At 47.5% G+C, this 137171-nt stretch overlaps 5 protein-coding genes across 13 annotated transcripts; 2 read left to right on the top strand and 3 right to left on the bottom strand.

The window, feature by feature from the left end:
- Window positions 1–2584: 2584 nt before the first annotated feature.
- On the bottom strand, window positions 2585–11267 carry ASB10 (ankyrin repeat and SOCS box containing 10). Its single transcript, XM_054645483.2, has 5 exons — window positions 10885–11267; window positions 6188–6455; window positions 5211–5715; window positions 3381–3494; window positions 2585–3132 (listed from the first exon to the last, which is right to left on the bottom strand). Exons 1-5 carry the CDS (start codon window positions 11174–11176, stop codon window positions 2947–2949), a joined length of 1365 nt encoding a protein of 454 aa, XP_054501458.1. The 5' UTR covers window positions 11177–11267; the 3' UTR covers window positions 2585–2946.
- Window positions 11268–18751: 7484 nt separating this feature from the next.
- H2BK1 (H2B.K variant histone 1) lies at window positions 18752–19871 on the bottom strand. The gene is made up of 2 exons (XM_054639212.2): window positions 19667–19871; window positions 18752–18988 (listed from the first exon to the last, which is right to left on the bottom strand). The coding sequence occupies exons 1-2, from the start codon at window positions 19784–19786 to the stop codon at window positions 18752–18754; spliced, it is 357 nt and encodes a 118-aa protein (XP_054495187.2). The 5' UTR covers window positions 19787–19871.
- Window positions 19872–23554: 3683 nt separating this feature from the next.
- ABCF2 (ATP binding cassette subfamily F member 2) lies at window positions 23555–34285 on the bottom strand. 3 transcript variants are annotated; one of them, XM_054632251.2, is made up of 15 exons: window positions 34150–34285; window positions 33743–33910; window positions 31395–31607; window positions 30289–30471; window positions 29816–29987; window positions 29595–29690; window positions 28137–28239; window positions 27958–28053; window positions 27738–27857; window positions 27104–27193; window positions 26764–26874; window positions 26443–26505; window positions 25843–25971; window positions 24735–24938; window positions 23555–24114 (listed from the first exon to the last, which is right to left on the bottom strand). In XM_054632251.2, exons 2-15 carry the CDS (start codon window positions 33894–33896, stop codon window positions 23977–23979), a joined length of 1872 nt encoding a protein of 623 aa, XP_054488226.1. In that variant the 5' UTR covers window positions 33897–33910; window positions 34150–34285; the 3' UTR covers window positions 23555–23976. The 3 variants fall into 3 exon arrangements, with proteins under 3 accessions (XP_054488226.1, XP_077032643.1, XP_077032683.1); XM_077176528.1 differs by lacking the exon at window positions 34150–34285 and adding an exon at window positions 34098–34118; XM_077176568.1 differs by lacking the exon at window positions 26443–26505.
- A 61-nt stretch (window positions 34286–34346) lies between these two features.
- On the top strand, window positions 34347–39582 carry CHPF2 (chondroitin polymerizing factor 2). 2 transcript variants are annotated; one of them, XM_054637164.2, is made up of 4 exons: window positions 34347–34917; window positions 36621–37185; window positions 37641–37823; window positions 38106–39582. In XM_054637164.2, exons 1-4 carry the CDS (start codon window positions 34646–34648, stop codon window positions 39366–39368), a joined length of 2283 nt encoding a protein of 760 aa, XP_054493139.1. In that variant the 5' UTR covers window positions 34347–34645; the 3' UTR covers window positions 39369–39582. The 2 variants fall into 2 exon arrangements, with proteins under 2 accessions (XP_054493139.1, XP_054493147.1); XM_054637172.2 differs by having other exon boundaries at window positions 34785–34917; window positions 36587–37185.
- A 6365-nt stretch (window positions 39583–45947) lies between these two features.
- SMARCD3 (SWI/SNF related BAF chromatin remodeling complex subunit D3) lies at window positions 45948–121162 on the top strand. 6 transcript variants are annotated; one of them, XM_077176320.1, is made up of 14 exons: window positions 45948–46049; window positions 49019–49208; window positions 81913–82124; window positions 85167–85209; window positions 95318–95440; window positions 102870–102992; window positions 104700–104795; window positions 105288–105389; window positions 106906–107067; window positions 111096–111193; window positions 115850–115985; window positions 118052–118174; window positions 119417–119518; window positions 119598–121162. In XM_077176320.1, exons 3-14 carry the CDS (start codon window positions 81922–81924, stop codon window positions 119667–119669), a joined length of 1383 nt encoding a protein of 460 aa, XP_077032435.1. In that variant the 5' UTR covers window positions 45948–46049; window positions 49019–49208; window positions 81913–81921; the 3' UTR covers window positions 119670–121162. The 6 variants fall into 6 exon arrangements, with proteins under 6 accessions (XP_077032435.1, XP_077032453.1, XP_077032391.1 ...); XM_077176338.1 differs by lacking the exon at window positions 45948–46049 and adding an exon at window positions 46321–46522; XM_077176276.1 differs by lacking the exon at window positions 45948–46049 and adding an exon at window positions 46709–47769.
- Window positions 121163–137171: the final 16009 nt, after the last annotated feature.

Here is a 137171-nt window from a genome sequence, read left to right as displayed (position 1 = left end):
GGATGACTCTTTCCCAGAGCACACCACTTCAATGGCTGCGCTGAAAATGCATCAGTGGACTCACATCTCCCCAGCCACTCCTAAGGGTGCATCTTGCCACAACTTCTCTGCTGACAAACCCAGGTGGGTGCTGGAGCAGGAGCACCAGCCTGTGCCCAAGAGACATTCCCAGCAAACCCAGGGCACAAAAGTGACTGGCAGCTGCCCGTGCCTGCAGCAGCTGATAAAAACACACCAGAACAACGTGTCCCTGTGCTAACAACCCCCTAGGTTCAGTGTTCTCAGTAGAGACCACAGCCCTTCCACTCAGGATGGTTAAATTTCCCTGGCAAAATTGTCCCCTCAAGTACATCCAATGCTGCATTAGGAATTTCCCCTTCAGGAACCTGAGAAAATAGCAAAGCTTGTTGAATTGCCAGAATGTGCTCTGGAACATTAAATCTTTTTAAATCTGTTATTGTAAATGTTTTTGAAAATCAATTGCTGATCAATTAGCATAACTGAGCTGAAGTCAAAGCATTTGCACTCAGCCTTCATCTTAGCTTGAACCTTTCTGATTGTTTCCATTTGCCAAAGGGCTGGAGTTCCCAGAAGCTTTCTGGTGGATTGGTTTGATTTAGTTTCGTTTTTTCCCACCAGTTGTGTTGGTCATGCTGTAAAAGGTTCTCCCTTTCTCCTACCAGCCTCACATTCCTTGAAGAATGTTATCCAGGAGTATCCTTATGCATAATGAACTCGTGCCCCTCTCAATTTTGGTAGGAGCACAGACAAAACTCAGTTTCTGGAGATATGTGGCCAGGGATGGCCTGTTCCTCTCTCCACCCACCTGACCTCAGCCCTCCCAGACACACCAGGATGCTCTGTCTGCAAATCCGGTGGCTCTGGAAGGAGGAGGAGCCCTGGAAATGCACCTGCAGCCCCACCATGGGTCCTTCATTGCAGCAGGTGCCTGTCTGGGCAACCTCCATCCAGGAAGGACCAGGGTGTGCCAGAGCTCCATCTGCTCCTGCCTTTGCAGAAACCAGACCCTGTGTGCTCACCTCTTCCCGCTGGAGGAGCTGGAGCTGCCTCCATCAGCCTCAGAACTGGCAACAGCAACCAGCGAGACCCAGGAATCAGCTATAAGCCTGACAGCCACAAGTAACAACTGCAAAATAAAGCCAACTATGAAATTCAACTCTTCCCTGTTCTAAGGAGATATTACCAAGGCTGAGCATGCATTACTGAGCACAAGTTAATGCAGGCATAGGGACAGTGTTGGAGAGAGGGATGGTGTACCTGTCCAGGTGTGCAGGCTGCCTTCAGAGCAGGACGCCAGGTCAGGCTGAGGCAATCCCAGATTGTGCTGCCACCAGAAAGGACAGACCTTCCTGTTTCTGTTCCTCCTTCACTCACAGACATCATCTGGCTAAAAATGAACTCTCTAAAGTGGTGATTAGACTTTGGGAACAAGATCATTGACTGTGATCACATAAACAGATCACCTGAGCAGACAAGCAGGTTCAGCCAGTAGGAAGGAGGTAACTTCAGACCCCCTTCCTACACTGGTGCAAGGGAGATGCACCACTGGCCCATGGTGAGAGGGCAGGCCATCATCCATGTATTTCAAAATCTTTGGCTCCCCTGTACACTTCATGCCAGTTTTGCAGATGGTTGTGGTCACCCCAAGCCAACAGCTCACCTCTCTGCCCCTGTGTGTCATATACCATCTCCATGCTGCAATAGCACCTACATAAAGGCAGGCACAAGTGCTTCCAGGCACCTTGTGTGCCCCTGTAGCACATGAACACATCCCTGTTAGCATTCCTGCTGTGGCACATCAGCAGTGCAGGCACATTAGGAGCAGCAGGATCAACCTCTCAGTGTGGTTTTGGGCTCACGTCCCCAGAGCAGCAGGGCTGAGGGCACAGAGCTGCAGCCCCTGTGCCCAGAGAGGCAGGAGCAGAGGGCACCTCAGGGTCTGTCACACAGCTTTCCCCTCAGAGCAGAACGTTGCAGAGTCCTGCTGTGGCTGTGGCCGTGGTGAGAGGCCAGGCAGAGCGAGTGCAGCAGAAGAGGGACCCACTGCCCTGCACACCTGTGCAGCTACAGCTGTGGTGCTCAGGCATTCCTTGAGCCAGAGGCAGTAATGGAGCTTGCTTACAGCAGATCTTAAAGGATGGGTAGTGCTTCCTTTTCTTCATAACCGTGTCTTGTGTCACAGGATAAAACATTTCCCTTCACCTTGTCGAGGGAGTGGTGCAGCCCAGGCAGTGTGACCCTGCTCACTGTGACCCTGCTCACTGTGCCCTGGCTGCTCTCTGCCCAGGGGCAGCAGTCCCAGGACACATTCCTTCCCACCAGCAGCAAGGTCCTCAGTGCTGCACAAGCACGGCCACCCTGCCCCAAGCTCCTGAGCCACGTAACCCAGACATGGCACCTTCATGAAAGGGGCTTGACTGAACACCCATCACACATGTCCCTCTGAGAAGCAGGTGGGTGCACAGCTCTGAGTGCACATGCCATCATCGCTTGGCATGTCAGGTGAGCTCTGTCAGAACAGTCTTCAAAGAAATGAAGAAGTCATTCTCAGGTTGGTATAAAGAACAGGATTTATTCCAAACATCTTTGGGTACAGACCAAGCAACTTGACTAAAGACAGGACCACAGCAATCATCCAGGGCACCAGAGTTGCCTAGTACAGGCTAGGGTATTTGGATTTGGGATAGGGAATCTGATATCCTACTACTAAGCCTGTGATCCATGCAGTGTCTTTGCTTCTTGTACCACAAAATCCCCTAATTCCCATACCTCCTTTTGTTAGTCTGGAGTCTGGCCGGATTAGTATGGACAAACAGAACACTCCAAAACAGGTGCATGATACAGAGCACAAGGCTGGCTGGGACTGGGACACAGCAGCAGGCTTGGCACAGGGGGCTGATGTGGCCAGGCAGGATGGGGTCACCCCTAGTAGAGAATGTCCTCGAAGCCGAGCAGCAGGAACTGGTGCAGGGCACTGGGCAGATGCAGCTGGGACAGGACCAGCAGCAGCCGGCCCTCCAGGAGGCTCCTGAGCGTGCAGCGAGCCAGGTGCTGCAGGGAGCGAGGTCTGTGCCCCAGGGAGAAAAGGGACTGGTAGAAACATGGGTATTTCTATAGAGAGAAAAAAGGACCAGAGGCATGCACAGCTGAAGATATCACCCTGGGACCAGAGGTAGAACCAGATATCCACTTGCCTCACTATGGAGCATCCTCCCCATCCCCAACAGCCCCATCCCTGTGCCTGCAGCCCCCCTGGCAGCCCCAGCTCCACCCAACCCTCCAGGCCGAGATGGCCCTGGCAGAACCCACCAGAGCCTGGACACGTGTTCCTCAGCAGCAGCCAGCACTGGTTCCCTTACCTGCACCACCTCTGCTGGAACTGCTGCCAGCCAGTCCTCGGAGACGCGCACGTGGCTGTAGCTGTTTACCAGGGCCTCGATGACGCGCGGGCAGCTGTGGCAGCACCGCAGCACCTGGCACGGACAGACAGATGCCTTGAGAGGCCACCTGGAACACCTGGAACAGGGGCTGAACAGCGTTAAAGGGATAAAGGAGGGATTGATTAAAAGGCCTTCAAAGGATGCACCTTGGGCAGCACAAGAGCCTGGCTGAGGCTACACCCAAGATGGACTCCTAGTCACGAGTTGTCATATTTTTATAAGTTTTGGTCCATTTACATATTGGGGTTAATTGTCCAATTACAGCTCCAGGTTATGCAGCCCCATCCTCCCAGTTTGCTCTCCTCAATTCACTGTTGTTTACAGGTTTTGGGCCTGAAGCTGGAATGGTATCCTTGGTTCTGGGGCTGGAAAGGTATTGTTTTGTCTGACTAAGCTGTGAAGAGAGCTTGCTAACACTTTATGCAAAGTTCAGAATTATGCACTAATGCAGTACAGAATCTGGAAAATATGAAAGCTAAAAAGGCATCAAGAGCAGGTGATCATCATCATTTGGCAAGATCCTGCAAGCCCCACTCACCTCCTAAAGTACTGCTCAACCAGATGTAGTAAACCTGGTGAACTCCTGTCCTTCCCTCATTCTGACCCAGGAGAGAAAAACCACTGCAGCTATGGAGCACCAGAACATCCCCCCTTGCAAAGAGGAGGGCTGAGCCATCACTCAACCTGCACAGCATGGCTGCCTTCAGCACAACCCACAGCTCCTCCTCAGACACAGGGACCATCGTGCATGGCTGGGGTGATGATCTCCACAGCTTCACTGCTGCAAGGAGCTCATAAACACCAACCCTTTGCTTTACACCAGACACCTTACCTCACATTGCAGTAGTTAGAGCATAAGCCATTCCAGGGCAGGGACTGGCATTCATTTTGTGATCAGACAGAGCACAGCACACCATGCCTCTTTTGAGGGCCACACCAGGGGCTCAGGGATGCAGGATTGTGCCTCTTTGGCTGCAGAGACATCTGTACCTGTGTCTAGAGCAGCGCTGTGCCCATGTCAAGGGTGGCACAGAGCCGCAGAGGACTTCACAGGTATTTGTACAACATCTCTGGTGTGTCCCACGCTGGTGTAGGTGCAGGTGACACACCAGTGCCATGTACCCAGCAACAGCGCAGCCTTTGGAGAGCACCCCACCCAGGCAAAGCCGCACCGAGGCAGATTTCCCTGGCTCCGGGCTGCCACTCCCCATGGCCCAGGCCAGCAGTAGCTGTCAGAGTCTATTCTGGCTGTACCAGTGATCCTCATTATCTGGCGTTAATAGGAGATTAATTAGTGTTAATTGTTGATTTTCCTGTATTTTCCCAAAGGGGAGAGCAATCTGCTGATCTCCGGGCTGGGTAATTATTGCAGTGCTCAGGAATTAAGACAGGAAATTAACCCTTTGTCTGCGGGTGTTTTGCAGAGACAGCAGGAGCTGGAGGGTGTGCCCCTGAGAAGAAACACCTCCAGAGGAAAAGGACCAACAATTTCTAGAGCAAGTAATTATGGAAACTGGGTGAGTTCTGTCCACACAGCTTAGCAGACAAGCAGGAGAGTAATACCGCAAAACACACCCCAGGAGAAAGCATCAGGGATTCCCATGCCAATAACGCCAGTTCTCCCTTCCCAGACCCTAGGCAGGGCAGGACAGCGAACAGGCTGCCTCGGAACAAGCCCGGCTGTGACAGGAGGGCCCACGGGGGCCCTGGTGCCGCTCACAGCCTTCCCCTCCCACCCAGTCCCCGCACCTTGAGGAGGGAGCCCGGCCAGACGCGCACGGCGCCGTGGTTGAGCAGCGCTCGCACCACGAGCTCCGGGCGGTGCTCCCGCTTGTAGGCAGCCACCTGCAGGATGTTGTGCAGGGCCGTGTTGCCGCCGTAGTTCATGACATTGACATTGGCACCCCGGGCCAGCAGTAACTCCGCGATTTGAGCGTTGGCATTCTTGCAGGCCAGGTGCAGCGGGTGCTGCCGGTCCCGGTCCTCGGCGTTGACGCTGGCACCGCTCTCCACCAGCAGCTGGCACACCCGGTAGTAGCGGTCCATGTCCTGGGGCTGGTGCTGCTGGGCACAGGCAGCATTCAGCGGTGTTTGCCCCTCCTTGTTCCTCACGTCCAGCTGAGCCCCGTGCTGCAGAAGCAGCTGGACGTGCTCTGCCAGGCCGTGCCGCGATGCCACATGCAGCGCTGTGTCCTGCTCCTCCTCCGTCTGACTGTTCACACTGGCACCGTGCTGCAGCAGCTGCTGGACACACCTGTGCGGGCCAAGGCGACTTGCTGACCATTCCTCATCTCCACCTCCCAGCTCCCACATCTGTACCATCCCAGCTTTTCTCCAGAGTCCGAAAATCCCTGCTCCTCGTGCCCTGGAGCAGCGTTTTTAAGCCGGGATGACTGGTGAGCAGAGATGCTGCCACCCTGTGCAGCTAACTCTGCACAGACCTCCTAAGTGTTGTCACACCTGGTGCCTGCTCACACGCGCAGTGGATCTGCACAGGAGCACCCTGAACATTACAGTGTGACCACCGGCTCCTCAGCTGCACCTGCTAAGGACACGAGCTTGAAGTCACCTGCTGGACCTCAGGGGTGATCCCGGTCCAGGACCAGGTACCAGGGCCAGCCCCGTTCGCACCCACCAGCCCATCCTCAGGGCTGACGAGGGACCCCTCCCACACGGGATTAGCCTTGAGGGGCGGGAGGCTGGCTGCTCCTCCCGGCAGGACTCACCCGATGGAGTCGGAGCTCTTGCAGAGGTGCAGGGGCCGGTAGCCCTGCTCGGAGACGGCCTCGGGGTCGGCCCCGGCGCGGAGCAGCAGCCGCACGCAGGCGGGGCTGGCGGCCGCGCAGGCCTCATGCAGGGCCGTCCTGCCCCCCGGGGCCAGGTCCACGGCGGCGCCGCGCAGCAGCAGCAGCCGCAGGCACTCCGTGTAGCCCCGGCCCGCCGTGATGTGCAGCGGCGTGGTCAGCTCCTGCTCGTAGCTCAGCGACCACAGTCCTGCGGGGGAACAGAGCTCAGCGAGCCACATCCAGCCGCGGCGCACAAACACCTGCCCTTTTCCTTGAGGTACATCCCCCTGAGAGACGAGTGTTCCCCCTCAAGGGACATCAAGTCCCTTCCCTGCAAGATGCTGCACTGGGCCTGGCCCCAAGGCAGAGATCCCTGGAAAGCTCTCAGGCCACACAGCCGTGCAGACAGGGAGCTCCAGGGAGCAGCAGCCCGTCGCAGAGGCTGCTCTGGGCACTGTGCCCTTCACCTGTGCCTCAGGGGGGACACGGGGCTGTTGCTCTCTGGGGTGCAGCAGATGAAGGGTCTGGGGCACGAGCAGGGCTGATGGCAGTGAGGTGGCTGGGCCAAACACCGTGTGTGAAGCGCCACAAACACAAGGAACCAGGCCGTAGAGAGGTGTCACAGCCAACTACCACACACACAGGGACTCAAACAAGCCCTGAGCGGGCTGCAGACAACAAGCTACAGCAGAGCTGGACATCTAGAGCCTAGGAGAGAGCAAGGGGCTGAAATGTGCCAGCTCTCAAAGATGCTGACCCAGCACAACCCACCGCTGAGGTGGTGCTTTCTGCTGGCTAACTGCCTGCAGATTCTACAAGAAAAAATCTCCTTAAACTGTGCTTCTTACTGCCTACTCAGACTGAGCTGGAGACATCCCAGACTGCATGGTGTGTTCCACACTGCATCCTCTCAGCTCCTTCTTGCAGAAGTGGAACGTCTGTGTTTTCCAGGGCCAGGTTCAGACTGCACCATCTCAAAGGTCTAACTCCTGTTATGACAGCCATCACAGGCTGTCCTGTTGTGACAGGCCCATCTCAAAGGTCTAACCCATGTTGTGTCAGTCTGGCACAACCCACAGTGGGAGCACACAGCACACAGCAGGCTGCACACAGAGCAGCTCCCAAGCACTTGAGGCAATCCCTGTGGGAAGGACCGGGTTTCCTGGAAGCAGCCTGTGCTCTCAGAAACAGGAACCCCTTTCCACAAGGAACACAGGAGAACCTGACCACATCCCCACGCTCTTGTTCCCGTTCCCACTGCTCTGCAAGACAAGGAGCACCCATAACCCAGAACCCCAGCAGCAGTGCCCCACAGCCCAGGCTGAGCGCCACAGCAGCCGTGCCCCACAGCCCAGGCTGAGCGCCACAGCAGCCGTGCCCCACAGCCCACAGCCCAGGCTGAGCGCCACAGCAGCCGTGCCCCACAGCCCACAGCCCAGGCTGAGCGCCACAGCAGCCGTGCCCCACAGCCCACAGCCCAGGCTGAGCGCCACAGCAGCCGTGCCCCACAGCCCACAGCCCAGGCTGAGCGCCACAGCAGCCGTGCCCCACAGCCCACAGCCCAGGCTGAGCGCCGCTGCTCCCCGTACTCAGCCCGCGGGGGTTGAAGCGGTAATTCTTCCACTCTTCCAGGTCACTGGTGTCAAACACAGTGCAGGGGCTCAGGTTGTTCTGAGGATCTTGGAGGATCTTGGCTATGGTGCCCTGATCCCCAGCCAGCAGGGCCTGCCAGAACACCTGGGCAGGGCCGTGTGCCTGCCGTGTGCGGATGGGCTCCCGGCTCTCGTCTCTTCTGCCTGTGGTGCTGCCCATAGCACCCAAGCAGGCTCTCCTCAGAGAGCAGGACAGGACCTGCTGGTGCACCAGCCAGGCTCTGAGGCACAGCCCCACCAGCAGCCTTGTTTGGGCCGAGAGTCTGCCTGCCTGCCAGGCAGCCCAGGGCGTTCCCAGGGAGGGGGAACACATCACACCCCTCTCTTTGGCTCAGGCTGGGCACAGCTGAAGTCTCAGCTGTTCTATTCTGGGAAACCTTGTGACCAAACACTGGGGCCAAGAGGCTGATAAAGGCTCTCCACTCAGGCAGCAGTACCTCAGCAGTGCCCTGCTGTGAAGGGGAAACCTTCAGGAAGGGCAGGGGAGCTTGAAGGGTAGAAAAGGGGACAAGGCATCACTAAGACAACAGAGAGGGAAATGGTGTCATGCCTACTCAGCGTGTTGCCCAGTGCTGCCCAGACCACAACAGCATGACCCCAGCAGCTCCACACATATCTCCATGCCTTAGTTCACCTCTTGGCTCCACACGTCTCCAGCACTGCACACCCATCTACCAGTTGCACCTGAGCCATTGGAAGCACTAGGAAGATTTTTAACAAGCTACAGGGCAGCTAGTTTTAATCAAAGCCAAAGAAATGGTAGAAATAGGTACAAGGATGGGAAAAATTGGAGGTAATTATCCTTTAGATCCTTTCCACTTCCTCCTCTTTTTTGATATCCAGCCTTGCACAGAGCCCCTGCGTAACTTTAGTGCTCCCTTTCAGCCCTCAGACACTCCCCTGGCTTGGGTGCTCACTGCAGTGCTGTCACCTGAGCTGGTGCTTTCCTCTGAGCCCACCTGGCTCACACAACCAGCCTGCCCACCTGGGTCACAGCAGAGCATGCCCTGCTCACTGGCATTAGCACCGTGCACATATTGGCCACACCATGTGATCTAGAGAACATGTCAAACTGCATGGAAGGCTAGTGGAGTTCAGTCTAATTTTGTGTCATGGAACTACTCAGATCATGCAGCTAAACACCAGTTAAGTGACCCCAAGAGATCACCAAGCAACAATTACCAGAGGACTAGAGCCGAGTGTAAGACAGGGAACTTTACTCTTCTCAGTAATGAAAATAAATGAGCAAGTCCTATGCTGACAGTATCCAGTTTGCTCTGTGTGTGCAAACTTCACCTTGTCTAACTGAAATGTACCTACAAAAAGGTAAAGAAAGGGAAGCCCCTGGCAGATGTTCTCACCTGATGGGACCCTCTATTTACCCAAGGATGTAAGCAGGTATCCCATGGAAGCTTGAGGTTCCCAGTCATGCACCAGGGAGGCAGCAAGTGGTGTAAGTATCAGTCGGACCAGACGGTTTACACTTCCTCTGGGCACCTTAAAATGCCAGAGAGGTGATCTGGGAAGGACAAGGTCACTAGAACCTCCTGTTAAGGTCACTGAGTTCTGGGAACCTGTCCCTGCACGGTCAGTGAGATACAGAGACAAGCCTCAGTAGCACGAAGGTTTGTTTTGGTTTTCTGCATTCTGATCTGACAAATTTGGCAGCACATTTTTGCTCTGTGCTTGAGGAATAATCTTGTTTGATTGGGTTTTTTATGTCTTGAAACTTTGTTGGTTAGAGAAATTTCTGCATGAGGTTGTTTCACGTTGTTCCATTTTCTCTGGGCACAAACCTTTACCAGCAGAGAGAGACTGGCTGCTCCAGTGCCTGCCAGCCTGGCACAAGACAGGAGTTACCACACTCAGTCTGTATTTTACTGACAAGTGATCTCACTTACACGAAAGGTAACACCTTCACTTACACAAAAGGTAACACCTTCAGTGATTCCATTCCTAAGTAGACTGTAACAATTCAAAACCTGGGTCTTACAAATCTTGCAGCTCAGTAAATAATCTTCATCACTCTCAAGTAGGAGCATGTGCCTTGGCAAGCCCATGCACCCTGTTTGTCTCTTGCTGCAGTGGATCCCCACAGAATGCTGTTGTCTGTCTCAGCACCAGGACATTTGGCCTGCTCCCTTGGGAAAGCAGAGCTTTCATTTCAGCTTTGTCAACAGCTCTTCCATTCTCCTATGGGTGGCTTTTGCCACCAGCTAGGACAAATACAGTTAAAGGCCTTCCCCACTTGATGCTCTTAAATTCTGGGAGTCTGCCTGCACCAGGTCACCAGGTGACAGCAGCAAGAGCAAGGGCACACCCAGGCTGCCCAGCACACCTCTGCCTCGGACACACACACCAGCTGTACTGCTTACTGAGGAACTTATGGAGCATGCTGATGAGAAGGCAAGTAAAAGGGACCAGAGAGTGTGGAAGCATGTGTGGTAGCCCCAAGATGTGCCTGCACAAAGTAGAGATGGACAAGTGAGATGTACAGACAGAAAGAAAGACCAAGAATGATCAGCTCCTGCCTCCTGTCACTGAGGAAAGTTTGTTTCCACCGTCTTTCTCATAGACTGGATTTCTGCTCCCCTGGTCAAATCTATGTCACGGAACAGAGCAGCATTCTGCTCTGTTCTCTCTGGTGCCTCTCCACCCAGGCACACTCCCCACCTCACATGTATTTCACATCCATCCCAGCAATCTCTAACAGGACAGTCCTGAGGATGTGCTTCTCTAGCAACTCTTCCAGGGGCCCTGTTCTCATTATTTCCCAATGGATCTGCCTCATACCACCTTCAACAAGCCCACTACTACTTGTTGTACAACCTCAGAGACTTCCTTCCTCACACTAAAGCTGTTCTTCTCACCTCCTTCCACCAGTGGGGATTCCTTTCAATATTTTTCTCAGGTGCCTGAGCCCTATCCTTGGACCCCATCCTGGGCATTTTCTGTCCCCGCCATGTCCCAGTCCCTCATACCCACCACGTTTGCTGCTAGTCCAGCGCAGCTCATCGCCCCTGGTCTCAATGATGAGATTGATGGCCGAGCTCTTGGTGAAGTACTTCTGCACCATGTCCAGGTCTCCAGTGAAGAGTGCATTCTGGACCAGCAGGTCCTGGCACTGCAGTGGCTCCAGGCGGCCATGCAGGTGTCCCCAGCCACGTGGGCTCAGGCTGTGCTCGCTGTGCTGGGAGCTCACACTGCAGGAATCCTTCCAGGGAGTTGGCTGCAGCACTCGCTGAGGGGCAGAGCGGAGAGGAGAGGTGCAGTCCATCACAGGTAACTCACCAGAGGAGGCTGAGCCACACAGTGAATGAGCTATTACAGCAAAGACCCTCTGGGTCAAGGGTCTGTCCTCTACAGGCTGCTCCTGGGTTCCAGCTCCCCTGCATCTGGCTGGACTCAGGCAGAGGCCTGAATCACCCAGTATAAATAGCCTGGCTTGGCAGCTCCTCATCACCATCCCCCCTTCTTCCAAGAGCTTATTTTCAGCTGCTGGGTGCAATCACCAGCACGGACTAGGCACATGAGAGGGGTGGCAGGCAGCCTGGAATGCTCTTTGTGCTTGCTGGCTCTGCAGAGAGCCCCTGCTCCACACAGTGCTCCCACAGAGAGACAGGCAGAGCAAGGTGGGGCAACCACGGCAGGGAGGCAGCTGGGAGAGGGGACTTGGGAAAGGCCTGGATCAGACTCGGGCTCAGAAGTGATAAAGTCCCAAGGACAGAGCTCTTCCCCACAGGCAGCTCCACAGGGACCAAAGGACCCTGACAAGTACCACACGCTGCTCTGGGAATTAGCCCCTTCCTGGGGCAGCAAGGCTGGCTGCCCACAGGGCTGGGCAGGATACAGAAGGGCAGAGAGGGGAGCCCTGAGAAAAACAGCTTGTACAATACTCTCACATTGGTTCCAAACTCTAGTCAAGTTCTTCGTGGTGTGGCTGGAGGTGCTGATCAAACAGGGAGCCAGACTTTGCTTGTGTTCCTGTTGGCAGCTGTTTCCAGAGCAGAGCAAAGAGAACCTTGAAGCTGAAGAGGGTCCATGAACCAGTCCCAGGACTGGGATCATGCCAAACATTCCCATTGCCACAGCACAGCTTCTCTGTGCTAGTGCAGCATGCCCTGGTGCTGGGCTGGGAGCACATTGTTCTCCTGAAGGATGCAGTGGCTGCATCCCCAGCTCCTCTGTGGAGCCGGCACTCTAGCTGCAGAGTCTCCTCCAGCCAGGTGAGGGGTCAGAGCAGCAGCCCTGACTTGGGGAACTTTAAGTTCAGGAAGTCTGTATTCCCTAAGAGATGAGGAAGAGGACAAGCTAAGAACTCTTAGTTCCTCTCCAACCTGTCTTTACAACTTGTGCTGTTCCTGGAACCAATGCCATCATTTTCACCCAGTTAGGGGCTTGGGACCAGAATCCCAAACGAGCCCCTCTCACTCAGCACTGTTCCCACACCCAAGGCCATCCAGGAAAGGTCCTTGGGAGGAGCACCCTGCCTGCAGGTGTCCCCCACCCATTGCCCCTGCTCACACTCAGCATTTCACACACCTGGGTCTGCACGTCCTTGACTGCACCAGCTACCCTGGACATTTTCTCCTGTTCCCATGGCTAACAACAAAAAAATCCCTAAAACCACTTCAAACAAACCAATCAACCCAAAACTACAAACAAAAAACCCACACAGAAAGGAAAAACAACAAAAAAACCCACCAAACCCACAAAACACAAGCAGACTCCTTCAGCATCTCCAAGCCCTGCACCCACAGGTGCCAAGTAGGAAAGTCCACAGGGACACTGAGGGTCCTCAGCTGCAGGCAGAGAAAAGGGGTGTCAGAGCCATCCATTTCCTAGCCAGAATGGCAGCCAGCTGGGTCACTGAGAAAGAGACAAATGTCAGAATACAACGTGTCTGTAAGTGCACCTGGGGCTTTCATCCTCACCCCACCAATGTTTGGTCACAAGGCAGCACTGAGAAAAACCACAGTGGGAGACCCTGGCTAGGAGAGTCTGAACATGGTCAGGAGGAAGAGGATAAGGACTGAATTCTGCCTCGGCCTCCCACACAGGATTTCCATCTTGCATGGCTTGAGGGGGCACAGAGGGTGCCCAGAGAGCAGCAAGGCCACTCTTCCAGCCAGCATTAACCAGCACCCACAGAACTGCTGCTGCTCCATCAGCTCCCTCACACCAGTCCCTCCAGCTCGTGCCTGTGCCATGGACATTCAGGAGCACAGGATTGTCCTCAGCTTCAGAGCCAGCCCAGGACAGCTGACACAACTCCTCCAACAGTGCCCTGAGCAACCCAGCTGAAAGCCCTGGGACTTCAGGGTCAGGAACCTGCAGTGACACAAGTCAAGGGCTGGTCAGAAAGCGACCACAGGTGAAATGCCAGGAGCCCTGAACAAGAGTTCCATCACCAGGCATGGCCCACACACCTCCATTCCCATGGACAGCACCCAGGTGACATGACCCGGCTGTGCCTTACCCCTCACCCCAGAGGACACCACGTCTATCTTGTCACACGAATGTCTCCATAAGGCCAAGCACTGCAGCCATGGTGGGGGAGAGGCATTGAGAGCCTCAGAAGGAGGCTGTGTGGGGAGGGAGCAGCGTGCGTGGAGACGAGCCTGTAACGAGTTTGTAATATGCATGTGTGGCACGGCCCGAGCAGCGTCATCACAATGGCACAGGCACTTTCCCGCCTCATTGCCTCCCAAATGGATTTTAAATATCATTCCGAGGACACAATTATTTAAAACGCTGAACTAAACACTCACTAATGGGAAAACGGCGTGTGGCCTGCAGCAGCCATTCCTCATGGGGCCACTCTGCCCATGTCATCCTCTCCTCCAGCCCCACACCCGCCATGGGGCCACATGGCAGCATCCTCTTCCTCAGAGGCCAAACAGGGCACCTGTGCTGAGCCCAGGCCAGCCATATTGCTTATGTGAGAGCACACCTTGAGTCCCCCATCCCAGTGACCTCCAGCCCCAGAGCAGCTTCCAGGCACCAGGGACACTGCGAGTCTCCCCAGGGCTCCAGGTCAGGGTCACCTCACCAGACAGCAGGTCTTCCTGTCTCTGCCCAGTTTGGCATCAGGTAATGCAGGGCTACACTGGGAGAGGACAAGGATGAGAAAAAGGATGCCTCCTGACCCCCTTTATATGGCCCTGGAAGTTGTGGTTACAACATAGGATTTACTTTTTCACTTGGTCTCAGTACCTCCCACACCCCCAGGCACAATCCTGAGCAGGGGAGATGAAGAAAGCAGCATTATTGTGGGAAGCCAGAGCACACAGAGCATGAAAAGAGAGAAAAACCCCAAGGAAACGAACTCTTTGTAGCAATCCTTGCTGGGGAGAACACAGGTGGAGGCAGCTCCAAGGATGCTCGGTGCCATTACAGCACTGGCAGCATCAGGAGTGACAGAGCTTCAGGCAACAGTGCATGGGTGATGAGGGAGTGCCTGCCTGACCTTTGAGCATGCCCCATCTCCTTTCCTCCACGCAGGGATTCCAAGGCCACCACAAGCTGCCAGCCCTCAGAGACAGCAGCCAAGCCCAGCCTAAAGAGAAGGGAGGTGACCCAGAGCAGCACCATCCCCAACGCGAGCAGCTGAGCACAGAGAGGGCGAGAGTCCATTGCTGCAACCCCAGCTGTACATCAGAGGTTCATATTTTAACAGCTTTGGCATCACCAGGGCTATCCATCACCAGCTCATTTTCCTTCTGTGCTGTTTGGAGCAGTGTCTGATGAGACACCAGAGCACCACCTGGCAGCACGGCTGCCAAGGGACACTACATGGCAAGGGGAATACACAAGGTCTGGACACTGCTGCCAGCCTCCACTGCCCAAAAAGCTCCCTCCCCTCAAACGTGCTGCACTCCTAACAGACCTCAGGGATCTCTGCCTGCTGCTCCTCCTCTGTGCCAGAGAAAGAGCACATGCTCTCCAGCCACTGCTCTCTTAGAGAACAGAAAACGGAGCACAGGCACTGGGGATATTTTCATGAATCCTCATTCAGCACTGTAGTGCTCTTTTTGAGAGGTTGAAGAAAGGGACAAAGGAAAAATATTGTTTCTAGCCCACAGACATGCATAGCTTAGTCAGAACATAGAAGTGGGGCCAGGGACATGCAACATGAGAGTGATTTAGGGTTGCAGCACTAAAAACTTGCTGTGAGACCTGCAAGGACATAGGCAGACCTGGACAAAGACAGACTCTCTGGAGCAAGGCAGCCCCAGGACGCTTTGGAAGAGAGCCTGCACAGGCTCCAAGTTTTGCTCACAGTGTAACCTGAGTACTTCTGAGTTGTTCTCACAGTGACCAGTGCTCTGTCACTGGGCAGCAGAGCCTAAAAGCAACTTTGCCGACATCTCACGGGAGCCACAAGCCCAGTGTGAAAGCAGCTGAGCTGCGGCACGGCTCTCAGCAAAGCTCATCAGCTAAACACAGGGTGAGCCCTCAGGAAAAGATAGCCTGCATGACATCCTGTGCAGCATCCCGGGCAGCTCCAGGGGGACTCTGCTGTGGGGAAACGAGCAGGATTCCTGCACAGCGAGAGAGAAACCCCTCACACGGGAAACGTGAACAGAACTGTGGGCAGGTTCAGCGCAGAACTCCCTCGTTCCAAGAGCAACCGCCTCCTCCTCCTGCCCCTCGTGCATCTGCACTCCCTGCCACATCTCCGAGGAATGCAGGGATACAGTAAGAGGAGTGTGAGCCCAATCCGCAGCTCCATTCTTCAGGTCTTTGTTGGGGGTGGGGGGGAAGAGGAGGACGTGACACGAAGCAGGATGCAAAAGTGGAGCACTGGAGAACCAAGTACCTACAGTTTTAAATCCTCACTCCTCCGGGGCTCACCCGGTGCTCGATGCTCTATCAGACATCTGCAGGAGACAGCTCTGACTTCTCATAAACCAGCACCTTATCCACAGAGCCAGCCAGGCACCTGCCGAGCGAGCTGGGCTGCCGGCAGAGGAAGGGGCACGGTCCCCGGGCAGTGCTCCGAGCTGGGCTCAGGCAGAGGGAGCCGGGCAGCTGCTCCCATCCGAGCTTCCGCTCACTCCGCAAGGATGGATCCGAGCTCAGGCAGGCAGAGGGACCCATCTCCAGGGCAGGAGCAGAACTGCAGCTCCGGGCTCCCCAGCGCTGCCCATCCCTCAGAGCACGGCTGAGCAGCTGCTGGGAAGGGAAATAAGCTGTAGTGAATGAGTCAAAAGTAAGGAATGTTTCTCCATTGCCTCCTCAAAGATAAAGGTTTGTAAGGTAAACTTTTGATCTGCCTCCAACAACGAACAGAAACGGGTTTATTTTAGAAAATGAGGCACCCCCTTTACTGGTCATTAAAAGAGCTTGTGATTAAAAGCTGGTCATTAAAAGAGGTGATACATGAGGCAAGCAAGTAATAAACTTTTGATACATCAGGCAAACTCGGCCAGATACTAAGGAGTAGCCAATGATATTTTAGCAAGCGAAGATGAGGATCCCCGCACGCCTGCTGTTGATAGGAGTGGCTGTGACCTTGCCACGTTCAACATCCTCTGTAACCAAGTACCTGACCTGCCACAGGAGCTGCAAAGTCTACAAAACGGCAAAGTCTTTGCTGTCCTTGGCTGTCCCGGCTGCTTGTACGAGGCTTTTCGTGCCCCACTCTGCTGGCCTGGCTGCCGTGGCTCTGCTCCCTCTCTGGCTCACTTGCCAGCTCTCAGAGGGAGCCCGCCAGGGAAAGACGCATCACACCAACACAGATCTCCCCCGTTGCACTCTATAGGCCAGCTCTGGACCCGTGGTGGTGGTCACCCCTTTCCTGTGCCTTTCAAAATTATTCTTGGGATTTTCCTTCTTTTCTATTTTCTTTGCTTTTCTCTTTCATGAAGAAAAAAAAAAAAGTTAAATTATCGCTTTGTTTTCCAACATGTCACTTCATTTATGTTTTAATCTCACTTGCAGGTATGTTTAGAACCTAGTTCCTTTCCACAATTATGGATCAAGGCAAAACTTGCCTCTCCTCACCTTAGGCCTCCCACTCTTGGGCTGGACTCTCCCAGGCCTGCCTCCACCCCATGCCCGCAGCTGAGCATCCCCACAGCTCTCTGCCCCTAGTGCCAGCACGCACCTCTCCCCACAGCACAGCCACCACGAGGGCTGGAGGGAGGAAAACAGATCCCTCTCCATGCTGTCCTCCAGCCAAAAAGAAACAGAGCACCCAGCACAGCCCTTGGCTCTCTCCCAGCCAGCCCCAGCAGCAGGGATGGAGCTGAAGGGGAGATGCTCAGTGCTGCTGCCTCCTGTGCCCTCTCTAGAAGCACCACATACATCTAGGCTGGCCCCCACCAGAGATCAGCATCTGTCACAGCTCATGAGACTCAGCAGCACCTCACAGGCTGAGGAAATCCAGGACTGCCCCATTCACTGTCACCTTGAAGGTTAACACAGCTCTGGTTCCTCCTGGTACTCCTACCCTGATAGTGGCTGTGAAGATAAGACATTAGAACCAGGCATCCAGTTCCACCCTGAAGCTGACAAAAGACACTGCAGCAGATTGTCCAGAGAAGTTACAGATGCCCAAGCACCCAAAGCCAGGCTGGACAGGGCTTGGAGCAACCTGGAGGAGCAGAAGGTGTCCCTGCCTGTGGCAGGGAGGGGGACCTGGATGGACTTTAAGGGCCCTTTCAACTGAAACTATTCTATGATCTCCACCCAGAACATGGACCACATGTTTTCTTCACTCCAGCACAGACCCTGAGGCAGCAGCTCTGTGCAAGAATCCAGGAATCCCCACACATCACAGGAAGTTGCTGTGCTTATGGAGCAGCCAAGCCAGCCACCACAGGTGTATGGCTCTGGACACAGCACTCAGCCCTGTGGGCTCCACGTGGACAGACAAAAGAAGGGTGTCCATGCTCCCTTCAGGGCCCTGGATCCCTCCTGTGAGGAGCCCTTGGGGATACAAGGAAAGGCAGTGAGGGCCAGGTATTAACATGATGGTCCAAGGCAGAACACAGCACACCCAGCCCTAGCCCAGTTTAGAGCCCTGCAAGATAAAGCTCTCTTTAGAGGCACTGGAAGCAAGTAGAGGTGATGGCCACATGTCTAGAAAGAAAACAGTTTTTTTTTCTTGTCAGTGAAGCTCATTTTGTTCTGCCTAGCTCAGAAAAGGAGAAAGTTTTCACCAGAAGGAAAAAAAAAATCAAAAAAACAAAAAAAAAAAAAAACCCACCCCACAAAACCAGCAAAACTCAAACTAAACAACAGCAATAACAAAAACAATACATAAAAACAGCTAACAAGGAAAAATTCTCATTTGCACAATCCACCAGAAAAAAAACAACAAACAACGGACAACAGCTTTGAAAATAGTTTATAAACATTAGAAGAACCCTTTACCCAGTGCTAATTTGATCCTATTGGCCCAGGGAGATTTAGCATCTCCTCTGACCAGTATAAACTGATAACTTGGGCAGTCCGGAAGCAGTTGAAGAACAGCAGGAAAGTCAAAGGCAGCAGACGTTTCAGCAGTCAGGAATCTGAAAGCCATAGTAAGGAGTTTGGAGAACTGCAGAGAACCCACCACGCTTCCCATAAGGACCCCAGCTTTGCCCAGGCACACCCTGCAGTCCTGCTCCTAGTTGCACGTGGTTGTTTTCCAACAGCAGCTGCTCTTCCAGCCCTCCCAAACAATCCCCATGGCCACAGTTTAAGCTGCCTCACAATCTGTGATGCCCAGATTAAAGACACGCCCTGTATTTCTATGCGTTTTTTATTTGCAGGCAGACAATTCTGCTTTCTCAGCTGACAAAGAGCCAACGCTTCTCCCGCAGGAGAAGGCGGCGTGCCCGGGCTGATGTCCCCGGGCTCACTTGCTGCTGGTGTACTTGGTGACAGCCTTGGTGCCCTCAGACACGGCGTGCCGGGCCAGCTCCCCGGGCAGCAGCAGGCGCGCGGCCGCCTGCACCTCGCGGCTGGTGAGGGTGGCACGGTGCCCGTACTGCGCCAGGCGCGACGCCTCCGCCGCCAGCCGCTCCAGCATGTCGTTCACAAACGAGTTCATGATGCTCATGGCCTTGGAGGAGATGGCGAGGTCGGGGTGCACCTGTGGGACCCCAACAACGGCTCAGGGTCACCCACCCAGCACTTGCAGGGAGCGGCAGCTCCGGTCCCGTCCCAGGCAGGGCGCTCTGACTCCAAAGGCCCCTGCAGCTGCCACCCTGAGGGTTTCAAACCACGGGCCACTTCAAACTCAGGATAGGCTCCCATAGCGCTATAGGATTTGGGGATTGCACTGGCAGAAGCCTCCTCACAACCCCCATGAAAAACATGGCTGTGAGGGATGGAAATACTCTCATCTCCATGTCCTATCTACAGGCTCATGCTGACAACTGTGGCCTAGAAAACTCACGGCCACTTCCAAAAATGCTCTCATCTCCCCATCAAGAATCACCAGACATTACTCACAGGGCCAGAAGCAGCTATTTCTACTGTACTCACTTTCATGAAATGATTTCTTCAGGCAGAGCTAAGCACCAGAGCTCATTCCCTCTAGGAAACACTTTCTGCTCTGGATCCATCTCTACTACCCCTGGAATCCACCCCTTCAACTTCCAAGCTCCAGCTGGGCCTCTCCTGTACCTGCACTTACACTGTTTTTTCTCTCCCCATCTCTCTAGAAACCCAGATTTTTCTTCCTTGTTCTTTATGGTGCTAACATACAACAGGCAGAAGTTACTTTATGTACAAGGCAATTTCTAGCAGAAAACAAACATTTACTCACCTGCTTCAATACTTTGTAAATGTAGACTGAAAATGCTTCCTTTCTCTTCGGCTTCCTCTTAGATCTTTTTTCCCCAGAGGCAGCAGCATGACCATGTTTCTTCAAAGGTTCTGGGCTCATCTTAACTCCCAACAGAACAGCCAGCAAGTGCTGCGGGGCTGGTTATATAGTACAGGTAGCAGGACCTACCCTGCCTCAGTTGCAGCCCCCAAGAAGCAGGACAAGTACACACCTGTGGCTGATGATTCCACTTTGCACTAAATGAAAAACAGCTGGCCTGAGAGGAGCTTGGAAGTGACAGATTCAGCTAAACTTTCAGACCTGAGAAGTTTGAGTGTAACCGGGGCAAAGAGGGGCAAGAGCAGAAGCATCTGATTTACAGGGGACATCATTACCAGAGAAGAGCCATTCCCAAGTCCAAAAGGAGTTTGGTGAAAGGAGGGATCTTGCTTTGGTGCAAGTCTGTGAATTGGAATACTCAAGGTACTCCAGAATCAAATGGAATTACATCTGTTCTATGGAACAGGTGATGCCATCAGGGGAAACACAGTAACTGCAGGGAGCATAGGTCCAGAGATGAAAGGATGGCACTGCAAACATCCTACCAGCCAAATTTCCCCTGCTACCTAGCCTGCTCTTGGGATCCCACCTGCTGCACACAACAGGGAGCGTCAGGAGGGGGGCAGTGGAGGGCTGACACCCCAAGTGTGGATTGACCTGTCTTGGAAACCAATTATTACACTAGTGAGGGTAAATGTGACACAGGATTTAGGCATAGCCAGGAAAAACGTGCAGCAGCATAGCAGGGACATGAACAAAACAGAGTTTTCTGTAGGTTGGAGAGAAAAGGAAGCCTTTCAGCAGACACCACTGCAGCCATTTCATAAAGGGGTGATGCCAGTATGCTTGTAGGGTGGGGGAACACACCTGGTTTGGTGGGAGTCTCTGTGCTGACAGGTGGAATCTCCTGCTCAGGTACACACATCATACTGGCACATCCTGAGCAAATCACATCTCCCAAAGAGTGAGCTGGGGGGCTACTCATCAGTCAGTGCTTCTGCTGCTGCTTGTGCAGCCCACAGTGTTTCACTGAGTCACTTTATTCTCAGCCTGTCCTAACGGGGAGGCCCCTGATAACCCTCCCCTGGTGCAAGTAACTGTCACAGTGACAAGGGGGACAGTGCCACAGCGAGGTTCTTGCTCCCAGACACTGAAACCTTCATGATCAGGCAGTGCAGGCTGGAATGGCCATGTCAATGCATTTGTGAAGGAGAATGGGCTCGTGAAGATATGTGGAGTGGGGTCCTCTTGAAACAGGAGTGACTAATACTGGCAGTGAGGAGCAGGGGACATCACCACCTGTGCTTCCTAAGGGGCCCTGTGCTGTCAGGAGCAGTACAGGGTCCCCCTCGGAGGGACATTCCACCATTCCTTGCAATGGGAGCTGTGTTTCCTTGGGCACAGCACACGGGGAGGGACTCCTGTGCTGAAGGAGCTGGGGCTGTTGTATCCCTCCCCAGCTACCACCCTGTTTGTGATACACAGCCTTGCACAGTGATAAACACACAGCTGTCCTTTCTGAAAAAAGCCCATTTAGTTGGAAGGGAGCCCGTTGGTGGAGGAACAGCACCTGGTCACTCAGCATTAGGCGCAGGATGTCTTGACATACCAAGGGTGGAGGCTGGCCCACAGAGCAGTACAGTCAGCTTTGGACCCTCAGCTTTGGAGAATTACGCTCTGCTTCCCTGGACTCTATGGGCTAGAGGCTGTACAGGCTGCTGTGCTGGGCCTGCCTCGTGCTGCTGCTGGTTTGTGCTGTATGGATCTACCTGCAGCACGCAAAGGGAATCCCACGAGCCTGCCCCTGCCCCCTCTGGCTGTGTTAGAGCCACCCTTGCTTGTGGGCAACAGGCAAGTGTGACTGTGCAGGCGCTGGGTCACTTCTTTTACAGAAACGACCATCCCAGCTCCTGAGGAGCAACTCCTGTAACTTATCAATAGTTTTGCTTTTCTGCAAAACCAGAAAATTCTCAGCTGAAACAGCTTGAAGTGGCACTGCCTCAGCTTGCTGCTGTCTCTGAGATCAGCACTCCAGGACATCTGTCTGCCAGAGCTGCTCCAGCACAGCCCAGCACACTGCCACCACAGAACAGACTGAGGTTAAACCAAGGCTGTTAAAGCACATTTATGGATTCCATTTCACAAGTCCTGCCCTACTGTGACCCCTGGTGCAGCTACAGCTGCTTTTGCTTCAAACGTGTATCTGTGGCCCTTGTTTATACATCAGAGACATGTCTGCATCTGGGAAGTTCCTCTCTCTTTGCAGCAGCAGATAGGTGACAGTGCTCTTCCTGGCTCCATGAGCTACAACAGTGATCCAACCACTGCCCATCATGCTGGCTGTCATCCCAGCATCCCCCAGCCATTCTCAGGATTTACCATTCTCAAAGAACTCAGTGTAAGATTGCATCCTCCATTTATTACTGCAGATCTGAAATGTAGTGAAATGAATTGTTGCCAAATCTTCAGTAAGGAAAAGAAGTACAGGACAAATAGCTCTAGCTTCAGTAAGGACTCTGACCTCACCATTCTCAGAGCTACTTCACAACCATTTCCAACTCACCAGCACTTCAAAGAGGAGCACAAACAGACCTGTATTAATCTATTATTGTTAAACTTTGTGGCCCATCAGTCTTTTGAGTAATCACTTCCCTGTGAGTTTTCACACCCTCACTCTATCTGGTAACTTCCAAGTCCTCCACTGTGAGACATTAATCCAGGTGACATTTACTACCATCTAGACCTTTCTGCAAAACTAACTTGGAAGCACTTAAACTAACTGGCATTATTTTCCCAGAAAACACATTATTTTTCTCCTCTCAGGTCATTGCTAGAACCGGTAAAAACCTGAAGGGTCCTTTTTGATCTACTGGAAGCAGCTCACATTCGTCCTGTGGATGACACTCAGTGCTTCCACAGCAGCAGTCACAACTTGGATGGGCCCTTTGGGAAAGACAAATAAGGAAAGACTTCTTATAAGTCAAAGTCAGTTAGTTGGCACCAAAGAATGCTCTGCATGGGAGCACAACTCCTTCGTTTGTCCTGTCCTTCCATTCACCCAGGCACTCGTGCTGCCAGATGGGCTGCTGGGCTACACAAGCCTGTGGGCTGTCACTCTCATGGGTCAGAAGTTATTAAAATGATGACTTACGATCAAAAAACCTATTAGGTTCAATTTGCTACCTACCTTTCTTTTTAGTACCTTTTATTCTAGTACTAAATTAAAAATGTATTTTATTCAAGCTTCTGTGGCTCAGGGTGAGGTTTGAACACCAACTTTTCCAAAAATCTGTTACTGAGAACAAAAATAACAATTAAACTTCTACAACTAAATCAGCTTAAGTTGATTAGCCTTTAGTTAAACCTGCAAGGAACAAGGAACTAGTTCAGAGTCCAAAATTCCTACATTATTCAGTCTTATTATTGGACAATTCAAGGTGAAGCAAAACGCCGCACCTGAGCCAGTGTGTTTGTAAGAACACAGGCTGGTGTTCCACAGGTCTGTGTTCTGCCTCTAACAATGATCTTCAGAACACTTTCAGGTTGTGTCTGTCACTGTCCATGACAGAGGCACCCGTGGCCTGTCCAGGGACTCGCTGGAAATGCAGTGTTCAGTGTGGCTGAGCTCAGGTGCCCAGGTGAGGGCCCTGCTCAGTGCCTCCAAAGCTCAGCACTCACCACTCCACACCTCTCAGGTTCTGACCACAGCTTTGGTTCTACTGAGGAGCTGAGCATTTAGCAGAAAGGGCTGATCTCACTCAAAGCTCAAGACTTGCTGACTTAACCCAGCACAACCCAACTACCATGGCTCACAAAACAAGGCAAGACTCTTTTTCTCTCTTTATTGACTGATGGATTCTCAGGCAGATCTGTTAATTACACTGTTAAATAATAGTTAAAAACAAACCAAGGCCAGAGGAGTTTGAAGTATCTAAACTGAAGCAGAAATTGGGAAGGAAAAGGCAGGAGAAGCTGGGCTGGGGTCTCCACTTGTGTATCACTGCAGCTTGGACACCCCGATGGCAACTGTTGTGACCCCAAGCCAACAGATTCCAAGGCCTGGCTCAGATGGGACGTTGTCTAGATAAGGAAACAGTTGCCCAAATGTAGCCAGATCAGAGGAGAACAGCTCTGTCCAGACACGGAGGTGCAAGGCAAATCGAGGGGAAGCAGTATTGCAGCAATCCTAGAACACAGCCAGAGGGAGCAGCAGCTCTGCCCCGCCGTGGCCAGGCCTGGGGCTCCTCAGCTCACACGTTGTGGGTCCGTTTGGTGAGCTGCGGGTCCTCATCCACCAGCTTCGACTTGAGATGCTCCTTGTAGGCAAGGATGTCCCCTTGCCACTTGGTGATTGTCTGCTTCTCACAGACCCAGATCTCCTGTGCGACCTGAGAGCCAGCACACCACGAGGAGGAGGAGGAACAGCAAAGAGGTTTGCAGTACAAATTTCTATAATCTTGCCAAAATTATAAAGTTAACTAAAAACTACTCTCTGAAGTCTTGCAAGAAAAGTTTGATAACTTTCACATTTAGACTACCAAAGAAAAGTATCTACAGGGAAACATTTCCCTGTAGGTACGTGTTTTCTGCATAATTTGTACAAGATTTTAGAACTGAAAGTCCCAGGCCCCTCTGTATTTCTGGTTTTGTTCATGGACTAAGATGAAAAGCCTTTCTTGCTAAATTGGTAATTGAAACAAAAGTAGTTCTTGACCTGAACTACTTGGATCTATCACAGTGAAAAATAAAATCATATCTGAACTTGCAGCCAAAGCTATAGCGGATAGATCAGCACTTCACATTTGTGGTGGTTTTTGTTTTATTTTAAGTACCTAATGTTTTCCTGGGCTAGCTCAGCAATTGTTTAACATTGCAGAAAGGGAGTTACGATTTCTTTTTCACTTACCCATCTTTTTGGGATGAGTAAGAGCCAGTCAGTTGAAAACACCTTGTTTTCATGACTAAAATGTTAGAAAGGTGCTCTGACAAAACTCACACCTGTCCTTACCTGTTGGATGAGTCTGAAGTCATGGCTGACAAGCATCATTCCTCCCTCGAACTCATTGATAGCATCTGCCAGTGCATCTATGGTTTCTATGTCCAGGTGGTTGGTGGGCTCGTCCAGGAAGAGCATGTGAGGGTTCTGCCAGGCCAGCCAGGCAAAGCACACACGGCACTTCTGCCCATCAGAGAGGTTCCTGATGGGGCTCACCTGCCCAACACACACATGCTTGCAGCTCTGCAGGCACCTGACAGCTTGCCACCCTGCCCCAAACCACCTGGGTCTCACCTTGGGCTCCCAGCAGCTCCATGACACAGGAGTTAGCCTTACACCTGCATCAACCTCAGGTAGCCCTATACCCACACCAACCTCAGTCAGCCTTACACCCACACCAACCTCAGGTAGCCTCACACCTGCATCAACCTCAGGTAGCCTTACACCCACACCAACCTTCTCCCACCCTGGGAAAAAGGGAATTCCAGGGGTTTCTGAAGGACTGTACACAGCAAGACCCAGCTTGTGCCAAAGGTGTGTAAGGACAGTTCATTGGTATGACTGGTATTCATTGACACAACAATCAAACTACCCTCAACTTCTGCAGAGATAAATGGGCAAAACCAACATAAAAATCAATGCTGAGCTGCAGCAGTGTGGACAACTGTCACACACAGGACGTGCCACGCTGGGCCTTGGAGCACCATAGATGAGCCCACTCTCTTGCCTGAGCCAAGTGGACCCTACAAACAGCTGAGAATCTTCTAGCACTTCTGCCTGGTATTCATCTCAGAAATAAGAGAGAAGCAAAATAGTTCAAATTATAATTAAAACATGCTCAGGTCTAGCAATATACCAGAACTAGCTTTCTTTTCACCCGGAGTGTGAGGGAGTCACCCCTTCCAACCCACACACTGCTGTGATCCAAAGAGAGTTCCCATGAGCCGTGAGTTATTTTTTTCTCCAATTTCAAAGGCAGAGATGGAAAAAGCATTTTGATGGTGTGGTGTGGCATGCTGCATACTGTATCACACTGTCAGGTATCAGTAAAGTAACAGAAAACACAGAACCTCTAATCCCCTAATGAACAAAAAAGAAAACCTCAACAGCCAATACTCACCTGCTGCTTCCCTGTCAAACCATATCTGCCAATGATTTTCCTCATCTCCTCCTTCTCCTTGATCTCTGGGTAGCATTTCAGCATGTACTCCAATGGTGAGAGGTCTAAGTCCAACTGCTCTTGCAAGTGCTGACAGAGAAGAAAAGTCAGCTTCAGGCTGGGCAGGCCAACCACTCCATGGCCCTAAGCACCACCCCCCTTGCACCCTTCTAGTACCAGGTGAGCAGCAGGATGCATGAGCCAATAATCCCACCTGCAGAACAGCCTCTGTGCCCAGCTACTAGGGAATAATTCAATAATTTCCATTTGAGGAACAGGAGTGCTGCTCCAGAACAGGAGGCTTGTTCACCACCAAACACAAGGCACCAGCTCAGCCGTAGCAGGTGGGAGGCTGAACAGGAAGGACCACAGCCAGCCTCTTTGCAGGGTAAGAACACGAGCTGGAGCCCATTCCATGGAACAGCTCCTTCCCCCATCTCCAGACACAGAAAGGCAGCACTGGGAGAGGCCTTAGGAGCAGAACTAGAGGGGCAAGGTTCCTCATTCCTGACAGCTTTTTCCTCAGGATTCCCTGCCCCCTGGGGCTGCTGTAGGGAGTACCTGGTGGTATCTACCAATCTTCACATGTGAGTGCTTGCGAATCATCCCATCTGTGGGCAGCAGCTAGAAGGGGAAGATAAAACCATTTCAGCAGGAAAGCTCTCCTCTTGTAGTATGCCAGAAATACAGAATCCAGCCATCTCCAGTCTGGCACAGGGGAGACAGTCTGAACAGGCAATATGAGAGAAAAAGCCCTATGTTTCAGCAAGACCACAGGACTTCTAAGGCCTGACCAGGGTGTTCTGGAAAACAAGTGCACTTTGTTGCAGACTATTCCAAAAGTAAAGGCCCAGAGCAGGGTAGACAATGCACAGAGCAAACCTCTCCTGTGAGCAGTTTCAGCAGTGTTGACTTTCCAGCTCCATTGGGTCCAACAAGAGCTACACGAGTATCCAGGTCAATCCCAAACTCCAGGTTATTATAGATCCACGGCTGCGAACCACAAAACCCACAGAACATTATTACACCTTCTCAGTACTCTCCAGAACCTCCCCACTGCACCTGTAATGCTCTGTCCCCAGCAGGCCCAGCATTAGCGCTGCCAAGAGCTTTGCTCCACTAGTCACATACTGCAGTCCCCTCAGGAAGCTCAGCCAAAAGTCTCCCACTCCCAAACAAGCAGGAATACAAGTGATCTCTGTATGCATAGTCCCATACTCACCCCATCCTTGGTGTATCTGAAGCTGACATTCTGCACCATGATGACGGGAGGGGGAATTTTCCCACAGGGTGGAAAGTAGAATGACAAAGTCTGTTAACACAGAATATCCACCTGTGAAACACCCAGATCACGGGACAGCCCACTCATTCCAGTATAACCATGCCTCACTACCAACATCAGCTGTAGACCAAGGCCCCAGATTGTGACTTGTTATAAGCCCTTATTGCAACTCACTCAGATTTATTCTGATGAGCTGCTTGCAAGCTCATCTGCTGGCCAATAAATCCCTATTTCTTTTCCTTTGAAACAAATGTGGGTCTGCATTCTTGACACAAGTAAAGGGTGCACTGAGCATCCTCTCTTATCTCCTACGAGCCCTACACATTCCTTTCTGATTTCTGCAAAACAGCCTTATTAATAAGACAACTACACTCCCCTCCCCTAGAAAATTCCTCCTTCTCATTGTTCAGCATTACTCCATGTTGAGTACAGGGATACTTGGCATCCAGGAGGGGTATCTTGTTCTTGCTACCAGCTCTGTCAGCCCTTCCTGCTGTCTGCTGAAGACCCTTCTACTCCTGTAGTCCATGTTTCAAATACAGATCTCTAGATGCAATTCCATGTCTGATCCTACCTTATCATTCACAACTCTCTCTGTCAAGCCAGAAGCCATCATTTTTTGAAGGGTCTTCTCCTTGCTCTGAGCTTGCCTGGCCAGCTTCGCACTACCGTGGCCAAACCGTGCAATGTAATTCTGCAAAAAGAGCCAGCCAAAAGGCACAGTGACAAGGCTGATGAGGGGCAGGAATGCCCACTAAAGGGGTAGGAGGGTGCTCGTGCAGCTAGGCAGGTACCTTCATATGAGCGATCTGATCTTGCTCCCAGTGGAATCGCTTCATTTGATTTTCTTCTAGTTCTAAGCGGGTCTTTACATACTGATCATAATTTCCCTGGAAAGAGAGCATGGCACATCAGATGTGTCCAGAGAACAGCCCCTGTGCCTGCTCTGGTTACATGGGCTCTGTTCACTCACCGTGTAGTACTTAAGCTTGCGGTTGTGCATGTGGATGATGTTGGTGCAGACGCCATTCAGGAAGTCCTGGGAGTGGGATATCAGCACAAGAATCCGCTTGAACCTGTGGCACCACATAAGTTATTACAGACTAAATTAGGAAAAGAAATCCCATTTGTTGGCCCTGATGGTGACAAAGGCTTTATATGCATGCTCTGGTAAATAGCAGTAAAGCAGCTACAACCAATTGCAGTGTGTAAATCCTGCCAACAGTTTTCACTGTAGTAAAACACCCTGCACCATTACATAGTCTTTGCCTGTTACCACAAGAAGTCCAGAGCTGATTGCCTTTGAGGCAAGTGACTTGTGTCACTGATGCAGCCACCTCCATTAGCATCATGTTTCTAAGAAGTTTCAACCTTGGCTGCTTACTGTCTCCTCAGTACAGACTCCCATCTGTCACTATAGGACACAAAAAAACCACGAGCTCACACCACTGTTCTTAAGGTGAAGAAAAAGGGAAGTTTATTTTCTGACTCTAACATTTATAGTTTTTTAAGAGTGACAGTGGATTGGAGGGTGACAGTGTCACCTCTCCAATGACACTGGACAAACCAACAGTTTATCAACTTTCTCTTCCTCCATAAAGGAATGCAAAACAATGAGTTATTTACAGAAAGTGTGTGAGAAAGTTCGCTATAAGAATGTCAACATCAGAAGGCTTAGAAAATCTTAAAAAACCAGGGTGACACCCATCCATATGCACACTGCAGCTGGCTCTGCTCCAAATCCATACAATGAAGGGTTAAAGCCTCACCAAAAGAGCTTCAAAGGTTTTTTCTAAAGCACCTCACTTCTAAAGCAAGGGCATAAAAGGTTCAACTGACAGAGCTGATGGGAAAACCTCTGCAAAGGCAAAGCCCTTCTCACAAGATAGTTCTTTTAATGCACACCCCATAACCTGAGCTTCCTAAGTGTTCCTAAGCTTTTTGCCTTACACCTTAACATTTTACCTTTGTCATGAAAACTAGGCACCTCACACTCTAGCAAAAGATGAAACCAACATGCTCAGATACTACAGTTCTGTAAAAACAGAGAAATGTGGGGAGGAAGATGAGCTGACAGCCAGGTCTGGAAAGCTCATTATGCACTAGTACAGTACTTAATGCTGGTACACAGGCTGCCAAGGCCTGCTCCTGACTTTCAAGGAAGCACCTTTAACCTGGGAGTACAAATTAGCATTTCTCATTTCTTCAGTGCAGGGAGACAGGGAGTTGAACTGAATTCTTTATCCTTGTGTCAAAGAATCTCACACAGCAGCAAGCAGGTGTCACTGGTACTGCAACACAGTTTTGCACCCACAAGAACTGTACAGTTACTCCTGCAGAACTTGCTTAGGTGCCGACAAGATGTTCGTGCTCACATGCTGACAATCAGAAAAGCACGACCCACAGAAGCAGCCAACTCCTCCATGCTTACGTTTTCAGCTCTTCCTCCAACCACACACAGGCATCCAGGTCAAGGTGGTTTGTGGGCTCATCGAGCAGCAGCATGAAAGGCCGAATGAAGAGTGCTCTGCAAGGACAGGGGAGATGACAGCATAGGGTAAGTGTAGGGAACCCAAAGCCTCTCAACCTGCTCTGAGTCCTTACAGCTGTCTGGGACTCTGCAGTCACAGGCAGCCATGCACTCTCACTCACCTGGCAAGTGCCACCCTCATTCGCCAGCCACCACTGAAGTCCTTCAGCTTCTTCCTCTGCATGGCTGGCGTGAACCCCAAGCCGTGAAGGATACGTGAGGCTCGTGCTTCTGCCTTATCAGCATCCAGCTCCTCCAGGCGTTCATACAACTCCAAGAGTTTCTCACATTCCGCTGGAAGAGAGCCTGACGGTCAGCACCTCTGCCCACAGAGGGCTCTCAGCTGCACACCTGGGACACCTCACAGCCCCTCTGCTTTACTCCTATTGAGCCCCCTCCACAGCCAAGCCTGAAACACTTCTTAAGATGCCGCATGGAATAATTCATCCAAAGAAGTGTCATCTGTGCCCATTAGTACAGGGCAGCTGGAGGAAACAGGTACCACAACATATGAAAACTTCCCCAAGGAACCCCAATTTCTTTGGTAGGGAAGGAAAGGGAGGAAAATGCCCCTTGGGACTCTGAGAAGCTTTACCATCTTCGTGAGCTAAACGCTCTGCTTCTCGCTCCAGCATGGCCCTCTCTGTATCCACCTCCATCACACACTGCAGAGGGGTCTTGTCACTGGGAGGCATCTCTCGGGTCAGGTGATAGATGTCAATGTGCTCTGGGATGGGCACTTCTCGCTTCCCAATAGCTGACAAAAGCATGGATTTCCCTGTGTGCAGATAATCACAATTAATTGCTGCAGTCAGTGAGCTACAACGTCACAGTGAAACAGATGAGATACACTCAGATCCCACGGTGATTCCTTCCCTTTCCAACCTCAGAAAATCCTTGGGAATTTTTTTCCCAAGAGGCCAGAAGAACTGGAGGCACAGTAGAGCCCACTGTCTCAGTAGGACAGGCTGCCCTCCTGGCTAAGGCTCACCACCCCAAAGACAGGACTGAGACATGAAGAAGCTTTTTGGAAACCACTGCACTTCAGCCCTCACCTAGATTTGGGAAACTTTATCTCTGTTGTAGTTTCTGCTGTCTAACCAGGTCTGACAGCTGGTATCACGATCCCAGATTCCAAAGACTTCTAACACAGAGAAAAGTAATGCACTCATCCCTAGACAACCAGGGTTTTCCTGAAACTTAAACCAGATGGTCACTCTTACTAGCACCTCTCTAATCACAGCCATATTCTGCATCTCTCAGTGTAGCATCACTTTCTCCATGGACTGTACAGTTGTTTTCCTAGTCAGGCCAAACCACACGTTTTCTACTTCTCCGTACAGTACAAGTTCTTTGACCAACACCAACAGCATTGGGTTTACTGGCTCTACTAGGCTAATCAGGCAAACAGGAATCAGGCAGATTAACAGCTCCCAGACAACTCTCCCAACTCTCCACAGAAAGCAGATCAAAAGCACAGTCCAAACCCAGAATGCAATCTCAGACATCTCTCAGCAATCAGTAATTCCCCTCCCAGGTGGAGATATGGGAGAACAGAACCTGCTGGGTCCCAGCCATATCTGCCTAACCACCCTCCTTCTGTTTTCCAGCACTTCCCACCTGCACCTGCCCAGCCTCTCAGCAGAGACCTTCACTGAGTTCCAGGGGGCCACCGTGCTTGCCCTCTTGCTCTCAGCTTACCAATGCCATTGAGTCCAATCAGGCCATAGCGTCTCCCAGAGTTCAGCTCCAGTTTGGTGTCACTCAGCAGCTCCTGGCCATGAAAGGTCAGCGAGAGGTTGATGATATGCACATCAGTGCTGTTGGGGTGGGACGCCAGCACTCCTGTCACGGCTCGGGCAGCAGCTTTCTTTAACTCAAAATCCTCCAGCTCCTTCGTAAGAGCATCCACCTCTATAGAGAAGACCAGAAGTGTTACTGATTTACAAACACAAGGGAAGCCTTAAGCCCCTGCACCAAAAGGCCCAGGACCACAAAAACAACTCCCATTTCTACAGAAGAGTTGAGGAGACCAGGATGCAATGACACTCAGCTTTTCAGCTTAGCACAAGGATATATATGGTCTAGTAGAACTTCAACCAGCCAAATATCTAAATGTCATCTAAACAAAACCAGACCATCAGAACTAAGTGAGAAGCCACAACAGTGAGCCGTTTTCTGAATGTGATGGGACTAACCCCCACTTGCAGGAAAGACTAGACTAGGAATAGAGCATACAACGTATTGCCTGCAAGTGTAAGAAAAGGCTTGGACAAAAATGAATTGACTAGAAAATAAACAAAGGGAAAGCTGAGAACAGAGAAGCAGCAGCAGCAGTGAAGCAGTCCCTACTAATTTTCTGAGAAGCTACAATGCTCATCTGCATGTTCCCTCTTCCTTTCCTCCTACAGTACAAGAAAATCATAGAATCACAAAATCCCAAATTGGTTTGGGTTACATCTTCCAGAGCATTTAATTCCAAACCTGCTGCCATGGATAGGGACACCTTCCACTATACCAGATTGCTCCAAGCCCCATCCAACATGGCCTTGGACACTTCTACGAATGGGGCAGCCACAGCTTCTCTGGGCCACCTGTGCCAGAGGCTCACTGCCATCCTTCCTGTCATGCTGACCTTCTGTCACAGGCCACCTTCACTCAGTGAGAGATGCTGCCCTTGGAAGCAGCGAATGGCTCTGGGGATGCGAGCAGGCAGACGTGATTTCTGATTGTACCAGTGCACAATGACACCCTGGTTGTCAGCATCCAGCACTCCTGGCGAAATCAGCCACTCTGCAAAATCACTATTAACACCATAGCAAATGTGCCTTAGCCGAGGAGCAAAAAATATCACTGGCACTGATACAGGACTCCTTTGGGCAATGCCACAGAGCAGTGACCACAAAGAATGAAAAAGGTGAGCGAAAATGGGTAAAGGAGTGTTACCCCGATGCATCAATAGCTCAGCAAGAAATACGCCGGTATTGACCCACATAGAACCACATGATCTCCTGGGCTGGAAGGGACCCACAAGGACCATGGAGCCCCAGTCCCGGCCCTGCACAGACACCCCAGCACCGCACCCCGTGCCCGGGAGCGCTGTGCAAAGGCCCCGAGCTCGGGCCCGGTCCCAGAGGAGCCGCCGGGGCAGCGGAGCCTTCCCGGGCCCAGCGGGTCCCGCCCCGCCCGCGCTGCACCAATAGGAACGTGCTATGCAAATGACCCGGCGGAGGCGGCGATTGGCCGGCTCGGGCCGGGCGGCCCCCGCGCGCCGGGGCCTCACGGAGCCCAGCCCGCGCTGGGACCCGCGGCCCTCACCGGCCCCGCCGCCCCGGGCTCCGTGCCGCGCACCGGCCGCCGCTTGGCACGGCGCACCGCGGGCTGAGCCCCACAGAACACTGCGGGCTGCCGGCTGAGCTAAAGGAAGGCCCAAAAATGAACTCTCTGTAAGCGTTCCCAGCCCTATTTCCTTTGGGACCAACAGCTCCCTGCGGCAAAGCCTCTCTCTTTAACAGGCACAAAGCCTCTTTTAGAGGTAGGCTCTTAGTTTTTGCAGACCAGGTACCTCTCAGAGAAACAGGTGAGCAGAGAATCACAGCAAATAGCAGTAAGAGAATTGATTTAGACGCTACAGTGGCTTCCGCAGCAGGAAAGAAAACTCCAAAAGAAACGAAAACCCAAGAAACCCCACACAGGTCTGGGCATCAAGCAGCAGAAGGTAGGGACAGTGTCTGAGAGGGGGAAAACACCATCAGCCCCCTCCATCTTCACACTGCCGTGCCTCAAGCGAGGGCATCCTTCACACACACGGCCCATGCGGAGCCCCCGGGCCCGCGGCTGTCCTGCTGCCTCAGGGCAGAGAGGTCCCGACGGCAGCTACTGCAGCCGCCGGTTCCACGCAACCCAGGCCGAGGCATTTCATCAGAACATCAATGTCGCGGTTCGCCCACCCGGGACACAGCCGAGCGTACACGGTCCGCCGAAACGGCGCGGGCAAGGCCCCCGCCCTGGGACACGCGGGGCAGACACAGGACCGGCCGGCTTCTCACCTGGCAGCACCGTCCCGTTGGCCTCCGGGGGCCGGACTTCCTGCGGCTCCGGCCCGGCATCACCGTTCTCGTCCGGGACCCGGCGCGGCCGCTGCCGGGCCTTGGCCGCCTCTTTCTTCTTGGCCGCCTTCTTCTTGGCCAGGTCGGAGGGCATGGCACGGGTGGGAGCTACGCCAGAGGGGGCGACAGGCACCGTTAGGCCGCGCCGATTCGGCCCGGCCCGGGTCGCCCCGCCTCTGCTCCCCGGCCCAGAGCACACAGCGCCGCCGGCTCCTGCCGAGGGTTCCCGCCCGCCCGCCTGCCGGGCTGCCCGCGCCGGGCTGCCCGCGCCGCGCCGCGCCGCCCGCCCACCCACCCTGGCCCGGCCCCGCCGCTCCCCTCTCTCGGCTCCCCGGGCCCGCCCGCACCGGCCGCTCGCGCTTTCCTTCTGTCGCAACAGCCCCGCCGCGACCGCGTGCGAGCGCCCCGCCCCCTCGGCGCACCGGCCAATCGCAGCGCGGACCGTCACCGGCGCCGGGCGGCGCGCGGCCCTGGGGAGCGCCGTCCGCACGCCGCCGCGCCTCCCGGCATGCCGCGCGCCGGCCCGGCCCCGCCCCCGCAGGTACCATAGAGGCGCCGGCGGCGCGGGCCAGAGCGGCCGGCAGGCAGCAGTGAGAGCGGAAGCGGAAGCGCGCGGGGCGATGTGGCCGGTGAGGTGGCAGCGGCTGAGCGCGGCCCGGCCGAGGCCGCCGTCACTCCCCGAGCTCCCGTCCCGGAACTGCAGCCCGCCCTCTGTCCGGTCATCGGCCTGAGGGTAACAGAGCCCTGGGGCCGCCGTCCCGCGGGACCGCTGCCGCCTGAGCACCCCGCGCCCGCCATGTCCTGCGACTGCTCCGGGAGCTCGGCCTGGCCGTAGGTGCCGCGATGCGCCCGGGCGCGGTGCTGAGCGCGCTGCGGCCCGCGCTGCCGCTCCTGCTCGGGCTGTCCTTGGGCTGCAGCCTGAGCCTCCTGCGCGCCTCCTGGAGCCACGGCGCGGCTGAAGAACGCTGCCTGGCACCGGGCCCGCCCGCGCCGCCCGCCCGCGGCGATCCGCCCGAGGCAGCGGAGGGGAGGCCGGGCCCGGGCCACGAGGACTTCAGGCCTCGGATTGTGCCGTATTACAGAGACCCCAACAAGCCTTACAAAAAAGTGCTCAGGTAAGGCATGCTTTTTCTTGCCTGGATTTTCTTCAAGCAAAATATTCTCGTGGGAACTTTTAAATCTTCGTGTAATTGAACAGGTTCACGGTGAAATTTGCTGTTTGAAATAACTTGTGTAGTAACAGTGTCGTGCACCAAGGTAACGGCCAAGATTGTTGCCATAAGGGCTGTAAGAGATGCGTTCAGGAAATTAACCTGAGAGGGGAAAAAGGCAGCAAAATTGCCTAAGAAGAGTGAGAATATTTCTTCTCAGTACAGGGAGGATGATTCTGCCCTGCTCAGGTGAGACCCCACCTGCAATGCAGCATCCAGTCCTGGGGTCCCCAACACAAAAAAGGACATCAACCTGTTGGAGTGAATCCAGAGGAAGCCACCAAGATGATTGGAGGAGTGGAGGAAAGGCTGAGAGAATTTGAATTGTTCAGTCTGGAGAAAAGAAGCTTCACAGTGATTTAGCTGCAGCCTTGCAGTTCTGCAAAGGGAACAGCCAAGAAGGATGGAGAGAGACTGCTTAACAAGGACGTGGAGTGATGGGACAAGGGGGAGTGATTTCACGCTGAAGGGGAGTAGGGTTAGATTAGATATTAGGGACAAAGTCTTTCCTGTGAGGATAGCAAAGCACTGGCAGGGTTACCCAGAGAGGTTGTGCCTGTCCCATTCCTGGAAGTGTCCCTGGCTGGGTTGGACAGGGCTTGGAGCATCTAGTGGAAGATGTCTCTGCCTGTGGCAGGATGTAGGGACTAGATGATGTTAAAGGTCTCTTCTGCCCCAAAACACTCTGGGATTTGGGGGTTGTTTTGTTACTTGTGTTTAATAGAACATGTTTAATTATTCTTCAAAATTTGTTTTAACTGGTCTACTTGTTATGAAAATACTGGTCAACTAATTATAGTGTATGTGTTAAGGAAATTTTCCTGCTGACCATCCAGGAGCCACTCTGGGTATCCCTGCTCAGCTCCTTCCACACACCACACTCATACTGCCAGACAAGTTTCCTTGGCCTCAGGTGTCCTACAGCAAAGTCTCTTTGATTTCTCTTAGTATTTCACTTACAGTGTAGCAGCACCATAACAGCTCAGGGTGTTGCCTCTGCAGAGGGACCCTGAACAAAGGGACCCCTGGACTTTTGTACCCTCACAGTCTGTGTATTCTCTTTGCATGTTTCCTCATGTGCCCCTTGGTGCAGTGGCGGTTTTTGGTCTGGAGTCTTCTCATTGTTCACTGGGTCCTGCAGGGCTTTGTGAGGCCAGAGAACAGCACCCATTGCTGGCTCGTGGCCTGGGTCTCCAGTGATCTCCCAGCACCCAGGGCCCCGTGTGCAGCTGGTGTACCCCAGCACACCTCAGCCACCAGCACTAGAGACTCCTCAACAGTCATTCCTGTGTTTTTGTTGAGCATACCTGCTAAGCTGCACCTTGTACTAAGCTCCAAGTGGTTAGCTCTGTGGTATTTTAATTTTAATTGCACTGGCACAGTTTTCTAGCTCAGATAGATAATGTGAGATTGTAGCTATCTTGAAAGAAGTGTTTTTACAAAATGGGATTTTCACTAGTGAGACTTCTCAACCTCTATGACCAGGCTTGACTTCTTCACCCTGGGTAGATTCCAGCATTTAATGATTTGTCCCAAGTTACCATAATTCTTTGATTTTTTTTTTCTCCTCCAGCTGTTTGTCATGTAGGTATGTACTTCCTTTACAGAACTCGCTACATTCAGACAGAATTGGGATTCCACGAGAGGCTGTTTGTGGCCGTGCTGACCTCCAAGGCCACGCTGAACACGCTGGCCGTGGCAGTGAACAAGACCGTGGCCCACCACTTCCCCCGCCTGCTGTACTTCACCGGGCTGCGCAGTGCCAAGGTGCCCCATGGCATGGTGCTGGTGGCCCATGGCGACGAGAGGCCCATTTGGCTCATGTATGAGACCATGAACTATATCCACCAACATTTTGGTTCTGACTATGACTGGTTCTACATCATGCAGGATGACACCTATGCCCAAGCTGAGCAGGTCAAGGCTCTGGTGACACACCTGAGTATTAACCAAGATGTGTACCTGGGGCGAGCAGAGGAGTTCATCGGGGGAGACGAACAGGCCCGGTACTGCCACGGGGGCTTTGGCTACCTGCTGTCCCGGAGCCTCCTGCTGAAGCTCCACCCACACCTGGACAGCTGCCGCAATGAGATCCTCAGCGTGCGCCCAGATGAGTGGCTAGGTCGTTGCATTATTGATTTCCTTGGCATCACTTGTGTTTCCCAGCTCCAGGTACTACCTCCCTGCTCAGGTTTTGTGTTAGCTGAGCCTGACAAAGCCCAGAATTTGATTCATTCTCTACTGCATAGCCAAGAGGCTTTTTTGTGAGGAGCTGCTGCTGTGAATTCCAGAGGAACAAAGGGCTCTGTGCTATGGCAGCATTGGTGGGGGGGGGGGGGGTGGGGGCAGAATCACAGCTGGGATGTTGAGGGAGAGAGCACGCACAGGATTTAATTTTCAGCCTTATTGGCAGGGCTGATTCACAGGTTTTTGAAGGCGTGATGAAAGGTATGTTAGTACTGAAGCAAGTGCAAATGCAGTGCAGGGTGGGAGGGACAACTTACCCCTTTTTTTTCTGGGTACTGCAGTCAGTATGGAAAGAGGGGCAGATGTGTGTATGGGGTGAGGAGAAGCTGCTCTGTGAACTCAAGTTCCATGCCAGTCTTTGTGGCTTTTGTCTGCTTCAGGGCCAGCATTATCGCACTTATGAGCTAGCCAAGAATACTGAGCCGGAGAAGGAGGAGGAAGAGGACTTCCAAGCAGCTCTTGCAGTGCACCCTGTTTCTGACATGACCCTCATGTACCGGCTGCACAAGCAGTTCAGCAGGATCCAGCTGGACAGAGTCTATCAGGAGATCCAGGACCTCCAGGTATGTGGGCAGGGCTACCTGCAAAAACTCCTTGACCCAATGGAGGATTTCCTTCATTTTCAGCACACTGGAGGGAGATCATTGCTTCTGTTTGTGGGCAACGGTCAGTCAGACACAAGCTGTAGTCCCTTGTCTCAGAACTTCTGATACCACGTTACCCAAAACTCCTGGTGTGACACTACCCATGTACAGTTGTAGGTGGTGAGGTGGGCCTGGGGAGGAGCTGGCCTAGATCTCTTTGATAACACAGTGGCGATCAGTTTGTGCTCTCTCTTTGCACAGATGCAGATCAGGAACCTCACAGCACTGACCCCTGCAGGTGAGGCAGGTGTGACCTGGCCTGTGGGCATTAATGCCCCATTCCTTCCAAAGTCTCGTTTTGAGGTGATCAGCTGGGACTACTTCACGGAACAGCACCTGTTCTCCTGTCCTGACGGCTCCCCAAAGTGTGAGCTCTCTGGAGCCAGTAAGGCAGATGTCAGTGAAATTATTGAGTCTGCGGTGGAGCAGCTGAACCGGCTCTATCAGCCCCTGCTCCGCTTCAGCAAGCGGCAGCTGCTGAACGGCTACCGGCGCTTCGACCCCACACGGGGCATGGAATACACCCTGGACCTGCTCCTGGAGGCTGCCACCCAGAAGGGTCACAGTCATGTTCTGGCCAAGCGAGTCAGCTTGGTCCGACCCTTGAGCAAGGTGGAAATTATTCCCATGCCATATGTGACAGAGGCCACACGTGTGCAATTGGTGCTTCCCTTGACAGTGCAGGACCTGGATTTTGTAGCAAACTTCCTGGATATGTTTGCTATGAACACACTGGACACACATGATAATGCCTTGCTGACTTTGCTCTTTATCTACCATCCCTATGATGCCCAGAGAGTTGGTCAGATGGATGTTTTTGCTGGAGTCAAAGCCATGGTAGGAGAGCTAGAAAAACGCTATTCAGACGTTAAAATCCCGTGGATTAGTGTTAAAACAGAGGTGCCATCACAAGTAAAGCTCATGGATATAGTCTCAAAGAAGCACCCTGTGGACACACTGTTTTTCTTGGCCAGTGTCTGGACCGAAATCAACATGGAGTTTCTGAACCGCTGCCGCATGAATACCATCAGCAATTGGCAAGTCTTCTTCCCTGTGCATTTCCAGGAGTTCAACCCTGCGCTGGTGTACCGTGGTGAGCAGACAGCATCCTCCAACACTGACTATCTGAGAGATGGGCATTTTGACAGGCATTCCTTTGCTGAGGCCTGCTTTTATAATTCTGACTATATGACAGCACGTACCAAGCTCGCAGCTGATATCCTGGACCGAGATGAGGTGCTGGAGAGCATGGAGGTATTTGATGTCTTCCTGCACTATTCTGGCCTGCACCTGTTCAGGGCCGTGGAGCCAGGGCTAGTGCAGAAATACACCCTGAGAAGCTGCAATCCCCGGCTCAGCGAGGAGCTGTACCACCGCTGCGTGCTCAGCAACTTGGAAGGACTTGCATCCCGCTCACATCTAGCCATGGCCCTCTTTGAGCAGGAACAGGCCAACAGCACTTGAGAGATGAGAAACATCAAGAGCTTCTCAGCACCTTAACACTTGGCACTTTCCATTCCCTTCCCAGCCTTACCATGGGTGAAGGGTATGTGAGGTCAAGGGAGGAGGAAGGCTTTCCCAGACCCTGAGGCACATGGGCTACGGAATGAGGCTGTTTCAGTAAAGGGGGTTTGGTTTGTTTGGGGGATTTTTTAAAATAAATTTAATTTTCTTTCCAGGCAGAGTAATGTCATCACTTGTAAACTTTGCAGCCTCTGGGATGAGGGATGTAAACAAGTTGTAGAATGGACCTTATTTAAAGCTATGTAATTCTGCTGAGCAGTGCAGGGAGAGAATGAGTATGAGCTGTGTACTTGGACAAAGTTACCTTGACTGTGCTATTCTCAGGGCTGTTGCTGCACCCTCCTTTGTGTTTATGCATTTCACTTTTTCAAGAGGTGTAAACACAGCTTGTCTGGGTTAGCTGGACAAAGCTATTCAACCACTTTTACCTTGGTGGTTTTGGCTCTTCCAATGGTATAGAGTGGTTCCAGTTTAAATATCTTGGGGATGGAGACTCCCAGCAGTAGAGTGGATTTATAGTAGAGTAACATTTACAGTTCAAAACTTCTTTCTCCTGTTTAAATGAATTATTTTGCATTTTAATTTGTGCCCATTGCTTCTCTCAGCATCACGGGATGCCACTGAGCAGCAGCTGTTTGTGTCTTCCTTACACTTTCCCATTACTGACGCATGCACAGATGACACTGTTGTGAGGCTGTTCTTCACACAAAACACTCCCAGTTCCCATTACTTAACATTTCCACGTCCCTTTACTGGACTAACTCCAGTATGTCCATGTATGTCTTGTATTGGGAAGCCCAGACTGGACTCAGCACTCCTGGCATGTCTCACTTGTGCTGAGGAGACCGGTCATTGTCCTGCCTGCCACAGTCCTGCTGCTGTGACCCAGGGTGCTGTTGGCCGCCTTCGTTCCGAGGGAGTGCTGCTGGCTTATGTTTAGCTTGGTATCCACCAGGACCCCACTAATCCTTTTAGTTTTTCAGCTTTCCAGCATCGTTTCTCCAGCCAGCATCCCAGAAATCAAAGCCCTGATGTGAGCTTGTGAATTGATGTGATAAGCCAGCAAGTGTGACTGACCCTGTTCAGCGCTGCAGGGTCACTGCTGAAGGAGAGAGCTTGTATTTGCTACACTTATCTCATGAGGTGAGCGAGGTGAAGGTCTGGTGGGGGCAACAAAAGACATGCTGAAAAATTAGAAAAGCTTGAAAGAAGTATTCAAAGTCAGGAACATTGGTTCAAATTGGGTAGAAATTTCAGATTTTCTTATTTAAGTAAGGCACGTGTCAGTTACATTTACATGGGAAGATCACAGATGTTTGCAGTGCCTTATGGGGATGAGTGTTTGTTGCTAAGCGAATGAAGCAGAGCAATGCAGAGTCCCCAGGCAGGTGCAAAGGAGAGCCCTTTATTGCAAAAACCAGGCCTTTTTAAGTAGTTAGGCTGTTATCAGTTACATTCCATTTTAGCTGCCAAATGTAATTCAGCTAACCAGCATTCACCATAGTGTGAGCACGTAATGGTTATATAACTTGTTTTTCTGTCTCCAATTCAGATGAGTCACTTTCCCATAGTCCTCTTCTACTTAGCCAAAGTAGCAGGCCTGAGCCATGATTTTACAAGGTTAACAAGACCCTTATTTTATAAAGCTTTACCTATATGCAACATGTAAGCACATATTCACAGAATGAGGACAAGGGCAATTTTCTGGGAAACCTTTTATTAATATAAGGGTTGTTCTGTATGAGGAGGTTCTGATCCATTATGATCCAAGTAGGAAAGGGACTTGGGCTGTGTAGGGTGCTGTTTAAAATATAATGTTTTAGAGCCAACACAAAAGAATAGTGTACATCATCTCATTTCCTTTAGATGTGGGGAGCCTCAAGTGGGCCTCTGATCCACAGCCAGCATGCCCTGCAGACCCCACCTGCAGAGCTGGTTCTCTCTTTTTTGCGATTAGGGCCATTATAAGAGTGCAAGAAAACAACTCTGCTCCTCATTCCTGCTATCACACAGAAAGGATGTATGAATGAGAATTTCTTGCCTCACTGTTAGACAAAAGCCAAGCCATGTGAGTGGCAGAATGGCTGGGCATGACCAAGAGCTGCCCATGAGCATTTCTGTATGATGAGCTGGCTGAGACTGTCTGGTGGGCAAGGGGTTTGTGCACAGAGCCAGCTCTGACTGTTGCCCTGTGAGCAGCACAGGCCTGTGTGTGCTCAGGTGAATGTCTCCATCTCCAGGATGGAGCGACTGCCAGGTGGGATCATGTGCCACAGATGGACAAAAACTCCAGTGCTGCTCACCTTGGGGATGGTGTGCTCATCTTGAATGCCAAAGACATTCTGGTGCATGAAAAATAACTTCCCAGTGTCAGCAAGGATACAGAGCTAGTAATTGCAGGTTTCAGTACAGTGTAATATTCAAGGAGAATTCCTTGGATCATTGTTCTACATAACACATCTGGAAGCCCTGGCAGAGGACACGGTGCTGTAAGAAACTAAGCAAGCAGCAGATCTTCTGCACAGGGACACAGCTGGTGCCATGTCACCAAGCTGAGCATTAACCTGGGAGAAATGCAGGAATTGGCTGTCAGGAATTGCTGACTGAGAGCTGCAGGGGATGTGACAGGTGGGGATGTCTGGGATGTAAAACAAGCTGCTAAAGGAAAGGGTTTGAAATGACATGGGGCAAGCAAGAATCATTAGTGAGTCCTCATTAGAGAAGAAAGAGAATCATGGGAAACAGGATAGTGAGATTTGATGGATGTAACCCAAAAGCCAGGAATGTTGTTGCCAACTTGTTGTTGGCAAGTCCCTGCCTGTGTTCAGGGTATGTCAGATGATGGTGCAATGCTACACAGAACTTAAAATTCTTAAGAGCATTTTGCATCTTGGGAGAAAGCTGAGGGAAGCTGGAAGCTGATTCTTCTATTTTTTACAATCCAGCTCTGTGGGAAAGGAAAGACAGGAAAAATACTGCCAGAAAACTGCCCAATCCATAAGCTGGGGATTCTGGTTTTTATCTGCGGGACAGTTCCCTGGCCAGTTGTTTGACACTTAATTGATTATTTGGAAACAATTATTTTGGAAACAAAATCAGCAGATATGTTAAAATATGTCAAAAAGTCATGAAGAGAGGATAATAGTGAAGAAGAGTGTGTAGCAGAGTAGGGCCCTTCATACAGACTTGTCTTAGGACAGTCAAATGCAAACTTACGTGCTTGGGGAAGATGGTGTATCGCTCCTCCAGAGAGGACTCCATGTTAAAAAAAGGTAAGTCTGTAAAGAAATTGACTGTATTAAAGTGCAAACAGCTTTATTTACTTGGACCCACTGTTCCAGACACTAATACCCAGGCTCTGTCCCAGCCCTATAAAGTATCAATTTGAGACATGATATAAGAGATCTTTACAGGTAGACAATCTGGGGGAAACAGATGCTGTTGATGTGAGACAGAAATAAGGGCCCTGGGGGCATAGCACACAGCCTATTTTTAAGGCTTCTAGGAACAAAGAAGAATGTTGGAGGTTCACAAAATGTACCTCAAGACTGTAAGAAGTATTTTACAATGTGAGATGCAGAACTCTTGTTCTGGTAATGACTTTAAACTAGGTTTAACAGTTTTAAACTAAATGAGAGTAGATGCAGACTAGATAAGAGACCATTTTTAAAATGAGGCCGGAAAGCACTGGCATAGATTGCCCAAAGAACCTCATCCATCCTCGGAGGTCTCCTCCTCTAGGTTGAGCAGCACTTGGAGTGCCCTTATTATGAGTCGGAAATGTCCCTGTCCATGGCAGGGTGGGACTAGAGGGCCCTTAAAAGTCCTTCCCAACCCAAAGCTTCCTATGAGTCTATGGACTCTTAGAAGGTTTGTGAGTGATCTGATTAGGGTGTGTGAGTACATGTACAAAGTGAAAACACTGGATACTAAAGCAATTTTTAGTTGTCCAGGGATAAGGCATGACTGCAGCAGATTTAATTCCAAAGGAAAACAGGCGGATGCTTTCAGTGCTGAAAGTGAGTAGCTAGTGGAATTAGTGGTAACTTTTCCCATGTGCTACAGTTTACTTGGGGCAAGTGTGAAATTACTTGTCAAATGTAAGTGGGTAGAGTAAATCCTTCATGGCCTTAAATTTCATGACTGTCATTATACAGTGGATGAAATTTGCAAAAGAGAAATCTATCAAAGGCTGTTAAAACACAAAGCCAAAACCTCTGGCACAGCAGGTCTCTGAATTACAAATCTGGAGCGTTAGGAGAGCTGCCAGGGAGGGAGCACTTTGTCTACCTTATTTTAGTGACTTTTTTCTAAGCAGACAGTGTCAGGGAGAGGGTAAATCAGTCAGGTGTGCTTATGATTTGACTCTGTGCCACCATTTTTTCTCTTGCACTAAAAAAGACAAGATCTTTTTTTAAGGATGCACTTTATTTTAGCCAGAAATTATGCACTATGTGGGGATCATGGTACCGAGTCTGTGTACTGCAGTGGGGTCATGTACTGGCCAGGAAGATAAATTACCATGATTGTCAGGTTTGATCCTGTAGCCCTGAAGAAATGCACACCCTTATGTGATGTCTCTGCTTTCCCCAACATGCACTGTACTTTTGTGTATACTTCATTTTCTTTGGGGTCCACAGTAATGGATATTTTTCTTCCTTGTCGCCAGTTGTGAAGGTAATTTCATCCATTGCATGTTTTAGACTGGCTGACATATCCTGTTGGAATAATCTGTTGATCCTACAGAAGGATGTGTAGTATATGTAACAAACAAAGAAGCTTCGGTCCCAGCTGCATTTTTAACTTCAAGAAACAGGTAAAAATAGACTCTCCACCTTTTCATCTGCGACAGAGCCTACTCTATCCCAAATTAACAAGTATACGTTAAAAAAAAAAACAAACAAAAAAACCCAAACCCAGATGCTGTGAACTCAGATATTGTATCTAATCACAGTGTTCATCAGTCTTCTCCAAGACCAGAATATAAATGATGTGCCTCTGCCGTGTGACCTGGATGAGTAGCCCATCTCCCTGGGGGGGATGTGCCCAGGGTGGGCTCCCCTCTGCTCCCTGGGGCACACCTGAGCAGAGTTCAGGTCTGTCTGGGCAGCTCCTCCATTCAGGCACAGCTCACAAGCTGCTTCACCCCAAAGTGCTGCAGAGACAATTCCCAGCACACTGGAGAGTGCAACCCAGGTCTTGCAGATGGTCTAAACTGCTTCACAGAAGTTCTGGAGTTGCTGTTGGTCAGATGAGCAGAGAGAGGACAGGATGCTCTCATTAACACGTTTCCCCAGCTACAGCAAGGTATTCTTGCCCAGCATACTCCTCCATTCTCAACTCCAGCACAAAGAGTTCTTTTCATAGGAGCTTGCTGTCTTCTGTTTGGCTTGGAGCATTGCCTTGTCGCACATCCATTGGGAAATACTCTGTACAGCACTGCAGAGCATGTGCAGGTGCCAGCTGCCAGCTTGGTCTCAAGCCAGGGGTCGTGGCCTGAACCCCACCATACCAGATGCTTTCATGCCCCCTGTCCAGAGCTCACCACTCCCCAGACCTGTACTTCAGCCAAGGCAGTCGCCCTCTCCCATTATGAGCTCTTTCCTGCGTGTACTCGGCACTTACCTTATCTTCCCAGCATGCATGCTGAACCATTGCTCATGGATTCTCAAAGGGGGCAATTTTCTGGTGACAGGTACCACAGAAGCTCATTTTGCATTTGCAACAGTGTTTTCCTGGCACAAATAACCGTCGGAAAAAGCTTGAAAATGTGACACAGAAAATGTAGTGAAAAAGCCAAAAGCATGTGTACAGTCCCTCCTTAAAAACACCCACTAAGACTTAAATCCACCTTGTGATCTTTACAATATTTTACTTCATCTTTTAGACTTGCACTGTTTTTGAGCAGTCAGGTTTGCTTGGCTCCTTGCAGATGGAGCTCAGTCCTTTCACCACTTCCTCACAGCTCCTTGGAGCATCACTCCAAAGCATTCACTGTCAGTGCTCATCCTGTCCGAACTTCCCTCATCCCCATGGACTGCAGGGCTTTGCAAGTTACGCTGAGGGTTCCTTCTCACCGCTCTGTCAAAGTGCATTGTCGCAGAGATCTCCCCCGAGGGTTTAAGAAGCAATTTTCCTTTTTCTGTTACAATTGACACCGCGCCTCAGACCCGTAGCCCGCCAGGCCCAGGACCCTCATCTTCACCCTCCCGGGAGCCACCAGCTCCCGAATCCAAGGCAAAGCGTGTGGATGGTGGATCGCTGCTCTGGGCCGGTTCTGAGTTTGAAGGACTGGACGTGCCTCGGAGCACCCTGGCCTGTTTGCTCTCTCATCCTGCTACTCCCGTCCCCATCGCCACTGGAATTCTCACTGCTTCCCGGCCCGGTCGCTGTGGGTGCGAGCCCCGCTCGGTAGCGCTCGAGAGCGCTCCGGGCCGCGCTGGGGCAGGGCCGGGCCGGGCCGGGCCGGGCGGGGCGGGGGCTCTGCGTCGGGCCCCGCGGCCCGGGGTGATGCGGAGCGGGGCCGCCAGGCGGCGCTGGGGAGCGCGCGGAGGCTGCGGCGGCGGCCGGAGCGCTGCGAGAGCGCCGGGGCTGCGGCGGCGGGGGCGGCAGGGGGCGGCGGTGAGTGCGGGGCGGCGGGTGCGGGGCTGGGGGCTGCCACAGCGAGGGGGCTCCGGCGGTGCTGCGGGGCGCTGCCGGGGAGAGAAGGGGATGCCTGTGGCGGCGGAAGCAGGGGCGGCGGGGCTGGGGACCCTGGCGGCGGCGGACCTAAAAGCCGGTCCGTCCCTCTCTCGAGCTCCGTCGAAGCGGCAGAGCCGGAGCGGCCCGCGGGGCTGGGAGGGCGTGAGCGCCGCACCCACCTGTCCCCGGGAGGAGCTCCGTGCCGCGCCGCCCCCGCGGGGCTGGGAGCGGGGAAGGGGCCGCGGCTGCGCCGCCCTCCCGCCGCAGCAGCGGGGCCGGGGCCGGGCTCCCGGTGCGGGACCCTCAGCCCCGGCGCGGCGGGTGAGATGCGCTTTACCGACGGTCCCTGGCCGCTCTCCGCAGCGCCGCGCAGGCGCTCCGCACGCGGACGGGAGCGGAGCATGGACGGGACGGTGAGCGCCGCCTCGGGCCCCCGGCCCAGCCCCGGGCAGCTGCGGGGCGCCCCCGCCGGCGGTGCCTCAGGGCCGGGCACGGACCCCGGGCAGCGCCGCTGCCGCTCCCGCCCGGGGTCTGCCCGCAGTGCTCGCCCGGTCGGAGCCTGGCGGAGTCCGGGCGGACCCTGCGCCGCCGGTACCGCCCGGAGGTGCCGTCTTCCTCCGCCGCCGCTCGCTCGTGGAGCCGCGGCCGGAGCAGCCTGGCCCTGCCTCGCTCTCTGATCCTGCCCGCGGACTCGGCTTTAGGCGGTGCGGCCCCGCCGGCCCCTGCCGAGCCCCCCGGCTTCGCTGCCTGGCAGGAGCTCGGCTCGCTCGGACGGGCAGGCGGAAAGGGGGAGCCCAGTGCTCGTGTACCGCTCCCGAATGTGGTCTGCAGGCCCCCTCGGGAGGGTCTCCTTTAGCAGGGACTGACTTTACCGAGGGAGACTGGATTTGTCCATCCTGCCCTGACATGGTCCAACCATCCTCTGGAGAGAAGGGTCCTCTTCTTAACACCCAGCGCTGCCCTGCATCTAACTGACTTCTGTCTCTGGTGCTCCAGGAACAACAGCCTTCACACAGGAGATGGCAGCTTTTGAGAGAGTGTATTTGCTGCCTCTAAGATACTGCCTCTAAGATTTGCTGCCTCTGAGATGCCTCTCAGTTCTATCTTCAGAGGGAGATACATGGTTCAAGATACTCTCTAAGGACTAACAGATCCGTGTCTGTGGGAGACTGATGCTCTGTATGGCCTTCTGGAGTATCTCCTGACTTCCCACACATGCGAACCATCTCACTTTGGCACCAGGAGTTTGCTGCTGGAGATTGCTGGTCCTTCCCTCCCTCCTGTTCCCTGAAGCCTGAACTCTTCTCTGTTCCCTCCATCACCATGGCCTGTGGAGGATCCCTGTGTGGAAGTTGCTGCTGGGAGAAACTGAGGTAGAACTGAAATGGGGGACTGAGGAGCAAGCAACGTCATTCACCAGTTAGCATGATCTGGGAGAGTGTGCCCTATCCTTGCCTGGTGCTGTCAGCACTGCCCTTCTTGGAGACTTCACCCTACCACCCATCCAAGGAAGTCCTGCAGCTTCTGAAAATAACCAGTGCCTTGGTGTTGTCTCAGGAGCAATCAACAATCTGCTGTTTTCCGTGGGGACACCACCAACCAAACGAGCTGAGCTCTCTGTGAGGAGGAACTTGCAGCTTGGCCTTGCCCCTAAGGCAGGGTGAGGACACTCAGCCTTTGCTCTCCTCCTTCTCCTCAGCGCTGCAGTAATGTTCCTTTCTGTACCTCCTGCACTCTCCCTTCTCACTTGCGCTGCCTCCACTGCAGTGTTTGCCTCAGCCCCTGCCTGCCTGGGCTCTGTCCTTCCTTGACTACAGCTCTGTTCCAGCAGAATTCACCATTATCTTCTTTTTGCCCTTTGTTCTTCCCTTTTCTTGACCCTAGTAGATGCAGAGCCTTGGTCCTGTCCCTGGTGGAGTTATCCACTCTGCTCATGCTGCCTGGCACTGCCCAGGCTGGCATTGCAATGCTCATACTTCCCTTTCTTGCCTGTCCCTTCTTTGAGCAGTGGTTTCTATTTGCATGTCTAGGTGTGAGCTTATGCTTGAGAAGGCTTTGTGTGCTGGTGCTCACACCTGTTCTGCTGTAGTGCTGCTTTTCTTCATCAGCTACAGTACAGAGCTGCCAGGAGCTGCTGTGCAGGGCTTTGTATGTGCAGGTGCAGCTGCCTCAACTCTTCCCATGGAACAGATCCCTTTTCCTTCTTAGCCTGGTTTGTCTTCTTTGGGAGCTATCATAGCATGCAGACACTGAAGCTGCCTGACTATGCCCTAAATATGTAGGATCATTAATTTTATTCCAGTCTGCCACACTCTCCTTAACCTACTTGGGCAGCTAATGGTGCTTGATAAAATGCTGGAGTGTTCTGGTAGGAGTGGATTTTGAGTTCTTTAAGGAATTGGTTTTTTAAGGATGAAAGCAAACTGACTTGGTTAATGTTCTTAAACTGGCCTGCTTTCCCCAGGTCGTGAACCTCTGTGTGAGACAATACCCTTGCTTCTTGGGACAGGCAAATTCCAGGGGTCCACTCCAGTCCTACCCACCCTGTGGTTCTTATCAAAGCCTGCTCAATAGGTTGACAGGTTATAGGCAAGCAGTAACCTTTGTGTTCTTTCCAGACTCCACAAATACAAGGTGGGTCCTGTGGGGAAACTGAAGAGCCTACATGGATGGGCCAGTGCCTGGGCTGCTGTCCTGGCAGCCTGGCCGTGCACCTGTGTGCACAGTCCCCAGACAAGTCCCAAACTGCTATGTCAGTCTCATCTTCCCTTTCTTGCTCTTCTCCCCCCTCTCTTTTTCCGCAAGTTGGGCTGCTTATGAAGTGTCACACGGGTTTATGCTGTTCTAGGAAATGTTATTTTTATTGTATGTTATTTTCCTCTCACACAGTATGTACTTTCTCTTTTCAGAGCTGGATCCAAATGCATCCTCAGCCTGCTGTCTTAGAGCTGTTCCTGCTTAAGGTCAATGAGAACATCTCCTGCTAATTCACCATGACATAATATCTGGTCTCCTGCTCCATCCACAGGATAAGTTTCTTGCTTCCTCTTGGTCTACACAGATGTGACTCCAGGTGTTCAGCTGCCTTGTCTGATACAGGTAGGTTTTAGCTCTTTGAAAAGTGACCTGTTTTAGTCAGGAAGGACATCTCTGTGCTTTGGACTGGGGAGGGAAAATGTTTGCCTTTGGGCATATGGGAAATACCGTGTTGTGAAATAAATGCTAAGATGCCAGCTTGCTGCTGCTGACATAAACTGGTCATTTGAGTAGCCAGTTACTTGTATGATAGTTTGTGCTAGTGTTGGCAGGAAGATGCTGATCTGGCAGAGAGGACTGGCTCAGAGGAAGTGACATTGGAGGATGCAGTTGCTAAGAGGAGGAGGAGGAGTAGCAGGTATTCCTTGTGGTAATTCATTACTCCATTTGCCACAAGTAAACATGATTAGTTCTTGTCAGGTGGTTATTGATCTGTGGGGTTCCCATGCTTCTCAGTGCAGGTTTAAATTAGCTCTTCCCAGCTAGGAAGACTTCATCAGTACCTGCTGTTGCTGGATGGGCACTGGTCATCTCCATGATAAGGTGCCCAAATCTGCCACTCACATCCTCATTTTCTACCATTAGTTACATTCTTCCTGTTGCTTCCACTGTGAATATCCACCTGTCTGTTTTCCCAGCCAGTACACAGCAAGGCTGCAGGGGACTTTTGTTTTTGCCACTCCTGGATTGGTGACTTCTCACCTTTCACAGCCTACACAGGTCACCTCACTGGTAGTGGAAATTGTGTGGTAGAAGACATGCATACTATTTTGCTTTGGAAATAAAACAGCCTAGGTTATAACAATTCTCACTGGAATTGGAAGGGCTTGTGCGTGAAAACTCCTTCAGTTTTTTGATGAAGATGTTCATGTTGACATTCTGTTCTCTTCATCACCCAGCACTATCTCCTTGCCCAGTGCTGCCACTGTGGTTTCCAAGCAGAGTGCTTGGGCTAACACCTAGAATTTGGTGGTCTCTCCTTGAATTGAACAGCGTTCTGGAAGCTTATCTTTTCTGGAAAGATGCAGCTGGAGGAATTGAATGGTTCTTAATTTAAACTGTGAAGGATTAGGAGTTCGGGTGTTATACCAGGGGAGTTATCCAGGTTTTGCATTTATACAGAAATGCCCTGGGTACATGGAAGCAAGCAGGTATCTACAATTGATGTGCCTTTACATCCAGCTCACAAGGCTGCACTGTGCACACTCTCCATAGTGTTTTCATAATGCAAACATTGGCTAATAGGTCTTGTTCTGGAAATGTTCCTCAGAGGTCGTCAAGTGAGGTGTGAATTGACAACCTGAGGTGCCCTTGTCAGTTGTTTCCAATATTCACTGAGTAGATGTGGAAGTGACAATGACACTGTCATTTCTGTACTGGCAGCTTTGTGCTGGACAAGAACCTCGTGAATTTTATAGAAAGCTGTTTTAGTTTTCCTTTCATTTTTTAAAAAACTCTGCATTCACAGGTTTCAGAGTTTGAGAGACAAACTTCCAATCCTTTCCTTTCTGGCCTCCTAGAGTCCTGTAGCCTTCTCTGTTTTCTGTACTAGTGTGGAACAGATGGTGTCTGTGTCTGTCCGTGATCAGTGCCCAAAGCAAGGGATAGAAATATTTCTCCCTGAACAGAACTAGCCTTAGCTAGCTTGAAGGCTTTAGCTAGACTGAAGAATTTGCCTGCTCCAAGAACATCAGTGTAAGATTCTATTCAACACTGTCTTTTTTACCTTTTTTACCCCCAAATTTGGCACACTTACTCTCTGCCTGTGAATAAATTTCTTAAAATTACTTGTTTAAAGGTAGTTCAGCTCCTTTCAAGATCCTAAACTGCAGAGAAGAAAACACAATTTACCAGTTATATATTTTTACATTTACAGGTGCAATATGCACAGCTATTGCATTGAAGTGGGAAATCATGTAAACTTACCTTTTCAGCATGTGGCCTTTGATTTGCAAGTATGCTTTTGATGAGCAACTCCCCTCTCGAGACAGGCTCCCTTTCTCCCCTGTGGAGAAAGCTGGGGCTATTCAGTCTGGGGAAGAGAAGGGTGTGTGGAAGTGTCTGAAGGGGCTGCAGGGGAGCTGGAGAGGGATTCTTTGTCAGTAACTGCAGTAATAGGAAAAGGAGTAACAGGTACAAACTGAAAGAAGGGAAATTCAGGTTAGATATTAGGAAGAAATGTTTGCTATGAAGGTAGTTAGGCACTAGCACACGTTGCCCAGGAAGGTTGTGGATGCCTGGCCCTGGCAGTGCTCAGAGCCGGGCTGGATAAGGCCTGGAGTGGCCTCGTCCAGTGGAGGTGCCCCTGCCCAGGGCAGAGGGGCTCTGGCCTAGATGATCTTTTAGTCCACTCCAACCCCTTAATGTTTTATGAGTCTATGATGTGAAAGAAACTTGACTTGGTGAAATGGCGAGGCCCAACAAAGTATGATATTGAAAATTTATGAATGTATTAATTTTAAAGAATTAAACCAGTCATTTTCCCCTGGCAAATACTATGATCCATGGCAACGGCAGAATTTCCAGTTGAAAGGTGGTGTCTACATGGAACAGAAGAGCTGTGTTTGCAGCTGTGAGACCAGTGAGGAATTATTTTAAAATGTTACTTGCAGATTTTTAAGCTTTCCATTTTCACGATAGAGAGAGGACATACTGGAAGGTTACTTGAGGGATTTTATTCTTGTTTGTTCCTTGAGATCACAGGGGTAAGCACATAGTAATTGAATGGGCTGGCAGGCTGATCACTCTGTGGACAGGGGCCAATCTTAGCAGTTGCAGGAGAAAGTACAGAGCTCATTCACTGTGGGTCACAGAGGGACAGAATGGTATGGGTTGGAAGGGACCCTCACAGATCACCTAGCTGTGTTCAGGCATTTCACCTCCCTCATTGTAAAAAATGTCTTCCTTAGGTCTCATCTAAAACTGCGCTTTTTAAAACAGCAGTTTAAAAGTGTTGTCCCTTGTCCTGTAAAAGGTCTCTCTCTGTCTTTCTTACAAGCCCCCTTTAAGTACTGGAAGGCCACAAGAAAATCTCCCTGGAGCCTTTTCCTCTCTCTTGCCTCTCTCAGCCCATCTCCAGAGCAGAGGGGCTCCAGCCCTCAGAGCACCTCTGTGGCCTCCTCTGGGCTTGCTCCAACAGATCCATGTTTGTCTTGTACTGTGGGCCACAGGTGAGGTCTGACAAGTGCAAACAGGAATAATCCCCCCCATACCTGCTGTCTGTGCTGGGGGATCAGCCCAGGACACAGGCTGTTTCTGGGATGTCAGCCCTCATGGCCAGCATCTGTTCCCCCAATAAATGAGATGGAGAATTGGCGATGACCAAAATGGAGAAGGCTGAGGTACTCAACAACTTCTTTCCTGCTCAGTTTTCACTTGTAATTGCTCTTCCCAACTCTCTGGAGTGCCTGAATGTCATGGTAGGGACAGGGGGAATGAAGCCCTGCCCACTGTAGGAGTAGATCAGGACCTAAACCACCTGAGGAACAGGTACATACAGGAGTCCATGGGACCTGATGAAACACGTGCCAGGGTCCTCAGGGAACTGGCTGATGGTGAATCCTGTCTCTCCTCAGTAATCTGTATTCATCAAAGAACATCCATGGCTGGAGAAGCCAGTCACCAACCTCAGCCATGAAGCCAGGTGTTGATCCACACTGATCATGGTTGTTTACACATTAATAGATCTTATACTAAAAGAAGCTTTTGGATGATATGACACCCATATTTTACTGAGCACTAATTGATTTCCATTGGTCCTTACTGTGAGCCTTATACCTTCCACAAAGACAGGCTGGTTAACCACTGGGAATTTAAATGTGACATACTGCTTGTAGACCTTCTACCAGTGCAGGGTTTAAGAACTTGGAAAAATATCTGTTAAGAAGGGTTTTGGCAGATCAAGGCTGACTTGGGGCAAAGAAGGATTTGAAGCCCTGAAGGCCATGCCACCCCTCTGCTTGTTCTCTTAGCATTCTTGTATGAATCAAAGTCTCTAGTCCAACGGTATCTGTATGTGGTTTGTGAGTAATTCTTGTGCCAGTTTTGTGCTCGGTAGTCCAGACCTATCTTGGTAAGGAAGTGAACCAGTGTGGACTGCTAAGAACAGCACAGATCTATGCCTAGATCTCCCTGGGATGTGCACAGACCAGCTAGGGGACCAGGGCAGTGTGCCCTGAGACAGGGCACCTGAGAAATATCTGCTGTCATCGCTTTGCTCTGGACTGTCTGGTCCTTTCAGTCTCCACCATCCTCCGAAGTAAATGGTGGCGTGTGTCTTCTGGGCATTTGGCACATACAGGCTTTGCCAAGTGGTTTACAAATTTGAGAAAAGTGGATGCTCCTTATCTAGTTACTGCTTTTTGCATCTTCAGTGTCTCTTGGCAAGTCCTACGTCAGTTTGTGCCCCAGGCTGCCTATCTTACATGAAAAACATTTAATTCATTTTGAACTTAGTCCTCCATTTTTGTTGGTGATCCTCAAGTTCTTTTGTTACAAGATAATGTGCTCCTTTCATCACAGTGACAATTTTTGTTCTCTATATTTTCCCCCTCCTCTGCAATATAAACAGGCACTCTGCCTCAGCTCCTCTCCATAAGAGGATTACTTTGAATGTAGTCTTTCTATATCTGTATGGTTATAATTCTGCTGTATGCTTTTAGAGATGTGACCAGCAGTGGCTGCAGTGTGATAAAAAGCCAGTACTGACTGATACTGTGTTCTGTAATGTCTTCTGTCAAGCTCTTCATAACTCCATCAAATTTTATTTTCTGAGTGAATGCTTCTCTCAAGTGCTGCAGCCATCCTCACCTGTTAATATCTTTAACAATGTAAATTGCACACAAAGTTGTAATTAGTGGAGTCCTGTTTTTTGTCTGAAGACTTGATGTGTAAGTGTGCCACTGCAGGTAAGGAGTCACCGTGTCTTCTGTAGAGACAAACACGTGTGCCTCATGGGTCTGTTATGTTCTTATTCTATTCTCCATTGTGTCCCTGTTTTATTAGGATTAGAATTCTTTTATAGGTCATGTAAATAAAAGTGGGCTTGTCAGCATATTGCATTTCAATGTTTTGAAAATGGCTCTCAGTCAGGTTTCCAAAGAATATAAAAGCTAACAAGGGAAGTAGATAGTCAATAAAGAAAACTCATTGTAAGCAGTAAGAAAAAGCAGTGACTCATACAATGGTTGAGGTTGCAAGGGCTCTCTGGAGGTCATCAAGCAGAACTGGTTGCCCAGGACCATGTCCAGACAGGCTTTCAATATCTCCAAGCTGGGAGACTCTGCAACCTGTCACCCTCACTGTAGAACACTGTTTGTTGGTGTGCCAAGGGAACCTCTTGTGTTTCAGTTTGTGCCTGTGGCATCAGATGCTGTCACCACTGAAAAGAGCCTGGATCCATCCCTTTGCATGGAGTTTATATACATTAATGGGCCTTCTCCAGACTGAGCAGTACCAGCACTCCTGGCCTGTGCTCACAGGAGAGATGCTCCAGTCCCTTTGTCAGGTTCACAGCTCTGGTGTGCACTCCCCAGTGTGTCCTTGTCTCTCTTGCTGGGCACAGCTCTCCAGCTGTGGCCTCCCCACGCTGCAGTGAGGGGCAGGATCCCCTCCTGGCACTGGTGCAGCCCAGGTGCCCTGCGGGTTCCGCTCGGGGTCTTTGTCTGACAAACTGCTCTTGGGCACATCCTGGTGCCTTGTCCTTCCCCAGGGGCAGCCATTTACACTTTCTGCTGAATTTTGCCAGGAATGTAAGGGTAGTGCAAGGTGAGAGTTAGGTGAGGGCTAACTCACCTGACCATTTGTGTCCTCAAAAAAGGACACAAATGAGCCCCAACACCTTTTCCTCTTTAAGGTTAGGCGGTCAAGGAGGTTCTCCATGCAAAGGGGATAATAAGTAAATGGGGAAAGTGCTACAGAGAAAGAGAGACCCTGTTAGGCTGTTAGTCAAGGGATAATGGTGACAAAGCCCAAGAGCAGACTTGCACTGACTGATGAGCCTTTAGGAAACTGCAGGCATGGCTTTCAGGAGATCTGAGCTGGATTAGAGCAATCCCTGGGACACCAGGAGGTGCTGATTTGGTGGCTGTGGAAGGATGAATAAATGTTGTGTTTCTGTGCTTTTTTGGTTCCCCATTGGTGCTCAGCGTATGATTAATGATTTCCAAAGGTCTAAGTAATGAAGCAACAAAATTAGATGATAATGCAACATTATTTGGTGCAGCAGAACCTAAATCTGTCTCTTAGGATTGGGGAAGAGTGTTTCAAAACTGGATGATAATATGGCAGAATAAATTTATATGTAAAGTGCATAAAGAAAATAAGCCTGCTAATGTAGCCACATCATTGCTAAAATGATCTCTTTCAGCTCAGGAAAGTAATCTTGGCATCTTTATAGAGAGTTCTCTGTAAACCCGAGCTTAACAGTAGTGATTAAAATGGAAACTTTGATATTAGATATTACAGGAAAATAATTAACAAAGCTGAAGTTACTGTTGTAATATTGTATACATCTGTGGCTCTCCTATGTTGTGAAGAGAGAATGGAGTTTCATATCCCTTAAGATGCAGTGACTAGTAGAACAAGAGGAATTCTAGAAAAAGTGATGAGGATAGTGAAAGGTGGAGAGATTTCCATCAGAGGAGGCATGTGAGAATTCTTTAGAGAAGTGATATATGAAGGTACAAGTGCTAGAGATCATCAGCCACAACTGAGGAAAGATAAAGCAAAATGGACTTAGAATTTATAGAAGATACAGGCATGTGATGAAATTATGAAGCAACAGGCTTAAAACTAGCACAAAGTATTTTGGGTGTTGGGGTTTTTTTTCAGTTGGAGGTAAGCTGGGATACCCCCAGGTGTGCAGGAGCCAATGGCACCTGGCTCGTACCAGCCCCAGGGCAGGGCCTGTGCCTGTGCTGGCCCTGCTGAGCCACCTCCAGTGCTGGGGCAGCTCCGGCCCCTGGCAACAGGAAGGACCTGGAGGGGCTGGAGCGTGTCCAGGGAGCGGAGCTGGGCAGGGAATGGAGCCCCAGGAGGGGCTGAGGGAGCTGGGAAGGGGCTCAGCCTGGAGAACGGGTTCAAGTGGTTGCGAAATACTTATTTACTGAAAGGGTTCTGAAGCCCCAACACAGGCTTCTCAGGGAAGTATCAGGGTCACCGTTCCTGGAGGGAAAAGACATGTAGACATGACACTTGTGGGCATGGCTTAGTGGTGGACTTGGCAGTGCTGGATGTGTGTTGTATTTGATGATCTTGAAGGTCTTTTCCAGCCTAACTGATTCTGTATTTGTATTCTGTGATTCGTAAGTGGACCATGTTCCCTTCACTCTTAGGGCACTGCAGTGCACTCGGTCAGTAAATTGAGGCATGGGATGAAGGCATGGAGAGAAGGGGTCCCTCTGCTGCCAGGAACGCCACCAGGCTTCCCATTGTGAGGCGTGCTGTCCACTGATCCTTTGAGCTCAGACTCTAGCAGGGTTTCCTTCCCCACATCAGGTATATGGAGCAGGAGGCCCCTGTTTCAGCTGACACTCCTCCTCAAATTGCTAATCTTAAGTATCAGTGCAGTCTTTTCAGAGGGATGGGGAAAAGGCTTGGGTGAGGGAGGAGAGAGAATGTGAAACGGGCTTGGGTGGCACCAGCAGTACATCCTGCAGCCCAGGGAACTGCCTTGCTCCTCCTGCATGGCTGCAATGCAGATCCCACCTCCACACAGGTCCCGTGCTGCAGGAGCTCCCCCCCGGTGACCTGGCCAAGGCGGCCGCAGCGGGGCAGTGCGGACCTGACAGGACCGTGTCCGGGCTGAGCCGGGCTGTGCGGACCTGCCAGGACCGTGTCCGTGCTAAGGCGGGCAGTGCGGACCTGCCAGGACCGTGTCCGTGCTGAGGCGGGCAGTGCGGACCTGCCAGGACCGTGTCCGGGCTGAGCCGGGCAGTGCGGACCTGCCAGGACCGTGTCCGGGCTGAGCCGGGCTGTGCGGACCTGCCAGGACCGTGTCCGGGCTGAGGCGGGCTGTGCGGACCTGCCAGGACCGTGTCCGTGCTGAGCCGGGCTGTGCGGACCTGCTAGGACCGTGTCCGGGCTGAGCCGGGCTGTGCAGCCGTGTCCGAGCTGCGCCTGCTGCGGGAGCTGCTCTCGCTCCGGCTGCCGCCTCTGCTGTGTGTGGTGCTGCCGCTGCTGCCGCTGCCGCTGCTGCTGCCAAGGGCCTCCGGCGCACAGAGCCGGCTGATTTTACAGACAGGTTCTGGCTAAAACTGGTGGCAAAGACAAAGCAGAGATGGACGCTGCCTTTTGCCGGCTGGCTTTTCTGGAAGTGCAGTTCTAGACCACAGGAAGCCTATGTAGAGGAGGGAATCCGTTTTATTGCACATTAGATCAGTGAGAGTGAATTGAAAGAGCAGCAGGAGAAAAGACAGGCACGCAGAGGTGTGTAGGTTGACAATGTCATTTTAAGTGTTGATATCAAAACCAGATATTAGGGATAATCTGACATATTATAGCAAAATGCTTAAAACATATTCTGAAAACAGGAATGGAAGAATGATTGATGTGCTTAACTGGGGGAGGTGATTATGACTGTGTAAAACTCTTTATGATCTTAAAGATGCTGAAATGCTTTGGGCACAGTCTCCAAGAGCAGTGGCTGTCTCCTTGGCAACAGGAAGGCATCTATCTGTTCCCATGGCAATGGAGCAGAGGGGTGCTCGAGGAGGGCTGTGCAGAGCTCCTCAGCGCAGGCTCCCGGCTCGTGTTGCTCCTCCCTGGAGCAGAGGCTGTGGGCACATTCAGGTGCTCTGATCCTCTAGCTGACAAGGAGGAGTGAACTGGAAGTGTTCCTGCTCCCTGTGTAAAACTGATTAATCGGGCAGTGTTGTTTCATCTGGGGAGTTCCTTGCTAATTGCCAGCATTCAAGAGTTCTTTGCAGCTCCCCATAAGGAAAGTAGGATTTTTGCTACCCAGAGAGGCATCAGAGAGTGTTTGATGTTGATTCTTTCAAAGCTGTGGACAGACAGATCTGAAAAAACAGGAAACAGCGTATATGCAAAGAGTCTGCCTCTCAGCAGCCCCTTCTGGTGTCTAAAAGGAGAATTATGCAGAGATACTGACAGGCCTATCTGCACTAGATCCACCACATAAGAACTGCTAATAAAGTAAGCAAATTATGTATAACAGGCACCACTTTTTCTAAACCCACTGTGATTCTTTTCTAAGAGAGCCAACTCATATTTGGCACCAGAAGCAGGATTGAAGCATAGTTTGATGTTTTCATCTTTTTTAAATATGAGGCATGGGATGCAGAAGCACTAATGGAACAGTGATAATTTCAAAGTGATCAACTGAGAAAACTATTTTAGAAGCAGCATTTTGAATGCATTTCTATATTGTGTGTAGGTATTACTAAGCAGTGTTCAGTTTTTTTCATCAACAGCCTGCTTTTCATTCCAATAGTTTCTTTCCAGTCCTGCATTAAAGGATAGCAAAACAGAAATGCATTACTTACCTTCATTAGCACATTGTTTTGCTCCCTAATATGTACCTTTTAAGGCAAAAACCACTTTCAGTTGCTGCTGCTGGACTAGCATATATGCTTGCAGGTAAAGGCACTCCAGGTGCTTTGTCCTTGCCTTGTTTCAGCTCCAGTCTCCAGGCTGTGGTTCCTCATACAAATTCACCACATGTTGATTGGGCAAGTTGATTGAGTTACTTGTCATGCTTAAGTCTTTCCTGAGTAGAATCATAAAATCACAGAATGGTTGAAGTTTAAAAGGACCTCTTGAGACTGTGTGTTCCAACCTCCCATCTCAGAGCTGGGTCAGCTTGAGCAATTTGCTGACTACCAAGTTCAGTGATCTTCTGAATATCTACAGTGACGGAGTGAACTTGCTCTTTGGGCAATCTTTTCTAAGTAAAAACCTGTTCACCTGTTGTGGATGTCCATCTGCTTCAAACATTCCCTAATCTTGTCTTCCTTGCTCCAGGCTGGTCTTAGGAGCCTGGAATTCCTGACAGCCAATCTTGCCAATAAAGAAAGATGCAAAGAAGGCATTCAGAACTTCAACTCATTCTGTGTTCATTCTCAGCAAATCCCCTCCCCAGTAAGCCTCCATTCTCAAATATCTGCCTTTGACTGCTGAAATATTTGTAAAAACCTTTCTGTCCTCCCTTCATGTTCCTCCCTAGATTCAACTCCAGGTGGGCTTTTGTTATCCTGATGACATCCCTGCATGGACCCTGTCTCTGTATTCCTTCTGGGTCACCTGTCCCTGCTTCTGCCTCTTGTAATGCTTCAGCTCAGTCAGGAGCTCCTTGTTCATGCATGCAGGCTTCCTGCTGCTTTTGATTCATTTCCTGCCTGTGGGATGAACCAGTCTTGAATTTGGAGGAGGTGATCTTTGAAAATCAACCAGATCTCCTGGAACTCTGTTCTTTCCAATTGATTGATTGTTTTCTACCCTGGTCTATCCTCTCATGTTCCTGAAATACCAGCTCATGGTCTAGCCAAGGCTCCTCTGACCTTCACATTCCTGACCAGCTCTTCCATGTCCAGCAGAATGCCTCTCTGTGTCGGCTCCTCAGTTGCCCATGTTGGGAGTTTATGGTCAGTGTGACCCAGAAGCCCCATGGATTGCTTGTGCCATGCTCTGTTATGCCCTCAGCAGATACTGGGGTGGTTGAAATCTTCCATGAAGCCCAGAGACTGTGGACAGGGGCTTTTTCCTGCTGTCTGTGGTCTCACTATTTCTCCCTCAGCAGGTGGTGTGCAGCAGGCACCTACCATGGCTGGTCCAGCCGATAACTCTGATCCTAACTCTGGCCTGCAGGCTCTCCCCTCATGCTCTGTCCATCCCCAGATGGAGCTCTGTGTGCTCCAGCCACACACTGAAGGGATGAAGGGCAGCTCCTCCTCCTCACCCCCAGCCTGCCCTTCCTGGAGCGTCCTAAAGGCTGCAGCCATCATAGCACTCCCATCCTGTGGGGTGTCACTTACCCTGGAATTCGTGCATGTTCAGGGTGAAAAGGGACCAGAGAGAGCATCTCTAACAGCGTGGGTGTTCAGAAGCTTTCTGGAGGAAGGAGAGGAGGCTGTCAGTCTGGCAGCAGATACGGCACCGTTGCTGCAGGAATCAGGAGAATGTGTCACAGCTTCATCAGCCTGAAGAGAGGGACTGAAGGCCTTCTGCCCTCCAGCCACAGGCAAATGGCAGAAAAAGCATTTCACATGTTCCTGCTCTCTCACATGCTTTGCTACAGGGAGACTGCAACAGGATGAGGAACTGAAATAATAATTATTGGAGTTATATGTGGTCCATTCTTCACCAGCTGCCAGACAGAACAGTAATTTTCTGGGGGTGTTCTTTAGGGCTTTGTCTGGTTTGAAATGTCAGAGACCTTTTGTTTCTGCAGGCAGGCAAGAGGTTTTTTCTTTTGATAGACAAATGGAGTTGAAGTGTAAGGGAAGATCATAAGCCTTACAATAAGGCCATAACAGGAGAGAGATGCAGGTCTGGAACTGATTTTGATTAAATAATTTCTTACAAAGAGCTGCTGACTCCTTGCAGCACTGTGGAAGAGAAAAAGCATCTTGGGGTTGCATGGCAAAGTGGACGCAGGGCAGGGTAAAATCAGCAAATGCATAAGGCTGATGGGATGCAGAGGGATGCAGAATTGGGCCCTTATCTACATGCAGTATCTGTACTGAATAGAGACAATTTCAGAGCAAATTTTTGCCTGTGGCATTCCAAGAGGATTTAATCAGAGTGAAAAAAAAAAGTATTTGCCAAGTTCAGAAGAGACAGAATTGCAGTTTTGTGATGTGCAACAGCAGGAGCTTGAACTGGGGAGAGGAAGGATTGAGTCGAATAGAAGGAGGTGGAGAAACAGAAGATAAGAAAAAATGAGTAACCACTAAAATAAAATCAGCCAAGTGGAAGAGTTGCTAAAGATCAGATGCAGCAGAAAAGGAGTAAATTATGCGATAGACAGAAGAACCTTTTCTGAAGAACAGAAATATGACAAGCTTTTTTTGTGTTGGAATATTTCTTAGCTCCCTGTATTTCTTAGTATTGGAATATTAGTGATTAACTTTCCATTACATAAACTTTTCACTAATTTTTTAGGTTTGTTTCATTCTTGTTTAGATTAGGTAAATACCCTACTGGAGATTAATGTCCAAGATCGGAACTAAAAGGATTTAAAGAAATACTGTTTTATTTTCATGGTATCTCAGACTCACAATAAATTAGAAAGCCTTTCTCTCTATAACCTTAGCAGACATTTATGTTTTATTATTTGGCATAATATTTACAGTTAGCATTTGGTGTTACTGTATCATATGTATATATACCAGCTGGGCTGTCTATTCTGATATATGGATCAGAACACTAGGGAATCTCCTTGAAGAAGGAGGCATAGTTACTTCCCAAGAGACAATAAGGTAGTTGAAATCTCCCACAAGTGTGTTGTTTTTATGGTTTCAAGTTGCGGGCAGAGTATAAATTGATCTGAGAACAGGTGTTGAGGATGGGTGCAGAGGGTAGGAATTTGGTGGCTGTTCCAAACAAGTGTAGCCAGACAGCTGGCACGCCCGTTGGGATGACTGGTGTGCTCTATTCCACTGTGCTTCTTCTATTTCCATCCGCTGGCTTCATCTGCAGACTGTCAAGGCCAGAGACGACATTGTTCTTAGCTGAACCTCCTCGTACTCTCAGGCACCAGAAACTAGGGAGCCCAAGAAGGGGAAGGATTGTGGCGTGTGACAGAGAATGTGACACAAAGTACAACACTCAGCTCTTCTCCCTCTGACAGTTCATGGCCCTGCACAAACACATCCCTCTCCTGGAAGTTCTCCAAAGTAAACTCTGTTTTGAAAAGCACTGAATGCCAGAATGATTCAACTTAGCTTCTTCTGCACGTTTTGAAGCTGATTTAACAAGTAACTTGTGGCAGCACTTGTGTGCCTGGTGGCTGAGAGGTGCTTTCTCCCGGGATGGCTGCGCTGTGTGCCGGGTGACCCCGGCCAAAGGCAGCTTGGAGCTGGGAGCTGGGAGCTGCCAGCTGCTGTGCCCAAAGGCAACTTGGAACTGGGAACTGCTGTGCCCAAAGGCAGCTTGGAACTGGGAACTGGGAGCTGGGAGCTGCTGTGCCCGTGCTCTGCTGAGGGACAGGAGCACACAAACCACTGTGCTGTGCTGCAGCCAGGCCAGTTCCACCCCTGCAATGCTCAGTTGCTCAGATGAGCCTTGGCCAAAGCTCATTGTCCAGCTGGACCCCAAGGGCTGTAATCGTGTCCCTGTACCACGAGCTGCTGTGCTCAGGGTCCTGTGATTTCATACATGGATTTATGTACTGGGTGAGTCGCTGCTGAAAGGATTAGCAAACCATCCTACCTGCCCTACACACACAGGACAGTTCTTCCACCTCAGGATTTATCTTCCACCAGCCAGATCTTTTCCAGATTAAATCTCCTGTCTAACATTTAAGGCTGAGTTGAGTTTTTTATCCTTTCTCCTGATTGGCTGTGAAACTTTTCCAAAAACTTCTTGTGTGAGGATTTAATCTACAAATATTTTGCTTCTCTCTTTTAGATCTTTGAAGGAGGTAAAAAAATCTGTATGTAAAACCCACCTTGGAGTCCATAGTAGTCATTTTCCTTCCACTTGTTTTTATTACTTGTTTATAACTTTTCAGTAATGTTACATACAAATTACATACTAATTATGTTCCTATGAAGAATTTCAGGCATATAATGTTTTACTACATTGCCTCTAAGTCACATTTGCCATTTCCCACTGGCTGCCATTGTTTTTTTTCCAAAGCCATTGTTTGCTGTAATGACGTACTGTTTGAGATTAACTTTGACTTTTTGGAGTAATCTGTAACTGTTGTAATTATTCTGCCAAATAAAATAATTTTAAAAGACATTTTGCCTTGTCTGGCAATGCAGTTTTTGTAATGATCACCACTATTGCTTGCTCTCAGTTCCATCATGTTCTAAGGCTGACATGATTGTATTCCCCTGTTAATTGTCCTTCCAGTTCAGCTGAAGTGGGACCTGGATTTATGAGACAGTCCATGCCAAGACTGCTCCGTTTTCCTTCTTTGGTTCTGTCCTTTCTCCAGCCTCCTAGTGCTCAATTCTTAAGCAGCTTTGCCTATGAATACACTCTTCAGTCCATATTTACTTACTATTGATTTGCTTAAACTATAGACACTTTTCAAATTACTTTCAGTGAGAATAGGGATAATTCTTAGCATTGCTAGTATTAATCAAAATGAACTGTAATGGACTTCTGACAAACAAATAGGAAATCCTGTAGGTTTTCTGACAATGCAGAAGGGCGAGACTACTCTAGGCAGATGCATTACCTTCATCCTCAGTCCATGCAAGGCTCAAGAATTATTTCTGAAAGACAAAATAACTGAGCATGAGAAGGGTATGTGTGGTATGAAAAAGCAGCCTAAGTTTACTAACGTACTCTTTCTCAGATAAGTAGATTGATTCCTCACAAAGGAATCAGTGTCTTTCTTGTCCAGACTTGAGTGAAGCCTTTGATACAGTGTGATCTGAACATTTGGCTGGGACTCAGAAGACAGGTAAAAGCAGAACTGCAGAGTAGGGAAGGAGCTCAGTAAAGAAGACACAAAAGACATTGCAGTTTCTTCAGGATTTCTCTAGGGTGACATTTAATATTTTCACTAATGCCCATGGCACAAAAATAGGCAATGTAATAATGAAATTTGCTGCTGATGCAAATTGGTATTGTTGAAGCAGAAGAGAACAGGTTATGTGGGAAGAACTGCTTGACTGTGAACTACACAAACAGAACCAGCTGGTATCTGGTGACAGTGCAGTGCACAGCCATGCACTTGGGGCCTTGTCACAGGAGTAGGCACTGCATGCCAGAAGTGATCTAATGACAGTGCTTAAGAAGGAGAAACAGCCTGGTACTTCAGCTCATGTTCACTGTCAGGATATTGTAGAAGGCAGCTATGAGCCTGGCGAGGTTTGATAGATTTCTGCTTGTGAGAAAAGTCCTGATGGCACACGAGCATGTGGCCTGGACAATGGAGGTACAGTTCTGTCTGCCCTTGTTCTAGCCAGGTTAACTGGGACTGACAGGTGTAGGGGGATACGGCATGGGTAAATGAAGGTGGTGTAGAATGTAATCTTATCCCCTAAAAGAGCTGCAGCTGAACCAATTACTAAAGATTAGGAGCAGAGCGGATGATAACAGGCCACACCTGTAGCCAATAAGAACAGTGTTATAAAAGAGTGCATTGGTGGGAACTGAAATGAGATGGCTCCTGCAAGGACTGGGAAGAGTCAGTGCTAAGAGGAGCTGCCTATGAGAAATATTGAGAAGGTACAAAACTCTGGTGATATGGAATCCTTGCACTATAATGATAATAGAACTCTTGATATATAAGATGACAGACAGGAAAGATGGAATGATGAGAAATGGGTAGAATTTTAAGAAGGCAAATAACAGTTTCACTTGTTTAGTCTGACAAAAGGAAGAGTGAATGTGGATGTGACAGGTATGTAGAAATGCTTCAAAGCATAAGCATTAGACACAAAGGACCATTAAGGACAGTGTTGATAAGAATAAATTAAAATAGTCACAAAACCCCAGAACTTGGATTTTTAGCAGCTATCCTGAAGGAATACCAAGATTTAAAGTGTTGTGCAATAAACTTATATCTGAAAGGGTTAGATGTCACATGGTTGCTGTTGATTATACGTAGAATCAGAGAATTGTAGAATGGTTTGAGTAGGAAGGGACTCTCCAGCCCAACCAGTAAACCAGGTTGCTCCAAGCCCTGTCCAACCTGGCCTGGAATACTTTTAGGGATGGGGCAGGCACAGCTTCTCTGGAAAAGCTGTGCCAGGGCCTCACCACCCTCATTGGGAAGAAGCAGTGGTTCCCTCAGCTCTGTTCTGTCAGTGAGTGACAGCAGGTGAATATTCTAGATGCTCTTACCAAAGGCACCCCAAAGCCATCATTCTGACCACCAAATATCATGAAGATGCACTTTCTGGACTAGGGGGCCGTTGGTTTGAGGGTAGTTGTTGATAGGTCTTTTTCTCTGTACCCTCAGGATTACCCACCAAGAATTCCTCTATTTCATTCACTTCTGAAAAATTCAAATCTGTATTCCCAACTCTTCCCCTTCCAGGACCAAAGTCTGACTACTAACCTCTCAGACTGTGCAGCTCTGCTCTGGCCCTGGTTAGAGGATGAGGATTGTGGCTGCTGCTTGCAGTGCTCTGGTCTTTGCTCAGATGTTTGAAGCCGTTTGTGCACAGCTGTTGCTGCACACAGTGTAGAGAGGGATGGTGATGATGGAAAAGGGGAGGTAAAGGCATGGTAGAACTAGACAGCTTACCATGAAGCTAAACAGAATTGACTAAAATATTAGTATGGTTGATGATAATTCTGATGACTCATTATTTTGTATCCTATAATATTACATATATATTTTATATATTTCTCTGTCTTTTAGCATCCCTGCTGTTGCCTTTGATTACTTTTAAAATAATCATGAAATAAGTTTCTCACTCTACCTCTTCACAATGATGTTTAGAACCTTCAGAGACAGAGACAAACACTTCTCTTTGTCTTATTTCCTGCCTTCCTACCTTCCTCCCTCCCTCCCTGATACATTTTAGAAACAAGTACTGGGAAGGTCTAACAAAGAAAGGAACGTCTGTGTTACAAAATTTCCGTTTCTGTATGGAAATAAGGTAGAAGGAATCTCTGGGAATCAGCTGTTGCTGTGTCCTGTCCGCAGTCACGATCCACACCACCTACATCAGTCTGGATAGATGCTTGTCTAACCTGTTCTTGAAAGACCTTTGGTGATGAGGAGTCCCATCCTTGCTGGACAAACTCTCTCAGAACATCTCTACCGTCACTGCTGTGCTTCTCCTTAATATCTAACATAATCTTCCTGGGAGAAATTCAAGCTGTTATTTCCTGTACTTGTGTATGGGGAGCAGCTCTTCCCTCTATTTGCAGCAGCCTTTTGGACACCTGACCACTGTTGTTTTCTCTTTATCTTGTTTGGACCTTACAGTTCCTGTCACACTTACTGACCTTCCCTAACCTTCCTGGTTTCTCCCCCACTTCCTCTGGTGCACAGAGCCCGTGACAGCAAAGGTTGGTCTGGGTGAGACCCTGACAATTCATACCATGACAGAATTGCTGTGGAAGAGTCCCTCAGCAATTCTGGAAACATTAAATTTTTCAACCTTAAGGAAATGTTGAGCTGGAACAGCTTGTGGCCTGGAGAGCTCAGGGGATGGGGAGGAGAGATGGAATGAGGAAAAATGAAGAATCTAGAGTACTGTTGTCAGTGCCTGTGCTGCCACCAAGGGGATGAGAGCAGTGGGGCAGCACTTCTGCAGTCTGCTGATCTTCTGGGGTTTATCTGTTTATTTTGTGACAGTACAGTACTGTTAACTCACATTCAGCTTACCATCTATCATATCCCCAGATGTTTTTTCTGAAAAAAAGGTCTCTTCAGCCAGTTCTTCATCTCCTGTTTAGATAGTTGCTGATTTATATCCTTATGTGGAACCCTGCACTGTTTCTGATTGAATTGTGGTTTGAAAAAACAGGAGATATCTCCAGGTCCTCAGGGCTTTAATTTTGATAATCTCTTGTAGCAAACTTGTAACCTCTCCAAAATGTATGCTGCTAGGAAATTGAATAAGCTTGTTCTCTAAGTACATTATCCATATTCTTAATGAGAGTATTGAATAATTGTGAACTCAGGAACAAGTGGACATTTCTTTAGATTACCAGAGCCTCTGTCTTGGGATATTTTTTTGGTTCCAGCATGTCGTCTATGCCACATTGCATCAATTCCAAAACTGTTGCAAATATTCTAAGTTTCATTGAGAAAAGAGCGACGCTGACTTAAGTGAAACTTGGGTGAGGGAAACCACACCTGCTTAAGGCAATCAGCACCTTCATTACTTCTATAATTACCTACAGACCAAAAAATGGTGAGTAGCAGGAGACACCTCTCCGTAAAACAACTTGGTTCATCTCTTTTCTAATTGGACCATCTTAGTTTAACAGCCTGAAAAGCCCTGAATAGCAGAAGTCAAAGCAGAGCACACACACCAAGAGGGCTCCCAGTGCCCCGGGAAGTACCAGGGAAGGAGATCAGCCTTTCTCTGAAATGAAGTGCTCTGGGAATGGGACATGAAGCGAGCTGAAAGTGAGTATGAATGAGGCCCCAGCATGTGCTCAGCCTTCAGGAATGAGTGGAAGAACACAAGCCTTGCCCAGAGCCCTGTGGCACACAGAGCTTACAGGTCAGAGACGGCTGGGAGCTGCCAGGATACCTGCAGCAGTTGGGGATCACTTGGGTTAAATCAGTCACTTTTTAAAAGAACATTGACAACTATTTTCTGTACTTTTATTGGGGGGGGGGGAAGTTGGAAAAATAGAAAACTAAACAATTTAGAAGACTAAACAATTTTCTCATAAGAGAAATCATATGCTGTTTCTCTTAATGTGGGAAATTACATTCTTGCATGGTAACCTTCACCCTTTTGTGCAAATGCCTCACACAGTAGTTTTCCTGGACACTATTGTGAAGGGTTGAAGAATCACAGGAAATGGGTTTCATTCTCAGCTAGGTAATGTTGGGCAAGTCACTTCCATCCATTTGTACTGTATTTTCCATTTGCAAAACATAAGAGCTGCATGTACTGATTTTTCTAAAGTGCTTGGAGAACCACCATCATGCTAAGAGATGAGTTTTTATTATTACAGGATTTTTAAACTTTTTTTTTTTTTTTTTTTTTTTTTTTTTACATTTACTCAGTCAATGGCTGAAGCGAGGCTGCCATTCCTTAATTTTCAAGTGGCTGGCCCTGGAATTTGATGTTCAAGGAAACCTGGTTTTGGATGTCCGTTAAGAACATCCAGATAGATTACAATATATATGGTATGGTTTTCAGCTTAAATTACTAGCACTTCATAGCAAATGTCCTCCTGCTCCAGAAAGGACTCGGTGGCTATTGATGGAGCTCGGGGCGGCTGCGGCTCCATGCCGTATTTGCAACTAAGTGGAAAAACAGGAGAAGCCTGAAATGCGCAGCCGAGCGCATGCTCCGGCCGGGGGACAAAGGGCCGGGGCTCGGGGCTGCGGCCCGGCCCGAGAACAGCCGGGCGCCGCTCCGTGCCGCTGCTCCGGCCGCGGGCGGTGCCGGCGCGGGAGGGGTTAAAGCGCCGCCGCCCGCGCGTCCCCGCCGGCCCGCGCTGACCTTCACGGGGCCGCGCCGGGCATGCGCGCGCCGCGCCCGGGGCCGCGCTGCGCCCGCCGCGGTTCTGCCCGCCCGGCTCGGCCCGGCCCGGCCCGGCCCCGGGCAGGCGGATTGGCCCGGGCCGGTCCTCGCCCGCCCGCGGCGGGGCCGGGACCGTGGCAGGCGCACGCCCTGCCCGTGCCGGGCGCGCCGTTGCCATTCGGTGCCGATGGTGCTGGCGACGGAGCGCGGGGGGACGCGAGGGGGGACCGCGCGCCGCGCCGCAGCCCGGAGCCGCCGCCGCCCCTGCTCGCGCCGGGCCCGTAGCGGCGGCTGCTGGAGGAGCCCTGCGGCCCGGCCTTGGTGCCGTTTCACGCGGTGGGGGCTCGCACGGCTCCCCGCCAGGGGGAAACAGCCGCACGGGCCGGGGCCGGTGCCCCTACGGCCGGGACTGCTGAGACCGCCGGCCGGTCTGAGTGCGGCACCCACAGCTAGTGCAGAGTGTGAGGAAAATGCACGATGTCTGCCGGGAGCAGGGAAGGGGCTCCCATGATGGGAACCAGCATTCCTGTGTGAGTCTGGGGTCTAAAACACTTGACAGATACCAGCTGCATGCCGCCTTGCCAGTCACACTGGCACACTGGCGTTTAGAGTCGTTTAGGTTGGAAAAAGCCCTCTAGATCAAGTTAACCTGACGTGACCATGTCATATGTGCCTTTAGTTCAGCTAGAATTTAAGGAATTTTTTCCAGTACAAAACAAGGCAAGGCTATGTTGATTTGTTTGGCATATTCCTTCTGAGGTGCTGAGGGGGAGCTGATAACCACACTCACCCTCCCTAAGTTTCTGTGATTCCTCGGGCTGTTGCCACACACTAGCACTTAGATTGGGGTGACCCTAAAAATCAGTGGAGGTCACTGTCCTCACCCCCATGTTCAGAAGGCCATGTGACCTTCATGGCTTGCCCTTCACTACTAGTCAATGCAGTGTCTTTTCTCTGCTTGTTTTTATTATTGGATGAGGGCAGAATAATTTTGTTTCTGATCTGATCCTGTTGTTTGCAGTCCTGCCAGAAAATTCTCAGCCCCTAGACAAGAATTTCAAGCAGAGGAAGAGAATAAACCCCTCTTGTAACCTGGCAACATCTCGCCTATCGCTGTGTTAAGGGAGAGCAGGAAAGATGGGCCCTGGTGAGCTGCGGGAAGCAGAACGGTGCCCCGGGCCCTCACTGCGGGCTCGGCCATCATGGAGCAGCCGCGCTCAACCCGTGGAATGGCTGCCGTGCTGCCGGCGCCGCCAGGGGCTGGGCTGCTGCTCTCTTCTCCCTTCCCGCTTGGGCTTCACCTTCCCAGCAGTGTCCTGGGATGTTACACGCTGTCGTGCAGGGCTTTGTGTGACAAGCAGTGAACTGCTGATGTCTTACAGCAGCTGCGGTGTTAATAATTTGTCTGCGTCTGTCAGTCAGCCTGGGGTCTCTGGAGGATCCATCACAGTGGTAGCAGAGCATCCCGAGCGTGGTCACTGGGGAGAGCTGGCGGGAGTGGGGGTGGAATCAAGCCGTGGGAGCTGCGCCGCCATGCTGCCCCCCACCCCCTTCTTTTGCTGATCTCACACGCTTGCTTTCCCGTCGCTTCCACATGTTGTCCCTCCCTGTTCCCAGCTCCGGCCTCCCGCTGCTTCTCTCTTGTCCAGAGGGGTTAGCTCTCGTCTCTCATGCTGGAAATGCTGCCAGCGAATGTTTCTGTGTGCTGCCTGCCAGGTCCCTGGGGAAAGGGCCTGGAAATGCAGTGCAGGAGGAGCAGTGGGAGCAAGGGAAAACCACTGCTCGCCTGCTGCATTTTCTAATGGGAAAACATCTCTGCGAGGTGCTGAGCTCTGTGTCACTGCTGAAGTTGCCCCCTCCCCCTTCCCCTTGTCCCAGAATTTCCCATCCCTGATGCAGAGGAGCAGAGGCTGCAGCACTACCAGGGAAAACTGAGACGTGTTTTTCAATTTGCCTCCTGCTTATCTCTGCTGTTTGGACAGAGAGGTTTAAAAAGCTGGATTTTCTGTCCCTGCAGAGTAAACAGACAGAGCCCGGCAGCACAAACTATTTCTGGCTTATCAGTGGAGGAATGCAGCAGCTGAGGCTGAGCGCGAGTGGGCCGTCAGGAAGGCCCTGAAGGGGCCCCCTCCCCACTCCGTGCTATTAGAAGTGTGAGAGCCCAGCAGGACTCAGAGGGGAGAGTTGGAGAAAAAGGCAGAAAAGGGAAAGAAAGAGGAAGAGAGAGAGTGAGAGAGGCTGAGCAGACCCTGATGGCTACAGATGAAGTTACAGGAGGGGCTCGCAAAGCTACGAAAAGCAAACTTTTTGAGTTTCTGGTCCATGGGGTGGTGAGTCGGGAAAGTTAGTGAGCTGGCTGGCTCTGAATAGAGGGATGAGTGGAAACTGGAGGTTCTGTGCTGGGCTGGATCAGCTCCTGCAGTGTGCTCCTGGGGCGCTGGTAGCTGCCTCACCAGGGGAACACTGGGGTCTGTAGAACCCCCAGCCTCTGCACTGATTCATTGTTAATACAGGCTTGTGTCTGGGGGGATGTGTGCTGTGCTTTTTGCTGTGATTCTCCATGAATGGTGAATAGCATGCTTTTCAGCCTGATCATGGTGCAGAATCTGCACTGGATCTAACCCATATGGGCTTGTAGGACACTTTGTTCTGTAATCAAACTTGTGTTTTGAAAAACAATTCTGATGAGAGCCTGATGAAGCCTTGGGGTGCTGCCTCTGGTTCTTGTCTCCAGTCTTGGCTCATTTGTATCCTCTGGCTACTTAACAGGTGACTTTCAGGGGCTTGAAGAGATTAGCTCTGCAGGTCTGTAACAGTCTATGGAAACTCACCCACGAGAGAATTTCAGGGTGCCATGCTTAATTAAAGCAGTCCTTCAGATCTTTAAAAATGTTCCAGCTTTTGTTTAAGAATCAGGTCTTCGATCTCCATTTAAGGGGAAATGCTCACCCTGTTTTGCTGCCATTGGAAATGTTCTTTAAATGACTCTAGTGTCTGAGAGCAGTCACCATTTATAACATTTGGATTTCTAGCATTGATACACATTGAACAGAAATAAGGCTGTTAAAGAGCCCAAAGGAATGTAATACTATTTGGATGCTGATATTCCCGAGTGCTTCTTTCTCGAGGATCCTGGCATCTCCTGTGACACCTTTTTGAAGACATCAGGTGGGGGCTCTTGTACAGAGGTCATAGAAATCTGTGGGGCTCCAGGCAGACTCTTGAGTTGTCTCCTTGATTCAGGCTAACTCCAGATGTGTAGGATCTCGTGTGTGTCCTTTGGATCCTGGGCATGGTGCATCTGGCAGGGCCAGGGACTCTGAGGTGGCCTTGTGCAGAGGTGCTGTGGTGCCAGTGAACAGGAGCAGGCTGGGCAAGATTGGCAGCTGCTCGGGGTGATGGAGAGCAGCTGTGCAGGTGGTAGCAGTGGTTTCGTTGTGGGTTTGTCAAGGTGCTCTGGATTGTGATGGCTGTATCTGAGCAGAACCAGAAGCAAGTTGGGAGGGTGGCAGATGGGATGATTTTGCCTTTTCTAAAGTTTCCCTTGGCATTTGCACACCAGTGCTCTTCCTTTAGTATCGAGAAGAGTGGCAAAAATAGTTATGGGAATTTGCTTATTCCACATCTAGCTGGCCTTCGTGTGAAAGCAGCATGCAAGGCTCTCAAGCCTGGGAAATTTTTAATTTATACTGGAATGAATATAGCAGAACTCATTTCCATTACTCATTTGGATGCCAGGAAAGTCTGCCTTTTCTACCCTGGGAGTTTTGTTGCTAGTGGTACCTTACTTGAATGTATGCATTAGCCTGGAATATCTGTATATAACTTCCTGCTTCTTGTTGCCGAGGCTGGGGCTTCTTTGCTGTTGTCCTGGTGCCTGAACACCTCTTGTATCACCCTCTCTTTTCCTTCATTATTATCTCCTTTAGTTCTGCTTTGGTGCCTGGTTTGTTCTTTCCTTTAGTTTTTTCCTCATCTCAGGTTCATTTTGATCAAAACACGGGTTGGGGTAGTCACTCTTCCATTACTTTAAAAAGATGAAAAAAAGCTATAATTTCATTTTATCTCCAGGCCCTGGATCCTGTCAAATAAGAGAATGTGCCATGCCCGCCATTACCTTGAGTTTGCCTAGCACTGGCTCCTCTGTTTTATTACTGCCCAAAGTGTGTCAACACCTGAATTAATTCATTGAAAAATCAAGTTGCATAGCAGACTTTAGTGGAATTTCTTGGAGTCAGCTTCTGCTCTAATTTCAGGGACCAATCTCTTCTTCAAATGCCTAATTTTTTTATTCTATGATAACATTATTTAATTTGGTTATTGAAAATTATTTTTCTCTCCCCCTCAAAAAATGGGGAGAAGCAAACAGAGGCAGAATGTTGTGAGAAATCTTTTTTTCTTTGTTGACACTTAAATTATCAGGATAATTTTGCAGTATTTCCTGTGGGCACTTAGCTCTTGGATTCACCTGATCTTTCTGGAAACATATGCTCCTTGGCTAAGGTCACTTTGCCCTTTGCTCTCATGCACCTGATCCTGCTTTTGTGCTTTTCCATATTGCCAGCTTAGATGATGACTTCTTCCTCATTTGTCCCAGGCAGAAGGGATCCCTCTGAAAGGTGAAATCTTTCAAAGGTTAAAACTCTCAAGTGGGACGCTTCATTCTCTCCTTCTTGAGACCTTGATCGTTTGTTACACCTCTGGTTAGCAGCTGGGCTTTTAGAAAGGTTAAATCTCTTTCTGTTAGTTATTTTTACTATGCTTTTACTCCTGTTCAGGTTCATCAGTGTCCTGCACATCATTTCTGTGGGAAGAATCCCGCCCCCCTGAAAGGCTTCATGCTGTACTTAGTCCTTTTTTGTTGTTCCTCTGTTTTTCTAGCATTTGTATGGACAAATATGGCTTTAATCACCCTATTTATATTTATTATCTTTTTATCAATGCATTTTCTGCTCTCCAGTAGTACATTTCAGGCAGTCTTTTTGACATTTCTCTAGCTGTTCAGCTGTTGCCTTGCATTTTGTTGAACGAGTTACTAGTCTTGCTGCAGGTCATTACTTTCCTCAGTTTCCTCTCTCCTCTAGTCCCTACCATAGGCCTCATTGCTGGCTGGATCCCTTAAATGGTTCCTGCCTGTGTCTCCCTCTCCTGCTTTTTTCTTTGTTTCTTTCTCTTTTGTCTTTCTCTTACTCAAACAGGTATCTGCCTGTTTAGTCTTGAGAAGGTCTGTGGTGCTGGTCTTGTCCAGACATCTGTCCTCTTGTGACTGGGTTGCAGGAGCCTTTGCTTGGTGCCTTGTGCTGGTGACCTTGGCTGTGTCATCTGCACACAAGAACCTGCTGAGAGGTTCATTTTCTTCTCCCGTTGTTCTGACCTTTTTCATCTGCTGCTGTGTCCTTTTCCTGTTCCCACTTTATCTTCCTTCCAAAGCCAATCTTCTTGCCTTTTATCCACCAGATACCCCTGGAAAGGTCTATGTGCCTTTCTTAACTCTGGAGTCATAGCTGTATTTGCAATGTGCTTGCTGTCAGTTCAAATCACCTTCTTTTTCCCATAGTGATCTTGGTCTTTGTCCTCTCTGCTATGCTTAGGAAGCTCTCTATGGCAATATCAGTCCTTATCCATATTTATTTTCTGCTAATAGGTGTTATTTCATAGTCCCTGCTAATCTCTACAGTTTAATGTTAGTTCCACTCAGAGATTGCTAATTCATACAAACCTGTGTGTCACTGATGTGACTGCTTTCCTTATCCTCAGTCCTCTTTTTGTTTGGCTATCTACTTCTCAAATTTGGTCTTAGGATTTTATGGTGAATACATAAACTCTCTCATATGAAATGGCATTTACAGCAGAGAAAGAAGAGTGTCAGAGCATGCCAGCATGTAAACAAATATTTAATATATATGATAAATAACTCGTCAGTGTTAGAACAGACTAAACAATAGGTCTGATGGTTATGGAGGATCTATAACAGATTTATCAGTGATTGGGAAAAAGGGGTAAACAAGGAATTTCATATATGACTTTTGCATCTCCTGATACAGGGTGGGTTTAAATGAAATGTCACTCTTCAGGAGAAAGGTCTGGATGTCCTGTGAGCTGCCTAGTGTCTCACTAATAAGAAATCACACAAACTGTTAGCCTGATTGGAAGGTGGGGCAGGGAATAATGCAGAAGCAATTGTAAATCCGTGGCATATGCTTAACAATAATGTTTTTCTGGTTTTGCCATCTGTATGACTAAAAAGCCAAAATACTGGAAACTCAGAGGGCAGTAGTAGTGGGACACCTCTGAAGGTTTCATCAGTGAGGGAATAGGGGTATTTTTGGTTTTATTTATAATCTCTAAGTATAGAGACTGATTATGTAAATTGTAAAATCTCTCTCATTGGAGGCTCTTGGATTCTGGTTAAAGAAGTAAACATCTATCAAAGATGATGGAGGTACTGGTAGTACTTCTTTGAGAGGAGGAAGAACTGCATGACCTCAAGGACTCATATTTCAGTATATTATAAAAATTATGGAGGTTTTATTAAGATGGGAAAAACTAAAGATATTTTCCCAAAATTGAATGGTGTTTTTAGTTTGTGTGTTTAGTTTTCTGTTTTAGTTTTACGTGAATAAATGTGACTGTTCCTCCCACTCAGTCACAGGGTTGTAGAGATCACTACTGGCAATAGTAAGGTGCAGAGAGTATGGCCAAGTTTGAAAAAAGTAGAACTTTGCTAATGAAAAATATCCTACTAATTTTTCTTTTGTCATGGGTGTAGGTACTGTCTTGTCAGAGCATAAGCCAGCTAACACTGGAATGGCTAGAAAAGAGCCTCATGAACTGTTTGTTTTGGATGGTTTGTTCCACTCTCTACCACAGAGCTCCCTGCGTGCTTCTCTCTGCAAGGGCATCCTCAGGGAATGGGCCTGGAATGGAGGCACTGCTTTGCTGTGTGCATGTTCCCTGTTGTGGTCAGCAAGGAGGTGTTTGGGGCAGCCTGGACAAATCTAGAAACCTTACAGCAAGGAATTTGATTGGGAAGGTAGTTGCAGGGGACAGCTAGAGTGAAAACCTTGTACAATGTTCAGCCATGTGAGCAAGCTGCTGGTAGAGAGTGAAGGCTTGTCCTTTTCTAGTCGTGGACTGATGTCAGACTGTCAAACAGAAAAAGGTTGATGCATAATGAAGAAAATAAAATCATAAATGCTGGTCAAGGCTTCAAGATCAATGTGATTTTGTGCAATGTGGGCTTGTTAAACAATGGAGGTGTATGGATACAATGGATCTGTGAGATGTTTGAATTGCTCTTCTCTTTCTAAAAAAAAAAATACTGTAGGACTATGAAAATAGTCAGATGATCGTTTAATTCAGTATCCCGCGCAGAATGGGGGCAGTGAAGGCAGCATGGAAGTGCAGGAACAAGGCAAAACCTTGGTGATCCTTCATATGAATACTCTGATCTGGAGCTTGGGAGCTTTCTGACCCAGAGCTGCCCTCTGTGTAGTGCCTCTATGTGGATTTTATTTATGGATGTTAGTCTAATGCTATCTTCCTGAACCCTTCTAAGCTTCTAGCAGTCAGTGTTTTGTGTCAGACATTTTTTCAGCTTATCTTGCATAAGGAATTATCTGATCCTGCCAACTGTTGTTTGATTATTGTAAGGGAAGAGACAACAAGCTCTTGACCAGCTTCTTCTCTCTACAAGCCAGTCATGGTGCTGCAGAGGTCTGTTGTTCCTCTCCCTCCCAAAGCCATACTTTTCATGAGGTGCATTCTGGTCGTTCTTCACACAAAATCCCTTCTATACATTAGATCACAGCAATGGTATGATGAGATGAGTGGTGGAACTCAAAGCTGGTCTGTAAGGTTTATTTGTTTCAATTCCAAAGATTTTCTTGGGTTTTTTCTTTTGGTTGCATCCAAGTGCACCACTTGAACATGGTGGCAGATTATTTTGAACTGTGAGCAGACATGCATGAAATAGAACTGAACTTAATCTCATGTTCCAATTCTGTAAATGGGATGTTTTCCTAGTTAAAGACTTCTGGATTGTTGTGAATATTATATTGAAGTGTGTGGTACCTGGAACACTTGGACTTACAGACTGAGAGCTTTTGGGAAATGGAGGAAGGTGAATATGGCAGGAAGCAAGAACTGCGATAGTGATGTTCCAGCTTACTAAGCCTCTAAAAGATTCATAGACATTGAAAAGGGGAACTCATGAAGTAGCATCTGTATTTTTGAGGAGGAGAAAAGCCTTGTACCAGTTTTATTTGTTGCACTTCTAAGAGCCCATTTTGAAACAACGCATCCAGTTTGGAAACCATTTGTGCAGTCAGAAACTTGTTGCCATCACACAGTATCAATCTAGTCTACATTTCTTAAGGGTTCTGTGTACTTCTAGTTACTCACTCTTACTTCCAGACAGCATCAGATATCTCCTCTTGCTTATGTTTTTGCCCTATAGAAATCATAGAATGATTTGGATTAGAAGGGACCTTAAAGACCATCTTGTCCCACCCCTCTGCCATGGGCAGGGACACCTTCTGCTAGACCAGCTCCAAGCTCCATCCAGCTTGGCTTTGAACACTTCCAGAGATGGGGCAGCCACAACCTGGGCCTCATGACCCTCATAAGTAAAGAATTTTCTTCTAATCTAAACCTACTATCTGTCAGTATGAAGCCCTTCTCTCTTGTTCTGTCACTCCAGGCCCTTTTAAACTGTCTCTCTCCATTTTTCTTGGAGGCTCTTTTTTAGTTAAGAAATGTGCTGTTTGTATACTTGGTGGTGGTTATTCTCAGAATCTGTCAGTGTCTCTGTTAACAAGAAGCTGGTGGCTGTTCCCCACGAGCCAGCCATAAGAGCCACCTGTGTGGTGCTGAGGTGGATGGAGTCTGCCAGGACAGGAGATTGCTGTAGGTGCAGCTCAGCACTCAGCTGCAATGCAGCAACTCCTGGCTCTCTCTTCAGTCTTTCTGAGGCCTCTTGTGGGTGTTCTTGCTTTACTTTTCTTGATGCTTTCTTTTACTTTCACCTGTCAATTCTCCAGGTTATTTTCCTCTTACTGGTCTGTCCAGACAGGACTCCTTTTTTCTGCTTCTGTGTTTTGACTGCTGTGATGCACATCCCCTGAGAAAAGACTCCGCAGCAGAAGAACATAGAAAAACACTGCTCCAATGTTGTCTCGTTACTGCTGTCAGACAGAAGTTCACTTAAGGATGCCAGAGAGGACAGAGGCAGAGCTCTGATGTGACAGGAAGTTCAGGCAAGGAGGGCAGCAGGCAAGCCGAACACGGCCTAGGGAGCTGATCAGTGGACAGCAGTGAAGGGCTCTGGGGCAGGTGTCAGGGGTGGTGCTCTGCTGCACTCACAGCACGCTCAGGTTTGAACAGCTGCAGCCAGAGCAGGGCTGGGCTGTGCACATGGACACGGGCAGTCAGCAGAACTCTTGGGGACCAGTATACCTGCATGAACTCGGTGCCTTTGTGTCTTTGCCTTGATGCTGTGCTGCTCTGTTTTCTGCTTCACCTTCTCAGAGCTGTGAGAGTGGTCCTTTCAGCTGGGGACAGGCTGTGGTCTTCCTCATTTCCTACGGCCAACAGTGGTTTTGCCCTCGGTCCAGTGAGGTGTTTGTGCAGAATAATATATGCAAATGGAATCAATGGATAAAAAGGAGATAGGACCGTGGGCACAAACAGAGATGGGTTGGGGATGGGGGCCTCAGGTAGATGATTTTACAGGAAGGAGGATGTATCAGTGCTGTTTTGCGCTGCAGTATTTCCTATGGATGCTTCTTGTTTATGATAGATTCCATCCTGCTGAGGAAGAGGGGGAGAGACAGATCCTGACCTGTAGGTAGATGCACCTTCAAGATCTTTTTCAAAAGCCGTAATGATATTGGAATACTCTTTAGTATGAGGACTTTTCTTTTTTAATGTCACTATTATGAAAAATTTTAAGTATTGTCCATCACTCTCTTGTATCACACTTGTGTTTGAGAGCAAAATAAGCTTTTAGGTATGGTGAGATACTGCTTGTGTGTTCTTCTTTTATCAAAGTTTAAATAGATAAAGCATTTCTGTATCTTGGGAGTCTGGTGGGCTTGCAGCAGGAAGACAGTTGCACAGTTGCATAGTGAGTAATACTTTATCTATGAGTGATTTCAGAGATAGGAACATGAGAACAGGCAAAGGAATGAGGCGGTCAAGGGATGAGATTGAATATTCTTTTGCTAGAGCTGCCTCTCTTTTCTCATGTTTGTCCTTTCTCTGTCTCTATTTTAGTGCTTAACGAAGGAACTGAAGGAAGTTCAAAAACATAAGACCAAGACTGAGAGTAGATTTGGCTTGCTGACCTTGTTCTTCAAGCCCTGAGTTGTCCTTAAGAGCAGCACCAAAGTGGCCCTTCAGTTTTGTCCATGTAGCCAGTCAGTCTCCGTGAGATGGCTGTGCTCAGGATCTGGGCTTTTCTGAGTGACTGTCAGCTGTCCCCAGCTGACTGACAGGCAGCAGCTGGCCCAGTGCTCTGCCCTTTGCTGGAAGGAGGCCACAATGTGTGGCTTGACAGATGACACATCTTAAGTGCAGGCTCAAGAGAGGAGCATTTTCTGGGCCATTTCTGTCCACTGACTGCCTGTGTCAGAGGGTTGGGGCTCATGCACGGGAACAGAGAGCCCTGTTCTCCTCCAGCTGTTCCTGGGGCTCCAGGCTCATGGCAGAAGGCATTTGGAGCTTTGCACAAAGCTGCAGTTTGGTCTGTCTGCTGCTCTCTCTATGGCCACACCTGCCATTGCTTTCTTATATGGACACTTGCTGAATTCACCCGCTTAGATTCCTGTGCTGGTGACTCTGCTCCCTCCTGCCTTGCTGCTCTGTCTGTGCCAGTTATAGCCCATATTGGTTCTTTGCTGATCATCCATTCCTCTCCTTTCTCCAATTTCCTTTATGGATACAAGCATGAGGAATATCTCAGACTTGTGCTGATCAGGGAGGGCATTGAGCTGGGGCTTTGGGAGCTATAGTGGATTTGGATGGTCAATTTGGAGATGCGGGTCCAAATTATTTTTAGAACTATCTTTTATTATAATACACATATAAATATTTAGAAATCATAGAAATTATGAGATAAAGATGATATAAACTTTTTAAAATAATGATATATGTTGACTGTGCATTGAATATTTTCTTCCCACCCCCAGCAGACTGGCTTGCATACCCTCAGGGGTGCCCATATCCACCTCATTTTGGAGTCCAGGAGCATATTTCTCCCAAGTGCTTTTGCAGGCTGCAGCTATTGAGCCAAGTATGTCTTCCACGTTGTTAGCACCCTTTTGGAAGAGGGTTCCACAGGCTGATACCCACAGTGTGACAAACTCACCCCTCCAGTGGTCTGTGAGCCTGACCCCTCTGCTGGTGGCTAGGGTTTGCTATTCTGGCAGGGGCAGTGAACACTCAATACCTGACTGTCCTCCCCAGGCCACACATGGTTCTGCAGAGCTCTGGCAAATGCCCCTTTAAATCACCTTGGATCACCTCTTTCCAGATGAAAAGTCACAATGTATTTACCTTTACTTCCCTGGATGCAGTTCCATATGCTCAGAATTTCTGTGCCATTCATTGTCCTTGTTTCAGCTCTGCTCTGCTGAAACAAGGAGAGCTGCAGGAGCCAGAGCTGCGCACAGACCTTCATTTGTAGACACACCATGGCCATGGCACACTGATATCCTCTGTTCCCTCCACTCTTATTTCTTTTCTTTATGATTTATTTTGACCTCTAGTAACCGGTGAACCAATATTTTCTGGAAGTGTCTGTTTAAACAAGGTTCTGCTGGACAGCAGCTTAGGACCCATTGCTTTGTCTGTGATTCTTGGATTGTTTTTTCCCCTTTTGTAATTCAGTTCAATATGCCTTGAACTACATTTGCATCTTCCTTTTAAGCATTCATTCTGTCTCATAAAGTCCATCTGCAGTTCTTGAAGTTGGCCTTCGTCCTTGTCAACATGAATAACTTAGCATAACCAACAAACTTCTTCACTTCATTGGGTTTTCCTGGCTTTTTTTGGTTCTTTTTTTTCCCCAGGTTGTTTTAAATATCCTGAAAAGGAGATGTCCCAGTAGAAGTTTACATGTGCCTTTCTTTTGTTTTCAGAACCAATCACTTTTGCCTCACTTCTATCCTTTAACCAATTGTTTATCCATAATGGATGCCATTGCCTCTTGGTTTCCTTAAAAGACGTTGTAGAGGGACTTGGCTTTCAGAGGGCTTTTGCTGTATGGTTATTCTTATTTTCATCCTGGTTCAAATGCCTAGAGAGAGTGTGTGTCTGTCATTTTTGCATATATGTGGACATATATATATTGATAATTCTCAGTATGAGACTAAGCTCATCTCTCTGGTTTGAATTGCATTTTACAGGCAGTCATTATTTTACTGGTGGCTTTCTTTGATGGCTATAAGCTTTTAGAATTCAGAATTGGATTTACTGGGTGTCTTGTGCAGCATTAAGCTTGTGATTTGACCCAGTGTCTCTCAAGAGCATGCAGAAGACAGCATAAATGCCAGGGCTTTGGAATGCCTACAGGGGCTGCTGACAAACTACCACATCCATTTCTTTTTTTTTAAATTTTATTTTAAAGGCTTGATCAGAGACATGACCTTTTTTATAAAGGATTCGTGTTGCGTTATGAACTTACACTGCTCTCTGGTGTAGGCGAAGTGAAGGCTCTCAATGGGAAATGTTTATCCTGGTGCTTTGCCTGGGCTGGTTTGTCTGCCGCTGCTCAGAGCCGCCTGCTCTGAGTGCAGTGCAGTGCATGCAGCAGAGTGTGCTCACAGCTTGGAGCAGCACGTGAGCTTCACCACTGTGGTGCTGCTCAGCAGGGCAGTGCATGCAGCAGGAGCGTGCTCAGAGCAGCATGTGAGCTGCACCACTGTGGTACTGCTCAGCAGTGCAGCGCATGCAGCGGCGCGTACTTGGAGCAGCATGTGAGCTGCACCACTGTGGTACTGCTCAGCAGTGCAGCGCATGCAGCGGCGCGTACTTGGAGCAGCATGTGAGCTGCACCACTGTGGGACTGCTCAGCAGTGCAGCGCATGCAGCAGAGTGTGCTCGCAGCAGCACGTGAGCTGCACTGCTGTGAGCTGCGTGTTGCTGCCATGGGCTGTTCCCATCCAGGCTGGAGGTAGAGCTTTCAGCTGTGACCTGGTCTGGGTATGCTGCTGAGCACTGAGTGTTTTCCCAAGCCTAGTACTGTGTTTCCTGTGTGCTTTATCCCTGAATACCTGTCCCTGATACTTACGATGCACCAGTCACAGAGCGCGTGTGCTTTGTATTGCTGCTCAGCGCTCATCAGGGCGCTCAGAATGGGGAATCTGTTGGGGCCTGTGGCACAATAATGTACAAATGTCTTGGCAGCTGCAGAAAGGGGAACCAAACGGGCTTTTCTTTCTGTTTCGCTTTTCCTCCAGCGCCCTGGGATGCCATCAGGAGCTCGAATGCCCCATCAGGGGGCTCCCATGGGTCCTCCAGGCCCCCCGTATGTCGGAAGCCCCTCGGTGCGACCCGGGATGCCCCAGACTGTGATGGAAACAACAAGAAAACGCACAGCACCACAGCAGGTCCAGCAGCAGCAGGTGCAGCAGCAAGTGCAGCAGCAAGCTACTCAGAACCGAGCTAGGAGGTGAGTGTTCTGGAAAGAAAACACAGGAGGACAATTTGAGGAAACAAAGATGGCACCTGTTTAGCAGTAGATAAGACTTTTAAGAACAAATAAGACAGAATAGAAGATATATGCACTGACAGTTTTTTAAGCAGGAAAAACATTAGTAAATTTTACCTTTTTTTTTGTTTGTGAATGGTCTTCAACAAACCAACCTTTAATAATGTCTGGTTTTGTAGTTATTCTGCTTTTACTTTGCAGGTGTGTCAGGCCATAAATTTGTTGAGTATGTTTAGCCTTTAGAATTAATGAACAGCTCTCTTCTAATATAGTACAATTATTGTATTATTTGTTGCCTGTTCTGTATAGTTGCTCTGATTTCTGACTGGCTAACCTACTAGCTTGTAAATGACACAAGTGGAAAAAACTTTGGTTTGTCATGTGAATGCTTGTGCTATGGTCACTCAAAAGAGTGGTCATAAAACTTGCAGTTGTCCCAAGTGTTTTTACATATAAAGTAAATAAATATGCACTGGAAGTAATTTCATAAAATTAGAGGGATTTCTGTGTGGAACTTCCTTTTTGAAATATGCCCACCTTGCACATTGCTGAATACATTCTGTCTTAAATAGGTTAACTAATTTCTTTTTGCAGCACATTAGACCTCATCAGTCTTGAGTGTTGAGTGGGATCCACACGCACATAGGGTGCAGTCATCTGTGTGGGCTGCCTTTTGCAGAATCATTATAGATGTATACACAGCTTCAGGCAGTGTTCTGGTGGGTCAGGGAATCCAGCTGGAGGTAAAACATGACTCTCTAAGCTCAGTTCTCCAGGAGCCCTGCTCTGTCCAGGTTATATACCTTGGATCAGCAAGCCAGATTTGGGAATGCTTGTGTCTGGGATGCATCTGGAAAGGACACTGATCTTGGGAGTATTAATACATTACAATTGAAAAGGTTGAACACAGAAGGAATGTGTGTGAGTGCAGCATGTGAGCACAAGCAGTGCGTGTACCTCTTGGAGACCTTTCCCAGCACCAGCCAAAATGCACATTCTGTAGCACCTCCCAGGAGGTTCTCCAAGAAACTGCACAAAATAATGCCACAAAATAATGCCCATGCTTCAGGTCCTAGGGTGGATATAACCTGACAAATTGCCCCTGCTGGATAATTAAGGTAAAGTTTAGTCACTAACTAGTTTCCAGGGAGCATTAGAGGACACTATTTGCTAAAAGCTGGTGGCCTGACTCACAGAAAAAAGTTCCCCTCCCCTGTTCTTAACTTCAGTGTTTCTAGTTTGAGACCCAGCAGTGATCTCTACTGCCTTGAGCCCAGTTCACACCAGTGCTGCCTGGGTACTCAGAGTTTCTCGGTTTCTTCTGCCATGCCTTCCCTTCAGATATTGTGTTGAACGTTTTCCCTTTTTTCATTTCCACCTCCCTGTGGTTTCCCATTATGTGTTTTTCAGGCACACTTTTCTGGCACCTTGGGTCCAATTCTGGGGGTAAAATGAGTTCCATGGTTCTCAGCATGGGCCAAGAAAGTTGCCCTTGTCCTTTCTTCAGTGGAGACAAAAATCTCATTTCTGTAAGAGATTATTGAAGAACTGGTTGAGATCCAAATTGTTTGGAGGGTGTTGCTTTGTTTTTTTCTTGCTTTTTATTTGCAAGCCTATGGGGTTGTTGCAGGTATCCCAATCCCTTTGGGAGGCTGGGGGTTGCTCAGCCCATACTTCTAGATTCTGTGAAGTGTTTCAGTGCAGGTTTCATTTTGTGAGTGGTTGAAGGTGTTGGAGTTTGACACCATGTGACATTCCATTCCCATTATTCCTACACTTCTAAAAGGGACATTGTTCACCTATTAAGTTGGGTGTAACTGAATTTTATGTCCGCTGTACCTCCAGGCACAAAGAGTTCCTCAGCCTTGGCTTATGTGGGCATGGGGAAGACTCTTAAGAATCTGGTATTTCAGCCCTGGCTCATTATTAACAAACATAGGAAGAGAGCATGCCGCATCAATGCATGGAAACACAGCTGATGACAGACTTCCAGTGTGGAAAGGAGGGATGTCCTTGTGACATGGCAGAGCGGCAGCAGCTGGTTTGCTGTCTCCCATTTGTCTGTCACAGACAGAGTGATTAATCTCCTGCTTAAGATAAAGGCCTTACAAGTTAAAGAGATGGCACCTGAATTCCCTCTTGGTCCCTGTTAGAGAAAGCTGGGTGACAAGTTTGGTGGGCATGAACAATTCTTAGAATCTGAAGGCAGTCTTCCCGACAGCAGCATTTCTCAGGCACACACAGATTTGTGTTTATGTACACGAGTCAGGTGTGTTTTTAAAAGCATAGCTATAGAAATGTGCTTGTGTATGGGTACGGACACAGTATGTATACACACTGCAGGTACACATACATCTTCCCACTTCTGTGTTCATAAAGATGAAGAAATGTGGAAATGTAAGGTCTTCCACCTTTATCCATCACTCATGCAAATATGATAAGTAAAACAAGTGTGTATGTACATATGAAGGAAGGGTGTGAGTATGTGTGTGTTTTCATACATCATATGAAATACACACATATATATGTGTGTTCTTCAGCACTTAATTTTGGGCATGATGGAATAAATGCATGTTGTCTGTTTGAAGAAGTTGATGTGCCATGTGCAGGCTCTCAGCCACTCAGATGTGCACACGTGTAGGTGTGTCTGTGCACGCCACATGTGAGACTGTCCTCTGCATGCTTGTTTGTACCCAGGAGCAGTGTGTGCACATGCACTGCCATATATTGCCGCCCTGCACCACAGAAGATGCTGTGATCAAAGAACTTACAGACTTCTTTCCAGGATGCATAACAGACAGCCCTGATTTGTTCTTACCTAACTGCCTCCCCAGGCTGCTGAGAGAAGGGGTACAAGGTCCTGAGCATGGGTGAGACCCTTTTGCTGATGCATGCACAGCTGTGCACCAGCATGTGGAGATGTCAGGATAATTTAGCAGGTGGCCTCGTTACTCCTAGATCTGTCACCATGGTAACGTGTTTTTTTCTTTAAAAAATGTACAGTGCCAAGAGGAGGAAGATGGCTGACAAAATTCTCCCTCAGAGGGTGAGTCGCTTTCATTTCCTATTCCCTTCACAATCAGTTCAGCATCTTAGTGTAATTAGAGGAATTTTAGAAAATTCTTTCACTTTTTGTTTAAAAATCTAATTAAAAAGTAAGTAGGCAGTGGGTGCAAGTGGAGAGCAGGCTGGGCTGGGGGCTGGGAGCGGAGCAGCCCGGCCTGCGCGGCCTCGCGCCTGGGTTAGCCGAGCCAGCACTGCCGCTTGCTGGAGGCTCCGCGGCGCTGGGCTGCCAGCGCGGCCCTCGGGGCTCACACGGCTCCTGCTCCTTGCTGAGCCTGGCCAAAACCTGCTCCACAGTGTGCTGTACCTCCAGGGCTGGGCTCAGACTCAGGTTCCTGGCCCAGCGGAGCTGCCAGGTTATGATTTTTATGGTTGTGTCACCATAGGGCTGAAGTGAACCTGTGTAAACAACAGAGTCCGAGGGGTCGGTATTGTCTGGAGAGTTACTAATTCTCTTATCCCTGGGGATATGTCTGGCTTCTGGTGTCTGCCTATGTTTGATCCTCAGTGCATCTTCTACTTCCTTTCTAAACATTGGGATTTCTCTCTGCTCTCCTCTCTCGTTATTCCCGTACTTTTCTTTTTCTTTATCCTCTTCAGTACAGTTCACAAGAAACTGCTTGGTCCCTAAAGGCTTCAAAATACATACCTTTGTCACATCCTAATCTAAGTTGCTTTGACTTCTGGTGCTTTTTCTGGGCTCAGAATCCCTTGGACAGGTGTGTCCTTTTCCTCCATATCCTTTTCAAGTTTTCAAGCTCCACTGCTAAAGTGAGCCCAAACTTGCTGGCACACTCCCAAGTCACTTCTGTGACAGTTCACAGGTGTCTACTACCAGCCATCCAAAGAGGTGAGCCCAGTTTGGTACTCCTGATGCTATGCTATCGCTTCTTCTCTTTTTATTCCTGCCACTTTCTGGAAGCAGAGCCTTTCATATGTAAGCCATTAGATCTCTTACGTTGCTGTCTTGAAAGGACTTAGCTACCATTAAACCCAGACCTTTGAACGACTTGCAGCCTCCCTGGTAATTCTGTTGAAGCCTCATTCCTGCTCTGCTGGTGGTCTGTACCTGTTCTATAATGAAGGCTAAGTTTCTTGTACTGTCAGTTTTGTCTGTCCCACACAAACTGTTTTCACAGACAATGATACATCCTGAACAGTGAGGCTGTTGCTAGAAATAAATGTCCATTTCAAGATGCTTTTAGTTTTGTTTTGGGTTGGTTGGTTGTGGGAGTGTCTATATTTTCGGTTTTTATTTTGTGTGTTGCCTTTATAAGATTAAAAGGTGTAAGAGGTAATCAAACTTTTTTGCCAGCAGAAAATCAGTGACTCTGTTTACCAAGTCCGTGATAATTCTTTAATAGGTAGAGCCTTACATAGGTGTGCCAGAAATCTCTACAAATGCTTTCAGAGCCATGCTGTCACCAAATATTCTTGCTTTTCAGTATCTCTGTTGCTGCCAGCCAATAGCTCTAACTGATGGAGTAATAAGGCATTTGCTAGAAGTCTCCTCTGCAGTGGAGTTTTTATGAATGCAGCTGCAGTAGTGGTATCAATGATGTGACCTCTGTCTGGGTTAAGGTACCCTCTTAGGCAGCAGTTAGTGTGTCAGGAATCCCTTACACCATCCGTGGGATGAAGAAATGCTGTGCACATCATTGTCCTGTCAAGTGGAAGGTGTGCGCTGGTGGCTGTGGAATGCATGTGAAACATGGGTAAAACAGTTCCAGCTTTCTGGAACTACCTCTGGAATGTTTTCCAGCCAGTCAGCATCTGTTACCCACAGATTTTTTGCAGACTCTTGTTTATGTTTTCTGGGAACTTTGAAGGGAAGAGGGGAAGACATTAAATACATTTGATTCTTGAAAATGATCTTATGTTGTAGTGGAAAGGAGGTGGGTTCTCACTATTCCTCGCTGCGATAATGACTCAGCAGTTGGCACAGGTAACCTCCTGTTGGATTTCCAGGCTCTCTGATCAAGCCTGTGCCATAGTCCCGGAGCATTTTGCTGGCTGCAGAGGTTCACTGAGCCACTCCAGGTCAACTATTTGAGAAGGATTTAATTTTGCAGGAATATAATTGTATGAAAAATTCAGCCCAGCAAACTTTGCAAGTAGGAAGTTTGGATTAGGGAACTGCATGGGACATCCTGGCACTTCCAGTCTGGTTCCCTCTGTCTTGGAAGCCACTTCAAGACTAGTTAGGTTCCTTACCTGAAATATACTTTTGATCTGGCAGCTTGGGGTTTTTTTTGTTTTGCTAGGCTTGGCAAGGGAAGTACTTTCAGTTTGCCAAGTTAGAGAGGCTCCTCTCTTGAAATCCTCTTAGTCATTTGTTTTCCCTGATCCTGGTTAGATTAATGTCTTTCAAACCTCTTTAAATCTACCTCTCAAGAAACCAGAACTATACATAGTATTACAGATTGCCAATATTCACCATGCTTGAATGCTGCTCCTGCATTTTTAGCTCTATTGGAAATAGCACTACAAAATGGGATTGCTGTGCTTTTTGGGTTTTTGTTGTTGTTGTTGGTTGTTTGTTTGTTTTTCTTTGTGGGGTTTTTTGGGTTTTTTTTGGTTTTTTTTGGCCTTTCCACATTGACACAGCCTCTGGTCATTCTGTAGTTGGCTAATACAAGTATTTCTGCTTTCTGTCATATGCAACTGATGAATTCCCATATTAGAGCAGGATTTAGACTCTGAGGCATGATCCTGTGTGTTGTAATGCTATATATGATCCCATCTCCATTATACAGTTCTGAGCTTCCTTACATTCTCTGTACTGTCCTCTTCCTTGCAAAGACAGTGACACCCAAATTTAGCATTACTAAGTTTTCTTGGCATACTTCTCCCTTTTTTGTACAAGAACACTTTTTTCCTACGCCAGGTCTTGCTCCAACCCCCATTTTTCAGTCTTTAGGAGTGTATGTCTTTATGACTGTATGTCAAATGCCTTACTTAAATGCAAGTTGATTCTATTGACAGCGTATATTTTGTCTAAAATGCAGTTTTAACACAAGGACTTTGGTTACGCTCACATTGACATACTGTAACATAAAAAGGCTTAGAATTTTTTTATAGAGTATTTAACATTGACTCTAGTTCTGTCCAGCAGGCTCTTTCCTGCCCTATTTTCCTCGCTTCTGGATCTTTCCCTTGTTCACACTTGGCTGTCGCTGAAATCCTCATTCAGTTTTGGAGAAGTTCACAGGCATCTTCATTCATGGCTAATGAAGTTATCAGTTAATCAGTTCCTAAATCTCTGGAACTGATGTTACCTTTGTGACCCAGGTTTCACAGTTGTGCCTCAATTTCAGCCTCAGACCACAAACTGTCTGTAGGGACACATGACTGCACCTCAGATTGTACCTCTTTCTCCAGGCCTTGCCTCCTCATTACTTCGGGTCAGTCTTATTTTCTCTTAGTATTGAGTCATTACGTTTTTTCCCAGGGAGATGTGAACGTGATCCACCATTCTGGTTTTTCTTGGCTTCCTTGCCTACCCGTTCTGATGCAAGAATCTCAGCTGAAAACCATTCTGGCTCCGTAGCTGTGCCCATCTCTGCTTTTCCTGTTGAACTTGCAGAGTGGAGTTCAACTTTGAAACAGCAAACTGCCCCCCCTTCTGTGGCATGCTTGTCTCTTAGTATTGGCTGCTGTTCTTCTCACTCAGACCCAAATTCTTGAGGACTTTTTGTCTGGCTGTGCTGACAGGGTTTTGTACACCTGTCCTCTCCTTTTCATCTTCTCTACTTCATTTTCCTTTACACAATATTTAGTCAATTTTTGCTGCTGCTGTTCACTGACCACCATGTGGAATTCTCTGCACAGATCCCATGCCATAATAGCTGTCCTGCTGTGGGTTGGTCACTGCATGGCTGTTGTCCACCTCTTTCTCCATCTGAGCCAACCAGAGGTGAGGAACACCTGGATCTGCCATTCTTTCGTGCACGAAGAAGTTAGGAGCGTGATAATCAGTGGTAGCCTTAGATATAGCAACTGTGAAATAAAGAAATTAAAGATCTTGCCAGGGATGAGGAAGGAGAGTAGTCAAGTACAAACCCTGGACTTTAGAGAAGCAGAGTTTGCCTTATTCAGGGGACTGGTAGGTGTGATTCCTTGAGAAGCAGCTCTGAGGGGCAAAATGTCTCAAGGAATCTGGGAGGTCTTTAAGGATCTTTAAAGCAGCCTGCTTTAAATGCAGGAAAATGAGCAGATTTATGAGGAGCCCAGAATTAGGTAATCACAGTGGCGGTCCCAAAGTCAAAAGGCAATGTACAAGAAGTGAAGCAGGGACAAGGTTACAAAGGAGGAGTTTAGAACAATTGCCTGGGCATTGCAGGGAATGGTATCAGCAAAGTCAAAGCTCAGCTGTAGCTAAGATCTTCAAGGGACATCAAGGACAAGAAAAGTTTCTACTCTTGCCCTAAAGGCTGACCAAGTTCAATGCGTGCTCCATGCTGAGTGGGCTGGGTGATCCAGTGATGACAGACACAATAAGTCTGAAGCACTCAAAGCCTTCTTTGTTCAGTCTGCACTAATGATGCCTCCTATGCCCTGTGATCAGTGAACACATCCAAGATGAACAGGAGACACTGGACAGGGATAAGGCCAGGGATTAGTTGAGGAAACTTGACCTGTACAACTCCATGATATCCAACAGACTACATCTGAGGGAGCTGAGAGAACTGGCCAATGTCCTTCCATGGCCACTCTCTCATACATAATAGTCTTGTATTCGGGTTGGGACATTTTGGTCTAAACGGGCTGATAGCCATGTGGGTGGATGATGAGGCTGAGAAGGTGGCTAATGGTTGCTCAGAGTGCTGCAGGGATGTGTCACAGCAGCTGTCCAGTCCAGCATCCTTGCCACTGGAGGAGGCAGTGCCATGCTTGCTTATAAAATCTACAGATGACACCAATCTCTGTGTGGGGAAACCAGTTGATATGCTTATGGACGTGCTGGAGGAATGAACCAACAAGAACTTTGTGAAAGTGAACTAAGTCAAATGTTCTTCCTTGAGAAAGAAGAGGGCTACCTGGCTGAGGAGCAGCACTTCTGGAAAGGCCCTGCAGGCACTGGTGGACAGGGAGCTGAGTGTGAGCAGGTGTATGTGTTGTCAGCAAAGATGACTAACCGTATCCAGAGCTCTGTGGCCGGGAGCATAGCCAAGAGATTGAAGGACTTGATTACCCTTCTTTGCTCCGTACTCGTTAGCTCAGTGCTAGAGCACTGTGTCTAGTTTTAGGATCCTGAATTCAAGAAAAACATTGGCAAACTGGACTGAGGTCAGCAGATGATTGTCAGGTTGATTGAATGCCTTGATCAGCACATGAGGAAAGACTGAGACAACTGGCCTTGTTCAGCCTGAGGGATGCCTCTGAGGGGACCTAGCAACAGCAATGGCTTGCCAGGTCCTAAGAGAGGAAGACCAAGAACATGGACTGCTTTTGCCGTTTTACTGGACTGTGTTACCAGCCCTGTAGTAGTCAGTCAGAAATCCTCCTCAAACCACTCTCTCTTAGGGGTTGTAGGGTGGTACAGTTGTTATTTATAAGGAATGTCAGCCCCTAACTGTCTTTCTTTGACCATAGAAGCCTCAGTGGTAGAGACACTTTTGTCAATAAGCTATAGTCTAAAGTTTCTCAGCAGGGAAACTGTCCAGTATCTGCCAAGTCAGACTTCAGTCACTGCCACTTAAGATAAAAATTCTGGTTCTCAGCAATACATGTGAAATGTGTGGGTTATGTCCATCTGCCGTAGGTAGTAAAAAAGGCTAAGGATCAAATTGAGCTTGTCAAACTTGGGGGAGGAAGAGGTTTTGGATTTTGTTACCTGTCTCAAAGACAGAAGTTCTCGGGTAGCCTAATTCTCAAGACACTGCCAAATCTCTGTTAATTAGTGATTTTTTTTTAAAAAATCAAGATTACTGAAACTGTTTTGTTTGTCCTGCTTAAGCAGTGAAGAATGCAGCTCCAGTTGTTCCTGCCTGAAATAGATCCAATTTTATTTACTGAGCTTTTTCTGGGATCCTGGAGGTGCACAACAATAGGACCAGTGAAAGATTTGCTGGCCAGCTGCTGTATAAAACAGGTTCAAATTACATCAGCTTGCTCAGGACCTTGTCCAGACGGGTTCTGAATACCTCCAGCCAAGGATGAACACTCCAGAGCATTTCTTGGCAGCCTGTTCCAAGGTTTTAATACCATAATGTGTTTTGTTTGTTCTGTCAGAGGTTTTTTTTACAAACCAATTCCTTATAGGGAGTGAATTGCCCATGCTGCAGCAAGTTTCTGTTGCCTCTCACCCTAATCTCACGCACCTCCAAGGGGAGGCTGGCCCTGTCTGTGCTTCACCAGTCCCCATGGCCATCGCACTCTCCCGGGAAATCTCCTTTCCCCTTTTCTTCTCCAGGCTGGAGAAGCTCTTGCAGCCTCTCCTGGCAGGTCTGTGCTCCAGCCCCCACCGTCCTCTGCAGGCCTTGCTCCAAGATGTCACATCTTTGTGCTCCTGTGCCCACCGGTCCAGATCCAGTTTCTCCAGCGTGGAGTAGGAGGGAAGAGCCTCTTTCCTGGGCTCGATGGCAAAACCTGTGCTAATGCAGCCCCTTTTGCAGCTGACCTTTGCTATGGCTGCCTTACCCCTCAGAGTCCTTCTGCCCTTGTTGTCTGTCCCTCAGGGCCCCCAGCTCCTCTCCTGCCAGTCTGTTTTGTACCCCAGCGATGCCCACCTGTCCCCCTGCCCGGTGTGACTCCACGCCAGGAGCAGAGCTTTTCCTGTGCCCACCTTCACTGTGCTGAGGTGCTGTCCTGTCTGTGCAGCCTGTCAGGGTCCCTCTGCCCAGCCCTGCTGCCCTGCCTGGCCTGGGCTCGGCACTCTGGGAGCCTGAGGACAGCACTCAGCCAGGAGCAATGGAGCCAAAGGCAGCGTGGAGCCTTCTCTGTGGCTTTGGACGTGAGCAGCAGAACCAGAGCCGCACCTGGGCTTTTCTTTAGCTCTCCTTCTGCTGCTCATCTTCTTGCAGAAGGCTTCCTCATTGCTGTCCCCAGCCTGCTGACTGCTGTCATTGCCTTCCAAGCTGTCGTACTGTGACAGCCATAAAAGCTTTCCAAAGGTGTTTGTATCCCAGAATTTGTAGTGTTGCAGCTGTTCCTCGGTCTCCAATTCTGTCTCACAAGCCTTGCACATCTGTTTACAGGCAGGTGTGGTGGGGCCCCCACGCTGTCTCCCATCATGTCATTCCTTCCACACTGTCCACATTGCCCCCACTTGCAAGTTGGCCATTTTTTTGTCATCACTGATAAAAAATCTTGTGAAAATCAAAGATAAAAATCTATAATTTAATAGCAATTGCTTTTTAGTAATTTATAAAAGTTTGAAATGTTTGAATTTTCATACTAGAAAGATAACTGCAGCATCAAGAAGGACACTGTCTTACTAATGTTAATAGTAATCTCTTCCAGTTGTCCATGGAATTCTAAGATAAAGTATAACTACATATGTTCAAAACCATAGCTGATGAGATGCTGGTTCTGCTGGGTGCTTTCTGGAGTTTTGTCAACTAGAGAAAGGCCAGAATGGAGAATTGAAGTATTGAAGCACTCTTTTTGCATTTATAGTCAGAACTTTAGTAGAAGAGTGTACACCTGCACGGAGCCATGAACTTTTCTGTTAGGGCAAACCATGAAAGGGAAGGAATTAGGCAGACTGCACAGATCCTTATCACATACGCACTGTCATGCCTCCAAAAGATTATCCCAGTAGTAGGGTGAGAAAGCAAAGGACTGAGAGCTGGCAAAACTGGCCTGATCTTTGATCGTGCCCAAATCCCATGTGATTTGCTGTGCTGTGACCATAACACATCCCTAGAGAAGAATACAAACACAGCAAGTACAATTCTTCTCTCAAATGCTCTCCCAGCCTGTGGCCATTTGCAGTTCAAGGAATTAGATGCAGCTTTGTCTTTGGCTGAGTTTAAAGTGTTTGTGCTTTTTAGCATCTTGTAATATTTAGCATCCAGTTTGGTTAAAGGAATGGAATAGGAAATAACCCTTTCACTTTCATGTGATAAAAGATGTCAAAGTGTGGAATAAAAATATTTATTGAAAGTTTCTGCTGCTTCTACAAACTTCCTAGAAATTTGATTAGATCCTGGTCTAGTGCCCATTGAGCCAGCCAGAAAGGTTGTGTCATCTGTGCTGCACAGGCTCTCTCCTAAGGGCCCTGTAGGCCATGCTGCACCCTATGCCCAGGGGGTTCACAAACTGACTCTGATGGCACTTGGCCTTAAAGGTCTGAAACTACTTTCTTGGTCCAGAATTTTTAATTGACTGTAGCACACCATCATTAATTTCTTCAGGCAAGGAACTGAGGAATCTTTTAATCTGTGCAGAACAAGAACATTGGGGTGTTTTGTTGTGTCCAAAGATCTGCACTCAGTGCCTCGCTGCCCTTGCTCTGCAAGCTGTCAGTTCCTTGATGTTTCCAGGGTAATGCTTGCTCTTCATGCTCATGTTTCTTTTATTATGCTGCTGATACTAACATTCTGAGAAAGCATATAAGCAGTTAAAACTATAATGGTTTGCCTAAAGCTGAACAGAGTTTTTGCTCTGGTTTCTACTTTTCCAAAGTATCTGTGGTTTCTGCTTTTCCAACGTTTTAGTCTTGCTATAAGTAGAGCAGGTATTCTACCATCTCAAAACAAAAAGAGTCAGTTGAAAGAGACATTTATTTAATAACCTTAGTCTGTCTAAATACAGCAAGGAGAAATTGTTCGTTGTTAGGCTGGAAAAGCAAATTAGGAAAGGGATGGCAAAACCCTGTAAAACATAGCAAAGTTGCCTAGGGAATGCCTTCCCACTGCTGCTCCAGCAGTGCAGGGAAATGGCACCAAAGGAAACTCACTCATGGCAGGTTCCAAAGGAGCAAAAGGAGGTTCTTCCTCCCATATTGCCTGCTGAGGTTCTGGAACACTCTGCCTTGGACTGGTGCGGATACTGAAAGGCGGCAACTTTGAAATCTGGTCAGAGGCACAATAGCAGGAGAGCCAGCTGTTGGCATGACCTCTGCAATAGTTCTCATGTCCTTGTTCCAAAGGGAACACGTGCATGCCTGCTGTCTCTCACACAGGTGTTTGTGCCTTACACCAGATATAAACTGTAATTTTAACTCCAACTAATTCTGTTTCTAAAGCAAAACATGAAAACCAACTCTTAATTCCTATGGAAATATAGGGGTGAATATTGTAGAAATAGAAAAGCTAGAGTGAGTATTGTAGAAATAGAAAAGGTTGTCTAGTAGCTCTATTTTAGTTACTTACAGTACCTTTTTATGGTTTTCCTGCATGAGTTATTCCAAATTAAGAAGCAACATTTTCATTTAAGGGTATACTTACCCATTTCTAAGCTCAGTTCATTAGGTCATATTTCCAACCTACTTCATATCCCCTCCTCTGCTAACTCCCTTGTAAAAGAGAAAATAACAAGGGGGTTTCTCAATAGAACTAATATAGTTAACTAATTTATTAAAATACCAATAAAAGTTGGCAGGATCGTGAGTTGACACCTGATGGCTGGTTGTGTTGAAACTTTGACATGAAGGTCAATTTCAGCAGCAGAGGAAGATGTGCTGACAAAGGCAGGCATCCTACCTGGCAGTGTTTACTTACAGTGGGTGGCACTTGTTTTTGAAACACCAGCATGAACACACCCCACCCCCTCCCCGTTTAGTTTGGGGGATGCAGCACTTTTCTGGTTCTTAGCAGGACAAATTCACTGTAGTTTGGATTGCCAAGAGAAGTCTCCCTGGCTGCTGGTAGCTAAGCCTCAGTGGAAGAACACAGCCATGGTCCAGGCTCTGTGGATTCAGGTGGGATCTTCCAGAGCGCATTAGCCTCCGTTCTGTGCTCCTGCTCTTCAGTCTGTGCCTGTCCCACGCCACTGAGACCTGCCCCACTGTCTGGGAGCTGCTGTGGCAGGGAGAGCTCCTCTGGGCACACCTGTCTGAGGGCTGGGAACGTGTCAGTGTGGCTGTTCTGGAGCATGGCGCGTTTGTGCTCCCGGTGCTGAGGTGTTCCTTGCTTCCTTCTCAGATCCGCGAGCTGGTTCCCGAGTCGCAGGCCTACATGGATCTCTTGGCCTTTGAGCGCAAGCTGGACCAGACCATCATGCGGAAGCGCGTGGACATTCAGGAAGCGCTGAAGAGACCAATGAAGGTATGCTGTGAGAAATTTGGACATTGTATCAGGGGAGGAGAATAATTCTTGTAGTAAATGGTGGAAATACCTTTCAAGCTAAAGTCTCGTTAGCAGAAATGCTTTGGAATGGATTAGACAAAGCTCCTAAGAGTAAACAGCTGAGAATCAGCATGCATAGAAAAGTGGTAGAGAAAATTTAGTGGCCATTACCAGCTCTAGCTTCTGAAAGTCTTTAATAAGGGGAATAATAGCCTAGGGATAAATAAAGGATAGATAAACATTGGTTTGGGAACTTTGTATTAAAATGATAAAAAATGAGAAAATAAGAGATTAGAGGGCTGTGCTGAAGGTGTGTATTACTTTTCCTATTCAAATTTGGTCAAAAAGTGGAACCTGTGGAATAACAGAGCATACAATGGGAAGAATTACTTACAGAAATTATTATTTGTGTAAAAAAAAGAATGGATGACATTCTCTGCAGTTTCTATTAGATGAAGTCCAGCACTTCACTCTTCCTAATATCCCACTGAAAAGGTTTTTTCTAAGTTTTCTGAGTCTATTCATTGGAATCATGGAAGAGTTTAGATAGGAGGAAACTGGAAGTTACTTAGTTCAACCTTCTGCTAAAAACAGGATTGTCAAGGCCTTGTTGAGTTTTGAAAATCTGTAAGGATGGAGGTTTCACAGCCTTGTTAGGCAGTCTGTTACATTTTTTGCCCACTCTTATTGTGAAGAATTTCTTTTCATGTCTCATTTAAGTTCTTGTAACTGTATTGGGTAGCTCATACTCTATTCCTCAGGTAATTCCCATAGAATGAAGGGTTTTGTGGCCAGATGTCTGCTGTGACATAAAGCTATCATTCTTGTCTGTACCACAGTGATGAGGGTCAGCCCAACAAAGATCAATATTCTCTTGTCTTTGTCACTGTACAGGTACCTGATAAAATGTGGAAAGCTTTTACCTCTTGGTGTTTTTCCAGTTGATATATGTGAACAAACAAAACAGCAACAAAAAAAACCCCAAAAAACCTGCAAAACCCAAACAAAAAACCAACCAAACAAAAAACCAAAAAAACCAAAAACCAAACAGAAACCAAAACAAACAAACAAAAGAAACAATTAAGTTATTAAGTTCCATTAAGTTCCATCTACCCCTCCTAGACAGAAAGGAAACTGAATTGTGGATGGTCTAAATCATGAGTTCATTCTTAAAAAGTGTTGCACATAATAGATTTTACTCTCAGAAGAAATAATTTGTCTTACCTTCTTGATATGGGTAGAACACCATTCTTTTAAACTAGTTAGGAATCTGGCGTTATTTTAAGGTGATTGAAGACTTTGACTTAAATTCATAAATCAGCAGGAAGTTATTTATTCTGTGGTAAAGTCTTTAATGAGGGAATCAACAAGTGCACAAGGTCCTAGCTGTAAGCTGTTCTATGGAGATATTCAGGGTCTGGGATAGGGAAGAGGGTCGGAGGCACAACACTCTACAGAAACTGTAGACAGAAAATTCTATCTAGGGCTCAGCAAACACATTTTAAATATCACTTACTCAGTTAACATCTAGAGAATGATCAAACAGATGTTTTCCAAATTTGTGTGTAGGTAGTCCTAGCATATGGGTATCAGAACTGTCAAAATAGGGCTAAACCTAGATAAACATGGGTTCTTGTTAATGTTAATATTTCCATTTTATTATAGTTGCAGAATTGGTAACAGCAATAGAAGTTACCTCTGCATTTTCATCTCTTATCAAAGCTCTTGTAATTTTGAAATACTTGCCTTAGAACAGTGATTCTCAAACTGGAATTGTAATCCTATAAGAAATATGAATTTGTCTAAAGTATGTGAAATAATGTAGGGAATATGCAGGATTTCTCAGAGTTATCAGCTGCAGCTACAGTTACAGTGTTTGTCACGGTGATTGAGCTGTAGCTAGAAACAGCTCGAAGCTGTGGTTGTAGGGAACCACAGATTTATGGTCTAGTGTTGCTCGGGCTGGGGCTTTTTCTGTCTGAAGACTATGCTGGGGAAATTTTAGGCATAAGTGGTTAAACCTTTTTTTTTTTGTGAGGACAGTGCATAAAATATGTTTGGCTTGTTGGTCCTACTTGGATCTCCTGAGAACAGGTGCACTCTTGAACCAGATGACAGCTGTGGGACGGCTCAAGAAGTGAGGAGACCTGGGGTTTGGGCAGCTGTTGAAGGGGAAAATGGCCTTCCCCACCTGTCAGCTCCTTGGACTACTGTCAGCAGCCCTCTTCAGCTGCCTGGGCAGCTTTCTGCTGCTTGGGCACTGCTGTGTGCTCTCCCCTTCTTCAGCCAGTCCTGCATTCTTGGATTGCATCTGTCATGAGAGTCTCAGAATTCCTTGTCTGCAGAGCAGCATTAGCCAGAGTCCTTGTCCTGACTTCATGGAAGACCCACGTGGTCAGAATTCCAGGAAGAACTTTAGGAGGTAGTCAGGCAGACAGGGCTGTTTGACAGATATAGCAAGCTCCATGGCCTGAAGGAAACAGAAACCATACACTCAACAGATCAGAAGATGTCAATAAACAATTAATTACTGAAAATCTATGCAGCTCTAAGGCCATAGTGGACTTTGGGAGTGAGATTTATTTGGCTAAGTATAGACATAGCCATTTCATTCATTTACGTGTGAGCTAGTCACTCTCGGCTCCCTTCATAGTTGAGAGATCAAGTTGGTGTAGACAGTGGTGTTCAGGGCACAATTCTTCTCATACACAAGTGGATGTCTAAAATAATATAGATAAATAATACCCTAAAAATGCTTATTTGTCTCCATTGTGTAACCCTGAGATAGACAGTTGTCACCATAAACATAATTTTAAGACTGAGATGATTTTCATCCCAAAGCCTGAACCAGGGTCTTCTGACTGACAGTGGGATGTGACCATGACATGAGCAGGGCTCCCACTGCAAACCCTGGCACCACAGACAGTACTTTCATCTCACTCAAACCACAGACTGGCATCCAGAGACTGTCCTTCTTTCGCAGTGAACTGGTGTGAGACATTCTGTTTACAAATATGTGTGTGGTTGCAGTTCCCAAACTAAATTATCTGCTTCCAGGTTCTCCAGTTTTAGGTGAGAAACAAGTAGTAGCATCAGAACACCATCATAGTGTCTCTCTCCCTAGTTTCATGAATTGAGATTTTTTTTCCCCACTTTCAGGTTTTAAGATGACTGAGGAATTGATATTGGATTGTTGCCAGAAAGCAATTAGGTTTTTTTTTCTGAAACACTTGTCTTGTGCCATAATTCTGTGTTCTGCTTTTTGCATTATGAGATAAGGAAATTCAAACACCTTATCTCCTTTAATCAATCAGTGTTTTAAATGTCTTTCAGGTTCTTTAATGTTCTCTTTTCTCAGGTAAAAAATTAATTCCTCCCAATCCCTGTAGAAAAATAATTTTTCAGTGCACCTGACTTCTTCTTACTACCTGTCACTATCCAACTCCTCATTGTCTCCTGAGAAAGTAGAATATACAACTACAAAATAAGCTGCTACAGCTGATTCTGTAGACTGTTGTGCATACTAATTTCCATTTGATTCCTCTGTAGCATTCGCTTCACCTTTTTTTGAGTTTTGTTGTTGCTATTTACACTTTTATAGAACTGTTAATAAGTGTTTTTCATGTGCTGGTGCAATTTTGAACTCAGTAAATACTGTCCCATTCCTTTTATTATTCATTATACTTGTGTAGTCTACCAAGTCACTGGGTTTTCTGCTTTGGGTTGGCCATTTTTAAGTTCATGTCCATTTTCTTTTCAGGAGTTACCTAACTAATTTTGTTTCCTCTACAAATTTTGACATGTCTTGCTGCTCTGAGCGAGATGCCTCTATACTCCAGCTCTGATATGGACATTCTTCATTTAATTGGGGTATTTTATAATGATCAGACAGTGGTCATTGTTTTTTCTGGCTCCTGATTTTTAGTTTCCATGCTACCACTGTTCATTTTGCTTTCTAAAAAGTTTTTTTTTTCTGTGAGACTGGAAAACAGTTACTGTATATGCAAAGGCAGAAACACAGATTTGAATCTTTTCTGTGCTTTGTGCTTGAGGTTTTTATGCTATATTGAGGTTCATAGAAATTCACCTTTAAGATATACTTAGAGAGCTCTTAACACAATACTACTTACGAGGTTGGCAGTCAGATTTTCTTGAGTCAGTCAGCAGTAGACTGTCTGCTAATAACTTTGTTTGTTTGTTTGAAATCCCAAGCACAACTTCCCTGGAAGTGTCTGGGAGGTTTTGGGTCCAGCCTGAGAGTTCATTGAAGGAAACTAACTTCAGCAGTTGATGGAGATTTATCTGGGGGATGGTACACAGATCCTGGGATCATCAGATACTTGCTTTCTGATTCGACTTGTTAGGGATTCAATACTGATGGAAATTGAAAAAAAAAAGTAACACTGTAAACCAGGGAAGGTTTTCTGGAGGATTTATTTGACAGATCTCCAGCATTTCACCCATTTAAAGCTGTATTCATTACTTAAAGCTGTATTCATTTGTGTGAAGATGACATCAGAGAACCTGGAGAAGGAGCAGGCTTTGGGTGTGCTGCTCCACCGTTCCTGTCAGCCTCCCATTCAGATCTGTTTGATTTCATGTGAGCTCACCCAGCAGTTGTGCTGAGACCCTTGCAGGAGTTCATTGCTGACATGTCCACTCATCTGTTACATTTGATTACTTCTTTCCTTTTTGTTTTCTCAAGGAGAAATTGTAAGTGAAATACACTGGGTTTCGGGGGAGACTTTTCGTTTTAATCTGAGTGCTATTTAAAGTTCCTTTTGCTGAAGCTGAGTCAAAGATCAGTGTCTTACTGTGAGGGAACAAGGAGCTCAAGTGTTTACTGATTTTTGGACAAGAGATTATTTGATTCACAAAGTTGATCAAGTCTCTGTGAAGTTCCTCCTGCTTAGCTTTGCATTTTTGGGTGGTGAAGTTCTGGTGTGTCTGAAGAGATGAAACGTGATGCTTACTTTTTGCCCTAGAGCTGTAAGTCTTCTCTTCAGTTTTTGCTCCCAGCTCCTGAGAGTCCTTTGGTTGCTTGCTCTTCTGTTCTCTGAGAATCCACCTTACAGAGAGGAGAACAGGTTTTAGGTCTGTGTGATAAAACACATGGCTGAGGGATTTACAGAATTTATTGAAGGGCTGTTGCTTCTTGCTACCGCTTTATTTAAGCTGCAAAGCAATCAAGTTGCCATAAATGTTATCATTTCCTCCCTGGATGAGATGGAGTTGCTCAACTGGGGATGGAAGAAGGTGTTCCTTCTCATTCTGAGAGCCTTCTGAATATGAACCTGACATTCTTGTGGAACAGAGGGATACTGAGAGTGAACCAAATGCAGTGATTTTTGATGTGTATCAGCAACTGAAGAGACTTTATGGCCTGTTCTTTAAAACCCCACCCAGCACCATGTTGGTGTTTTTCTTTCTTGAGCTCAATTTTGACTATATCTCATCTCTGAACTGGCATCTTCCCAGACTGGACATCCTTATGATAGCAGTATGGCTGTGCATGCTGGAGCTGTTACTGGATAGATCCCTTCAGGTAGGATTCATACTGTACTCTTGGGTCCCTGCTAAGGGTCCTGCTTGCTCTCTGGTAGTTTGAATCAGCTGCCAGGAGAATAGTCACAGTAGGAGAGAAAGGGCTTAAGAGTCCAAAGCAACTGTTCCTGGCTCTAGAGCCACAGTTCTGAAATCTTGCTAGGGATTTCTAAATTTATTTTCTTTAAGTTCTACTGCATGAAGTATGCATTACCACTGTTGGTAATAAGGGCATGTAGGGCAAGTTCAAGGGCCATTGTCTAGTTCCTGGACCTGGAAGAGGAGACAGCCTCCCAAAATGTCTGGGAGCAGAACCATCCCAGGTGACTCTTACAAGAAGCCAGTGGTGCTGGTGACACTAGATGTCTATTAAGTAAAAGCCTGCTTGTGTATGTAGGTACAGTTCTGCAAGTAATCCAGGTGGGGATAAAATTTAGGAATGGTGCGTAAAATGTCCAGGGTAATTTGAAGATTTTGAGTTTAGAAATGTGAAATCCTTCACAAATCCACAACACTAAATAGAGATTTGGGGTCATTAAAATAATTATATTATGAAATAGTACTTTGGCAACAGAAATCCTGTGGGAAAAGATGGAAGAAACATGGATTCACAAGAATATTTTTCTGCTAATCTGCATGTTCTTACCTGTATAAATCTGTCATTTTCTGCAGTGATGGCACTTTGGAAAATCCTGTTCCCTGTCAGAGCATGTTGACACTCCATTTGTTGACACTCCCTGTTGACACTCCATTTCTGTCAAACCTCTCTGTCACTGTCTTCTCCAGATTTGGCAAAATGTAGTAATTTTCCTGTTTCTCTTCAGCCATACAACTCTGCCTTCCCCATTCCTCTATGCCAGATTATGCTGTATAATCTGCTGTATGGAACTTGGTTCTCTCCTATGTGTGTATAAACTTTACAAGATTGCTCTTTCTTACATTGTTTTGTCGAGATTAACTTGACAAGTACAGCCTTTTTGACATTGTCATCTACATAGGTATTGGAGATTAGAGTCCCAAAGTCATTTTTGGTAACAATCTTTTCTGGAATCCATGCATCAGACTTAATAGCTGGGTTTTCCACATGATGCCTGGAAGGAAGGGCACTGCAAGATGACACAATCATAAGCCACTACAGTGACTGGGAAGCTTCAGGTGCTCTGTAAAATGACAATGTAGTAGCATGATTGTACCTCTGGCAGATCTTAGCAGCTGGCTTGGGGGTGAAGCAGGGTGCCTTCCTTCACACAGGTCTCCCAGCAAGCTGCTCAGGTTGAGGGCAGCTGGGCTGAAGAGGAGGGTAAGGCAGAGGTGTGTGTGTTCAGGTGTGTCTACAGGAGGATTGTTCCCAGGTGCTGCAGGATGGCACAGTGCAGATGGGCAGAACTGTGACTGGCAGGCAGTTCACAGCATGAGCTGTATTTGTGACTGCCATGTACAAATCTGAGCTGTGCAACGATGAAAGACATTTGTGTTGCAATAGAGTTGCAGCTGAATTTTAGCAATCTAGCTAGGTTGAAGCCAGAAAGGGCATAATATCATGCTTTACCCACAATGATTTCTCAGATATCTAATCTAGAAGTATAGGATGGATCACTTCTCAGGCATGGCAACCTCCTGTCTTCCTCCATTTACAGTGAATTTCAGTATGTTTGTATAGGCAAGAGTTCTTGAAAGGAATTTTTAGATTCAGCTCTTCAATGTATTTTCATGTAACAGAATCTTAAATTCTAATACAACTGGTGCAGCTGTACAAAACATGGAGATTCCCTATTATATGTGTAATTGTCACCTTTCCTGCAGCTTCCTCAGATCCTGAGCTTTAACTGGATATGTACTTTTCCCTTGTCTATGTGCATAACAGCAAAAGCGGAAACTGAGACTTTACATCTCCAACACATTTAATCCTGCAAAATCAGACGCTGATGACTCTGATGGCAGCATTGCTTCGTGGGAGCTGCGCGTGGAGGGGAAGCTCCTGGATGATGTATGACTTACCTCTGCTTCACTGGGGCTGGCAGGATCTAAAGGCTGTCCTTTGGGGTGGTAGGTGGGGACATCAGCAAGGCAAGACATGTCTGAATGGCAGTGTTGGCTTGTGGCTGCTGGGAAGGCACTGTGCCCAGCCCAAGTGAGGGATAAGGCCCTAATGGGAATGTTGGAGAGTGCAGCTGAAAATGAGGCAGACATAAGGACAGGATAGGTAGGAGGTTGTGGAGAGAAGAGGGCTGAGACTGATCCCTTTAAAGAGATGACGGGGTTCAGGTTACAGCAGGTAAGTGGCAATTCTGGCCTGCAGTGGACATTGCATCTTGTGAAGAACAGGGTAACAAGGAGAAGGCAGTGCTTCATATTCTTAGGGGGTACAACACAATGTATGATTGGCTAGAGCAAGGGTGAAAGAAACATTTTACCATTATGAAGTCCTCAGAAACCTCAGTGGTGGATTTAGCTGTCCTTGGGGAAGGCTGGACTTTCCTAATAAAGGCGTTCATCCATTTGAAATGACTTCACAAGCAAGCATGTATAGGCTAAACAGACTGAGAACATGCATGCATGGAGAGGGTAAGGCTTTCAGTCTGTCTGCAGCTAACTGTGCATGAATCAGAGTCTTGCTGGAGGAGGAGGTGGTGACAAAGTGCAGCATCTGGGAATTGAAGTTAGACAGATTCAGTTTAGAAATTAGAGCATAAATTTCAATAAAGAAAGAGATTCTTTATTGGAAGAACATAGCTTTTCAATTACCAGCATTTTTAAATAAAATATTATCTGCATTAAATACAAAGAAATAAATTGGAATCCTGTGGCCTGTATTCTGTGGAGAGTCAGGTAATCACAGACCTTCTGATTTTTAATATAGACAATATGAGCTGTGCACTAAGCAACAAATACAGATAATTAAATGAAAAGAAAAATCTTAAAAGGAAATAGTTTTGCTTAGTGTATGACAGTCTGCAAAATTTACTGTAATCTGATAAATCAGACCAAGAAATTAGCATTCATCAAAAAAACCCCAGGCTGTTAAAAAGAAAGGTATACAGATGACTTAGGATCATAGAAGGGTTTGGGTTGGAAGGGATCTTCAGGACCATCTCATTCCATCCCACTGCCCTGGACAGGGACCCCTTCCACTGGTCCGTGTTGCTCAAAGCCCTTTCCAGCCTGGCCTGGAGCACTTTCAGGGATAGGGCAGCCACAGCTTCTGTGGGCAACCTGTGCCTCACCACCCTCTGAGTAAAAAATGCCCTTCTTAAGACCAGTCCAACCCTGTAATTACAGATCATGGTAAAAAGTTGCCTTTGATGTTTCTTACAAGCCCCCTTTAAATACTCCCTGCAACCTGTGTTTCTCTGGGCTGAACAACCCCAGCTCTCTCAGCCTGTCCTCAGAGGAGAGGTGCTCCAGTCCTGAGATAATTTTCATGGCCATTTTCTGGACCTTTCTCATGGGTGCCATGTTTACAAGCCAGTGCTTTTCAATAACATTAAGAGTCAAGGAGATCTTCCCTAAAATGTACACTGTTCCATACTGTTGAGATTTTTTCATCTTACCCTGTTTTTGTCAGAGGGAGAACTCAATTAGATTGATCACACTTGTGGTTTACATGGGATTTAATGTTCAAGACAGACTGAGAAGTCTAGGGCAAAGCTAATAAATGCAGCCTTATACATGTCTGGTTCTTCTGCTTGTACAGCTCAGCAAACAGAAACGGAAGTTTTCATCTTTTTTTAAGAGTTTGGTTATTGAACTGGACAAAGATCTGTATGGACCTGACAATCATCTTGTGGAGGTGAGAAAGCTGTGCCCCCTTTGTGTACAAACTAGTTACTGGCACACATTGGCACCTGTTACTTCCCTTGTTTAAGGGACTTTGCATTCATTATCTCATTCACAGTATTTTCAGAGTTTTCAAAATTCCATTATTCTTAAGAATGTTTGCTAGAGGAATCTACTCTAAAAACATAGGTGATGTAGCGCTGCAGTGCACATCTTAGAACAGAATGTATGAAAAGATGAAAATATTGTGCACATTTCTGCTAACAAGTAAAGTATGTTAACAGCAGAGCAGCTTCTGCACTAAAGCTGAATTGAAATGACTGGGGGTAGAGCTGGGGGGTGTTGCACTTTGGTTTTGTTGTTAACTTTTTTAGATTATTTTTTAGATTGCCAGATCTTCAGAAAGCTTGCACTTGTCTGATTCTGGTATGGTACGCTGTGCAAGATGCACCTCCATGGACATCAGTGAAAAAAAGACCAACAATTTTATTTTTCCCTTTGTTAGTGGCACAGAACTCCCACGACCCAGGAGACGGATGGCTTCCAGGTGAAGAGGCCTGGGGACGTCAGCGTGCGATGCACATTGCTCCTCATGTTAGACTACCAGGTCAGTGCACTGCTTTAGCCTGGAACATACAGCCACTGGGACCTAGTGCAACTGACCAAATTCATCTTGTCACACAGCTCTAAACCCAGTATACTTGTATTGCAGTGTCACATGGTCCATTGAAGTTAGAATGATACCAAACAGAAGGATTATTTAAAATTTAAAGGGGACAAATCAAGTGAGTTTCTAATATAGTCAAGCAAAATATTGGTCTTGGCATTATGATAATTAGTATCGTTATTGCCCAGCTGCAGGAAAAACATGCATTTCCTCCTCTGGCTTCTTAGAGAGTAGTCAGAGAGGTTGCACGCAAGTTACGCATGTGGTTCTTTAAAGAAATACAGAGGAGAGGCTGTTGCTAGTGATACCTGAGCTGGCTGTGTGGCTGTGGCAGCCTTACCTTGGCACAAACGATGGATACTGCACTTGTGGAGCTCACTAATCTGACTGAAACCGTCCCTGCAAGAAACATTGCTGTTTAAGGGAACTGTTAATGTTAAACTCACTCTGCTGCGAGGAAATGGGATCCCCCTTTTCCATGACAGCTCAGCCTCAGGCGCATTTTGATGGTGAACTTGTTCTCTGCCACCTTCTTTTACCTCCAGGCAAATAGCATCTATTTGGGATATAGGCACTCCATTTTATGTTAGCAGAGAGAAAATTGTATTAATTTTAGGGAGCATATGGGCTAACTGAAATACTGATATAGGCAGCGAGGATTTTTGCTATTAAGACAATATAATGATGTTTTTTATGCTCACCATTATTATAAATTTATACTTTAAAATAGATGTTTTTTTGTTCTTAGATCTGGATTTGTTATAAAGCTAGCTTTGGGTGACCTGCCATCCCTCAGAGTAATCCTTGCTTATTGATTTGGTGAATACTAAACCTGAGTATGAGTACACACTTGAAGAAGCATCCAATTCCAGATTATCCAAGGAGTTTATGTTACAAGAGGTGGAGAACAGGGAAGTTGAATTATATCACTGAGATCAGGAAAAGAAATAAAATCTATTGACTGGTTGTAGTTGGGTAAATTTTTTTGGTATGCACCAGAACGGTTCATGCCTGATCAGAGTTCCAAGACAGTGTGTTGGCGTGAGACAGCAGTTATTAGCAGCTGTGGAGGCATCATCCTGCCCTCCTTCTCTCCCTCGGTGGTTAAATTCCAGTAGCTCAGAGGAAGGGCTGTTCTTTTTCTTCTCTCATTCTCAGAAGTCAAATTTTGCATCAGTGTTGAAAGGGAAAATTCTTCCTGAGTCTTTGTGCAAGTTTTTATTATTTGAAGCATGTGCTACAGGTAGTCTGTGTGCGCGGCACACGTACAAGGTCCTTCTCCCTAAGCACCAATGGTGAGACACAAAAATACAAACTTGTATTTTTGCAATCTCAGCCACTGAATGGGATACTTCTCCCAAGGAACAGAGTCCGCCGAGAATTAAAACTGAACCTTCCTCCTTGTGTATCTGTGTGCTTTCCTTTGTGCTGCCGCCTCGTTGGCTCTCTGCTGCAGCCCCCCCAGTTCAAGCTGGACCCGCGGCTGGCCCGCCTGCTGGGCATCCACACGCAGACGCGCTCGGCCATCATCCAGGCTCTCTGGCAGTACATCAAAACAAACAAGCTGCAGGACTCCCACGACAAGGAGTACATTAACTGCGACAAGTACTTCCAGCAGGTAACTCTTGTTCGGACTCAGTAGCTCTTTAGAAGCAAACTCTTAACATCCAGCCACAAATTTGGGATGAATGAAAATGACTGATTTTTGTTTTCCCTTGATGATTTGGGGTATCCTCAGCACTGAATGCCTTTCAGCAGCCACTACAACTAATACCAATAACACCCTCTCCACGTGCCAGTGTTGTCAAAACCAAGAAGGCCACATAAAAGCATCTCCACCCTTTCTGTAAATATGATTATGGGGTTTTTTTGAAAGGTAATGTTAACTGAGCTCTCACTGTCTTACCTGGCTTTGTTTTTTAGGCTCACATGACTTACTCTGAAAGTAATTGAAAGTAGGGTTTGTGATATACTTCTGTGTAAGGAAAATACTGGCATTTACAATGAATGAATAATGTTTTAGCAACCAATCAAAGTAAATGTTGTGATGAAACTTGTGTCCTAGTTTTGTTTTTAATTTTTTATTTTCTGTTATTAATTTGCCCTACAATAGTTCAAAGTAGCCAATGCTTGAAGAAATAAATTTAAAGATACCTCTGCACATTTGAAACTACAAAATGCAACAAAATAATTGTGAGATTCATGGGTGTGTTTAGGACTATAGAACCAAAGTGATCGTGATTATATAGTCACTCTCATGTTTGTTTGGGTTTTGGTTTTTTGAGGATTACAGCATGCAGTCTTTTTCAAAAATAGTGAAAACTCCATGTTAAAACCACATAAGAATTTTTTGGCAAAATGACAATTCTGTTTGTTCTCTTGATTAGATTATTTGATTTCTATTCTTTATTTATCTATAGCCAATTTAGACTGAGTTTTGTTTCTGCCAGCCCAAAGAGGAAATGGGAAGGGGAAGGTGAAAAATATTTGAAAAATCATGAGCAGAAAGAAAAAGGTGAAAAAGGAGTAGTTTTTTATATTTTGGTCAATAATTACAGTCCATCAACTAAAACTGGCAGGTAGCAAATTGAAAACAAACAAAAGGACTCAAGCATATTTAAACTTCAAAACTCCTTGCAAGAGAACATTGCAAATACTAAAAGTGTGTATAGGTTCCAAAAGTGGCAAAGCAATGGATGAAAAATCTTGGGCTGTTTTAAGTGCAAAGCTGTGGAAGTTGGGAGAGTTTTTTTGGGGGGAAGAACCAGTATATGTTTCTCCTGTTATTACATTTATGGTTATTACATTTTTTCCTTTAGTATCCACTTTTGGCCACTACCAAGGGCAGGATAGTATGGTAGATTTGCAGCAGATCCTTTGTGTGACCCTGTACAGATGTACATATTTTATTTTTAGTAAGCAGAAGAGCCTTATCAATTTTATTTATTTTAACTTTCAGTTTAAGAACTTTGTTAGAATAAGAAGTTGTTGAAGCTATCTTCTCCTCATGCATCTCATGAGAGACTGATTTGCTCTTAGGTCTCCTTTGTCTTAAAATTCTGCAGGAATGCTATGACACCTGACAATTGTCTTCTCATCCTCAGAAGATGAGTTAAATGAGAGAGTTGGGAAGTAGCTGATTGCTTTTCTAGAAGACTGAATCTCACACCCTGCAAGAGCTGGATAATCTGGAATAGTTTCACAAGAATTCAGTGCTTGCACTGATTTATATTATAAATGGGATTGTTTTGAATGTTTCCCATTTCCTAGGTCTCTGGCAAAATTGCTCTAATTTAGGTGATCTTGCTTTCAAAACTGACACTGCTACTTAGGAATCTGAATCCCCTTACAATACATGAAATATTTCATGATGAGTTTTTTTTTTTGTTTTTCACTCTAATACTCTCAGGTTGAGAGATGGAGGGCAAAGGAATTGGCTTAGTAATGCCTTCCAGTCTGCTAATATTTCTGTAGATTCTGTAGTTTTAGCCACATAACTCCTGGAAAGAAAAGCATTGTCTGGGCTGGAAGTGTGTGTATCATTCAGGGGAGCAGTACACAATGCACCAGAGTCCCTGGCATTCCCCTTGCCATACTGGGGCTATCCAGCTTCTCTGAATCCCACACTGCTGTGCTGTGCTTATGTCTAAGGGCCCGAGAGAGTACAGACTAAACCATTACCACTGAGTTTCCTGACCCGCCAGGATCACTGTAGCCAGAGAGGCTTTCAGAGCCTGACTTAGTTTAGACCACTAACTCCAGTTACGCAGGAATGGGAGAAGCTCTGGGAAAATTCCACCTACCCTTAGTTTCCAGTCTCCCATCCTCCTCTCACTAATGTGTGTCCTTGATCCCTTTTCCCTTCCTAAAGCTCTTGTCACTCGGGCACCATCCGTGTTAGGAGCTTGACACGAGTGTTGAGCCAGGGATGAGAGCAGATGGCACGGAGCTCGCTGTGGAGGTATTGTGGGTGGCAATTCCACAGTCATCTCTACCAAATGTCAGGATTCAGGACTCAAATAAGGAGTGAGCTGCGGACTCAGTAAGTTTTGTTGCTTCCTTGTTCTTCAGAAACTAGCTGGCTGAATTCCTGGATGCAGGCAAGTCCAACACAACTTTTAGAGTTGATGAAGACGATCCTTTTCTGTTTAAAAACAATGTTTACGTTAGCAGGCCAATTTGAAATCCACTGTGTTACAAGCAAAAGCAAGAAAAAAGGTTCAAAGGTATTTCAAAAGCAATAGAACCGTGCAAATGGTTCCTAGAGCTGACTCCCAGGTATTTCTGCTGCCAAATCCATTCACATGAGAAAACTGTGAATTTCAAAAGATACCCTAACTGAGGAGCCAGAGCATCTGACTTTATATGTCTGTTCTGCAACTTGAGAATCCTTTATTTCCAACCCTGCCTGCATCCTTTGTCTCTGGAGCTGCAAAGGATATTTCTGTTTATAGATGCAATACTATGAGTAGTGTATCTCTACTGTCAGGTGAAAACAGTTTCCCTACGAGGCATTTGCATAGGCCTGAACATTTTTACAAATTGCCTCCACACAAGGGCACATTTTAAGGCAAATGTTAATATATAGGTTTTTATACATGTGGTTTTTAAAGTCAGTTTAAATGGAGTATCTTTAGAGAAAAGTCTTCTTGTTCAGAGCATTAAAAATCACAGTAGGAAACAAAGGCTGTAATAATTATACTTCTGAAAACTCCAGGTGTAAAGAGTGTTGTTTCTATATTTGTGCCAATGCACTTCCATTGCTCACAGAAAATTTCCAAACTCTACAGCTTTTAACCCTTTCCAGATTTTTTCCCCTTTCCAGATTTTTTTCCCCCTGAATTCAGCAGAAATTCATTGTGTGATTTCTGGGGTTGTCCTGTGCAGAGCCAGGAGCTGAACTCAATGACCCTTGTCAGTCCCTTCCCACCCAGGATATTCTATGGGTCTATGATTCTATTTAGCTTCAGGACCATAGGAAAGTATCCATAAACCATTGTTTGGAAAGGGGTGGGTCCCTCCCAAGAGGCTGGTCAGGCTTTGGTTAAAAATAAATAATGTCACATTGACTTTATTTTCCTGGAATTCCGAAAAACTCACAAATTTCAAATGGTTTTAAAATCCAGAAATGTTTTCTTGTATTTTTCCTTAGCACAAAATATTGCAGGAAACATTCCCTGGGGAAAAAAAAGACAAACTGTTTTTGTGTTTTCTCTGTTTGTTTTTTGTTGTTGTTGTTGCTGTTGTTTTTTCTGTGTTTTTCTCTTGAAAAAAATTCAGTCATCTTCTTTACAATATGCTGCTGTAAACCCTCAGTAAGAGAGGGAGTATTTGCTTCTCTGCCATCACTGATACAGTTGATCCTCATGTCCCAGTGAAGGGTCCTGTTCCCTCCAGCAGCTAGCAGCTAAACCAAAAGTGAGACACTTGAAATTGTCATGGCCTGATAGGTATGTCTGGGAGCCCAGATGGAAGTAGAGGGACAGAAGTGACCAAAACTTTAATCTGCAAGGAACCTGAATTACAGCTTTCAAAACCACCTTCTGTAATTGCCTCAGTTCCTTGTGAGCTGCAGATTCCTTACTTTCTCATTTAACTGCAAGATAGCCTTTGGACAAACCAAATTTGTTGTTTATTGTGTTCCAGATCTTTGACTGTCCACGGTTAAAGTTTTCTGAGATTCCCCAGAGACTCACTAACCTACTGCTGCCGCCAGACCCGATAGTGATAAACCACATCATCAGGTAAGCTGGTTGGTCAGCTCAGCCCTGGCCTGTGCAAAACACTCACTAGATAAAGTGCAGAAAGAGCTGCAGTAGCTGTAGGGACCAAAATCCAGGGTTTTTTAACTTTGGCATGAACACCTTGGGCTTCGTTGTGTGTTCGTTCTATGTGTCATTCTAGTTTGTATAATTCTGAATTATTTTCACGAGCACAGCATCAATTTTCTAGGAGTATGAAAAGCAGCTTTTATATTTACTAGAATACCATTGGTTGGGCTTTTTCCTAAGGAGAGAGGAATGAAAGTTTGAACCCACAAAAAGAGATCAAAAAGAAATTGAAATGAGGTACTGTCCATCATGGGCAATCATTCCACTCACTGATGTATTATGTAAAATGTACAGCAGCATTATGATTTCAGATGCAAGGCCAGTCCATGCATGCTTTGCTGGGATTGGGTCAGCTCCTTGGCTGTTAGTCTTATCCTGAGAATGCCAAGGAGTCAGAGATCTCCAGAGATTAACAGCACGGAATGTCTGGATTCAGAGGAGGTCATTGTGACCAAGATGCTGAGCTCTCTTGTTTCCTTGTCAGAACAAATGTCTTCCTGGCATAGCAGATGAAACACAACTTTCAGCTCTCTCAGGCTCTTCCAGCATGTACCTTTTTAAGTGACAGCTGTGTACATAGAGGAGGGGGATAAAGAAACTTCTGGGGATTGCAACTTTACTATTCAGATATTTCAGTCCTTTCCAAGTTTCTTTGTCAGGGTCAAAACTCTGATTCCGGATGTTTAAAAGTTATTATTACTTAGGTTACTGATTTGATTTCCTACAGAATATATACAATATATTTTTAAGCAAATGTTTCTGAATTTGCTTAAAATTGGGCTCTTTATTTTAAATTTGTAACATATGTGGTAAGAAGAATAATATGTTAAATATTACATAGGCTATGAAAATGAAGTTTGCTTTTTGATTCATTTGAATGTATCAAGCAGAGTAATGAAAAAGCAGCTTGGTGGCCATGCAGATTGAGAGCTGTGTGTGTACTGTCATTGGGCACAACTCAGTGCCCTGTCTGATGCACCACAAAAAAGCTGAGGTCCTCAGAGATAGATAGTCATTGCTTAGAGAAAAATGACAAGGAACTGATGATTATGTTTCTGGGGCAGAGAGATGACAAAAAGGGACTGGAGGGAGTGGTTTTTGTCAGGTAACCAGCTCAAGAACAGGTGTGTGTCACAAAGCTACAGCTTTGTGTATTCTCAGTGTATTCTCTGATTCCCTGTGTCCACCACACAGCACCTCACAACCTTTAATGGTGCTGACATAATGGTGTGGACAAAGGAAGAACTCATTTCCTGGCAACAGGTAGTACTTTTACAGTGAAGTCTTTACAGTGTTGGGCTAAGCTAAAGTAAATCTGAACTTTAAAGAAAGTAAGTAATTTTTAGACTCATACAGTCACAGAATAATTTACAGTAGAAGAGATTACTGATGGTCATTGAGAGCTCCTCCATCCAAACTCAAATCAGGTTCAAAGTCTGTCCAGGGTACTTAAGGGCCTGCTCCAACCAAGCTTAAAACAGGGTCTCACAAATGCTCTGCCCTGTCATTCTGCATTCAGTTTTTTAGGCTGAGTGTAATCAGCCACTGAAACAGTATGCCAACTGCCTGTCCTGATTTAATCCAATCTTAATCCATCCACTCGTTCTCTCTCCAGCAGGGCAGGGGCAAGGATTGAAAAGGTAAAAGGGAGAGAAAGACAGTATGGTGATGATGATTATGATGATGATGATGGTGATGAACAAAATCCAACACTACAAGTGATACAGATGAAAACTATTGCTCACCACCAACTGACTGATGCCCAGCAAGACCCTGAGCAGTGAACACCTGCCCCAGTTTACTGCTCACTGTGGTGCCACATGGTTTGGAATATCCCTTGGGTCAGCTGGGGTGAGCTGTCCCAGCTCCTTGTGCACCCCAGCCTCTTCCCTTGGGGGAAGTGTGAGGAGCTGAAAAGGTCTCAACAGGCTGCAAGCAATGATAGCAATAAATATCTTTGGAAAATATCTCTCTGTGACCAACCATTTCCAGCACAAATTCACAAAACAGCCCCATACCAGCTACTATGGAGAAAAATAACTCTATCCCAGCCAAAACCAGCACGCTACTACAGGGAATTTTTCATCACTAGTGATCATAAATGTACGTGCTTGTAATTCAGATAAATCCTCAGGCCTGCCTTTTACAGGAAGATCAAGCAGATCACAATTATTCATTCTAGTTTTAGAGGATATGCACAGGGACAAAAATGCGAAGTATTCTAAACTCATTCTAGAAATTATAGTAGTATTGTAGAATCACTCTCTGGGCACCAACAACCTTCCTTTTTGAAGACAAAGAAGAAACAATGCAATGGGGTTGAAGTGGACATAAAGTAGAGATTCTCGTAGAAATCAAATCTTACCTGAGCTCAAGCTAGAAGTGGAGATTTTCTTGAGTTGCAGTCCTAATTGCAGCTGACACACCTGGAATCAGAGGTAAAAAGAATAACCTCTGTGGGATGACCATTTCTGCCAAGAAGCGAGACATCTTCCCCACACATTGAAAAACACAAGCAGACTGCAAAGCATAGCTCTCCAATATTCTTCTAGTACAAACAGATTATCTCTGGCATCTCCCTTTTTGACTACCATCATGATTTTCTAGAAACAATTCCTTATAGGGAGTGAATTGCCCATGCTGCAGCAAGTTTCTGTTGCCTCTCACCCTAATCTCACGCACCTCCAAGGGGAGGCTGGCCCTGTCTGTGCTTCACCAGTCCCCATGGCCATCGCACTCTCCCGGGAAATCTCCTTTCCCCTTTTCTTCTCCAGGCTGGAGAAGCTCTTGCAGCCTCTCCTGGCAGGTCTGTGCTCCAGCCCCCACCGTCCTCTGCAGGCCTTGCTCCAAGATGTCACATCTTTGTGCTCCTGTGCCCACCGGTCCAGATCCAGTTTCTCCAGCGTGGAGTAGGAGGGAAGAGCCTCTTTCCTGGGCTCGATGGCAAAACCTGTGCTAATGCAGCCCCTTTTGCAGCTGACCTTTGCTATGGCTGCCTTACCCCTCAGAGTCCTTCTGCCCTTGTTGTCTGTCCCTCAGGGCCCCCAGCTCCTCTCCTGCCAGTCTGTTTTGTACCCCAGCGATGCCCACCTGTCCCCCTGCCCGGTGTGACTCCACGCCAGGAGCAGAGCTTTTCCTGTGCCCACCTTCACTGTGCTGAGGTGCTGTCCTGTCTGTGCAGCCTGTCAGGGTCCCTCTGCCCAGCCCTGCTGCCCTGCCTGGCCTGGGCTCGGCACTCTGGGAGCCTGAGGACAGCACTCAGCCAGGAGCAATGGAGCCAAAGGCAGCGTGGAGCCTTCTCTGTGGCTTTGGACGTGAGCAGCAGAACCAGAGCCGCACCTGGGCTTTTCTTTAGCTCTCCTTCTGCTGCTCATCTTCTTGCTGGCAACCACAGCATCGCAGATTCTCAGAATGTTTGCGGTTGGAAGGGACTTCTGGAAATCATCTGGTCAAATGCCCTGCCCTGCTCAAGCACAGCCACCTGTAGCAGGTTGGCCACAGCCATATCCAGATGGCTTTGGAGTGTCTCCAACATGGGAGACTCTGGGCTGGGGGAAAGGCAGATGGGGTTTGAGGGTCTTACTGCAACTTGTGCTATTGCTTGGTCACCCTTACAGTAGAAACGTGTTTCCTGGTGTTCAGAAGGAACTTCCTGTGTCTCAGTTTGCACCAACTGCCTCTTGTCCTGTCCCTGGGTACCACTGAAAAGATCCTGGCTCTGTCTTCTTTAAACTCTCCCTTCAAGTTTTGGTAAGTTCCCTCCCCACCAGCCTTCTGTTTTCTAGGCTGAATAGTCCCAGATCTCTCAGCCTTTCCTCAGCTGTCAGGTGCTTTAATGCCTTAATCATCCTCATGGACCTTTGCAAAATTCTCTCCAGTAGCTCCCCATATCTCTTGCACTGGGGAGCCCAGCACTGAGCACAGTACCAGAGGTGTGTCCTCGTCGGTCTTGGGAATAGAGAGGGATCACTTTCCTCTACCTGCTTGCAACACTCCTCATGCAATTCCATCCCTGCAAGTTCTTCTGCTCCCCCAAGTCTGTCAAGCTCCATTAGATCCTGAGCAATTTTGTTTTGCTACCTACTGCAGATGCACACAACCCACACATTTGACAGGTGGGGTTGAGAAGCCACCATCTTTATATTGCAAGTGACAGTGACTGAAGTCTGATTTACCAACTACTGCGCTGAAGACTGTTTTCTTGTTAAAAAACTTTAGTCTAACAATAAAGTAAATGTTAAGTCAAAAAGTTGGCAAACTAAAGATAAATTTAGGACAGGACAAGCCAAAGAAGGATACTGATATTTAGTGTAACAGATCTCAGGAGGATGTTAGAAATTAAATTTTTGATGGTCTGGGCAAAAGTTCCAGCTCAAAAGTCTTTGAAATCTAAGTGACAAAAGATGGGAGAATATACTAGAATAGGAAAATATATAAAGATACCTTGTTCTTACACTTTTTTCACAGCATCTGCAACAGGCTTTATTGAAGAGTGAATTCTGGGCTGGCTGGAAATTAATTCTGATTCTTTATGGCAGTTCTCATGATCTTGTGTTATACTCTCCATAGTGTTGACCCCAACGATCAGAAGAAGACGGCGTGTTATGACATAGATGTAGAAGTTGAAGACCCATTAAAGGGCCAGATGAGTAGTTTTCTTCTCTCAACAGCTAACCAACAGGAGATAACAGCATTGGATAACAAGGTATTAGCTCAAGAGTAAAGTATCCCATGGTACATGTACTCCTTGTGTAGCTTCACATGTGTTTGGTGTCAGGTGTCAAACAGCAGTGTTGTGAGATGGGAACTTGTTAAGGGCATGTGCTTTCAAGGGATGAATAAGCCAAATGCAGTGGGAGTACATCAGGGTGAATGGCATTCCCGCTTAGGATTTGATCCAAGGCCTAACATGGTTGTGGAGATGATAGAGTTTCACAGATAGCATACCAAGTGCCCTGATGCTTGAGAACCACCTGAACTGTATGATTAACTTTTTATTGAAAGGTCATGATATCTTATTAAATTGCTAAGGCAAAGCTAGGAGAATCTCATACTCAGGTGTGAGTTCATAAGTGCAGAATGGCTTTTTGCATTAGGTGGAAATATGGAATATGCATGGCAGGAAAATCACTTGGACCACTTTGACAGTTCTAAGTGTTAGGGGAAGAGGATCATGTGCGCTTCAAGTAATAATATCAGTCTTAAGGCAGTGGTGGGTTTTGCAGACTGTTTTAGGGATTCATGTCCATGGAGCTGTCAGCCAGTTCTGGCATTTGTCAATGGCTCATTTGGGTGGGTAAGGGATAAACTAAAATACCTTCTCAGAGCAAGGCCCAGGTTCTCTTTGTTTGCTGCAAATACAAACAAATGTGTTAAGCTCTGGTCCTCATGCAGTTTGAAAGGGAGTCTGGGCATCAGCAATGCCATGGATTCTGGTAACTCTTGCAGTGTCTTTGCTGTCATGGTTCTTGAGGATGGTCCTTGCAGCTGCTCAGTCAGTTGCTTCCCAGCCTGTATAAGCTTGCAAGCAGCACGCACAGGGTTATTCTGTTTCCAGTCCTGCTCACCTTTTCCTCTGGCTGTGTCACCTCTTTTTTGAGTATTTGCGACAGCACAGGGCAAGCAGTGATCAGTGAAGTTCCTGAAGTCACTGCTGGGTGAATGGGCATGGGCTGTGTCCCTCTGTGTGCAGCATTGCTGTGCTGCCGTGGAGTCTCCTCCTGGGAATTCACTGGCACGTGCCAGTGGAGTTCACTCCGCACAACTGCAGCGTTTTCCCAAAGAAGGAATGATTTTAAGTTAACAGCAGCTCTCTTCTCTTAACATACCATGTAGTAGCTACACTAGTGGCCTTGACGGCATAACCAGATCAGGGGATGATTATTTTCTCCCATGTGCTTGGTCACCTTAGCTGTTTTGGCAAAAGAGATGAATGCATGAAACTAAACGAGATAAGTTTACTATTTCAAACTGGAATGTTAGAGGAACAGGGCAGCGGAAGTTTGCTTTTGTGTGTGTCTGTGTGCAAATGGTTCATGAGATGTCCTCCCATTCGAACTTGATGATTATCCATTATAGGACGTTGACTCTTCTTCAGTCTTCATTCTTCCCCACTAGTTAATATTTCTGCCATAATATCTCTAAAGATATTATTAATTTTCTATAAACCTTCCATACGTGTGATTTCTCATTGTTCACACTCTTCTTTTTGCAGCCATTGTGACTTTTACAGGCTTTCTCTTAAGAAAAATCTAGAAGTCATGGCTATTTATTTGACATGGACTTGATCACGAAACTGCTAGAGGTTTTAAGGATTACAGTAGGATATTGAAGATGTGATCATGATGGTAGCCAGGGGAATAACTGCTTTCTTGCACTGGGCACTGCTTCACTGCATATTTATGTAACACCTTTCCTCAAAGATCCCAGTCTTGGCAGGCAGAGTGATTCTACACAGGAAATTATTTCACTGTGCAGTGACATGGCTTAGTTCTGCATGCCATGCAGGGGTTCAGTGCAGGAAGTGAAGGACAATCCTGTACCTATTTGTATTGCAGAAGTACAAGTGAAACTAAAATGTAGTGGCAGGATTGCAGTTAAGTTGCTGCTTTTTTAATTGAAAAAGCCCTAGGAAGGGCTGCACAAGTCTATGGCATAGACTTGTGAACTTTTTACATTACCAGGAGTACAAAGACAGTAACAGAGCTGACCTGATGGTCACTGGAGCATGGGAGAAATTAAAGAATATCCATTTGGTTTTTTTTCTGTCAGATTCATGAGACAATTGAATCCATAAATCAGCTAAAAATACAACGTGATTTTATGCTGAGTTTCTCCAAGGATCCCAAAGGATACATCCAAGACCTTCTCCGGTCCCAAAGCAGGGATCTTAAGGTGAGAAAAGATTTGAAAAAGAATGAATAGTGGAACCAGAATGGAAGAATTTTATCTAAATGTACATAGAGTATATAGCCAAACATCTAGGATGGGTGATTAGTGGAAGACAGACAATGAGTGGAGTGCTGGAATCCCAGAGTAGATAGGAAAGATAGTTCAGGTTGGAGGAAAGATAGTTGAGGTTGTATTCCAGTTCCAGTGGAACAGTGGTGTTTCATGGGAGTGGTAGGTCAATTTGTGGCCAGACAGTAAGTTTGAAATACAGGGCTTTGTATTCTGTAAATTCAAAGCTATGTAAAACTCAGCAGGAGCATCGTAGAGTATAAGAACACAATTTGGGTGTTGGTTCATAATTTAATCTTATCAGCTGTCCTTGAGCTTATCTTTGAGATATACAAGAAATCAAAATGTAAAGAAGTTCAGTTGTTTGCCAGCAAAAATTAATAATTTGTTCCTCACAGTGTCACATTTTCATCTTTAACTGACATGCCTCAAAATCGATTGTATTATTGAATCCATGAAATTATTTTAATAAAATCATTGTGTCTTTCTTATATATATGCCTATTGTTACCTGAATAGTCTTCCCAAAATCTACTCTAAAGATTATGGTTATTACTATTTATATTGTATTCACAGGGGACAGGAATCTGATAGCATGTGTAAATAAAGCTGACCTGTACTTGAGGGACTTAAAAACAGAGGTGTTGTGGAGCTTCTCTACCTAGATACATGGAATAGTTGTTCAGTTTGCCCTGACTGAGAACTACTCCCATAAGAGCCTTTTCTCTTAAGGTTCTGCCCTGCTGGCATCAGAGTTGTGATTCCACAACATGGCTTTGCAAAATATACCAATAACTATATTTACCTGTGATTCTGTGATGCTGGAGACAAAGTCATCAAATTCTATTTTTTGTAGAATGGTTCCAACCCTCTGCTGCCCTATCCCTGGAGGCAGATTGGACAGGGCTTGGAGCACCTGATCCTAGTGGAAGGTGTCCCTGCCCATAGCAGGGGGCTGGAATGAGATGAGCTAAAGGTCCCTTCTAACACAAACCATTTGATCGTTCTATGACCCTGTTTTGGCAGTAAGCATACATTGTCCACTTGCTTTGGGCTTTGAGAACAGTTCTGACCATTTTTATGTGTCATGTAGATAAATTTTCACTCTGGGTAAATCTGAAAGTTTCTCTATGTGGTGGAAGAGCTGTGGTGAAAAATGGTTTTATTTTTGTCACAGGTGATGACTGATGTGGTTGGAAACCCGGAGGAAGAGCGCAGAGCTGAATTTTATCACGAGCCCTGGTCTCAAGAAGCTGTGAGCAGATATTTCTACTGCAAGGTATCAAAGAAATATCCACACTGCTGACTTACAAATGCATCTCTTGCCACTGAGCAATTTAATCTGCTAAACTGTACAGTGTGTCTTTTTCTTGCAGATCCAGCAGCGCCGACAGGAATTGGAGCAATCTTTGGGAGTGCGTAACACATAAGTACTGCTCACAAGATTCCATTGGCATCGTGACCACCAAACCAGTGGACTGCTCAGTGTTACTTAGCTCACTGTTACACATGGACCTGCTTCCTGACTGGATGAGAACGTGCCGTCAACACACCAGTCAGAACACCAGCTTTAGAGTGACCCTTGGAAATCTTGCCCAGGACAGGTGTCTCAAACCATTCCAAGCCAGAGGCAGCACCATACAAGTGTCAGTGTGAAAGAGGACTAAAGGTTCACTCATCAACGCACATTGTTCAGTTTTAGTGGAAAGTTAGACTCTACACAGCAAATCCTTATGGGCTATGCTTAGAATCATGGGTGGCACCGATGGTGGAGGTTGAGATAGGTGTTCTAGGAGACTACAGATTTAGAGAAATAAATGCAGTTCTTACCCTATGGTACCCAAGAGTCTCAAACAGTAACTTATCTGGGATTAGACATTTTCTTTCTTAGGGGTGGGGATGCTTTATATTCCTGAAGAGAGTTTTTATTTCAGCTGGACCAGTGCAAGAAGCTATCTCAGCATCTGAAAGAACAAACTAGGAGCATTTGCATCCTGGAGTGCAGAGCCCATCTGGAAGAAAGACATCTAGTCAGGCCATCTCTTCTGCAGGTGCAAATAATTTCTCTTCCCCCTGTCCCGGCAGTGAAAGGTAGATTGAGTCACATCTCACTAGATGGGTACGATCTGTACACTGTACTGAGAGAAAGAGAATACTTCCTGGGATAAGAGCTGCTTATGCATCCTTAACATCAGTGGGATTAGCAACAAATGAGGCATTCTGAGAAAACTAAAATAATGTAATGGTGCTTTGCTGATGCCTACCTTTAACACAGCAGATATTAACAATAAGTATATATGTAAAATACCAGATTATTTAAATGTGTCTCTGTGTGCCTGTAGGGTTCATCACTGAAAATAACTTCCTAATTCTTGGTGTAGAATCCAAGAAGCTTAACTTAATGTCACATGGTAGTTTTTTCTTTACTACAAGATGTTAAGAGAGTCCCTAGATTGGTCTCACATTTTGGTCATAGGTGAACTGCCTCTTACTATGAATTATTTAGCTCTCCCATACATGATACGTGCTGGTTATTTTGGATGCTGTTGAGTTATAAAGCATATCAGCCTTAAATAGCACAGAGAACATATCCCTTGGAAATCATCTTCTTTGTAAATGTATGACAAATTCAGATAATGGGAATTTATAGAACAATTACTTGGAAGCAGGGACATCTTCCTTAAATCCTTCCCCTCCTCATTTTTTGTAGTGCACAGATGAGCTGTAATAAAGGCCCAATATAATTTCTAGTCCAAAAAGCAGCTTCCAAAGTATAACTGTCCATTTGATGATGTGGCACTCAAAATCCTCTTCTAGGTTACTCCTTTTCACCTCCATTCTTACACTTCCTTGGAAAGAGAATAAAATTCACATGTGATGTGGAAGGAAGGCAGCTCTTCTGAATAAATGCATTTTTTCTCCAGTGTTGTGTTTTCTGCTGTCTTTGCCAGTTTCTCCCTTAGTTTAACTTAAAAGTTTCTTCTCTTGAGTCACAGAAGACACAGTCTTCTCTTTACCCCTTTATTTAATATCTTTGTTTTCACATTAATAGTGCCATAGCTTTTAGTCCATCCATTGTGTTCAGAGATGTCTTGGAAAATTTACTTTTGATTGAATTTATGTGATGCAGTACTCTCCCACAAAACCTATTGGTGTGAGAAAAAGTACCTCATTGTCTGAGGCCTTTTGCTGGGAATGGCATGATTTGGCATTTTTCCCTTTTGTGCTAATGCCTCTTTTCACAGTGAAGTGTGAAATCCTGCAGTCTTAAACTGGTTCTACTGAGGGACTGTGAGGCTGCCACAGTGATGGACTTGAAACGTTACTTAATTTAGGACTCCACTAATTGGACTGCAAGCAAGCATTATGAGGAGAAAACAGTGGGGATCACCTGCTGCTGTGCTTCCATGTTTGTTATGCTGCTGTGTCCCTGGTGTGCATGCTGCTCAGTGTCCAAAACTCCTGTCTGTGTGTGGCAAACAGAGCAGCTACAGTCAGGGGTGTGCTCAGTCTGCAGGAATAAGGAATGCAGAGGAAAATACGCAAGGATGTGAGAAGGACTGAGATAGATGCCTGCAGAATGTCTGCCAGGGAGTTCTGGGGTCTGAGAGCCTTCCCGCTGAAGTGGAAGATACTTGAGAGCAATACCAGCCATTTGCCACAGCTGACAGCACACTGGAGTCCAGCCTGGATTTAGAGCCTCTGTAGAGTTAATTGGATGGATCTGGTTTCAAGTCTCTTTCAGAGTAAATTAACAAAACTCATGTGGTGTTGGTGCCAATGTTCACAACTGCATCACTGAAAGCTGAGGCTCTGTCAAGCAACAGCATTGTACTGAAATGAGTGTGTGCATGAATCAGCCACTGAAGATGGCCCTGGAGATTGCAGTCCAGAATCTAAATTCCTATATTTCACTGTCTATAAAAAAAACTGGTCACTACCATTGAGTCTTAGGACTAGCTGTCACGTATCTTTCCTTGGGTCAAACTGAGGTTTGAGATTCTGATGCCTTTTTCCTGTGTTCAGGCGCTGTTCAGATCATTTACTGAATCAGAGAGAGAAAAATTTTGTCCTTTGTTCCATAGGTGAAATTAAGAGCTCGCTTGTTTGTGAAACAAAGAAAAACTATTTGAAGATAAGTAATGGTGCAATACTGGAAGCAACTAGAGCAAGTGTTGCTGGAGCATTGAAAATTAAAGGCAGTGGCACTGCAGAGGCAGGTAATTATGGCAGACTGTGAATGAGGAATTTATGTTAAATTCAGGATGGTTGTCCTTTTGTGCGTATCAAAGATTACAAGAACACGTATTGGGATCTTCGGTTGCCACCGTGCAATACAAATCTATGCACACTGCAAAAAAACATTCTGTGCATAGAAGTAGTTCATGTATAGGTGATAATATAGATTGTTAGAAAATATAGCATCAAACTAGGTAAGGGTTCAATGGAATTCTGAGTGCCAGTAGGAGGGAAACGTATCTTGGAGCAGAAGTGTTAGAAACAGGGTTTTTTAGTCTTCTGGGTTGTTGGCCATGAGGCAGGAATCAGATCAAATGTTTCTTAGAGATTGAAGGGGAAGCAAATGTTCAGTTGTGGAATAAAGAGAAGAATACAACAGTGGGAAAGGAAATGAAAAACGGAGCAGAGTAGCACTGAAGCACCAGAAAGACACAGCACAAGATAATGTGCAAAGTACTCCTGGAAATAGCAGAGCCCACGTGAGTGTGCATTCTGTGTGTGCATGCAGACATGCAGAGCTCTCTGTGGGAGAGACAGTCTCAGTGGTGTGCAGCCTGGGAACGGGGGGCAAGCACAGAACCAAACGCTTTGCAAATAACTTTGAGACACAGTGTCAAGGTGTTTTCCCTGTTACCAGCAGGGATTCAGTTGTTCCACATGGCAGGGTTGGTAGCTGCAGTGCAGACATTGTCTTGGCTGGCAGGTTTCTTACACCACATTGTTTAGAACAGGTGAAAGTATTAGTATATAAATCGATATTGCTGTTTATCCTAGGGCTCCTAATTTTGCCAAAATGCTAATCAGGTGTTAGGGGTTGTTGCTCTGGTTTCGTGTGGAGAACCCTTTTAAGGCAATGCAAAGAGATAAGGAGGGAAGGAAGGCTCTTTTTCCTAAAGAAAGCAGTCTCCTTTCTGTAACTGCTCTGTTATTTAATAAGCTGTGTCTGTTCTGCCAGATCCTGTGTTATAAACATTTTTTCCCAACTCACTGAAGAGAGGAACTCCATTTTAAAAGTACAACAGTGGGTTTGTGAGAGTGAGCAAATACGTGTATAAAGCATAGGGGGAAGGGAGAGAGAGACTCCCTCTACTCTGTAGCCACCCTATCCATTGTATGATGCCGAGTGATTTCTAGAAGAGCCTTTAACAATAAATCCTTTGTTTCTTTGTATCTCCTGCACTAATCCTATGTGTTGTAATGTACCTTGGTTTCTTTCTGCTCCTGCTAATGATCTCTGGTGTTTGGATTTCTCTTCACTTGTGAATGCACACACACTTGCAAACATTGTGAATTCCTTTTTTCACTAGATTCCACCTTCAGCCGTTTCCATACTCAGTAAGTGAGAAATCCTTTCCATTGGAGAGATCTGGCTCCTCTCCTGGACAGCCTAGAGCTAAAGCTTGGATGGTGAGAGGTGGTGTAGGAATTACAGAGTCACCATCTCCATCATCTCCATGTGCCACTGTGGTAGCAAACAGGTGGATACCACTCTATAGCACTTCTCCCTAGCTTCTGCTTAAATTTTAAAAATCAAATGGAGTTTCTTCTACGATGTGTAATACGTTGTAGATCAGGCCAGGAGCTTCTGAAGAGGAGACCCCTGCCCCCTGTCCATTGTCAGTTTGGCAGGGAATATTGTTTTGTTCCAGTGGCTGGATGGAGCTCAGGGGACAGTTGTGGCTGTCAGCTTTGGAGTTTGATTGCAAAAGTCACTGATAAAAAGAATGACAATGAGATTTGTCAAACTGGTGCTTTCAGACCTCCCTTGACATCTTTTCTTTGTGTTGGAGGTTGTTGTGTATTTGCACTACAGGGAATGAATGTCCCCTTCCAAATTCAGCCCAGAAGGTCCCAAGGGCTCTTACTGGGAATATTTCTTCTTTACTTTCTTTCATTTGTGATGACATAATCTCCAAACTGCCAGGAGAAATTCCTTAATTTCAGAGCTTTGGAGCTGGGCTCCAAAAGGAAGGAACCTGAAACTGCTTCTTCTGATAAATCCCTAAGTATGGGAGGCCACATGTAGCTCACTGCCGTAAGCAGCTAGTAACTTCCACGGATATTTTAACTATTGAAAATGGTGACTTGTATTTCCTCTGGGCACAAATGACTTGGTTGTCCCATGCAGAATCCCCTGAAGCTGTGAATTGCAGTCCAGAGCATCTTCAGGCTTCTGGTGCTCGGGGCTGTGGTGTTGGTTGTGCAGAAAACATCCCAGGCTGTCTGCCCCAAGTCTGGATGTGCATTTCCACAGTTCCTCAGAGTGGGGAAAGGCAAAGAGGCTGCTGGGAAGGGCTTCCTCCCAGGCCTGGCCATCCTCAAGACACCTCAAGTTTTGTTTTTAAATGTTTGTTGTCTTTTGTTTCCCAGCCCAGGGCTAAGCTGGAGAAAAGGTGGAGAGAGTAGCAAGTGAGACCTCCCATGTTTAGATCCATCCTTGGATTCCAGGTTCGCCCAGTGGGTCTGTGCTGCCTGAGGGAAGGAAACGTTGGGAGTCCCTGTTTGTTCACCTGTGCAGCTTGGAGGAGAGACTGAGCATGACATTGCAAGGAGGCTGCACTTGTGTAGTGACTGCAGGAGAAGCATCTTGCCCCACGTGTCTCTGTGTGCTTCTGTCCTTACCGTGTGTTTGGCACTCTGTCTTTTTCTCTCTTCTTCCACATGCCTCACTCGAGTTCCTTTTCATTCTCTGTGGTGCTGCCCGTGCCATTGCTCCTCAGAGGATCCTTGTGTCCCGTTCCCTGTTCTTGTTCTTTTTTAATGCTTCTCTGTCGTGCTGCCCATCCCAGTTTGCAATCTTTTGTTTGTTTGGGGGCTTTTGTTTGTCTGTTTCTTTTGTTTTTTGGGTGTTTTTCAATTTCATCCTGCACCCTGTTCTTCCTTTTCTTCCTGTGTCCTCTCTGCTTCCACTCCATCTCGCTGCCCCTGGCCCGTGACAGCGAGGCTGGGCAGGAACCTCAAGCCTTCTGGGGGCTGCCCCCCCTTTCTTGTTGCAGCAGAATCCCTTGCTGGGGCCATGCACGTGTGGGAAGGGCTTGGGGGAAGCGCTGCGCTGCTGTCCGGGGCAGTCGGCTTCGTTCGGAGCCTTCTTTGGGGGTCAGGGAAAGGCGGGGTGAAGACTCGGGGCTCTGATGCCGTTGGGGGCAGCCCAAGGTGCCCAGGAGAGGGAGCCCCACGGCGGTGCAGGAGCAGTTGGGGGGCGGGCGAGGGGCGGGGGTCACGCTGGGTGCCGTCCCCCAGAGGGACCCAAAGCTGCCACCAAATGCACAGGGAGGGGTGAGTGGGTGTAGGATGCTAAAACCTGGCAAGGCATTCGGTTTTCTAGGTATTGCTAAAGAATAGGAATTGGTCTCTAAACTCAGCTGGGGAGAAACCCTCTCTATGCACTCATTTGTTTACAGGAATGTAGAAGGTTCCGACTGGAGATGGGTAGTAGTTCTGAAGATATTGCCGTGAGGTTTTGATCTAGGAACGGAGCGAGCTGTGCCCTGGAACCCTCAGAACAGCTGCAGGGGCTGAAGGCGATAGAAAGGGCTCTCTGGCACCTTTTGCCTCCGTTCTCTGCCAGCGCCCAAAGCGTGTCGCAGTCCCGGAAGAGGCGCTTGTCATCCCGAGAGCCAAAAGGAAGACGTGTCAAATCCCAGCTCTGCCTTGTGTTTCGTGTGGGTTTTTTACTTCGTATTGATGTCATTCCAGAGAGCAAGGAAAGAAGAAATGGGACCGGCTCCCACTATTACTGTGTGAAGGCTTTTTTGAACGGCTGCTGTATTTATATTGTCTTTTTCCACTCCAAGCTTGACTTTTGCCCTCGTTTTTCGAGCTCTGCTGCATTGGGTGTCCCAAGGAGGGCGGGGTTCCTCAGCAGGGCTCTTAGGAGGCGGCGCTGATTCTGCTTTTTCTGAAGGCGTCTCAAAGCGTGCTACCAGAATGACAGTTTTGTGCACTGGAAAGCTTTCCCTCAGTGCCATCAGCGCACGTCCGTGTCTGAATTGTGGAAGCAGACGGACTAAGAACAGCCAGCACCCGGAGCAGATTTCTGTTGGCTCTGTGTCTGTGAGAAGCGGGCTGTGTGCTGGACGGGGAGAGGCGCTGTTGGAGAGTGGCATCAGCGCCAGGTGTGAGCTGTGAGGATGATGGGGGGCTCGGAGCAGCCCCAGGTGTGAGCTGTGAGGATGATGAGGGGCCGGCTCCTGCCGGGGGGGGGGGGGGGGGGGGCGAGGCTGTTTTAGGGGGAGGCTTCGCCTCAGCTGCCTTTTGCATGGAGCTGCTGAGTAGAGGGGTTCACGGGGGGGCTCCCGGGGCTGTCTCATGGAAGGACTGCGAGAGCTTCTCGCAGCGTCTGGGCGAACACCTGGATACGCGCTGGATCCGCGGAGCGTCGCTTCAAGGAGGTGCCGAGGGACGAATCTTTGTGCCGGGAAGCAGCAGCCGAACGGGTGAGCGCGTGTGGATTTGGAGCGGGGACTTTGGTCCTTTCCCTTTTCAATTGGATCTTGGCAGTCCCCCCTCCCCGCTTCCCCAGGAACAAAAAGGGAGCTTGTGAAGACAAAAGAAATGAAGGAGAGGCAAGCAGCTACTCTCCTAATATTGTCTGTGTTTGAACTGGGGGGGATCCGCTTTCGCTTGCGGTTCCAAGGATGTCGGTTGAAGGAAAAGCTGCCTTTTCCCGGCTGTTAGGGGTATCCCAGGGGTGACAGGGAATCCCTGCGTTCCATTTGAACGGGAATGGGCAAAGTATTGTTGTCATCGGATGGCTTTGATTTGAAGGTAGCCAGCCCATTTTCATCATCCTAAGGTTTAAATGGAGGGGACAGCGCTGGTGTCCCTCCTTTGCAAGGGTTTGAATGGAGGTCAAAATCCCCCCTTGCACATGGCTTGAAGGATTTCATTGGAGGAAAGCCCCTTCTTTTCTGCTCTCCCAGGGGATGAACTTGAAGGGGAGAAGCCATTTCTTTGCCCTTGTTGAAGCGAGGTGAGCGCCGCCCGCGGCGTCAGTTTCGGGGTTGAGTTGCGGGAAGCCGCAGCTCTGGCGGCGTTTGCAGGGCTGCAGTCGGGCTGTGCCGCTGCATTTGAGGGCGCTTCTTGTGGCCGCGGCCCGGCCCGGAGCGTTGCCGCTCGGGAGCGCTGCCGGCCCGGGCCGGGCGGGTGCCGAGGCGCACGGGGAATTTGGCGCGGCAGCGGCGGAGCCGCTTTGCCGGTGCGAGCCGCCGTGCGGAGCCGAGGGCAGCTGGCGCCGGGCCGGCCAAGGGCGGCAGAGGCGGCGCGGGCGCTGCTGCGCCGGCCCGGCCGGTGCCGGCCGCTCTGTCCGCTCCGGGCGCGGGGCTCGGGCGCCGCCGGGGCCCCCCGGGCAGGGGGAGCGGGCGGGGGCGGGGGGGTCTCCGTGGCGGCGCCGCCCCTGCGCGCCGGAGCAGCCGCCGGAGGAGCCGCTTTGCCGCCGGGAGCCGCGCTCCGTCCGGGGCCGGCAGCGCGGGGTTGGGCTGCCGCAAGTTCTTGGGTGTCGCGGTTCGGAGGTGGCTTTGTAGGGATCCATCGCACGGGTTTGTTCTGGTCGCAGCGGGTGTGCGCTAAGGGCTATGGCGTTCTTCCTGACCGGTACGGTTCTCGGTTCTTCGGGTGGTGACGATAAAGGTTTGGTTTGAATCGAGTTCTGTAGTCGGATATTTTTTTTTGCCGGGCTATTCTGCTTTTAAAGGCGTGCAATGGTTTCTACGGGTCGTTGCGTGAAGCAGCGGCTCGGATTTTAACTCTGTCGCCGTGGCTTTTATTAGCGTGGGCGTGTAGCGTTTGTTTCGGTGGGTTCGAGGTGGCGTCGTGTCGTTAATAGCAGCGGGGTTTTTAAAATCTCTCTAATTGCGTTTGTGTTTCTCGTCTTCCAGGGCTTTTATTTCTTTGGTTTGTTTGATTGTAGTGTACGTTTTATTGTGACGGATCATTTGGGCGATCTTGTGAATGGTTACGTTTCTCTTTCGGCTTTGTGTTTATTTCTGGGTGGTATTTTTATTTTGATCGAATGAGGCTCTATGCGTTTATTCTTCAGTTGGGAATAATTTTTTTGATGCAAATTAAAGTTGCTTTGGTTTGGGGGACTTTTGTTTTACAAATGTATTTTCTTTTGGTTTTTTTTTTTTTCTTTTTTTCTTTTTTTTTCTTTTCGTTTCTTGTTGTCCTTTGACGTATTTGGTGGTTATTGATCAGTTTTATTTTTGGGAACGTGGGTATTTCTATGGTGGGTCTTTTTAAGTAGGTTTTTTTTTTTTGGGTAGTTATTTTCTTATTTTTTAGTGGTTGAGATTTTTTGGTTTTTTTCTATTTCGTTCATTAGTTCGCTTTCTAAAGTTCTTTTGACAGAGTATTGCTTATTCTTTGAGTTAGTGTAGATGTAGAATTTTGGTTAGTTTTTAAACTAACGTTCAGGGTCAGTGGCACTGATTGGAGTTGAGCGAGTTGGTTTGGGTTTTTTTAGAGGTTTTTGTGATTTGCTGCGTGTGTTTCTCCAGGGTTTTCTTTTCGTTTGGTTCCATTTTTCTGATGTGATGAGAACTGTTAGTGAAAAGAGTGTTGTGTGTTTTTTTCGCTGGCAGTTGTTTGGCTGGTGGAGGTATCTTGATGGTTTTGGAAGACATTGGTGGGAATTCGATGCTGTTTGTTTTGTCATTGCATTTAGGAATTGGATTTTAAATGTAAAATTCTAAGGATAGCTATCTTTAAACAAAACGAGTAGATGTGTAGAAATGGGAATAAACTTTTATTTTGATCTATTCGATCTCTATTTAAAATTTAACAGGTAACTTAAGTCATGATATATTCCAATAAGATATTGTATTTTTCAAAGAGCATTGTGTATGTTGATAGATATATCAATAGAGATGCTAAATATAAACACAGCTCAAAGGAAATTTTAAATCTAGAAATGTGTTGCGAATCTATGCAGATATATAGATCAAATTATTAAAGGATTGTAAATGTAAAGTGACATAAATCCATACAACACGTAATACAAGTGATACCGTATAGATCTTATGATGGTATATTATAGGAAACAGCTATAAATCTAGTCCATCGCTATGATATAATATCTAAAACATTATAGATATGGTAACTGTAAATACAACAACATTATTAAAAGTAGTTTAAAAGAAAGGATGGTTTTGTTTTTTACTTGGCAAAAGCAGGGGTTTTATTATAAAAACTACAAATACAAATGATAGAAAGGTAGAAATCTACTTGTAAAAAGATCTTATGAATACATCAAGATGGATATAAAAATTGAAACTATTAGAAAAAAGAAGTTGTAGCAGTAGATTTGGTACATGATAAAAATAATGATTTATCTCTATGATGTGAATAATAGATATGTGCTATGTAATGATGAATGGAATGCATCAGTCTAAACGGTGACTATAAAAGTGAATATAATTATGCAAGCTCTAAATATAAAACTATTTCAATAGAGTTGAAAAGAAGGGTTGTTTGGTATTTGTTTGGTTAGAGATGGGATTTTTTTTGGAAGAATAAAAGTGTGATAGAAATCTAAATGGAAGTCTAGAAATATACAATCAATATATAATGATATTGCTACAACCACAAAGTATGAATAAATACAGATAATAGGAATAGGCATAATAGATTGTATAAACGACGTAACACATCACTGTCCGGTCTAAATATGCGTGTGAATAGAATTAGGAAAACTAGAACTATCAAATTTATTTCAAGAAGGCATGAAAGAAAGGGGGCTTATTTGGTTCTTGTTTGGTAAGAGGCAGGTTTTTGGCATTTATTTTTCGAGGAGTTTTTGGGGGGGATGGCCCCTGTTCTTTTTTGCCGCCTTGGCCGCCCGCAGGCCCAAGGCGCGCGGCGCCCCCGGCTGGGGTGGGCGGCAGTGCTGCCGCCTTGTGGGCAGAGCGCGGTACTGCAGCCCGGCGCCGCCGCCAGGCAGCCCTCTTGGGCGTGGCGCGTGGCGGAGTTTGTTTGACCTTCTGAAAATGGCGGCGAAAAGGGCGGGAAAGCGGAGGACCCTGGTGTGTCTATGCGGACTGCCTGCACGGAACACCGACGCCGGCGCAGCCCCGGCGGGATTTTTGTGGCGTTTTAGGTGTACCCGACACGGGCTGTGGGGTCAGCGGCGCCGCGGGCGGGCGTATTTTGGCGTGTTTCTGACCGGCATGTGAGTAACCGCCTCTCTCGGCCGAGGGGGGGGGGGGGGGGTCCTCTCTCGGCCGCCATGTTGGGAGTGGCGTGTCACCAATGTCGCGGGAGTTTGTTTGACCTTCTGAAAATGGCGGCCAAAAGGGCGGGCAACCGGAGGCCCGCGGTGTGTCTATCCGGACTGCCTGCACGGAACACTGACGCCGGCGCAGCCCCGGCGGAATTTTTGTGGCGTTTTAGGTGTACTCGACACGGGCTGTGTGGTCAGCGGCGCCGCGGGCGGGCGTATTTTGGCGTGTTTCTGACCGGCATGTGAGTAACCGCCTCTCTCGGCCGAGGGGGGGGGGGGGTCCTCTCTCGGCCGCCATGTTGGGAGTGGCGCGTCGCCAATGTCGCGGGATTTTTTTTTTTTTTTTGACCTTCTGAAAATGGCGGCCAAAAGGGCGGGGATATCGGGGACCCGGGAGTCTGCCGCCCTGTGGCCAGAGCGCGGTACTGCAGCCCCCCGAGCCAGCGCCCTGCCCCTCGCCGCTGGCTGCCGGGGGCGGGGCAAGGGCGCGGCTGCCGAGCGAGGCAAGGGCGAGGGGCGGGCGGGGCGGGCTCGGTAAATGGCCGGGAGGGGTGAAAGACGTTCAGGAGTGCAAAAGGGACACGATGGCTGAGAAGAATGGCCGGGGGGGGGGGGGCGCGGCCCGGCGGGGCCGCTTTCGGCGGGCGGCGGAGGCGCGGTCGCAGCGCTCCGCGGGCCGGGGGCAGCGAGCGGGGGCGGGCGAACGCCATCGGAACGGGGCTGCACCCCCCCCCCGAGCCCGCGCACGCGCCTCTCCAGGCGGCGGAAGCGACGGCGGGCCGGAAAATCCCGGCGGGGCGGCGGCGCTGCCCGCCCTTTCTGCCGCCAGCTTTGCAAGGTAAGACCGCCCCGTCCCGCCCCGCCCCGTCCCGCCCCGCCCCGTCCCGCCGCCCTCCGGTGTCTGTAAACAGACAGACTCCCACTGGCTTCCCACTTCTCCGTGCTGGAGAGTGGGAGAAAGGTCCGTGCTGCTTGCCGTGTCCTCGGTGGGCAGAGAGCTCTGACCTTGCCTTGGATGGGCTGCTGAGGATTGGATCCATGGGGATGTGCTTGGATGCATTTAGTGACCTTTACAGATTTCTTTCCCCGCTTTTTTCAGTTCCCAGAATCATGGAAGAATTCAGGTTGCAAGGGGCTCTAAAGATCACCTCATTCCAAGGCTGCTGCCGCCGTGGGCAGGGACGTGCTTCCATCGAGCAGCTTGCTCAGAGCCTCATCGCAGAGCACCGGGGGGCCTTGAGCACTTGCAGCGATGGGGCAGCCCCAGGACCTCTGAGCAACCTGTGCCCTGTGCCAGCCAGGTGCCAGAGGAGGAAGGAAGCCCTTCCCACCTGGAGCAGAGGCTGCGTAGCCTTGTGTCACCGAGCGTGTGAGACAGAAAGGCCCTTCCTTTCTGGAGGGGTAACAACACTCAAAGCTCTTTCTCGGGACAGGCCGAGCAATGGAAGGCCAAAGGAGCCTTCAGTTCTTCCAGCAGCTTTGGGAACAACTTGAAGGAGGAGCAGAGCTGGCCTGGTGCCTGCCGGCTCTGCAGGCAGTGGGCATGGCAAAGCTGCAGCTGCATCTGTCTTCTTGGCTGAGGCTTTATAAATGAGGCGCTTTTCTGTAGTTCCTTTTCAGGCATGACGTGCAAGTTGCCCCTAGAAGTCCAAAGGCAGCTGTTTTCTTAGCAGAAGGAAGTCAGGAGGAGGCAAAGCCAGCAGCTAAGTCTGGATAAAAAACTTGGCTAACCTCTTTTCCCCCCCCTCCTCCAAACAGGCAATTGTGAAGCACTCAGCAGAGATCTGCCCGGGAGGAAAAGCAGAGCCAATCTCTGAGAAGAAGGGACGTGCGAGCTCTGGCGAGGACGGCTGCTCCCCCTGGCCTTGGTGTGGGACCTCCTGAGCTGCCATTCCTGTGGTGGGAGTGTTTCTCCTCTCCTCCGGCCAAGCCAGAGACCGCCCAAGGAAGGAGCAGGTAAGGTTGAAGTACCGAGGTCTCCCAGGTAAGAAGTGACACGGCAAAAGGAAATGGCCTCAACTTGCAGCAGGGAAGGCTTAGATTGGATTGGAGGGAAAATTTCTTCACTGAAAGGGTGCTGAGGCGTAGGAGCCCAGGGAAAGTCCCCATGCCTGGAGACATGTCAAGGATGTCAAGATGTGGTGTTTAGGGACCTGACTTGGGGGGGCAGCAGCTGGGCTCGATGTCCTTAGAAGGCTTTTCCAACCACAAGGATCCTATGCTTCTGGAAAGCCTTGACCCCTCTGGCTCTAGCACAGCACCTGGATGCTGACAAAATGAGGCTGGTCCTAGAGCCTGGAGGTCCCTGTGCCACAGGGAGAGGACAAGCCGGTGTCACCTGCAGGGAGGGTCTCGTCCCCAGAGAGCCGTCAGTGACTCCGTCCCTGCCCGGGGCTCTGGGTGCGCCCTCGGGGGGCGGGGGACGACACCTGCCCTCAGGTGTCCCTCTGGGCACCTGGGAAGGGAACCAGGTCCATCCGTGCGGCAGCTGCAGGGCTTGCAGGCTTTGGGGCTTTGCAGCTGTGTGCCTTGTCACAAGGTGGCAGGGACGTGACACTGCCTGGCAACGCTGCTGGCCTCGGATCCTTGCTGCTCTCATCCTTATCCCATATGGATTTAGCAGCAATCTTCTGTCTTTGCTTTCAAACTGTCCTTGGGAGAGTTCCAAGAGAGGGTCATTAGTTATTTCAAAGCCTACATCTTTTACCTCTTGGCACTGAAGAGAAAAGACACAAACCTGCTTTGCATCCTTCTGCCTGGAAGTCATTGTGACACGGGGAAGGGAGGAAGGGGCTGGTCGGGGTCAGCCTCTGCTGAGCCTCAGCTCTTGCTGCTCCTGCTCACAGGGTAAAGCCAAAAGCTGTCGTGATCAAAAACGCAGGCCGCCCTTCTGACCTGAGTCACAGGGGCCGTTTCTTCTGAATGAATCAAGGTGGGAAATCATTCTTGGAGCTTCAGAAGAAAAAAAACCCCAGAACCGTAGGTACGTTTGTAAGAGTGTGTATGTACGGACATTTCCTTCGATGAAGAAGAAAATCTTAGAAATATCATGTCACGTCTGGCTTCCTAGAGAAGATCCTGAACTCTGGGCTTCTGAAAGCAAATGGCTGTGCATTTATAGGAGCGTTTCCCTTCTTTTTATGTGCCTCCCCCAGTCATCTTCTACCCTTGCCCACGGCAAGGAGAGCGCGGTGATTTGGCTGCTCCGCTCTGCCGGGGTTGTTGCAGGCTGTGTAGCAGGGAGTGAGGCCTTTTGTGGCTGCTCATCAGACATTTTCCTACAGCCTTCTCCCTGCAATGGTAAAATGAGACTTGTGTTAGCGAGCAGTCAAGTAGAGCAGGTAACATTAGAAAAGAATTGTTTCTGAGCTGCTGTTCACTAGCACGTGTTTCCCCTTTCCGGCAGAGCGCGCATCATTGCGGGCTTGGGATCGATTGAAATGCGCTAAGGAAACCAGCTCTGGGGAGGGAGGGAGGGAGGGAGGGAAATGCTCTCTTAACATGTGCCAATTCTTCTGTCAAACTCATCAGGGCAGGACAGCGTTCAGACTGAAAGTGTAAGAAGATGTGGAGGGAGACAGAGAATCTGACAGGAGCACCGGACTCACAAGTGCACGAATTTTGCTTTTGGCTTGGATTCAAACTCAGAAGTTGTAAGGAATTTGGGAAGGAGAAGGGACATTTCAGAAGGAGAAGAAGAAAAAGAAGTTGTTGTTGTTGTTACAGCCCTGGCAAAATCTTTGGTTCTAGCTAATAAAGGAAGTTAGTTGAAATAAAAAAAAAGAAAAAAACGTGGTGTTTTTTTTTTTTCCTTCGCTGTTGTATTCGTTGGTGGTTCGTTATATGGTGTGTTGTTTTATTTCTTGGTCTTATTACCTCTGTGTAAATAGTTTTTTTGAGTGAAGCTAACTTTCTGGACGGGTTGGTTTGTATTTGAGGTAGGATTAATTTCAAGAGGTTTCTTTCCTCGACTTCTGATAGGCATTCCTGGGATTTTGGTTTTGTTTACTGTGTGTATCAACAGAGAGATTTGGTAGGGCCAGCTGGGCTGCTGGAGTTTTGGGTGTTAATTTATGAGATGGCTTTTGTTCAATGCAGTTTTGAATTGTTGAAAGGGTTTTTAATGTAGTGGTTTTAAGGCGGTCTTTAAGAATTGTTTGTATCGTTTCACGTTGTTTGTAGTTGGTGTACGATCAGGGATATGGTGGAACTTGTTGAACGTTCTGGTTTTAGCGTTCCTAAGTTCCGATTTCTTTCTGCTTTGCTGTTTTGTTTCTGGTTTTCTTTTGGGGGACAGGGGCATTTGTATACGGTGGGTTTCTAGAGGCAATGTGTCTTTCAATTTGGGTAGTGATATTTTTTAGTATTTTAATAGTTTCGATTTTTTTTATTTTCATGCTTTTAATGAGTTGTTTTTAAATTTGGAAGATAACCTTTCTAGATGATTGGTATTATTTGTGAGTTAGCCTCAAGGTAGAGCTTTGGGGGCTTTTTTTAGTAATGTTTAGGGTCAGTTGTAGGGTTTTGAGTTTAGTGAGTTGGTTGGATTTAATTTTTCACGGGTGTTTGTTTTGACTAGCAGTTCTGTCATTTTCCATGTGTATCTGAGTTTTTTGGGGTTTTGAGCCATTGGTTGAGGAGGAAGTTTATGATGAGAATGTACGGAGCTTTTGGGCTAGTTATAGTGGGATTTCAAATGTCTTGACAGTTCGGTTGATTTGAGTTTTTCTTAGGGTTAAATGTTGTGGGGTCTTTGTTCTGTTAGTCCTAGAAATAGGTTTGGTTTGGATACGCTGCGATGGGATGAGCGTGGGCTGCGTACCGGTGCTGCCGAAGGTGCGGTATTTGTGTGGTTCTGATGCGTTGGGTTAATGAATTGATACGGTCTAATATATAGATTAATTAAAGTAGAAATAAATATCTATATAAAAACAAATATAAAATGATAGTGGTAAACATAAATAGAGAAAACAAATAGATAAACACATAAAACTATACTATATAGTATATTATTGTAACAGATGCTAATCTATAGAAATGATAGTCTATTATATATGTATACAAAGATATATAAAGATCGGTTGTAAATAAAAAAAATATTTAGATAGAGTTAAAAGGAATTGGGATTCTTTGGGATTTTTTTATTAGGTTATAGGCTGGGGTTTTTTTTCTAGATAGAAATAATATAAAAATAAAAATCCAGATCTCCAAATATATAACGCGTATACCGATCTCTCTAAATATTGAATATAAAGAAATAGAAGTAAAAGAATATCTAGGATATAAAAATACTATATATCTATTATTCTATTAAAAGGTATTCTCTCTAGTATGTATAATACCTACAAATGTAATAAATAAAAATATAAAAGTAAATGTGAAGAGAATGATGAAAAATGAGATGATTTTTAGAGTTTTAAATATGGTTTAGATAAAGGGGTGTCTTTGGTTTTTGTTTGGTTAGAGGCAGGGCTTTTATTTGAAATAATAGAAGTATTATAGAAATGTGAATCTTAAGATAGACATCTATCATAAGTCTAGAAAGAGAAATGACGAAACTATGGATAGAAATTGAAATCTAAATCTATGTCAGTAATATGAAGAGTTGTAGTATAGAATAGAAATGACCTTATGTGGCAATATAAATGAGAAATGGGAATAGAAATAGAAGAAGATGTAAATATAGTTGGAAAGAAAGGGAATTTTTTGGCTTTTGTTTGAGTAGAGGCAGGGGTTTTATTTGAAATATTACAAGTGTTCCAGAAGTGAAAATCTGAAGGCAGAAATAGATAATCAATGAATCAAAATACGTATAAAAATATAGAAATAAGTCCTCGGAATAGATGGAATATAGAATATCAATTGATTTATAAATTGACATTGATAAAGAGAAATGGACCAGTAAGCAATACACGTTATAAATAGAAATGTGACTATCAATAGGAAAACCTAGGGGTAAAATCTATTTAAATATTGTCTAAAAGAAAGGGTTGGGGGTTTTTGGGGTTCTTCTTGGGTTAGAGGCAGGGTTTTTATTTGAAATAATATGAATATAGATATTACTCTTACCTGTTTCTAAATATTGAGATAGATAATCAAGATATAAATATAAAACCTAAGGAAATAGAAATAATAGGAAGGGATGTAATATAGAATACAATAAGAGTAGACATTGATATACAGTTTAAATGTCAATGTGAATATGAACCTGAAAAATACAATTTTAAAAAAGATTGAAATAGAGTTGAAAAGAAAGGGGTTCTTTTTGGCTTGAATTTGGGTAGAGGCAGGGGTTTTATTTTAAATAATGGAAGAGTTACAGAAGTAAAAATCCTAACACAGAATATAGATTAAATATAGAAAGATATGAATAAAAAGATGTCAATAAATAGAAGAAATAGGAACAGATGTAAAATAGAATATAAACTTATAAAAAATCGGAAATTATAAATGTAAAAATAAACATTACACATCA

This window comes from Agelaius phoeniceus, chromosome 1, assembly GCF_051311805.1.
Source record: "Agelaius phoeniceus isolate bAgePho1 chromosome 1, bAgePho1.hap1, whole genome shotgun sequence".
In the NCBI taxonomy this organism is placed as follows: domain Eukaryota; kingdom Metazoa; phylum Chordata; class Aves; order Passeriformes; family Icteridae; genus Agelaius; species Agelaius phoeniceus.
This window is presented reverse-complemented; position numbering and strand designations above follow the sequence as displayed.

Excerpts from the sequence above, each read along its gene's own strand:
- ASB10 (XM_054645483.2), bottom strand. The coding sequence starts at position 11,176 with ATGGACTGCACCTCTCCTCTCCGCTCTGCCCCTCAGCGAGTGCTGCAG. Across the intron at positions 3,495-5,210 it reads GGCCGGGCTCCCTCCTCAAG|GTGCTGCGGTGCTGCCACAG; the intron begins GTGCGGGGACTG and ends TGTCCGTGCCAG. Across the intron at positions 3,133-3,380 it reads TTCCAGCAGAGGTGGTGCAG|AAATACCCATGTTTCTACCA; the intron begins GTAAGGGAACCA and ends TTCTCTCTATAG.
- H2BK1 (XM_054639212.2), bottom strand. The coding sequence starts at position 19,786 with ATGAGCCCAGAACCTTTGAAGAAACATGGTCATGCTGCTGCCTCTGGG. Across the intron at positions 18,989-19,666 it reads TTTACAAAGTATTGAAGCAG|GTGCACCCCGACCTCGCCAT; the intron begins GTGAGTAAATGT and ends GGGGTCCCACAG.
- ABCF2 (XM_054632251.2), bottom strand. The coding sequence starts at position 33,896 with ATGCCCTCCGACCTGGCCAAGAAGAAGGCGGCCAAGAAGAAAGAGGCG. Across the intron at positions 31,608-33,742 it reads CAACGGGACGGTGCTGCCAG|AGGTGGATGCTCTTACGAAG; the intron begins GTGAGAAGCCGG and ends TCTTCTCTATAG. Across the intron at positions 28,054-28,136 it reads GCAAGCTTAAGTACTACACG|GGAAATTATGATCAGTATGT; the intron begins GTGAGTGAACAG and ends CTCTCTTTCCAG.
- CHPF2 (XM_054637164.2), top strand. The coding sequence starts at position 34,646 with ATGCGCCCGGGCGCGGTGCTGAGCGCGCTGCGGCCCGCGCTGCCGCTC. Across the intron at positions 34,918-36,620 it reads CCTTACAAAAAAGTGCTCAG|AACTCGCTACATTCAGACAG; the intron begins GTAAGGCATGCT and ends CTTCCTTTACAG. Across the intron at positions 37,186-37,640 it reads CTTGTGTTTCCCAGCTCCAG|GGCCAGCATTATCGCACTTA; the intron begins GTACTACCTCCC and ends TGTCTGCTTCAG.
- SMARCD3 (XM_077176129.1), top strand. The coding sequence starts at position 70,705 with ATGGCTACAGATGAAGTTACAGGAGGGGCTCGCAAAGCTACGAAAAGC. Across the intron at positions 82,125-85,166 it reads ACTCAGAACCGAGCTAGGAG|TGCCAAGAGGAGGAAGATGG; the intron begins GTGAGTGTTCTG and ends AAAAATGTACAG. Across the intron at positions 85,210-95,317 it reads ACAAAATTCTCCCTCAGAGG|ATCCGCGAGCTGGTTCCCGA; the intron begins GTGAGTCGCTTT and ends CTTCCTTCTCAG.